At 47.5% G+C, this 143,066-nt stretch overlaps 6 protein-coding genes across 12 annotated transcripts in view; 3 read left to right on the plus strand and 3 right to left on the minus strand.

The window, feature by feature from the left end:
• Positions 1-428: 428 nt before the first annotated feature.
• LOC144169947 (tubulin gamma-1 chain-like) lies at positions 429-16,305 on the minus strand. Its single transcript, XM_077699403.1, has 11 exons — positions 16,129-16,305; positions 15,832-15,882; positions 15,701-15,762; positions 15,457-15,624; positions 13,641-13,789; positions 11,755-11,968; positions 8,393-8,542; positions 6,260-6,412; positions 4,992-5,153; positions 3,630-3,821; positions 429-2,281 (listed from the first exon to the last, which is right to left on the minus strand). The coding sequence occupies exons 1-11, from the start codon at positions 16,175-16,177 to the stop codon at positions 2,261-2,263; spliced, it is 1,371 nt and encodes a 456-aa protein (XP_077555529.1). The 5' UTR covers positions 16,178-16,305; the 3' UTR covers positions 429-2,260.
• A 178-nt stretch (positions 16,306-16,483) lies between these two features.
• LOC144169948 (synaptic vesicle membrane protein VAT-1 homolog) lies at positions 16,484-32,845 on the plus strand. 2 transcript variants are annotated; one of them, XM_077699404.1, is made up of 7 exons: positions 16,484-16,561; positions 20,883-21,161; positions 24,407-24,617; positions 26,459-26,629; positions 27,006-27,095; positions 29,205-29,449; positions 31,492-32,843. In XM_077699404.1, the coding sequence occupies exons 2-7, from the start codon at positions 20,898-20,900 to the stop codon at positions 31,567-31,569; spliced, it is 1,059 nt and encodes a 352-aa protein (XP_077555530.1). In that variant the 5' UTR covers positions 16,484-16,561; positions 20,883-20,897; the 3' UTR covers positions 31,570-32,843. The 2 variants fall into 2 exon arrangements, with proteins under 2 accessions (XP_077555530.1, XP_077555531.1); XM_077699405.1 differs by lacking the exon at positions 16,484-16,561 and adding an exon at positions 18,350-18,932 and having other exon boundaries at positions 31,492-32,845.
• Positions 32,846-32,925: 80 nt separating this feature from the next.
• Positions 32,926-69,716, minus strand: LOC144169946 (formimidoyltransferase-cyclodeaminase-like). 5 transcript variants are annotated; one of them, XM_077699402.1, is made up of 14 exons: positions 69,467-69,716; positions 67,486-67,590; positions 64,290-64,473; positions 53,312-53,440; positions 53,120-53,208; positions 51,792-51,971; positions 51,012-51,131; positions 50,219-50,368; positions 47,735-47,923; positions 46,095-46,256; positions 45,638-45,681; positions 45,281-45,407; positions 44,234-44,329; positions 32,926-33,356 (listed from the first exon to the last, which is right to left on the minus strand). In XM_077699402.1, exons 3-14 carry the CDS (start codon positions 64,303-64,305, stop codon positions 33,312-33,314), a joined length of 1,347 nt encoding a protein of 448 aa, XP_077555528.1. In that variant the 5' UTR covers positions 64,306-64,473; positions 67,486-67,590; positions 69,467-69,716; the 3' UTR covers positions 32,926-33,311. The 5 variants fall into 5 exon arrangements, with proteins under 5 accessions (XP_077555528.1, XP_077555524.1, XP_077555527.1 ...); XM_077699398.1 differs by lacking the exon at positions 67,486-67,590; XM_077699401.1 differs by lacking the exons at positions 46,095-46,256; positions 67,486-67,590.
• Positions 69,717-83,217: 13,501 nt separating this feature from the next.
• Positions 83,218-122,242, plus strand: LOC144169949 (ras-related protein Rac1-like). Its single transcript, XM_077699406.1, has 6 exons — positions 83,218-83,820; positions 109,801-109,979; positions 110,224-110,338; positions 111,319-111,436; positions 115,367-115,503; positions 121,963-122,242. The coding sequence occupies exons 2-6, from the start codon at positions 109,861-109,863 to the stop codon at positions 122,038-122,040; spliced, it is 567 nt and encodes a 188-aa protein (XP_077555532.1). The 5' UTR covers positions 83,218-83,820; positions 109,801-109,860; the 3' UTR covers positions 122,041-122,242.
• A 14,008-nt stretch (positions 122,243-136,250) lies between these two features.
• Rpp25 (ribonuclease P protein subunit Rpp25) lies at positions 136,251-139,916 on the plus strand. The gene is made up of 6 exons (XM_077699411.1): positions 136,251-136,444; positions 136,610-136,755; positions 136,826-136,918; positions 137,057-137,091; positions 137,240-137,356; positions 139,746-139,916. Coding segments are annotated over exons 1-6 (516 nt in total). The 5' UTR covers positions 136,251-136,443; the 3' UTR covers positions 139,870-139,916.
• Positions 139,917-140,278: 362 nt separating this feature from the next.
• Positions 140,279-143,066, minus strand: part of Mob4 (MOB kinase activator 4) — a 12,240-nt gene continuing 9,452 nt past the window's right edge. For both annotated transcript variants that reach the window (XM_077699409.1, XM_077699410.1), the window contains exon 7: positions 140,279-143,066. This exon is cut by the window's right edge and continues 495 nt beyond it. The gene's annotated coding sequence lies outside the window, so the exon portion shown is untranslated.

Here is a 143,066-nt window from a genome sequence, read left to right on the forward strand (position 1 = left end):
AGCAGGTTTGACTGTCGATGGCGATGACGTCGTGGCGGCCGTTAATGTCAAGGGTGACAGTCTTGGGTTGCCGCAAGGAATGTGCATAAACTTGCTCGTGCTCCCTTCCTCCTGGGATCCGCTGTCAGGGTGGGGAGAAGCTAGGTCGACCGCCACCTGTGCCGTTTCTCGAGCCTTGCACCATTAGTGCAAGCTGCGGCAATTTTTTTCCTTCACAGCGCTACAGAAAGTCGTTTGCAGACTTCAAGGCTGGTGTGCTGCACTTGACATAAGTGAATGCTTGCGATCACAAAGTCTAAGATTGCATCTGTCATGTGCAGTCGAGTGCACCAGAAAGTTGCATGTGCGGAAAGCTCACAGGGCGATGTAACAGATCTCACAAATTTACGCCAACAATCTGCCCACCATACGTGAAATTGCTACGAGTACAATTAATAACGCGGTCTTTATTTGTAACATGCTCAGTATATATTCTGCTTTTAAGCCAAGAGTCGTACGTCTCATTTGAACAAGCCACAGCTGGTCATTGTATAGTCTAAAGTTCACAATATTAAAACAACAAACACACCGTCCATCCTCGACAAAAACCAGAAACTGGCTGCCAACATTTTTTCACACATTGGATTTGACATTGGCTTCTTGTGTACATATTGACAAAAACTGTCAAAAAATTGCCAGACCTGTAGGGCATGTGCTTTCGAAACTATGTCACCTATGCTCGAGAATAACTGTAATCATACCAGCCACAACAGGCATTCTCTTGTCAGTGCTTAGGTGTTTTGTTTTACCTAAATGCCTTTGTTTATAAACAGTGTCGCACATTGTGAGAATTTTTGACATACAAGTTTGGCTTGAATGCAAGTTTGAATTACCAAGTATACAGAAATAATCACAGCATGTCCAACAGTTTGTCAAATGCAGGCTCCACTGCACAAATAAATGTGTCAGTCAAATCTGTTCGTGGACAGGTGCTTCGAAAGCCATTCCACCTCCAGTGCCATGATCACCCCATTTTTGTTACAATAGCAAAAATGCATTCTGGAGACAAAATACAGACACAATTTCTGTCGCGAGCCCTTGTGCATGGACTCTTTTTGTTGTTATTTTTTATTTTTTGCAGTTTCAAGCCGGTTGCTTCATTTTTGAAAATATTTAGACAGATTTGATCATGTGACCACGCAAAGGAACGTTAATAAGTGCCGGCACTTTACCTCCTGCTCAAATGCCTCTAAAGAACACACTTTACAAGGCAGGATGTGCTTGCAACAAACACAAAACGAGAACAGAACAACATTTTAAATTAAGGAGCAAGTGTCCACACGAAAATAATAAGTGTGCCCTAAATTTTGTCCTTTGTTGAAGCAAGCTGGAATGAGTCACACATGGAACTTAGTTACACTAACAACTGACACACTTAAATGGCATAAGATGCTGGCGGCTAGTTTGCTGAGAATATAACATGGTGCACCGCTAAATTCTTAAATGCACTATATAGATTGGAACACAAAATAACAAGCTGGCCTGAACTAATCTGGAAGACTTGATTAAAACATGTACTTAAAAACTATGACTGTAATAAAATGCAACCCTTTAGGGAAGGACCTAGGGAAAAGCATATTGCAGCTATGATTAAAAAAAAAGTCACATGAAATTTTTTGACTACTTGCAATGTTTCACAATTAACACCTAAAAAATGTCCGGCGTTCTAAACTGCTAAACAGCAAGGATACCACTCTACATACCTCAAAAATATTTGTGCATTTAATACTACAAGCTAACTTACAGGGTAGCGAATCTCTTTATTCAGGCACAGAACAACAAAGAAATTACCAAGAATGTTTTGAACTCGTACACGAGCTTAGCACAAGTCTTACAGCATCAACGTCTTTTGAAACCACTTGCGATACCAATAACTTAGCCAGCACAATGAGTTGAAATCAAAAGCTGGTGAAAACACTCAATGCAAACAACCCACACACGCGTCACAATGCCCGTTTGAGACACATCACTCATCCGCATGCTGCTCGCAAGTTGAGATTTTTCTGTCACTCTGGTTTAAGAAGACATTTCAGAAATGCATATTACTGCATGCATTCATGCTTTATGTGCATGCCAAAAAATGTCTCAACCAGGATTTGAGCAGTCCATATCTATCTACAACACCAACAAAATGGCAGCACATGGTTTTACACACAAAATAAAGTTGCGTCCACACATTGCCGGCAAGCACACTGCTTCCCAACAGGTCTTCAGAGCCGCTTCATTTTGCCGCTGTGCTTGCCTGCCAAGAAAGAAGAGTTAGAGATTGATTTAGTACTTGAACCGTCCCCATTAATCTCCCCATTATTTTCCAGCATAAGTTTCTTTATACGTTCAAGTGTGAATAATCTCCAACCTAATAGTTTCCGACAGGTTATGCATGAGGAAGTCTCTGTGGCATTCCCATTTCATCCCCCCCTATTATTTACTTTAAAGCTACGCTGCTGCTCACAACAACCGTTACCAACACATCAAAAACTTAAAGCTCGTGTGTGTCACATGCAGCAATGTTGCCCCGAGTGGACTCTATAAGGGTGAAAAAATACTGGTCACTCTGTTTGGCATAAAAATGTGGTTGATCCTTCTTTCATAGGAATCGGTAAAACACGAAAGTGAAATGTGCCTTAACAGGAGCATTTGAATGTTTAATGTGCATCGATTTGAACTTGCACATCGCTATTCATATTTCGACGGTATGGCACCCTTAGTTGTATTAACATTAGACACTGGAGAACATGCGCCGGAGTATTGTGTAAATCCAATTGAAACCCCGGGCGCTCGCAAAGCGTGCGAACGAAACCAAGCGGGTTGTCAGCGAATTGTTTTGTGAAGTCACAGTACGCTGCAGCAAAAGGAGCATGATTTGCGGGTAAGCAGCAGTCTTGTGGGCATGCTTGGCGAGCGACGCCCTGCTGGCGGGTCGCTTAGGCAAAGGTGCGACCACAATGGTCCTGCTCCGTGGCATGTACACCAGACGTTTGCGTTGCAACGAGCTCAGCTTGTAGAATGCCGCCGCCGCGTTCCACAAGCTGAGCAGCGTTCCACATAGGCAGCGAACGGGAAAACACAGCAGCTTCCGCTGCTGCACGCTGCCCTATCGCGGCGCCAACTATCGGCGCTCATTAGCGTCATGACGCACTACTTCGCTTCGCCTCTCCTAGACGGCAGCACCATCTGAATGGACAGGTTATAGGGAAGGACATAAGGCGCGTTCGTACACCTACCCGGGCGTGACTTCATGGCTCAGTCAGTAGAGCGTTTCATACCTCCCGTTGAGGCCAGAGTGATTGTGGGCTCGAAACCTAGCGCCGCCACGTCAATGGAACTTTTTCTGGTGATATCCTTTCTGTGACGGATATGACATCAGTGAGGTTTGTGTACCCTGGCATAAAACACTTTCGTGTTAAAATATGACATGGAACCCATATGAAACGCAACCCAAGATAGTGATGGAAAAATAAATATAATGATTGTCAACTGATCTGCAACACTTCTGCAGCCCTACTGCCTACTTCGATCGCAAATCTTGTTCCCACACACAGCCTTCCCCACATAAGACTTCTCCCCCCCCCCGTTCATCACCGTCGTACCTGGCGTGTCCCCCAGGAGAGGTAGTCCGCCTTGGTAGCGGCGAGGTATTCGTCCACCAGGCTCTGGATGACGTCGCGCGAGCCGTCCAGTTCTTCCAAGCTGTCCCGGAACATGGGCTCCTTGCGGAACTGCTCCAGGAAGGCCTCCCGCTTCCGCAGCTTGTCAAACTGCTGCAGTGTGCGCTGGAACAGCTGCACCCACCGCAGGGGAAAGGGAAGGTGAGTAGAGAACGCCTGTTATTCCCACCCGGCTACCCGGGCAGTAGAAAAAGTGGCACAGCATCTTATTGTGTTTTACTCATCAGAAATTGCTACCTATACTTGTCATAGACGAGTCATTTCGTATAACTGAGTTTAAACACTGATGTGAACGTGTGCTTCAGTGGAAGAGGGTATGGCAAGAAGATAAGAAATTGACACCCCTTTTTTGACCAGAGATCACACGCGCACGCCACCAGCTTACGATTGGGCTGTGACCTACTGGGAACTGAAGAGGCCATCGATACTTTGAAAATGTCAAGCGCGCAACGCTCCATTACACCGTCGTGCAACATCAGTGCAAAGCTTTTATGTGCATGCTCCAGATGCTAGCCTTCAAAGTGTTAATTAATTTTACTCCTGGCACAAGGTGAAGTTCACCATTATAATATCGTGTGCAGCATTACAAGCCGCCAATGCTCAGGGGTGCCTTTCCATGCTATCACCAGTAACAACAGGACTGCCAGGCCCAGAGTGGGTGCCCTTGGTTGGTGAAATCTTCAAGAAAGGAAAAACAGACATTGCAATGGTGAGATAAACCACATAAGAAAAACATTTTTTTCTATGTGATTTACTGTGGGTGGAATCAAAACTTGGAATTCAGGGGGTCAAAGCAATTGAGAGAAAAAGGAGCTTTTCTGATGTGGTAGAATATCGTAAGACCCACACCTGAAAAGCATTTCACCTACGTGCCAGTTGGCAATGAAGCTTGTTAGTCCCTAGTGGCGGTAGCCTTTTCAACAAGTGCACTCAAATTCGGCCCATTCACAAAAATGGCCAGGTGCACACAAATGCTGTGGATCAGGAGTGGAGAGACATGCGAGAGGGGAGGTGCCGTACTACAGGCACAGGTAGGGCGAAAAAGGTGAATGGGGCCTCTTCATCCACAACCTTGACCGCCAAATCCACAAACTGGCAACAGTAGCAACAAAACAGCAAGTGATTTGGGCTTAATGGGCAGAATGTCATGGATGGCATTGAAGCGGTGGCCCAACGCTTAGGCACTTCAAATCACATCTCCACACCCGCTGATCAAAAGCTTGCGCTTGCAATAACAAATGCCCTCCCTAAGCACTGGTGCAGATTCAACACAACAGAACCCACCGAGGTGATGCCTGTGTGGTTGGCCAGCATGAGGCCGCTGACCCGGTGCTGCGTCTGGACGTAGGGGGACTTGCGTGACAGGGCCACCTGGATGCTGGCGGGGCCCCAGGGAATAAACTGCACCAGCTTGCGCTCACGAATCCGCTGCAGGCTCTTGTGCACCTGTGTAGGGCAGCGAGAGCACCAGCCCCCTCAGCCAGTGTCTCACAAGTTGCGCAACACAACACATGCCAACTTCACGCCTGCAGTAAATGTGGCCACACTGAATCATTGTCAGGAAGAAGAGCATTGTTGGCTGAAGCTGCAATAGGATACAACTGGTACGACAATGGCAGTTTCACTTGCGCAGCAATTACGTGGCAAAACCTTGAGCTGCTTCGACTTCCACATTTAAAATTAACCACATGCAGAAATGAGACTGCACCATTTTAGATTTGTTTTTATGCTAGAAGTATTAAATGGGTAGCTAGCTGTCCGCGAACTCTCGTCTGTCTTCACATCCTCCTTCTCTAGCCACGACACTTGTTCATGCAATCACGCCCCTCATGTTTGGTACAGATCTGGAAAACAAAAAGCAGGAGCATGGCGTACTTACTACGCCATCCCCTCACATTTAAAAGAGAGCATGCAAAACTGGTCTTCACTCATGCCACTTCTAGCATTGCCTAGATGAAGTGCTAGCTGAAGTCCTTTGCATTGCCTAGCTGAAATGAATGTGCATTATGGATGTGCATTAGTACCTACCACTGCACCGAGTATACAGTGCTCAGGTACATTAAACAAATATGTGTAACATTTTAATTGGGTAAATGTATATGTAATATGTGTGTACATCCGAGTGTACATATGATTGGTTATGTGCATTTTTATTTTCATTCAGATGCATACACCTGTACATTATTCTTTTCCGTATGCTCTTTTCATCCAATAGTTCAACCATTTGTATTCATTTTCCTGCTGTTCTTTTCGCTGCTAAAAAAAACGGGGCAGAAACCCTGTCAAGCTGCTTCTTAGCAGCTTTTTGTTTCTACCCTTATTATTTCAACTTTGCACAAGATTACAATTCTGAGTAAATGAACTTTGAACTTTGAAGAAGCACATTTTCTTCTCTGTCTCCTGTAGCCCTCAGCAAAATCTATCAGTGAGATACCACCATATTCCACCATTCAACACATTGTAGTGCTCTCATATGCATAAAGGGTGCTCTTGCTCACACTCAGTTCAAAAGGAAGGCAGTAAGTGCAGTGTCAACAGGGGACAATGCTTGCCTGAGTTGGGTCCACCTCTCCCTGGATAATGTTGAGGATGCTGATGTAGCAGTGGCTGGCAGAGCGGTCGTGTGCGATGGACACCATCATGTTCTTGGGCTGCAGCAGGCGCCTCATGACGTCCAACACTGTCGTCTTCCGCACACTGGGGGCCTGCAGTCAAGCGGCAGCCTCTCAGTCGGCAACTAGGTCAGGGGACGTACTCAACAATGCACTCTTGGCAGAAGTCGATGCCTTGATGTGAAAAACACCTCCAACGTCTGACCAGAAAGAGTTGTCAGGGAGGTAACCTGCCTGCACATTTCGATTGATTGATTGATTGTGGGGTTTAACGTGCAGACGCAACGCAGGCGATGAGGCGCGCCGTAGTGGAGGGCTCCGGATTAATTTTGACCACCTGGGGATCTTTATCGTGCGCCGAAATCTCGTACACACGGGCGTTTTTGCTTTTCGCCTCCATCAGAAAAGCACCCGCCGCGGCCGGGAATCGAACCCGCGACCTCGTGCTCAGCATGCTTGCCTGCACATTTCGTTCCAGCCGGGGTTTCTTGGATATCGTGAGGAAGCATGCTGTTCTGATATATAACACACCATGAAGCCCAGAGAATGAAAAAAGGTTTGTTTGCCTGGCTCTGTGCCTGTTTCGAGTGCTTACTCAATGGGTATCTAACACATTAAAAAGGTATGTGCAGCCCCCAGCAGGCCTGTCTAGAGCAGCTGATTCTGCTTCAGCTGGCCACGTTTGGGAGTTGCTGACGGCTCAATTGGCCAGCTTGGACCACACAGTAATGCGGTATTTGTACCTAAATTACCTCGTGCCAAGACAGTAGTAGGCTAGGGGTGGAAAAAGCTACGCTATGCACAAGCCTCACAGGGACTGCACGAAGTGTTTTGGCAGCCTTGAGGCACCAGCAAAGCCAGTGCAAAGGAGGGTAGCGGACGCAATGAAAAGTTGGCTTTGACACTGTTAGTGCAGCAGGTGTAAAAGAAATGGCCTTATCCTCACCCTTATTTTTCACCTGTGGTCGCAAGCTTAGTATAAAGAGCCATTGCTCCCCCTCTGCCAGCTCATGCCAACAGTTAAAGGAGCGACTACCCAGGAGAGGCACCAAAGGGCACTAAGAACTTCCTTATTGCAAGAACACTGCAAATTGATCGGATCAGTACAACCAAGCTTTGTTGCACTCGTGGGTGTCTCAGGACGACAAATACTCGTCTGGTTGGGCACAAAGCTTGTGTTTTTATAACTTTTCCAGTGTTGAACACGCACAAATGTGCATGCTGCATAACACTGTTGGCCCAAAAGCTGAGTTCACCTACACGACGCTTTGACATGTTTTTATCATAGAGAAGAAAAAAGGACCTGTTCAAATAAAACAAAATATGCAAAAGGAAGTAGCAGCGAAAAACTGTAATAAAAAATGGGCAGTGAACTATTGGTTTTATGCAAGTATCCAAAACTTGGGTTGAATGCTCACGAGCACTTACCTAGAGAATTAAGGGCATTAATTACTCCGCATCAATGAAATCCTGCTCCCTTTTCTGTTCAAGTACAGATACCTTTCCTACAATATAGGAACACTTCCTGGTGCAAAAATTTGGCACCTGCTCGAGCATCGTCTATGTGTCACGGCTTGCAGATCCAAGTTTATACAGTTACCACAGGGACATAGCATGAAAGCTCCGCAAGAGATTCCACACGTATTGCAAGCGAGCCGCTCAGGGGAGCAGACCTACAGTGTACTAAAAGAGAGAGGAGTGTCGTTCGGGGCCGATTAGGGGGGTCCCTTTTGCAATGAAAATTTCTGCTGAGGAACTCTTGTTGTAAGCAGCGCTCCTGGCGGTCGCTGCTTACCAGTTGGTTATAGAAACATTGTTTGTTAAATTCATCCTTATCCATCACCCTAAGTAGTCTTCTCTCTTTATTTCATGATATAAATTTTTATAAAACCCGTCCAATAACTGTTTAGTTTGATATGAAAACTTATAGGTGGCACTGGCTGCAACAGGAGTTCTCTGGGGAACAACCTGCGCTCCACACAATTTTTTCATCGCAAAAGGGATCCTCGCTCTCTGTTGGTTTTTCCCCCACCCAACACACCTTAACTTCTAGTACACTGTAGTAGAGCTTGCCTCGTGGTCCGTTGTCAGCGGCGTGTAGCCCGTCATCAGGAAGTGCAGCCTCGGGGTCGGGATCAGAGGTGCCACCAGCCCAATCAGGTTGTTGTTCATGTAGCTGGGGTAGCGTAGCGTGGCTGTGCTGGCAGACATGATGGTCGAAACCTGCTCACCGGAGGGGGGGTGGGGCACAGAGAAGAGAACACGGCAGTTGCAAAGTAGGGGCAGCATAAACAGGCACCTGCTTACACCCAAAGTATTCCAATAATTCACCCTGAGGCACTAAAAAAAAAAAAATCTATTACCTTATGAAGGACCAAGTAGGCTCCTTGTCACAATGACTTATCAAATTGTGAAAGCTATCACCTAGCCAGCAAATCAAATCACTCCAACAAATTAAAGAGCCACCCTGAATCAAATACCTACAGCAATTTGGTTCACCATTTCAACATGCGGCTGCTGCTCCAAATGTACTACATTACCTACAGCAGCCAAAACGGCTACTCCGACTTGGCATCCACAACTCGGCCAAGGAGTTAATGGAGGCGCCTCTGTCTAGCCAACGATTAAGGTTAGGAGCATCCAAAGTGGGGAGGTTCATCCTCTCGCGCCTGGTGCTGTCGGCCCCACTCAGCCACCCACCTCTCCTTACTGGAAATGTACCCTACTCCATTGACAACACTTAATTGTGTCCATCTTACCACGCAATGTGCACCCTGTGCATCACGAGGATCGCAGAGAAGCCCAAGCCCGGACAATATTTAGGTTGTACGGAGATGCACCATCTACCGCCTACACAGACGCAGCCTGTTACCCCGGAAGGGCAGCCATGGCAGCCACCGTCGTTTTAAATAAGCAGCACAGGTGCAGCATCTCAATCCCTGGACACAGCCCTCTCCAAGCCGAGGAAGCGGCGATAGCACTTGCGCTTAGCCAAAGCGATGCCAAAGTTATAATCTCAGAGTCACAGCAGTCGATTGCACGTCACAACACTTTGACTAATCAATCAGAGACCACCAAGGAGACCAGTCAGGATTGTATGGACACCAGCTCACAGCAGCATCCCTCGCAATGAGATTGCCAACCTTGTGGCTCGAGATTTGACCCACCGAGCAGCCGAGCCCGAGCGCATGCAACCTCTTGTCACCTACAAGGAAATTACGCAGCACTATAGGCTATCCCGTAAAACCTACTCTTCACCCCACAAATTGCTACCGAGGGATCAGGAAAGATTATTGCGTGCTTTGCAGGTCAGCACCTTCCCACGTCGCACCAGACTTCACCTCTTTGACCGGACACACTTTTCTCCACTTTGCCACTTCTGTGGAGAGCCTGGGACTCTCTGACACATAGTGGGTGGCTGCGACAAGTCCACCCTAGACCCCCCTAACATCCACCTTTCCACGGAGCTTTGGGAGAGAGCCTTGGCCAGCTCCGGCCTCGAAGATCAGCTGCGCCTGATCGAAAGGGCTGTCGACGTGGCCCGAGCTTAACTCTTTCGGGACCGCTCCATAGGCCATCGATCCCATATGATCGATGGTTTCGCGAGCCTGCAGAATACAAATTTTCGCTCGATGGAACACCTAGCGACATCTAGGAGATAGTTTGAAAACTGGAGTTTTCTCTTTTGTGAAGTTTCTTTTTTTATCACCAGGCGGCAACGTATCAGATATTTTCTTCTGACGGGCAGTGGTTTCAAATGTAAACAAACATGGCGTCATACTTGCGCCAGCGCGATAAGAAATCCGCCTCGTCTCGTCTCGCATATGTTCGCCTTCTACTGTGGATTTTAACGATGAGAGAGGCAGTGAAGAGTCAGAATGCGGCTGTAGAGATCGATTTTCAGCTCGAGTGAGGATTCGGGTGTTGATCAGCCTGGAACATCAAATCGCGTTCAAAGGTGGGTGTAGGTTTCGGTTTCAATTGGCTCTGGAGTAAATATGTGCACTCGAAATATGTTCTGGCTGGTTTATATTTGTTCGCTAGGGTGTTAACTACCTATGGTGGTGATCTCCTGCCACCAGTGCAGAAACGGATGAAGTTTTCGCCGAGACGAGAGCCCGGCGTGTACCTGGCCAACCACGTAGCCATGGCCTTAGTGCCAAAGAGATCACACACAAAACAAAAAACCAGTTACACCTAGCCACATCAAACTTTTGCAATGAAGAAACAAAGCATTGTGTTAGATTTTGTATATACTGAAATAATTTTATTATTTTTTAATATTTTTATATTTACGCTTTTTTCAATCTTTTTCTGTAGTTTTTTTACGAAGTTCTTACTTTCAGATTTTTTCATGGTTCTATCGTCAGTGTTGAAGTAAAACTTGGTATTGTATGTCAAAGAACATATACTAATTAGCTGCATTTTGGTATATGCTAAGGCAGGATGGTGCCTTTGCTTTATGTAATAAAAAATTTGTGTGTACCACGACCTTCCTTTTTCATCACTTTTTCCGGCGGTCCCGAAAGAGTTAAGGCATCCTGGAATGAGGATGCCTCTTTGAAGCAATTTCCTTGGTTTAATTAAAGTTTATTCTCTCTCTCCCCTGCCTGCTGCTGAGCCGTTTTTTGCCTTTTTTTCCAGGCTACACAATTGACCGATTGATTGTAGGGTTTAACGCGCTGACGCAACGCAGGTGATGAGGTGTGCCGTAGTGGAGGGCTCTCTGGATTAATTTTGACCACCTGGGGATCTTTAACTTGTGGCGAAATCTCGTACACACGGGTGCTTTTGCTTGTCGCCTTTACCAGAAAAGCGGCCGCAGCAGTCGGGAATTGAACTCGCGTCCTGTGATCAGCAGCACAATGCCTTAGCCACTGAGTCACTGCGGCGGGTTGCGACACACTTGTACACAAGCACAAAACGGAGCCGTGTCATAACAGCCAGGTAAAAGTAACCTTAATTTATGTTTGCATCCCTTTTACAGATATGCTTACACATTATAAGCAACCTGCTTCCCACTGTGAAGTTTACAATTACAATATGCAACACAAAACTGCCAACAACATAGCTTGTCTCGGTCATGCAAGTAATGGCTAAAGAATATTCTCAGCAATGAAGCTGGACTAGCTAAAATTGAGGCAGACTGCATTAAGGCTCCCACAGCCCTGTATTCCCTGTAATATTTCTCTTCCGTTAGCCAGACTATGGTCAAAGTGGGCAAAAACTGGTGCCTAAAATTTAGCTGTCCTGGTCTGGGTGGCTCCAACTGCTTAACAAATAAAGCTGTTAAGCACACTCGCTTTCACACTATATTAGCAGAATACTCAAACATCACCGCTGAAACTTCATATCTTTGAGAACAGAGGGCACAGCACAAACATCTCAACAATGCGGAGAGATCGCGCGCACTTAACACCTGCAGTGCCACTCACCAGCGAGTTGATGTGAGCAAAAGAAGGATTCTCAATGTGCAGGCGGTCAACGGCGATCTGGTTGAGAGCTGCATTGTCTAGCACCACAACCGAGTCTGCATTCTGGGTGAGCCTATTCAGGGTGAGGAGCGAGTTGTACGGCTGAACCACCACATCACTCATCTCATCCTGGTTTGGAAACACAGAGTAGGTCTGGATCAGTTTTTTGGGAAACCTGCAACGAAAAAAGAGATGGGGTCCCGTTAGATTACACCTCACACAGGTTCCTGCGGCACCGACACAGCCGATAGAAGGGTACGGAATGTTGCCACAGGGCACCTGAAGGACACAGAGCAAACTGTAAATTTATGTGCCATTATCGGAGATTGGAAAAAGGAATGCAGCCCATGGAAGAGGAGGATTATGCTTGGTTGCTGTGTAATCGGCGGCCTAGCCCTTTTTTCCCTTGTAAATACTACGAATACATCTTTCTACCGAGTCCTTGACTTGTTACAATATTGTGGCTGGGGCAAGTCTTAAAGCCACAAAGACTATAACAACTGTACAATGTAAATAGCAAGTTTTTGGCTTGTCATTATTGTAGACAGAAACATTGCAATAACTCCTTATCATGTTTCAACTCTCCCCTTGGTTTCAATTTCTGCCGACCGAGAGCCCAGAAAAACATCAAAGCTGGCAGCTCCTGATGCCAGAAGACTGTGAGCCTACTATTCTGCAATGGCTCTGTCACTTTTACAGCGCAGCTGTTGGTGGCTAGGGTGGCAGCGATGTAGACAAGAATCGCAACCGAGCTTAGTGCCAACTTGTGGTGCTCATTCAAATCGCCATGATCAAAAAACTGTGCACCACACTTTCAGCATATGGAAAAACTCATAAAAAATAATAAAAAACGTCCTAGGGCCTTCATATTTTGATGCAAGACACTTATATTGCTCCCGAGAAAAAGGCCTTCCCAGCAATGCATTTGTGCTTACAGGTGAAGCCGACTTTAACGGGATCAGTGTAAGTTAGGACTTTGAAAGATGGCTTTTCCACATTGAGTGTTTGACAGTGAAACATGGCCATCTACGGAGGGAATGTAATTACAGAAAGTGGCTCTGACTCTCATGGCGTGGAAAGTATCCCAAAACAAATTATATGACAACTAGCCCCGCTGAGTTTCATTTCCTTTCACTTACTGTTGCAATTAGTTCATAGTGAAGGTGTAAACATTACAAAATTAGTCTGCTTTCAATACACGGTCATCTACAGAGAGAATATGATCACAGAAAATGGCTGTAACTGCTGTTTTACCAGAACTATCCAGAAACAAGCTGCATGACAATTAGCCACTAATAAGACTAACATTATGCACCACAGCTTCGCTGGTCATCCTTCTTCACAGAGTGGAAGGGCACTGCTTTTTTCTACACCCGGTTTCCTTCTCACAATAGGAATAAAATAAATCAGCAATATTTAAACATATTCCAAGCCAAATTACTGAATTCTAATATGCCTATAATGGAGCGTATTTACACGCGTCCCGAGCGCTACCATAACAATGGCCTCAACAAATGACCCTTCAGCCATTCATCGGTGCCTGCTTCATCCTAGGCCAGAAGAAATGTTTATGCCGTAGACTCCACCGAGCCTTTGTGCACGAGCTTTGCTTAACAGGTCTTGAATAAAAATGCATTTCATAATCAAATGTTTACCACGCATTATTGGCAAATGCGCCACCACATGCTCGTAATTTATATATGCCTCACACTGCACCACAATGAAGTTATTTGGACTTGAGTTTCTTTGCTCCTAAACACATGTCGAGCTCACAGCATGCTTTTAAATGTGCACGGCCTGCTTGAAGTGAAAATAGGAAGAACAAAAATATGGGAATGGTTGGGCACCTGTCGTTGAGGTGCTCCAAAATGTACGAGCCCATTCCAGAACCAGTGCCGCCTGCAATAGAGTGGCACAAGACGAAGCCCTCGAGGGAGTCGCTGCCGTCGGCCTCTCGGTCAATGATGTCAAAGACGTCTTCATGTAGCCGTTCACCCTTGAATTCAGGGGAATTGCAGACACATCAGCCACTGCTTTGGACACACTCTTCAACACCCTTCCTCAAAAATCAAGTGTTCTCTACCAGTTCAGTTCAACCCTCAAGTGTTGAACTCTCTGCCTGCACCTCGGGCTTCATACAAACATGCTGCTGCCAAAAAGGGAATGCGAAGTGCAGTAAAAATTTCAATCTGTAATTGTTGCCATAATGCGAACCATTTCTTTGTATACAAAGGAGCCCAATCTCCATAATTTCACCCTTACAGTCACATGTGGCTTAATCACTTCAGAAGGAAAATTTCAAAATGCTGCTCACCCGCTGTTCAAAACCTCCCACAACAGACAACTTCAGTGGTAATAAGCAAAATGAATAAATAAAGCAATACTTCACATTTAAAACCTAAAAACAATCACAATCAATTCGAATGTGGCAAGAAAGCAGGTGCATGAATTAGACCTTCAGAACTCATTCAGCTCATTCCCCCCCTATGTAATGTTTGCTTGGGTCCTTAGGGTACCTAAATAAATAAAATTAAAAAATAAATATAGTTGCAGTCACTGACCAAGTCAGATGCACAATCTTGAGGTTTCGGATTCCGCACAGGATCCTTGTTCACAACGTGCCCCGATACATTAACAGTACATCAGCTCATTGCGAACAAGGATCCTGTATGAAACCCGAAACCTCGAAAGTGTGCACAACTTGATCAGTGACTGCAACTTTGTTATAAACTCACAACCTAACTAGACAGACTTCCGTAGAATCTTGGATTATGAATTTGTCCTCGCAAAACATTTTCACTACGGTCCTTTTTCTTTCATTTTGTGCGTTATACAGAAAGAACACATAACACACATGTAAACTCCTCTTTTATACATCTTGTTTTTTTGGCCAAAAGCTTCAGCGAGGTGCCAGGTTTATAACAGTCTCAAGGCTTCTCTAATATAATGGAGTGAAAATGTGTCCCCAAGAAAAAAAGTTTGGCTCATGACTACGATACTCCCGAATGCGAAATTTGTGTGCAGGGCAAACTGCAGCCTTCTGGGTGATGGGGCATACCTGCTGCATCTCACTAAGTGATCGCCACATTTTTGAACGCACGAAGGCAAGTGATATACTCTGGCATTGTCTCGTAGCGTGTCGCTATGGGGGACCATGTCTCGTGCTTTTCGCCATACTTTCATCCTCCAATTTCCTGCTTGTTCTACCTTCAGTGACCTCTTCATTCTCTCAGTTATCTCGCAGCGTGTCGCCGCCCTATAGAATGTCTCGCGCCGTCTTAACATATCGCCCTCCCCCTCAGACTTTCCCCATACGTTTCACCATCAAATAACACCAACAGACAATTATGTAGGCTGTGTGAGAAGACAGGAACAGCCATGTGGTAAAAATCTTCGAGTGAGCTTTCATACAAGTCTGAATGCACAGTTCTGTATGAAAAACCATTGGAAGTCCAGTTGGACCAGCCCAGAATCCCATTGGTCCATTTGCAACAAACGGGCTTCCAACTGGTCCAATGTTGTTTTGGACTGGTCCAACTGGACCTCCAATGGTTTTTCAGCGAACTATTCTCCTATTCAGGCTTGTAGTACCGCAGGCATGGTGTGAAAACCATTTTTTCCACCTAACATTTGCATCAATGCACTTCACAAAACTTCACGCACCTGGGAGTAGCCAACGGCCCAGTTGTTGCCGGCTCCGCCTCCAGACTGTGATAGATAGATGTTCTCCTGGTTGTATAACTTTGCGTACGGCGAGTTCATGATCGTGTTTATAACTCTAGGCTCCAGATCCAGTAGTACGGCTCGGGGGATGTAATGCTGATCGTCAGCCTGCCAAGAAAAGAAAAGAAGAAACGTTTCAGTTCACGGTTGCGCCGGTACAAGCGAAGTACTGAAAGGTGCAGACCTGGTAGAAGAAGACGTCTTTGCGATCTATGCCTTCGGAAGCGAAACTCTCCAGCACTCCCTCTAAATGGGGGGAACAAACATAATTACAGAGATGCCGCGCAGTAACAGAATTAGAACCGTTATACGTACCCGGACTGATGCCATGTTCGGCACACAGTTTCTTCCAAAACTCGAAACCAACTGTAATCAAAACAAAACAAAACAAAACGTGGCATCTTTCTTGTAAAACAGGGAGTCAAAAACGCGACTAGACAACGGTACTAATTTTGCAACGAAGCGAAGTAAGCAAACTGCGAGCAACTGTACGCAAACAAATAACGCTACTTCCGAGAACCGTTCGGAGCAGACGCTGTTCCCGCCAGAAGCTGCCGTCAACGGGCGCAGCGTGTGAAGCAAGGCAAGTATTTGCAAACATGGTCCACTTACTCTGATTGCCGCATTGGCCGAGTTGGAGCATTATCATTTCCCGCGGCATTTTCGTTTTCTCAACGGAAAGCCGGGCGGCAGTAACGTCTTAAAAATACCTGACACTGCGCTAGAGCACTGTACACTGTACGACCGCACCACAGAACAGGGAGAACATCCACAGCTGTGGATGGCTGTGGAACGTTCTTCATCTACAGCCGTAGACATTATGGATACACCAATCGTGCTATATTCTTGTGGCAATAAAAATTTAGTGCTGGTGCTTTGAGTATTAAGTGTAATTTAATTTTAATATATTTAACAATTTTAAAGGTCTTGGAGTTCACCGCCGTGTGTGCAGACAACTTGTGAGAATCCATATCCAGTACGTCGGCCGGTCGACTTCAATCTACTTTCTACTTTCCTCCTCCAATCATTCGCGAGATACCGAGAGGTAGGTACGGATTTGTTTAATTTGCATTTCATATGTTTGTTCCTAGCAGCCTCGCGCGCAAATTTTGCATTTTCATGCCACCTGTTTGCTGCGTGCGCTGCTTTGTTTGTTGCGTTTGTTGGTTGCGCACTTCCCGGTCCGTAATATGAACAAATATTTTGTTTTGTTTATGCAGCTCTTCCCCTGAGCTCCCTTGGCGTTCCCACAACTTCGATACACGTGCTAACAGCAGGGGCTGACCGACCAAAAGATATCGCTATTCTCACTTTTTTAGTAAAATTAGGTGGCCGTAAACTGTAAAGGGAAGCCGCGGCTGCAGCAAGGACAAGGGGTTGCGAGTCACGACGTACGCACACTACTAAAAAAAAACAAAAATATCCCGTCCCAGAGAAACAGATAGCCGGCGAAGCCGTGAGGTGCCGAGCAGTGCTAAAGCAAATGAATTTTTATTTTTCTCCTGCAACAAAAGCAGGTACAAAACACTCGTGGTTACGCTTTTCCACGTTCACATACTCGGTCCGTCTGTTACATTCCAGGACGACATCTCTCCTTGCTATTAACAAAGCAGACAAAGCAGATACAAAATGGGTCAAGAACTAACACGGCATGCACTTCTTGGTACATAAATTGTGCACCGAGAGGACAGCCTGTGTCCTGGGAGGGGGGGAGGGGGGACTGCTCCCCCACCCCAGGCACCAGCTCCCTTTACACAAGACGTTTCATTTACTGGGGGTCTTCCTTGCTTCATACGCAACTACAAAACATTCAAATGCAAAAACAAATACAAAAGAAACCGAGCATTAGTTTGTTGACTGTACCACATACACTTATTTGGCCCACCTTCCCATTTGGGGCCACAAAACTTATTGAATACTCAGAACATGACCTCTGTTTACAGAATGCAATTGGAACTACCTTTGGCAGTAGCAACACAATCACGCGGTTTACATCCGCACCACATGGCTTACACCTGTAAAAACGCAAGTACGCGGCTTACATATGCGGGCCCGCTCACTTTGTAGTAGAGTGAGGCGCCAAGTGCATAGGTGCGGGAGGAAAGTCTCCCCGCCCGAGGCGCTTGCGCCTTTAAAAGCCTTCCCTTATGTTCCCATAAACTTGACCCTTACGTTATTGGAGTGCAACTCAAGTGCACTCACTTTTATGAGCCTCCCGTTATATTCCCACGAAATGTAGCCCATGTAATGGAGTGCGGCTCAGGCACACCCGTTTTTATAAGCCTCCCTTTATGTTCCCGTAAAGCGTAATCCATGTATTGGAGTGCAACTCGGGTGCACTCGCCCGTTTTGAACCTCAATGAAAGGACAAGACCATTTTCTCAAGAATTCTTCTTCCCCTAAGAAGAAGAGCTCTGCTTCCAGGTTTTCGGTTAGTTTTGTGTGCATGTGGATCAGTAAATTCCACTGGTTACGTCGGGGGCGCAATTGCTTGACAGTGATATGCCTGTTTATCCACAGCACATACAAACCAATCGTTATGATAAGCACTGCTAGAGGGTTTCTTGGGCACCGTCTGCCCTCCAGGAAGTCCCGAATGCGGAGTTGTCTATATGCCCTGCTCACTATGAACCAAAATGTTTTGGCCACTGTGCATTGGATCATTGCGTGTTCATTTGTCTCCCTCTTATTACAGTGCACACACTTGTCTGTTGTTGCTGTACCCCATCTCCTTAAGACAGTTTTCGTCTGCAAGACTGACCACCCATACTTCCATGTTACGTCCTGGGCTTCACCCGGTACATTTGCATTCATCAGTGTGCGCCAGGGAAAGTCCTTTTGTTTCTCATCTAGGTTTTCAGGGCTCGTCTCATCTAGTTTCTGAGCCAGTTCTATGTTCCTCATATCTTCTGTTTCCCTTTGTGAATTATGTGTAGTTAGTTTCCTATATGCCGCTATTACTTTGGTGTAAAAGGGGGGTGGCTGAGTTGCCTTGGGCCCATCCGGAGTGTGCTGGAGAAATAACCTAGCTTGCGCTCCCAAGAAATATACACTGAGCTGCCTTGCTGCAGATCAAGGACCCTAAGAACACTTTTCGAAGCATAGGTCACGGCATAATTGGTTACGGAGGGGATGTTCCACCCCCCGAATTGTCTGGGCAGGCCCAGTTTCCCGGTTTTGACCAGGGCTGTTTTATCCGACCAGAACAGGCACAATACTTCAGATGTAATTTTAACCGCTATGTATCGAGGAAGGGCAGCTGTCCCTGCTATGTACCATACTTTCCCTGCAAAAACGTTTAGTGCCACATACCTTCTAACCGCGTATGGAAAGTCGTAAGCTAAGGCTTCGTTTACATCCTCCCTGAGTTGTTTAAGTGCTTGGTGCCATGTCTTAAGTAATACCCCGCTTGACATGTAAGTAACTCCAAGGATTTCTACATGTGTGACAACTGGGATGCCATATATGTGTTGTTTTTCTAATGGACTTAGGCTTAGGGCTTTACTTTTTGTGCAATTTAGTCTTGCACCAGCTAACTCAGAATACTCCTCAAAGCAATTAAGTGCATGCACTAAACTATCTTCATCCCTTAGATACAAAGTAACATCATCAGCATACGCTGTTACTTTAACTGTCTGGCTCCCTGGAAGCTGTAAGCCTAGGATATGCGAGTTGTTTTCGACATTTTTTAAGAACGGTTCTATTGCTAAAACGAAAAGTAATGGGGAAAGTGGGCACCCTTGTCGGACACCTCTTGTTACGCTCAGACTAGTTGCTACCTGTTTGTTTACTACTAGGTCACTCTGCATGTTTTCATAAAGGATTACTGCTTCGTCGTCGGCCGGTAGAGCACGTATGTATTCAATGACTGGCTGTGCACGTGTTCATGGCCTTGGATCTGTCGTGATTCAGGTGCTCAGGTGGTTTCTCTCCTGGCAGGCCAATGGGGGTCTCCCTATTTGGCCTTGAACGGTTTAGTCGCCTTTGCTAGCTTCGGTCTTCCTGACTAATAAAAGCTTTAACTAAATAAATGCCCTGTGGAAAAATGGCGCAAAAAAAAAAAAAAAAAAACTCCTGTTTTCTTTTCTTGCTCCCCGGGGACACGTGAGTGATTGTGGCACGTTTGTTCTCTTTTTGGCGTTTTTTCTATCTTGCTTCCAGGCTCCAGTCGTTGGCTTCGTCACCTTCACTCTGTTCGCTTCAACCTACTTTCTGCTTCCACCTTTTTGCGCACGGATGCCGCGAATCAATCCAACCAATGAGAGACTAACAGCTTCACTGTGAAATTCTGGTTTGCTGCGGATTGTATGCACTAAAGCATGTGAGATGTCGAACCTCTGGAAAGAGCAATTATTGACCACAGGTCTTAGATGCTGTGTTATCACTACTCTTACCATTCTTGGTGCAACACTGCTACTTCTCTGCAGTGCACTTCGCTGAAATAATCAGTGAATCCATAAATGGATATCATTTTTGGTCGTAACAACACCATTTCCGATTATGACGTGGCGTCTGTTTGCGTAAGTTCTATTCAACTAAAGAGATTTAAATGAGAGAAGACTTGTAAATGCTGCGAATCACCTCTAATTACAACCACATGCAGCTTTGTTGACTTTGCAGTGACGTCAACGGTTTAAAGTATGTCTAGAATTTTTATAAAAATCTGTATAAAAAAAAATATGGTGTCTACAAGGAAAACACTGCAACCAACGCTTTAGCTAAGGCAGTATTTGAACTGTGTTCAGTGACAGTCACAAACCGATAACGAAGCGAGGCAGGCACACCACATTGAGTTCATCTTCAAACGAATCAAGTCTTTTGTGAAACCATCAAGATGAACCTCGGGAGCACTGCTGTAACTGCCTGTTAATAGCGTATCTTGCCTGCACAGTTTTCAGTTTTCACATATAGGCATTTTTCGAACAGGCATTTTTTATCACATTTGGTGAGGCGATTCCTAACAACCGTCATTGGCATCTCATCTTTGGCGCTAGCTAAATTACCGATTTTTTTTTTTGTGTGTGTGTGGGGCTGCATGGCAGTAATCACAGTTTAAGTCTCGGAGCTATAAACCTTTTTTGTTGAGTTAGGGGAGCTGTAGAGTGGGGAGGGAAAAGGGGCTGTGTTGGCCTGTTCCTGCATGTGCTTGTTACTGTTACTGTGCATATTTGTAGGATCTGAATGTTCGTCAAACTTTCTGCTGGCCTCCTGACCATGTTTGTTGTTACCTAATGCACCACATTAAGGTACCACATAAAGATACCTGACATTGCTGAAGGTAGTTTAAGCCAGCGCAGTGGTGCTTATTTTTAAAGTATTTGCTAACATTCCACCGTCATACATCACTTATATTCACATTGATGCAGGGTGATACAGCAAACATGGGAGACTCCAGCAAGCTGTCCGAGATTGTGCTGACTGGATTTGGGGGCTACGACAAGCTGGCAGTGCGAGAGGTGAACGCGCCCAGCAGTGTGTGCGAGGACGAGGTGCTGGTGCGTGTGAGGGCGTGCGGCGCCAACTTCTCCGACATCTATGTGCGCCAGGGAATCTACGTGCATAACCGCAAGCGGCCACCCTTCATCATGGGCCTCGAGGCGGCGGGTGACGTCGTCCGGGTCGGCACTGGTGTCACGCGCTTCAAGGTGATGTCCATGTGGATGTCATACTGGAGGCTTTGGATGTGTTTTTTTAAAGGGGCCATAGACACGAGATACAACTGTGTGCAAATTGAAAGAACTAGCCTTTCATTTTCATTTTCAGCTTCATTTTAGTCACGACAGATGTTTTTTGATTGAAAAAACGCAAGAAAAGATTTCACACCATAGGGACATAATATGTGCAGGAGTGATACACGTTCTGGGCTGGAACTAAAGGCATTTTTAGCAGCTGTTAGCTGTGCGTTAGCATTCAAGCGATACGATCAAACAGAACTGGAGGGCCCTCTACAATCTCCCAGTCATGTATTTTGTCAATGGTTTAGCCCCGCGGCGGCCATTCGCACAACCAAGGTTCTGTGATGTCGTAGAAAAATACCCGGAAAGTGGCTGGGGTGTCGCCAACATTGAATATGTTTTCTTTGATATCTCGATTATTTCTTTGAAGTCTGAAAAAATTAGTATTGCAGCTATCAGGACGAAACAGCCCTCTTAATAATCTGAACTTTTATTGTGCCTTCATGGCCCCTTTAACCCTTTGAGGGTCAAATGTTTTCGCCAAATGCGACCCCCCATGGTCGATTTATTTTTATTGATGATTTAAATTCTTTGCACGAATCTATTTCGAGGAAAAAATTGTCATAATTTTTTAGGGTGACCATAAAGTGACAAAAAATCGTTTGTGTTGTTACATACACGTGGTTTATTCACGAGTAACACAAGAAAAATTTCTGAAAAAAAAAAACCTTATACGACTTTTAAAGAATCATCAGTTTTGCAGGCACAAGAAGTGGGAAGCGCCCGGAGGACTACACCGAAACTAGCCTCTGGGCACCTGAGCGTGGCCGGATGCGCAAGCGATAGCCGGTGCACCGCTGTAGTAAAGCATAAGAAACAGAACAAAAGAAGAACCATCAGTCCAAGAAAATAATTTCACGTATTTCTGCAGTGGGGCAGCACATGCCAAGCGAGAGATACAAGCGTTGATGTACGTGTACATCATCGGCCATTTTCGAGGTGCTGGCACGTCATTGACCCTGAAAGGGTTAAAGGCCAACTGCGCTCAACATTTCAACCTCTTGAAAACATTATTTCCATATAGTCTGCCTAAAGAGACTGCAAAATACAAAATATGACAGCTGGAATACGTGTATCCGCACTTCGAAAGACCATCAAAAGTCGGAGGTTTTGAAAGTGAAACTGAGGAGAGTGCAGCCATTACGGCCAGGCTTAAGTGACGTTCTAGCCAGCCGGGGCAAACCTGCGTGCAATGCTTCGCCCTTGCTGCAGTCTCAGGAGAAGCGCGTCCAGCGGAACCCGACCGGTTCTCCTGTAGGAAGAAGTGCAGAACTGGCCACTGTGTCACTGCTGCTTCATGGATGTTTGCGCGATACGCCGGAAGGTGCAGCGTTGCCTGCGACGGAGCTATTTTAAACATTTCTAACTGATTGACAACGCATTTCACGGGGCTACCAGTCATGTGCCAATTGGTTTGGTAGTACGTACTGTACGTTCAAAGTAAATTTGGCTAAGGTGAAATTTGAGTGCAGTTGGTCTTTAAGAATGTGACTGACATTACAATTTTTCACTACAGAAAACAGTGTCTGAGCGTTAAGTTGTACAATCTCTTGTGCCTGCTTTAATTTGAACCTGCCACTTTTTTTTTTTTTTTTTCAGCTTCTTTACTCGTAAAATGGCTATGTCGTGCTGTGTTCTGATTTTAGTGACTGCAAAGCTCTTCTTGCACATGTGCTAAGTTTTTTTCTGAAGCATTCTTCAGCATAATGCATTTGGCATCAACAATATTATTCACGCCACTCAAGAAGATCCGAACCACTTCCATTGGTAGACCTTACAACGAAATATCTGTGTCTTTTGGAATGGAGTATGCTTTGCTTTTGTTCTGGTATTCTTAATGTGCAAGCACCCTCCGAAATCTGTCCATGCATCAGTACAAACAATGCAATAAACGCAGCCCATGATATAAGGCCCTTTCTTTTTTGTTTTCTTTGGCTAGACTCGACAAAAACACGTACCTAGGTATGTTCAGAATTCCAACATGGGCACGTATGTGTCTCAATTGCAACATGCCTCATATGCAACGGCAAGAATGGCAAGAAAAAGCAATGTGGTGCAATTATTATGCTGTCATTAAAACAACTAAAATAGAACCAAAGAAATGACATGCGAAATGTCAATGGTTTTATAAGGGAGTTTGCGTATCGGTGAAACGTGTACGCGACAGACAGCAGACGAAATGTTAACTTCAAGCTGAGCAAAAGGAGCTGCATCAAAACTGCAATTAATTTTCAAAAGTAAAGTGTAAACAGTATGCTCCCTTTAAAAAATGCAGCAGCGCAAGTCTCAGCGTTTCTCACAAAAAACTCACCGTATTTTTTCACAAAGCTAGCACAAAAATTCAGTAATCCAGATGCATGGTGCCATTTGTAACTTTAGTGATACTGAGATAAAACTGCTTCCCGTATCATTATCTTAAGCCAGCTGTTTACCTCCTTCCACCCAATAACTGGAAGGCGACGTGTGGTACGCAGGATGTGCTCTCATTAGCCTTGTCAGTGCCTGTAGGTCTTCTAATCTTGAAGGACGGTTAATTATATAAATGCTGGCTTACTCTAGTTTTGCTTAAATGTAATATCATGATTTGATGAAGTTACAGATGGCAAAATACACAAATGTTCTGGTTTTGTGTGGGAAAACAACCAAATCGGAGATAGTGTACTTCCCCACAACTGATTCCGTTTAAAATGTGCAGAACCGTAAGCCAGGTGAATATGTGTCGTGGGTATGGCACTCGGCAATGCAGCGAGTAGACGTTTAAGCCCGTATTGACATCATAAAGGCTTTTAGTAATGGCGGAAGAAACTGCCCCACAATGGCCGATGTGTACAGCACCCCTGGTTACATTTAACAACGGGAATGCTCAATGGGTCGCTAGAGGCGGGCGATCCGGGGCCGAGTTTGTGCACATTTATTGAATTGCCCTCTGCATTTTCTATTGGTCTGACCATCCTGAGCACTGTTTTGATTCGAAATAATACTGTTCTCTTCGAGGATTTTTTTTTTTTTAATATTATTATTACGGGGCAAGTGTGTGTTGCCTATAGCTTGTCATTTTTCAAGGGCTCAAAAGCTGCATGTTTATGACGTGAGAAAAGCGGCTTCAAGACTTGCTAGTTGGGAGCTGCAGAGCAGTTGATATGTGCATGTCGCAGCCAGGGGACCGCGTGATGTGCTGGTCATTCTCGTATGGCCTGTGGACGAGCCTGGCCGTGGTGCCTGAGAATCGGTGCTTCAGCATCCCACGAGGCATGAGCTACAGCGAGGCGGCCGCCTTTCCGGTCAACTACGCCACTGCCTACCTGGCCATCTGTGACTTCGGGGGCCTTCGGCAGGGACACAAGGTTCTCATCCAGGCATCCGCAGGTTCGTATTGGGGAGGACCGCGGAATCATGACAGGCAGTCGGCAAATGTTGGCACGCGTGTTTGTGCATGGAGCAAGCACTGCTGGCTAAACAAAACTGCACAGTTTGCTCACATGCACTTTTGCGGCTGTGAAGCTGCTCAAATCTCGAGACAAACATAGTGGCCGTAATGGGGTGGCCACGATTCCCAAACCAGGAAACTCCTCAACTGGTGTGGTGTGTGCAGAGGAAATGGACAGGGGTAAAAGTTTGGATTAAATTATGTACCTTACATTCCAAGTATCAGTGCATAATTCAATAACATCATTAGACGCAAAAACAACCTAATGACTTAGCTGCGTAGTCATACTGAATATATGCAATCGAAATTCAGTAATTTAACAGTGCTGTATAACACCAATAAAGCTCTGAATAGTATCTTCTCGGAAAGAAGAGTTTATAGCACAATAAGTTTGCAAAATTTTATGTGTAGCTTGAAGTTTCAAATTCTTGAACCTGCAAAGGGAGACATACGCGAGGCCCAAACCAACCTGACGTCTTGTCATCGTAAGCAACTCTAAAGGAATTCGATCGCGTGACAAGTGTCAACTTTGCAATTGGGTATAGAGCTTGTGTCCATCCCTCACAAAATTTGAACGTTGGTTAATTGTATATTACATTCCTTGTGTACCATACCAACACTGGATGTGCCCTAAATGTGACCATGTGGACTTAATGTAGTAAGAATGTAATGCCAGCTATCGTGCTTACCCAATCATTTTATAGCCAGTTATGCTTTTTCAGCATCAATAAACAAGCTATGGTGCCTTTGTAAAGAACAGAAATCATGAGGGAACCACCGTTATTATTTTGAACAGGTACAAAAATGTATTTCAGATATTTTCGCTTAACAACACCTCGTGCGCTAGCGAGTGGTGCATGCTACATGCCGCTTCTTCTTAAATGTCAAACACTATGGAACTCAAGAGGTTGCAGTCGATGTCAGTGAAGTGCAATGCCCCAATGGTAGCATTTTGACCTCTGGGATGTGGTGTGGACCCTGGTCACCTGCCCTTAGTTTCGTAACTTTGTACTATCGTGAACAATCATCAATTGTAGGGTTTAACGCGGCGACGCTACACAGGCGACAAGGCGTGCCGTAGTGGAGGGTTCCGGGTTCATTTTGACCACCTGGGGATCTTTAACGTGCGCCAAAATCTCGAATACACGGGTGTTTTTACCTTTTGCCTCCATAAGAAAAGCGGCCGCAGCGACCGGGAATCGAACCTGCGTCCTTGGGCTCAGCAGCACAACCACTATCGTAAACAAAGGAATGGATTGCAGCAATGCGGCACTTCAACGAAATTCTGGTTGACGAAGGTGAAATTATGCACCTGTCTGAAATTCGCTATTGCAAATGCGATGATCCCTCTCTGTTTATAGACATGAATGGCGGCATCATTTTACAATCACTTAACCAAAATCTGATCACTTGCGTGAACACATGGCTACATTTCATAACACTGCACAGCCTGTTTTGTGTTTTTACACTACCCTATTTTTTAGCCACTTTCAATGTAAATGAGGATGTACATACTAATTGGTGGGGATGTGCACCTTTTTATAGAACTTTCCTGCGTGACCTTACGGCAATGTAGCGTTTGTTATTATCATTAGTTTAATATTTGATTTTGTTAGCCACTGCATGTGGGTTAATGAGGTTCCGTTGCAGTTTCCTTTTGGCAGTTCTGCACCACACCATTCACGTGGAACCAATTAGAGGGAACTTTTAGTATGCAAACTGTCGATTCGGAGAACTTAGCCATGCAATGTTGAGCAGCCACGCCGGTCTTTCTTCCCAGGTGGTGTGGGCTGGGCTGCCACCCAGTTGTGTCACGTGGTGGAGGACGTCACGGTCTTTGGCACCTCATCAGCGTCCAAGTTTCCCCTCACACAGCAGAATGGCGTCACTCACCCCATCGACTACCACCACGAGGATTTTGTCACCGCTGTCAAGAAGATAGAGCCAAAAGGTCCGTATTCGGGAACTGAACGATATGTGAGTACACCACTTTCACCGTGCTTCTTTACATTGACCAACTGGATGTTTATTCTTTAACAGCAGTTACGACCAATTAGTATATTCCTGTAAAGAGCTTTGGTGAGTAATTTCATTGCTTTTGTTACCATCGAAGCGGTGGTATTTTTTTCTTTTTCTTTTCTTTTTTGTGGGGCATAATTTCATTTGGAGGTGCATGACACCCATGTTGCATCTTTTTGTGTTATGCGCCGCGGCATGTGTTGACACTGTGGGCCTCGTTTGTCGACGTTTGATTGTTCGGGCCTCGTATGTCGCTGTTTAATTGCGATTTTCTTTGGCGAAACGGCCGGACACGATACTCGTTCCAGGTGTGGACATCATCCTGGACTGCCTTTCCGGCGCAGACTTCACCCGCTCCAGGGCTCTTCTCAAGCCAATGGGACGTCTCATCCACATAGGTCAGAGAGTTGTCCGTTATTCCTTTCATGCACGTCCTCCATGGGACTGAACAGTGCCCAACCAGCTTGCCAGTGGGCTCGTTTCTTTTAGCTGTTTTTTTTTAAATGCAAAACGAGTGTACAGCCCTGTCGCATGTACATTATATGGCACGTTACTATCCACCACAGTGGTTCAGGGGCGAAGGCATTGCACCAGGGGTTTATACAGAATTTCAGTTTGGGGGGTGGGGGGGGGGGGCTGTCAAAATTTTCATGGGGGTTGTTGGGGGGGATGTTAGGGGGTGTGTTTAGATCCCTGGGCAGAATGCTCGTGGTTGTGAAACCGTTTTGGGGGGGGGGGGTGTTGAAATCCTCCTGGGAGGAGGGGGGGGGGGGGGGGGCATTGGGGAGGCATGTATAAATTCCTGCGTTGCACTACTGAGCACCAGATTGCGAGTTTGATTTCTGGCAATGGCATTGAGTTTTGTGATAGAGATGAAAATCGAAAAAAATCCATTTTGGTGCACGTAGAGATCTCCAAGCAGTCTCAGATACAATGTACCACTTGCTATAGTGCTCCTTGTAGCCCGCCTATGGTGTCGAAGTAAAGTTGTAATTTGAATACTTGTAAAGCCCAGCTTTCATCGGTATGCCAGTGCAAAGAGTAGGGTGTTTTAGGCTATTGCATCGATGCTTCTTTATGGTGCAAACTCTAGGAATTGATTACTCTAGTTCCATGGTGTGTACCAATGTTCACATGTGTTTACACACGGGCAGATACACCTGTCATTGTATTGTGTTTATATGAATTCCTTAAAAAGAAGAATTAAATGTGAAAGCATTAAATAGCCTATTGAGTGAAATAAGTGGTCTGGGCATTGCCCAGCATCTGTAGCGCTCCTAAATGCCCATTAGATGCGACACATTCCGTAGCATATTCTTCAGAAATAAAACAAGCAAAAAAAGAGTGCTCATTCATTGGCTGCAACTTGTTTCCTAGCTCATAAATAAAACACGAAGAAAAGGAGCGCATGGGAGGCACTCGCAAAATTTTTGAAGTCCAATAATCAGTGCACCGTCACCTAACGAAAGTAATATGTATACAGTTAAACCTGGACGTAATGCACCTCTATGTAATGAATTCCTGCATATACCAAAGTTTTTCAATTCCCCATTGCCAGCCCCATTGAAACCAATGTGTGTGCTACCACTGTGCAAAGAAGGCATGGCTGTGGTTAATCTTGATGTAACGAATTCACTACGCTGCTGAGCCATTGTTTCTTGCACTTTTTCTCTGAAAAGTCAGTTGGAGATACGTACTGATTTAGCGAACGTTGCTCACAGCGCAAACTACCGTGCGTTTCCAGTCTGAGTGTGGGGTCGACTAGGTGCTAGGCCCGCCTGTCGGTGTGTACTCATGTGTCTCCACTGCTTTCTGAGGTGCCGGTACGTCGGTGATGAGTTCTTCTGCCAGAAAACGAAAGGTTTTGTCTTGTCATGACACGCTCGCAATTTCAAGTGCAGTCTCCGCCAACAAGAAAATGAACGTTGTTGTCCGGTACAGTATTTCAGCTAGCGCCCCCTCAAAATGTTTGAGTGCAGCAAAGAGCATCAAGTTCGCGAAAAGGCGCCCTTTCAGCATACGTTTGGTCCTTGAAACTGGATAAGGCACCAAAGAGTGTCAAAAGGCAAAATTGGTACTTCAGTTACGTTTGCAAATACAGAGGCAAGTGACCTTGCTTCTTCGGAGTGCCGTATACTGACTAACTTCATGGGAAGGTAGAAGGTGCAAAGCATGCATTTTTTTACTGTGAAATAAATTCTTAAAGGGAGAGCTCACTATTCATGATGTCTAGCATTTTGATTTAGTTTCTGCTTCATTTACGGGAGCCTTAACTCGAAACCTGGATGTAACGAAAACCTGCATGTAACAAAAAATTGCGAATTTTCATCAACTTCATTACATCCAGGTTTAACTGTATTCTCCATATCAGTATCTGTGCTTAGCAGTGGACGACGTACGTGCCCATACGCACTTTTGTCATGGCGCAACTGTTTGCATGTGTGTGCCAATGTGTACTTTTCTTCAAGCGCCAGTGTCTGCATGCATAAACGGATGGCCCTGTGCAGGCTTGAGCAGCATGGTTGGAGGCCAGCACTTCAGCGCCTGGAAGGCTTTCAAAACCTGGTGGCAGACCAAGCAGGTGAACGTGTACAGCCTGTGCCAAGACAGCCACGCCATTTGCGGCCTCAACCTCGCCATCCTGTCGGAGCAGGAACCACAGCACATGCTCGACGTCATGGGGCAGCTCACTGAGCTCTATGAGCAGGGAAAGCTGAAGCCACACATCGACTCCGAGTGGCCATTCAAAGAGGTATGCTGCTGACCCTTTTTCATTACATACAAGGTATAACAATGGCTACACCAGGCAGACATTTGTGATTGCAGACTTGCAGACATTTGGTGATTGCTTTCATTTATAGCATAAAGGATGACTTTTTTTTATGCACAGTATTGCCTATATTGCTCATGTGGCTAAGAGACGTCATGTGTGTCACTTTTTTCTGTTTTGCATCAAAAGGCCTCAGCTTTGTGAGTGGTGATTGGTAGCTGCAGCTTCCTTCGTAAGCTCGGAATTGCTTGCTACTCAGCACATCAAATCACGCAAACCGTATGTTCGCATCCGCATGCTGTGATTCACTGCCTCTGGCATGCGCACAACACATTATTCCATCGTTTTGCACTGTGCACTTGAGGATCAGCTTGCGTCGTATATACCACTTATGGGCTTACTCTCAGACAAAGAAATCCACCAATAAAGCTTTAATCATTCAACTCTTCTGGAGGACATTAGTGCAGCATTAAGTCTAGTCTACCCCATAAATTTGTCGGAGGGTGTTTCGGAGCCCCTGAATTCTCCTCCAGACAGTATATTGTAAACAACTTGTCTTTTGCAGTAGCTCCGTGGCTAAGGCTTTGTGCTGCTGAGCACAAGGATGCAGGTTTGATCCCAGCGGCAGCAGCAGTTTTCCTAACAGAGGCGAAAAGTGAAAATGCCCATGTGTCAAAATATTGACCGTTTGTTAAAGATCCTTTGGTGGTTTAAATTAGCCTGTAGGCCTCCATTAACACATGTGAAAGCCCAAAAAATTTGGTTTTTTATTGCACAAATACTACTGAACCTGAAGTCTGGAATATTCCGCTGCAATTTTAAAGGTCATGAGATAGAAGGATTAAAGGTCATGAGATAGAAGGAACTGGGAAGACCAAAATCACTCGCGTTTATGTTATCCGGCCTCTACGTTCATAGTACCCTATTTTCTGCTTTCATCATCACCCTGAGCATGCTATGGGAGACCATTCAACTCACTGGTTTCAACAGTCGTATCCAAAAGTTTATAGTAAATGGCATCAAGAGTGCTCTGGACTATAGTCTGGATCTGTAAATCTGCAATGTGCCCACACTATAGGTTGTATTCACTAACAAGGCACACATGCAGGCAACCATGTGAGTGCGCCATCACTGGTTACGTTGCGCTCCGCAAGATGGCGGTACTTGTCCGTGCTAAGCACATGATATGGGTTGGACATTCCAAATTCTAGCCCGCCGAACGCAAAGTAATGCCAAGCGAAAAAATCGACAGCTAAACTTTTCAGGGAATAACATCTATGGTGTGTGCGCACTGGTTTACACAATGCTCAGCAGAATTATAACGATGTGCATATGTACAGACTGCCTTTCAGCTATGCAATTTGGGAATGACTATTTGAAACAGTAATGCTTGTTTGTACAGGTATCCACTCTTATGCATATAGTAGCATCCTTTTATTTCAAATATAGTATAGTCAGAAAATTTCTGTGGTAAATACAAAACGAGCTTTGATGCCACGTTTTCTTCTAATTTGATTTATGCCAAAGGAAAAGGAGTGTGAGAGCATGTTTGTTTTTTTAGCACCGAACTTTCCAAGGCTGTTTGTGAGATTTTTTTTTTGTGTGTGCGTGTGCAAACTTCCTTTTGTCCCTATGCTAGAAAGCAGTGGGACCGAATCCATTGGTCAGTGTAACAGGAAGCTCATCAAATATTGTGTGGGCCATTAGGTTCAAGGAATGGCTAGACATAGCGGCTTTTGCAAAGCCAGGTAATGCCAGTCAATTTGACTTTGATACAGCATATTAAGCCTGCAGCAGGAGTTGGGAAAAGTACCAACTTCAAGCTTAAGACTACTATTCGTCAATTTGGATATTAGGAATTCGAGCTTCTATTTGAATTATTCACTCAGTCATTTTTTACTGAAATTGGAAACTCAGACATAGGCACATCCGTGCTCATGGCCTTATGGTTACTTCGCACAGTGTAATTACCTTTATCCGTTTTTGTAACACCATTTCTTTTTGGTCGCTTCGCTTACCACCAGGTTGTCAAGGCTATGGAACAGATGGTGGAAAGAAGGAATGTGGGCAAGATAATCCTCCTACCTCCCGAACTACCTTAGGAGAGTAATCACGAAATAAAAAAGGAATTGCAGGGACAATCAACAAAGATTCTCTGCCTTCTGCACATTTTTTTTCATTTAAAAGAAGTCATTTTTGATTATGAGTCCAGCAGGAGGCAACAAACAGCTTTCATTGTATATAGTGCAAAAAATAAATGGGGCATTGCATGACAAAAATGTTTGTATCACCATGGTGCATCTTCAGGTTCAATGATCACAGGGTCAGAATCACAAGATCATATCAAACTTGTCTAGTGCACTGTGAACATATTTTGTGTTGTTTTACACAGTACTGTTGCCATGACCTTTATGGGCTTGCATGGGCTTGCTAACATGTTGAAATACATCTGTTCCTCAAAGCGTGTCTCAGAATATTGTTACGAGGCAAGTCAACTCATAGCATTTCTTGTTTTGAAACAATGAGTGAAAGTTTTTCCTCCAACGATAAAGGTATGCTTCATTTTATACAGTTGTCAAGCCTTAGTCTTGTCCATTCACTCTGGTTTCTTGATATGAGTCGCCAGTGGACGAACAACTCGTGATTGGGCTTTTGGACTATTTGGCAAACACTGTAAACGGAATGCGCCACTTTGTGTTTAAAGTGCCCTAGACCTCAGGTGCACTGAACAGCATCATCTTATGGCATGCTGATGAAGGTTTATTTCACACCGAATGATTGGTCATTGCATGAATAGTATCGGGGTGTCTTGCAGCATTCATGATATGCTGTTCGTGAAGCACCATCTTTTACACAGTGCCTTTATCGAAAGCAGCTGTATCATGTAAGTTTTGGCAATACTCAGTATCATTCAACTCCTGTAGTGTGGCTTGTGCCTGTGCTGCATGGCAACTTGCAATTGACAGTTTAAGACTTAAATATGGGCATAGCTCTATGGTTACGGAGGCACGTAACAGATAGTCAGTGCACCACCCAATAGACATTTGTTTCAAAGGCTTTGAGACGCCCTTTGAAATGACTGTGTAGCAGAAGTATTAAACGGACTTTTGTGCGACCGGTGTTTACACGAGGCCGTGACTTTACTTTCATTGTTTAGCAGGAAATTTTGCAAGCAAACAGCAACCTAAATATTGCAAACAACCACATGGTAGTTGACACAGAATGCACCACTGTCGTGCTCTGAATTTGCAACCACCCACGGATGCCATGCAGAAATGTAGAAAGGCTGTTGTTGCCATTTAAGAAATCTCAAGCATTCAACTACCAGTGGGACAAAGTGACAAAATCACAACCCCCCCTCCCTCCCGCAATTTTAAAACCCCTCCTCACTTGCATTTAATTTGTACACTTACAGCTGTTTCTCCAAAAGCATACATATACAAAGAGAAAAAAAAAAGTTCAATATGGCAGTGTTTTAATAAAACTGCATACTTAAGGCCTTGTCTAAATGCCGATTGTTTTTCAAAATAGAGCCACATAGGTTTGACTCAACTCGCTCCTGTCGTAACCTGTAAGTGCTTAGAAGGACTAGTGTGCCTGCTACTGCAGGGCCTATGAAGCAAAGTGAAATGCATAAAAAAAGTAAATGCATCATGTGTAAACATGTATTGTGTACAATATGCTGTATACGTATGTACTGGCTCAAAATTTGTCATTAAACATGCATGCTTGCTTTGCCAAGAATGCGGTGTCGGGAATGGTTTCCATTAAGAAATATGCCTGCAGCTTCCTTTGCTTCCAGATAAGCGCTTCTGTAGGATGTTGAGAACTTCAGCACAACCTTTCACTGCCTTGAGTCATCACAACACTGTTCAATTTCTTTCAGCACCTGCAAAGCAAAAAAAAAAAAACAGAAGACATTTGAGTGTTTTGTTCCTACTAACAAAACAGCTCTGCATGCATGTTGTCATCAGCCCTCAGCTAAGGCATGAAGATGCACCTGGGCTGCTCCAAAAATAGCCCAAATTCAGCTTTGGCGCATAAAACTACAATTTTAATGAGTCTTTCAAACCCGAGTACAATAGTGTTGTTACTGGCTTTCAGCATTCACAAATAGCATGTGCACTGTAAACTAAACAATAGAATTTGCAAAGTACTCGAAATTCCACATATGTTCGTGCACCTGCGGATGTTTTAGATGTCTGTAATTAATCAACTTTCTTGTACTTTATTTCCATTGAAAATGCAGTCCCCACTACCTCAACTGCAGAGCAGCAGAGAGCTTTAGCCAGGGAGCCACAGTGGTGGGGCCTCCAAATAAGTTCACACAGCTAGGTTCTTATCAGTGCTCTCCAGCGTTTCATGTAGTATGTGGGTTTCTTATGTTTAAGTTCATTAGAAAGCTTCACCAGAAATCAAACAAGGGCCCCGTGACATCCTAGTTGCTAAGCCGACACACTGGCAGTGGCGTAGCCAAGGGGGGGGTTTGGGGGGTTCAAACCCCCCCCGAAATTTTCACTGAACCCCACCCCCCTCCTTACTCCGTAGTTTTTAAGGAACCATATTCGGGCCCACAGCACCGCGCATATATGTGCCTTCATTTCACCAAATTGGCAAACTGGGCTCGTGGCAAGGGAAAATTATGAATGACGGCAATATTCTTGCGACTTTCGGGGCCCCCGAAAGAAAAAAAAAAAAGACCGGAAGCAAAGTGCTCCCTTCCGCGGCGCGTTTCACCCCTCTAGCCCGACTAGTCCACTCGGTACAAGCCTTGTTGATCGGCCAACACGGGCCTGGGAAAAATTCCTCGCAAGGTCTCTGCCGGGGTTTACGTGGATGAGTCACCTGAAGGCACGCGGCGTAACCAGGGGTGCTGACCGGGCTTCAGCCCCCACCACCTCCCGAAAATTTTCCGGCCCGCGCCGTGCTGCCTGTTATGCTTAAAGCCCTATAAATACAGGGGCTTTAGTTATGCCTAGTACGTCGCCTGTGAACAAAGGCACACAACCTTCGGACCTGCCACTATTGAAAGCATTCACGACTCAATACCTGTCCTAACCCATTGGTGCTTACACAAACGAAGCGCCCGCGTCAGGATAATTGCGGAGGGGTGCAGCTCCAAAAGCGATGGCGCCTTCGGGTAAGCTCAGCCCACGGGACGCTAAAGGCGTGCGTTGTGTCCCTTTGTGTGAGGCATGTCGCCACACAAAGAATAATTGGCCGGCTGAGTCGTTCTCAGCAGAGGAGTTTGACTCATCACGGTATGGCCGGGGAAGCAAGGAAACTGGAAGCGTAGAAAAAGGAAGACCACCAGCCATTGATGGGTGAAGGCGGGCAAGGGAAAATATCTTTGTGTGTGTAAGCAGAACCACGTGCAAGCGGCGGTGGCAGACAGTCAATACTCCTGCAAGTTAACTGAAGAAAGCGATGGGTCAAGGTATTGGGCGAAATGTGTGCTTTAGCTGGATGCGGAAAAGTATGCCCTTCTTCCGTGCGTCCTCCCTTCCTTCTTTCGTTTTCACGTTTCTGTGGAGCCAGGGAGGGTGTTGACATGGGATAATTCCTTAGTCTCAGCTTGCGCGCACTGCGTGTCCCCTTCTGAAAGAGGTGCTGAGGCACGCTGCGGCTCACCGCCCGAGTTCCCGACTTAATCCTAAACGTGAAGGCACGACGGTCACCAGCCCTGCAGACGGCGGTCACGACAGTAACAAATACCCGATGACCATGTTCAACCTCGGTCACAACTAAAGCCGCTCCATTGAGTCCACGGTCGCTTTTCCCCTGGGCGGCGGCAGCCCAGAGCAGTGTATATTCAGGGGCCGGAGTCACAACGGCGATATGACAGAACGGCGCAAGGACAGCAGCGCCCTGGCTTTACGAAGTGCCAACGCACAACAGAGACCCCAATTGTAAGTCATTTTCTTCCCCTGACCATTGATTTATCCTTGCGTTATCCCTGCAGTCCTTTAAGATTTAAATAATCGCTTCCTAATATTTACACGATGTCACAGTACCTTTATGTCTGCAAGCCAAAAAATTTGTATCTTGTTTTATTTCAAATGCAATATTTGCGTTTGAATTGGTTGTTGAAAGGAGCGCCCGCGATGAAGCGGATAGGTAACTGAACGAGGGAAAACGTAAATTCAACTTGTATCCGCCTGAATATCTATGATGCACAAAGTTGGCGAGGGTTACTCAGGGACAGATTTACGTACATGAAGATTTACCGCTGTCCGTGAAGTACACGAAGAGTTAAAGTACATGAAGAGTTAAAATATATATCTGTTCTCGCTGCAGTTCTAGTAGTTTGCATCATTTACAGGCATGCGATTCCATGTAACGTAGCCGCTGTTGCATGGTGTGCCCGTCATCGCGACTTTTGCATCCACTGCTACACCCAATTTTAAAATCATCATAGCAGTGTGCGCAAGTGAAGGGCATTCGTACTGATGGCGAAGAAACGAACGTGCCTTTCTAGAAGAATTTTGCTTTCCCTCTTTCTGGCCTTTCTTTGAAGTTTTGTGGGCTCAAGAGTATCGTTCTTTCAATGCTCAATCGATTTGGCATGACGGACGGATGTATAGTCATTTAAAAAAAACAGGCTACAGACCACAAGAACACCCGCAAACTTCCGCGCTCCCCACCCCTTCCTCCGCCTTCCCCCACATACGGGTGCGTGCTGATGTGATTCTGCCTGGATTTTGAGCAACATTCAGCATTACTTAAGTAACCAAAATGACCGAGGAATCATCACGGTAAACAGGAATTATCTCCGCAAACTTTGCAATTTTTTGCCAATATATTATGTCGTAGCCTGAAACCATGCTTCAGTTTGAACATCACGGTCGCTGTCAATCAAGCGATCGAGTGCCTAACGCAAATATTACTGTCCGTTTCGGGCTGAAACACGGTAGTCTGTAGCATTTATGTACGCGGGGCCATGCCCTTACGCATGTTTTCTTGGTGCACTGCTGACAACAAAATGCTAACTTGTTTCGAGCATTGACCCACGCCCGAAGGTCATGCTGGCTCTGTACAACTGCCCAATGCTCCGGTTTCTGGTGGACCAAGGAGCTTCCCAACATAGTTTCCATTTCCCGTGTCGCTAACGAAAACTACAAAATTCCTATGCGCCCTATACATTCCCGCCCTTGCTGTTTTTTCGTTAAAACCAATAGTGTGTACTCGGTTGAACAAAGCAGCGCACGCGTCCTCTAAAAAGTATGTTCTTTCATTAATGTTTCAAACCAGAATGGTAGGACCTCATTATAATTCTTTCCTCAGATCTCATGACGAAATTTCACACGCAGCAAGATCTTGCTCAACTTGCGTAGAACATGACCAACCGCAACACTATGTTCAGACAACGCCGTCTTTGCATTAATATTTGTTCTTGCTAAATTTAAAGTTCTATATAGCATTGAATAGTGAAATTTGTAGTGACTTGCTCTACCTTATCCAGGAGTGGTACCTACAACTAAAGGGGATGGCCGCCCCAGAAAAGTTGCTGGATAGCAACCGCCTTCAGGCAGAATATAGGGTATTTATGCACGAAGCATTGAAAACTTGACAGAGAATAATGCAAGCATTTTAAAACACCAAGGGGGAGCTCATAACAGCAGAGTCTACAGTTGGGCTGTACGGAAATGTTAACCAGATTGATGTTGTTACAAAGCACCAGATTCTCATGTCCACCCAGCGTCTCTGGAAGCTACGAAGTGGACTGCGTCACAGAATCAAAACAGAAACGAAAATTTTAACTGACAAGGCTTGACAATACCGATGGCTGAATTATTCCGCTTTGCGTGAGGGCTTAGTCCTACCACGTTCGTGCAATCAGACCAGCGCTACACATAGCGTAAGTGCATAGATTCGATGAGGGCTGCACAAAATGAGCTCCATTGGCCTTACACTGAAAGCTGCGGTACGGGCGTAAAATGCTCATATACAAAAAATTTTCTTCCGCATTTTGGACAACAGCAACTAAAAAAACTCAGTCTTAAGGCCTAGCCGTTTTATTGCGGATGTCGCACTCATCATATCGCACACTTTGGTATAAAGCAAGAAATCACATGAAACTATGGTCATTCAATGCAATATGTCTGCACAAGGTGCCCGTGCATGCAGTATACGTCCCGTATCACTGGCGCAGATTTGCACCACACTGCGGATTTTTTCCCCATTTACAACTTCACCTGGCACTAAAATACGATCATAATCACCACCAACATCTGAGCGAGACCTTACCCACAGCCCATTTGAAGATAGAATACAACCTTGTTAAATTTAAAGAACTAGCCTTTGGTGACTGAGCTCCATTCCAGTCACAAAAGACGTTTTTCAACCGAAGCAAAGCAACACATATAAAAAATTTGCAAATTTCGCGCTGCAGTGACGTAATATCGGCAGCAGTGATGTAGTTTAGGCCAGCACTAAGACGTAGTTATGAGTGTGTTAGCAGCAAGTTAAAATTCAAATGATAGGATCAATTGAACTAGAGGTCCTTCAACATTCGCGAGATCATGTTTTGTGGCGGTGGCTTAGGTCATTGGGCCCCCGCAGGGGGCACCTTGTGTACTCAAGGTGTTTTGGTGAGTAGCGCCACCACGGTCCCGAGCTCCGCAGGGGTGCCTACTGCCGTAGGCACTTGGTGACTTGCAACACCACGGACCCGAGCACATGTGGGTTGGACCCACCCACGCCCCGGCTGTGCGTGGCTGAGCCGTGTCCGGGGAAAAGGGAATCCTGGTGGCTGAGCCAAAGCCGGGGTTGTTTTGGACCTTCATGGCCCCCCGGTAGAGGCAACACACCACTTTGGCCCCTGCTTCTCGCAGACGGTGCCCCCGGTCTGACCCGCCCGGGGGGAACCAGCCAGTCGCCTTTTCCTGCCTCCCTCTCAGCTCTTTCACCTTCCTGTCTTCTTTTCTACCCCTATCCTGTCATCTCTTCTTTTCCTCATTTCCACACATTTCCAGGCGGCGAGGGTTAACCCTGGGTAAGGAATCAACCTTGAGGACTTAAACAGGGTTATAGCAGCTATGTATGGCTAACGCGCATCTAGCGCGTTCCCAGGTTGGGCTCGGTGGTGGGCGGCCAGCATAGCTGCTGAATTGATTTCACTTGTTATGGCAACAAGATTTTCTGCATCCCATGATCGTCCTCCAAAACGGGGACGCAACGAAGCAGTCCAGCAGTTTTTCACTCCTAAAAAGTCAGAAAATTTCCTAAAGTTCCACGTCATGCACTGTGAAAAAGAAGGCTTGTCAATGCGACGTCTGTCACCATTCTTGGTAGCCAAAGTTCTAACGAATGAGCTAGGCGGCGGTTATAAAGTAAGCAGGTTGGGAAGCGGTGACCTTCTCCTAGAAGTACAAGATGCAGCTCAGTGTGCCAAGTTGACGAAAATAACCACTGTTGGCGACAATCCTGTGAGCATCAGTCCCCACCGATCCATGAACACTACCAGAGGTGTTATCTCTGATGAAGACTTTCTGAACTTGTCTGAGCAAGAACTCCTGGAAGGGTTCGAGGGCCAAAATGTTGTGAATGTTCAACGAATCAAAATACGTAGAGATGGGAAGGAAATTTCGACCAAGCATGTAATCCTCACATTCTCGACCAGTGTACTGCCCGAGTCTGTCGAGGCAGGCTACGTTAAAATCCCTGTGCGTCTGTATATTCCAAACCCCCGACGCTGCTATAAATGCCAAAGATTTGGCCATGGTTCACTGAGCTGCCGAGGCAAGGCAGCATGTCCAAAGTGTAGCCTCCCCGACCACTCGTCTGACACCTGTGAAGCTCCACTCCACTGTGTAAACTGCATGGGAGAGCACGCCGCGTACTCGCGCTTGTGCCCGCAATGGAAGAAAGAAAAAGAAATAATTGCTCTGAAGTATAAGGAAAACATTACCTTTAGGGAAGCACGACAGAGACTGTTCCTGACACACACTAGCTTTGCCGATGTAGCGCGACGGGGGGCGGCGCTACACTCGGTTCGAGTTCCCCTTGGAACCCTCCCAGTGAGGCCCCAAGGGACACCCCAAGCCCCCTCAGTGCCGGTGGCTAAGGCCACTGCACATTCCACAAAAGAAGCGTCAAGGGCTGCCCAAGCACCCCTTGATGCCAACGCTAGGCCCCTTGCTGGCACTGCAGTGCCGGTCCCTGCTGAGAGGCAGGCTGCCGCAACCAGCCAGCCTAGCCCTGATGACGAGGCTTCGCAAGAAGCCATGGACACAACGCCAAGCCCTCCGTTGCGTGGTACACCGATAGGGCGCGGCACGTCGCTCGACCGTTCAAAGCAAAAGACACCTAGGGTCACGGCTCCTGGGAAGGTGTCTTGAGCCTGGGAGGGTGACAGCATGGCACTTCCTTAATCCTTGTTCAGCATAAGCTGATGGTAACTGATAATGTAGTTCAATGGAACTGCAGAGGCCTCCTGAAAAACTTGGACGATATCTATGAATTGCTGTCACAACACCAAATAAGTATTATGTGTCTCCAGGAGACACACTTGAGGACGAACCAAACTAACTTCTTAAAGAACTACTCTGTATTTAGGAAAGACAGGGATGGCTGCATGCATCCCTCTGGAGGAGTTGCGATTATTGTGCAAAAATCAGTGGCATGCCAGTTCTTACCGCTGAAGACCAGTTTAGAGGCTGTAGCCATACGAGCCATTATCTTTAATAAACTGGTAACAGTATGCTCACTGTACATACCTCCAGACCACGGGCTCTCCAGTATGGAGTTTGAAACATTAGTTGATCAGCTGCCAGAGCCGTATCTGCTAGTTGGGGATTGTAATGCTCACCACCCACTCTGGGGTTCTGCACGCACGGATGCTAGAGGACGCCTCGTTGAAAAGTTTCTGCTATCATCTGGAGCATGCATACTTAACAAGAAAGACCCAACATATTATAACACAACACATGCCACGTACTCCTGCATAGATCTCGCCATAGCCTCTCCAGTTCTGTTTCCAGCACTCCAGTGGAAGGTCATTAATAACCTGTACGGAAGTGACCACTTTCCAGTGAGCCTCAAGCTTGTAGACAATAAACAAGACAACACTCCATGCCCACAAAAGTTCAAGGAGGAGGCCGCAGACTGGAAAAAATTCAAAGAGCTCTCTGAGTATCACTACACACTTATAGACAACCTTGGTATTGATGAAGCTGCTGAGACTCTGACCACCCATATAATTGAAGCTGCGCTGAAGTCCATCCCCCAGACTTCTTTTAGTAGGGTTGCTAAGCCAAAACCTTGGTGGAATGATGATTGCAGGCAGGCCCGTAAGGAACAGAATAAGGCATGGGGTGTCTTGCGTAGGTGCCCAACGACTGAAAACTTGGTACTTTTCAAGCGGGCAAAGGCTAATGGCAGACGTATTCGGCGTATTGCGAAAAAAGAAAGCTGGAATCGTTTTGTGTCATCAATCACATCATATACTGACACGCGGAAAGTATGGAGGAGAATTAAAGCACTCCGAGGAAGTAACACTCTTACGTACCCTTTGGTCAGCACAAGTGGAGACACTTTACAAGACCAAGCGAATGCCCTAGGCAAGCATTTTGAGTATATATCAAGCTCAGCTCACTATTCAAATAACTTCCTGAGACACAAGAATGCAGAGGAACGGAAGATTGTACGTGAAAAACGGCAGTCTGAGGTAGGGTATAATTGCCCCTTCACTATGCAGGAGCTTAAAGTGGCGCTCACTACTTGTGGTAAATCATCACCAGGTCGAGACCGAATAACATACACCATGATTAAGCACCTGCACGACGACACGCTAGAAGCGCTCCTACTGTTGTTTAACAAGATCTGGCGTGCAGGGCAATTTCCAAAAGTCTGGAAAGAAGCTATTGTGGTGCCGATTCTAAAGGAGGGGAAAGATCCATCACTTGCAACTAGTTTCAGACCGGTCGCTTTAACCAGTTGCTTATGCAAGGTCTTCGAAAAAATGATTAACCGTCGCCTTATCTATTTTCTTGAGTACCATGGTATTATAGACAATCGCCAGGCGGGTTTTCGCTCTGGTAGATCGACAGCAGACCACCTAGTGGCTATTGAATCCTACATCAGGGATGCATTTGTTCATAAGCAGCATTGTTTATCAGTTTTCTTTGACCTCCAGAAAGCTTACGACACAGCCTGGAGTTACGGTATTCTTTGCGATCTGCGCCGCCTTGGAGTTTGTGGAAACATGCTCAACAGTTTGAAAGATTACCTTTCGGAGCGCACCTTTCAGGTTAGGGTTGGAAATGTCCTCTCGAATATGTTCGTCCAAGAAAATGGAGTGCCACAGGGTGGTGTGCTCAGCTGCACCCTTTTTATTGTTAAAATGAATTCCTTGGGAACTGCACTGCCTCGCTCCATATCCTACTCGCTATATGTTGATGATGTGCACATTGCGTTTAAATCATGTAATATGTCCATTTGTGAGAGGCAAATTCAACTAGCTGCAAACAAACTTACAAAATGGGCAGATGAGAATGGCTTCTGTTTTAACCCAGAAAAAAGCATGTGTGTGGTCTTCTCTAGGCAGCGTGGTATCCGCCCAGATCCTGTTATTAAACTCAATGAAACACCCATAGCAGTAAAAAAGGAGCACAAGTTCCTTGGGGTTGTGCTTGATGACAAACTTTCATTCATTGCACACCTCAAACGCCTTAAAGTTAAATGTTTGGATACAGTCAGGATCCTGAAAGTCCTCTCACACCAGTCTTGGGGTACTGACACAAAGTGCCTAATGGCCTTATTCAATAGCCTTGTGAGGTCCCGCATCGACTACGGGCGTCTTGTTTATCAATCTGCCGCGAGAACAGCACTAAAGATGTTAGACCCTGTCTACCATCTTGGCCTTCGTCTGGCTACAGGTGCTTTCCGAACAAGCCCTGTTTTAAGCCTGTATGTGGAAGCCAATCAGTGGTCTCTTGAAACACAGCGGAAGTACACTGGGTTGAATTATGCTCTAAAAGTGACATCCTTGACCGGACACCCGAACAGCACTCTAGGTAACCAGGCAATCAAGCTTTTTGAAAAGCGACCTGCCATGGCTGAGCCATTCCTTCTGTCGGTGAGGGCACTGGCCGCAGGCCTGGGAATATCCTTCACTGACGCTCAGAAAACCAGCTTTGCTGACTTTGTCCCTCCATGGGATCTCTGCCCTATCTCTTGTGATCTCTCTTTTATGAAGATTGACAAAAGAACCGCTCCAAAGGAATTAATTATGCAGCATTTTTTGTTTTTGCAGAACAAGTACAGAGCATCTGAGTTCTACACAGATGCGTCCAAGTCAGCTGGTGCAGTATCATGTGCTGCACATGGTCCCAACTTTTCCACGTCGAAGACTATGCCTGAAGCCACATCTATATTCACTGCTGAAACACGCGGCCTTGTATTGGCTGTAGAATATATTATTGAGAACAATGTCCAAAAGTCAGTGATATTCACTGATTCTCAAAGTGCTGTGCAGGCTTTAGCGTCAGGAAAGTTACAAAAAAATCCAGTTTTTAATCAATTGCTAAAACTACTGTGCTCAGCCCACAAACAAAAACTTGAAATCACTGTCTGTTGGGTCCCAGGTCACTGCGGAATAGCCGGAAATGAGCAAGCAGACAGGAATGCTGTAACTGCAGCTCTTCGGAGTGACCTAGATATTCAAAGCGTCCCGTACGAGGATCTTAAAGCGTACGTACGTAAGAGGCTGCGCGACCAATGGCAGGAAGATTGGAATGGGGAAACAGCAAACAAATTGCACATGGTAAAACCCAAGTTAGGTAGATCGATCTGTGAGAAACGAGACAGGATCACAGAGGTTACTCTCTGTAGACTGCGCATAGGCCATACCCATGCTACACATGCGTACCTATTGAAAGGAACAGAACAGCCACGCTGCTTGAGGTGTGGAGGGTCGCTATCAGTCATTCACGTACTGGTAGAATGCAAACTACTTGAACCGCAAAGAAAGCTTCATTTTCCAGAATTGTACACACGCATGATCCCTCAACACCCATTGCTGTTTTTATCAGACGAGCCACTTTTCTCTACTAACCGTGTTTTTAAGTACCTCTCAGACGTAGATTTTTTAAGGTATGTGTCGTATCACCCATGAGCCGAGCCACCATCGCACGCTAGAACCTGGTAGGGCCACTCATTGCTACCGCAAAGACGGTGGCAAGGGGTGCACGTAGAAAATGCCTGTCATAGTGTCAAATGTTTTTACTTGGCCCTCTACACCAATTCTTGGCCCTCTACACCAACAGAAATCTGAGATACCTTTTATTATATATTCTGTACTTTATATTCTCACTTGAATAATCCTCGCCATAGTCCTGGCGCTCTTTGGCCTTGATGCCCTTGCGCCAAGAAAATCTAACATCATCATCATTAGGTCATTGGGCGCCAATCGTACCAACAGGATCCTGTGACGTCATAGAGAAAATGCCGGAAAGTGGCTGGGGATTCGCCACTGCTCTTAGGTTTTCTTTAATATCTCGACTATCCCTTTGAAGCTTGCGATAAGATTGGTATCATTGCTATCCGGACAATCGAGTCTATTTAATGAACCAACCATGTATTTTGTCTTAGCCTTTAGGTACGCTTACAAACTACCGCGATTTTTGTTCTGTCGGGGGAGGGGGCTTGAGAACAACTTTAACCCCCCCCCGAAAAAAAATCCTGGCTACGCGCCTGCGACACAGTGCATTTTATGCCTTCGCATGAATTGGGGAACTCTGTTTTGCAAGTTTAAAATGACCATACCTCATCTCTGTACATTTCGTCCTGAAGGCTTTGGCAGTTCAGGATGACATTCCGGTAAGCGCCAAATGCACTGGTCTCAAGGCAGCGAGCTCCGACCTAAAATTTTGCATTCGGGCAGCAAATATTATGGCCACATTGAAGGAAAGTGCAAAATGACTAAGTTTACAAAATCATCAAGTACATAATGTTTCTCATAAAACATATGAAGCGAAATTTGTTCCAGTACTGGATTCAAACCTAGGCCATGATGAGAACACTGTATAGCTTTTCTTTGTAGCTGTATGGCTTCATTACAGGTGTATGCCAAATTGTCCTTCGCCCTAGTTTATTCTCTATTGAAACTATTATATTTATAGTCACTAAATTGAATTTCTAAGTTTGCAATTTACATAATTTTAGCTTAAAGGAACCTGCATAGCATGCAAGAAAACAGCACCTAAAAATAGCAAAAGAAACACTACTACATACAAACCTATAGTACCGTTTAACCTGCTAAAATAAAATTAAGAATGGCGGCCTACAGACTTAGCAAGACTACTTTCCAAGTGGGCGATCAACTTAACAAGGCATACATAGTGGTTATACTTTACCCGCTTCAAAGAGCTTCCAAAGGCTGAACCTCATACATGTAGCATGGGAACCATACTTTACCACGGTGAGTGAAGACCTACCCGTCAGATATCACCACATCAACTAGACAACTGGCTTTCCTCGCAGCCAAGTTAGTAATAAGCAGCACATATGTGGATGAAACAACAGTCAGCTCACTTGTTAATAAAGTTCGGATGCACCGCAAGAATTTGAACTCGGCCACTACGCACCACAAAGGGTGCACTTACAATATGTGACCGTTTGAGTGAGCTTGAGTGCAGCATTATACCCTACATGGCACATGAATGTAGATTTCAGCACTTCTAAAGTAACTGAATGAAACATTGCATTTTGACATTTGGTGGTAATGCCTATATCAGTAAAAGTCCCGGGTCTGTCTCCTGTAAAGCTCTCTGTGCTGTTATAAACGCGTGCACTGGGGTGAAGACATCTCACCTGCAAGTCTGCCCTTGCATCGATGCTGGTGGTGGTGGCCAGCTCCCACAGCTTGCTCACAGAGCGTGCCACGCCCAGGTGGACAGCTATTGCTCTCTTCAGGCTTGCCTGCACCGTGGCCTCACGACTGCAACAGCACCATTGTTGCAGAGCTCAGTCCCCATGACATGTGGAGAAACAAGCAGGGCATCCCCAATATATATACACATGCTTTGCACTGAGTTACAATTCTTTAGCTCCATGCCCTGTAGCTGAATTTATTTGTCACATTACTGAAGGCTTCTCATCTAGAATATCTATTAGATTCCCCATTGCACACCTTCCGTGTTATGTCTGAAAAAGACAACTTGTACTTACGCTTCTTCCTCTTCAGGAGTTTTTTCTGGTAACGTGTGGGCAGCCTGCACAATGGGCATGGGAAAAGTTAAGCAGCAAAAAAAAAAGGGGGTCATTTTAAAAAAAGAGTTGTAACCCCACAGAACATGTTTTTAACACTTGATCTTGTTCTGGCATGCTACCCAGCTGATGAAAGTGCTATCACTGGTGCTGTACTCCATTTTAATAACTTTGGACACTGCTGTAGAAGCTGCTATCTCGGCCAACAATGAGTAGAAGAAAATAATCGCAGCGTATGCTTCCTTCTGATGGGAGCAAAAGACAAGGGCACAGATGTTAACAAATGTGGCTGCCCTCAAAGTCTCGACTGTCTGGCAAGCATTCCCTGCTTGCCAGTGCCCGCTTTCTCAAGTGCTCCACAAAGTTTGTGAAATGGGGTGGTGGAGGTACAACAGTCAAAGGTGTCCTGCAGAGTTACCATGTCTTCCTGGAAGGCCCCTGTGTCCGCATCCACCATGGACAACAGCTCATCCATGGCGTGATACATGATAGGAATGAGCTGGCGAAATTTGTCGTCGTAGCGTTCCCACTGCCGCTGTCCGTGCGTCATCTTGCTTACCATGGCACCCAGGGCAGCTCCCTAGGGTGCAACAAAAATTTCGTGGGCAATCAAAATAAGAAAGGTGGGAAATAATTTGATGATGATGATGATGGTTGGTGTTTAATGGCGTAAGGCCAACGAGGGCAAAGAGTGCCAGAGAAGAAGTTATTTAATGGTTGAAGAGAAGTGATTACCACAAAAAGGTAGGTATAAAAACGTGTAAACCAGACATAGTAAAATCAATTAAAGATAATGGTGATGGCTGGTGCATAGGGCCAGATTTGATTATGCATGATAGGAAATTAGGTTTAAAAACTTTACGTCTGACAAATGCTGCAACACGCGTTTCACAGAAACCGTGGCATCGTCATCCAGAAACAACGATGGGTGTAGCGGAATGTGCTGTCTGTAGAGTTCTCTGAAGTGTTTGTGTCGTTTTGTGTCGAGCGCCTTGTGCATTCAATGAGTATGTGAACTACGGATAGGGCCTCTCCGCACCTGCTACACACAGGTCTTGAAGACCCTGTGAGCAGATACGAGTGTGTGACGTGTGTGCCCTATCCGTAGCCTAGCAGGTGCAACTTCTGTGTATCTGCTGCGTGTGTCAATGGTGTACGGTCCCAAGAATGGCTTTGTTACGTGTAACTTGTCTGTATTTTCACTCCAGTGCATTTGCCATGTTTTGCGAAGCTGTTGTCTGATGTGTGGCTTTATGTCAGTGTAGGGTGATGTTGTTATGTCTACAGTATTTAAAAGTGTAGCAGCAGCAGCAGCCATTTGATCTGCGGTTTCATTCCCGGCTATCCCACAGTGGCCAGGAACCCAGCATATTGTTATCTCGAGACTTGAGGTGTATGCCGACATAAGGGCCTTAAGCATAAGATTGAGTACATAATTTTTTGAATGTTTTCTAGACAAAGTGCACGTACAACGCTAAGAAAATCTGTAAACACTATGGACTTTGAAATTTGATGTTGTACGATGTGATGTAAAACAAGTAATATGCCGTGTGCTTCAGCCGTAAAAATGCTGTTGTGGGAGTTCATTCTTGTACAGACATTGAAGTTTGCTCTGTGCACAGCACAAGACACAGCCGTAGCTGTCTTTAATGCAGGGAAATGATTTGCCTTGCTGAAGAGTCTGAACGTTTCACTGACCTTATAAAAAGCAAGGTCGGCATCACAGCACATTTCAAGCCTGCCTAATGTGGTTCGAGCCTGGTGTTTTTTTCTCTTCCCAACTCCAAGAAGAAACAAACAATCGGCTATGGAGTAAATTAAATTAAATTAAATACGACTGAATAGTGCAGCCAGAAATCAAATTTTGAAGAATTTTTATCAATTTCTTTTTAATCACCCCACAAAAATACACCACACACTATCCACCTCAACTTGTATAACTCTAAATCTGAAAGGTTCTGCCATGAGCGCATACTTAAGTTGCATGCGCAGCATGTGATAATTAGATGATGACATACGTCAATACGGCTGAGCTGCTGCAGAGTACGTGGTACGCACCAGAGAAGCCACGGCAGCATCAACAGAACCGCCGCCCGGTGTGGGTGTCCTGGCTCTGACCGGGTGAATAAACTGGGCCAGGGTCCTCTCCGCCTGCGGACCCAGCCGGTCGTCAGGCAACATGTACTCGATGATGCGCTGCGCTGGATCAAAGGGGCTCAGCGAGTTGAGTCCAAGCCGATGGATGGCCTGCATTGGGACACGCACATGTATGAACTGTAGCATCAGTGTACCTAGATGGGTTGTGGGTAGTGCATGTACCATTACTGACAGCAATTTCCCTCACACAGAAGCTCAATGTGCCAACTGTACCCTAGTGAGAAGACGTGAAAATCAACAGATGATGACATTTGCCCTTTCTTCTTACAATATCCATAGTGCTATGGGCTCAACTTTTACTACAAAAAATGTAGGCTATGAGGATCTCACTAGCACATTGTAAATCAGCGCTTGTCCATTGTTATTCCCCCCCCCCCCCCCTTTGTCCCATTATTTGTGGGCTGTGAAGATGATTCTGTACCAACTAGCCCAGTTTTCCACGCTACTTCAGTTAATTGTAAAGAGTGGCGTAAAAAATGGTGATGAACAGTGTTCATAATTGCTACCTTTATTGTTTCTTTCAGAGGAAGACACAGGTTACAAAATAATAAATATCACACGGAATTTCAATATACAAGTGCCATTCTAAACCCATTAGTGTTTCACCTGGAAGACTAAGTGGGGATGTCGGCTACCAACATACCTGTGCCGTTTTAACAGCAGAGCTGTTGTACAAGCCGTAAGTTCGGTGTTGCAGGGAAAAATACCAAGAAAATGCGGAGCACTCATGAGCTTGTGCCGACCGGTGAGTACCGGCTCGCGCAATGGCTTTAACAAAAAAAAAAAGATCTCCAGTGCTGTCGTCAAGCGCTACTGCACATGTAATGCTTGGCATGAGGAACACAACGATGTCGATGCATAAGATGATGACTACTACTAGGGCAGTGCAAAGCACTGACGGAACGTGACTAAACTCTATCAGACTAATACAAATGAGTGGTGATGTGTCCTCCAGTGCAACTGTATAGAGCAATCCTGCAGCTTCGCTATGGTTCAAGCCTTGTGCGACTTAGTGCAAGCTTTGCAAACAGTTTAGCTGGTGGAAGTCTACAATGCTGAGGATGACTTCGCATCCACCACTCTTCGCGAAGACAACAACGACCTCTTTGACACAAATGATGACAATTACTAGCAGCGCAACTATCCAAATAAACAATGATACTGAAACTTAACTTTGGAAATGCTCACCTACAACAGCTTCGCCATTCAAGCCTTGCGCGTCAGTGCGAGCTGCCCTGAATTTTTTTTTTGTCTTACCCTAGTGCTTGTTAATGTGCCATGATTTGGTCAGCTTAGACTTGGGGGAATTTTCCACTCTTACCACATATTCTTCACTTGCAGTGTGCTGAGCACGAGGTCGCGGGTTCGATTCCCGGCCGCGGCGGCCGCTTTTCTGATGGAGGCGAAAAGCAAAAATGCCCGTGTGTACGAGATTTCGGCGCACGATAAAGATCCCCAGGTGGTCAAAATTAATCCGGAGCCCTCCACTACGGCGCGCCTCATCGCCTGCGTTGCGTCGGCGCGTTAAACCCCACAACCAATCAATTCACTTGCAGTGAGGCTTTATAGTAACTCAGAGCACAAGTGCGAGCTCAACCAAAGATTCACTTAGACGTATTTCATCACTGCCCACCGCCTGTGTGACTAATCGTGCTTTTACAGGGATGTTACACAGTGCTTGGAGGTGTTTTGAAAAGTGCAGAGCACTTTAGGGCCGCGCCTTGTCGGCGCAGCTCGCTGTACCCAAGTAAAGCCGGCGTTCTGCCGTAGCCGCTGTCATTGCGGCATAACCCAGAGGCTTTGAAAACGAAGCGGTTGAAACTCGCAAACCGCTGGCGCTTGTCATACATCTCCCCGTTGTTTAGCACAAAGAAAACTGCAGGTAAATTTGAGGCAAAACGTATGTAATTAACCGGCAGCGCGGCATTTATTTAGTTAGGAACGCTCGTTGGGGTGATTCTTATGAAAGTAAGTGAAAAAAAAAAGTGGCAGTGCAACGATGGCACGTGCAGGAGGAAAAGCAATTGCACAAAAAGAACAGAACTCCCGCTGGTGCAATTTTAGGCAGGGGGCGCGCGAGCACTGCGAAGGTGGGAAATTTGAATTCCGTTGGGTGGTAGCAGTGAGCGGATAATGGTGCTACAGCCCATTAAGGGGAATCACTGCTTTGTGCTTCTGACAGCTCTCACATTAAGTGGAACGGCGTTAATTTTTTTCCTCATCTAACTTTGAACAGCTCCCAGCCAACTGGATGAACACGTCACACCGATGGACTGAGACTTTGGTCCTTTGACACTGTAACACAGGTGGCAGCCACATGCACTTTCACGCCTAGAAAATATATGAAGTGCGCACGAGCGTGGGTGCACCCAAAGCAGCTCCTACCAGGCGAACTTTCTGGTCCTCTTCAAGAACAAAAAGGTTGTCTCGTTTCATATAAAATTCCGCAGCTTCCAATATGGCCTTTAGTGGGACGACACCCACAATCTCAGATCCTGTCACTGGTAGCTTCAATGAGTTCGCAATTCTCAAGACCTGGAAAAGAAGTACATCATCACCATTAACAAAGTAAGTTCTTTGCCCCTTAATTTCCTTATTTCATCCCTCCATCAAGTTATTGGCCTTCCTCTTCTTCTAGACTCGTCTCTCGGTATCCACTCTGTTATCCTAGCGATCCACCGATTGTCATTTCTTCTCACTACATGGCCAGCCCAAGTCCATTTCTTTTTCTTTATTTGAACTATGATATAATCGATTCAAGTTTGTTCCCTGATCCAGAAAGCACGTTTCCTGTCCCTAAGTGTTCTCCTATCATCCTTCGTTCCATGACCTAAGTCTGCTTTCCAGTTGCTTGGCAAGGCGCCGGGGTTTTGCTCCATATGTCATCACTGGCAGGATGCATTGACTGCATATAATTTTTTGAGTGATAGAGGTAGCTTACTTTTTATTATTTGGGAGCGCTTGCCGAGTGCACCCCAGCCCATACCTATTTTGCACTGGATTTGTTTCGTGGTTGATGGTAAAATCACGCAAAGCAGTCAATGCAATACTTTGCGGCACTGCAATGCTTGTACTACCGCAGGCAAATGTGTAGGCCATCCCAAACAGAGTCCAGGTACATGTATCCAGCAGAAGCCTTCTTGGCAGCGTGGCAAGGTGCCACCACATCAAATCTTACTTCCTCGAAAACGACATGAATTGGCGTGATATCGTTGTCCACGACGTTCACCGACACTTGTGCAATGTTGCTCTCTTCAAGCCACCAACCCTTGGCCTGGATTTTCTTCAGCAGACCTGGCTGCAATGAAAAAGTGCAGTAAGGAGAGAAAATTTAATGTGAGAAATAATCGTACAAATTGAAATGCAGCCCTCCAGACTATCAACGTGCAATCTACGGATACTTCAATTCAATGTCTGTGGATAAATGGCATTACCCACTGAAAAACTATTTGTGCAGTTTGTCTGCCATTATCCAAAGATGGATGCAAATCTGCTGTGTTGTTCGGGCACAGATGTCATGCTTATTATCTGCAGCAATTAAGTTGATCACAGATTTACCTATTGAAAATGAAGCTAGATCGAGCTAGGCAAACTGGAATGTGCAATTTTCAGTCGCAAGGTGTATTCGTTGATTAAGTGACAATTACAAAGATGCAATTTAGCTCATTGCAGAAGGCAAGAAAAAAATGGCCTCCAACAATCCTCAGCCTAAAACTCAGTACTATGTCCAAAAATTTTTTTTAAAAATCTCCAATCAAAGCTTTATAGCCAGCATGCCAATAGAGCCTTTTCTTCTATCGCTTGGTAATGGCCACCTTGTAACTTCAACCTGAGTTTGCCTTGGAGTTCACTGCAGTGCTTGTGAGCAGAGAGGGTCACGTTACAGAAGTTCCCAAAGACACGAATCCAAGAGAGTCAGTGGCTTTTCTGACTTGAGCACGGGCTGTTTTTTCCTTACCTTGTCTTTGCCCCTGCCTTTCTCTCGTATGTCAAGTGCAATCCGGTGCGCCTGCTCCTTGGTCGACAGTAAGTTGATGTTGTATGCAATCAGGTACACATGGGCCCCCGACATGGTGGCTCCCCATCGAGGCACGAACTCGGCTGGCCCGTAATCCGGCTTCCACTCGGGCTTGAGGATCTGAGAGTGGTTAGAAAAAGCAAGAGCTGCGATTTTCCCTCCCTCGTGTGGAAACACCTTCGGGGAGGATTAATTAAGCGGTGTGTGGCTGTTGGCGTATGACTCGTAGCGATGACCTCGCATACAAGATACCGAGACCATCTTTAGTAACTTGCAACACAGCCTAAAACTATTCGTATCTAGGACTTCACACCAGGCCTGCAAAACAAACTAGCAATCAATGAGGCTTGCAAGAAGTGAGGTGGAGACAGCAGCAATGTAAATAATTGTGTTTGAAACAAGATAGCACTGCAAAGCCAAAACTCTTAATCAAAAGTCGAAGCAAAAAAACTTGCTTATGTAAATACACCTGTTGAGTAAACCAAATATATGCCTATTACTGGTTGTGCAGCTCTGCTCAAGAATTCAGAAAACATTATATTGCCACAAATCATGCATTGGGTATGTTTATGTTTTGTTTTTACCACCCGGCTGCACCGGGTTGTGTTTTCTGTGTCCCAAGGGATGCATTCTTTTTTTTCTTTTGCCGCACAAGTTATCTCATTTGATGGGGAGAATGTTTCGCACTAACGCGTCACTAGCCTAGAATAGTCTTCTTTGATATACAGTGTTCTCGATGTAATTCGACTGTTCGAGAAACCCCCGTGCCGAAAAATTAATACCCGCAGAGCAGACGCCGCGATATAACATTCGCCGACACTCGCCTGCGCACGTCATTCTGTTGACTGCTGCTTCACTGCCTGTGTATTCTTTGAGTTGTTAGAGGAGCACAAGTCTGCTCCAATAAACTTGTTTTTCCTTCAAGACAACTGCGTCGTCTTTGGCTTCGTGACAATATTCTTTTTCAACTGGCCCATTTTAAAATAAATTGCACAGCCAAAATTGAATTATATCACACCTAGCAGATTTTCTGCTAAGTGAGATTATTCAGCGGTCCTCCCTTTGCAATGACATGTTACAAAATAATGGGTACATATATGAGAGCAATTGTAATTTGAATAAGCAACATAATTTTGACCGCCCTTCAATTTTGCTCTATTGATGTTTTACTGTGCTAGATCGATTTGACTCACACAAAAAGTTTTTATCACGTAGCTACTAAGTCATCGTGTGCGAGCCGTATTTGTGTATAGGTGAGCACATATTACCTTTTCGGAAAGGCCCTCGTATTCACCAGAACGAATCTGGGGTGCGATCCGCCTGTAATCATGATGGGCCGCAAAGCCATATAGGTAAACTGGAAAAGAAAAAGACGGTTATTTTCTGGGGGAGCTCATTTTAGGTTCGAGCTTGAAGAGACTGCTTGTAGTGTGTGCCAGAAGAAAAATAATTGGGCTTACCTGGAACGTTCAACTCTTCTGACAGTTTCTCACCAAACTTTCTGGCGCAGCTGACGCAGTCTTCCATGTCAGCGCCTCGCACCGGAGTGAAGGGACACACGTCCAGAGCTCCAAGTCTAGGGTGTTCCCCTGTGTGGACGTGACAAATGCAGTAAAGCTGTGATGCTTGATTTGAGCGCCGAATGCAGTTTTGTTTGACAATGCCGTCGACGTCAGCAGTGAACAGTACGCGTGATAGCTCCCATGACTATTATTCTCGCAAACTGTCTTATGTGTCATATAGCATCTGTGATATGACAGTTAATACTTGAAATATTTGTCTTGTTGAATGTTTGACCAAGCGAACATAGTAAGCCTGAACAGAGTAAAGCAAAACCTGAGCTCCACTATTGGATTTTACAAAACTAATAAATTTTAAATTTATAAATTTAAATAAACCAAATTTGAAAACTAACAAATAAAGAAATAATTGCCTGTAGCTTATAATTAACTTCATGGATCTAATTTTTACCAGAAATGGTGCAAAATAATGCTCACATATGCAGGTCAACAGATTGCACAAGAAAATGATGCAGCTCACTAACACGCAAGACTTGAAAGTAGCGAAGCTGTACGCAACCTTCATGACCATCAAGACGGTTTAAAGGAGTACTGACACGAAATTTTTATGTTACGTTTTTTTCGCTGCTATGCGTGCCTACCAGCCCACTAATCATAAAATGACAGATTAGACGGTCGAGCGCAGCGTAAACATTCGTTTACGGCGTCGTTTATTCGTGCCAGTTTCGGTTTCGACAAAAAAACGCCGAGCGGCCGCCATGACAGCATGTATCACATGGCGTCACCATTCTTGCCGTATCGCTGCCTCTCTGGAAGCGCGCGCGAGCGAGCGCACGCGCGCGCCCAGACCGGCCGAGGTCTTCGCCGTCCCCACAGACCCGGGCAGCATGACGTCAGTCCCAGAACCATGACGTGTACACACGCCCGAGCAGCGCGCGCCAACCACAGCCAGCGCGTCGGCTTCGTCACGGGAGCCCCGACGTCGGCAGTTTGGGGCACGTAGCAGATGATGACACGTCGGCCCGCTCTGGGCTTTCTCGTGCGGGCGAAGATTAAAATGGATTTTAAATATGTTTCGCTGAACGGTTGCTGTTGAAACTTGCTGGGAGATATCTCCTGATAAAAAGGAAGCGTTTTACATAGTTATCTCAGCTTTAAAATTTCGTGTCAGTACTCCTTTAAGTCCACGATTGCAGCCGATTTCTTCTTCGCTGCCGCAACAACCTTTACTCCATCTTTGTTGCCATAAGTGCGAGCTTCTTTCATTTTTTTGGAAGTGATAATCATTGGACATCACCTCGGAAGGGCAAACGCTGCAACGGGTTTTTCTCATTCCGAGCAAGTGTTGCCAAGATTACGGCAAACACTGAATTATTTTTTTTGTTGGTATATCTTGGCCAATCTTCTTAAGTAGGAAAGCTTGGCTTGACAAACAAGCGCCGGGGACGCTGGGCGGTCGCCGAGAGGCACTCACACCCGACCGCTCGACATTTTCTCGGTTTTTTTAACTTCCCGGCGGCCGCCGCAATCACGGTCAATCTCCCAAAGTGCGTATGCTGGGCTTGACAAATGTGCGCTGGGGACGATAATAGGTTACCGCGAGCCACGCACACACGAGCGCTCGGCATTTTGTTGTTTTTTTTAACTGTCGGGTGGTCACCGCAATCTTGGCCAATCTTCCTAAGTGGGAATGCTCAATTGACTTGACAGACGTGTGCCGGATACGCTGGGCGGTCGCCGAGAGGCACTCACACACGACGGCTCGACATTTTCTTGGTTTACCCGCCGCGGTGGCTCAGTCGCTAAGGCGTTGCGCTGCTGAGCACGAGGTCGCGGGTTCGATTCCCGGCCGCGGCGGCCGCTTTTCTGATGGAGGCGAAAAGCAAAAACGCCCGTGTGTACGAGATTTCGGCGCACGATAAAGATCCCCAGGTGGTCAAAATTAATCCGGAGCCCTCCACTACGGCGCGCCTCATCGCCTGCGTTGCGTCGGCGCGTTAAACCCCACAATCAATCAATCAATTTTCTTGGTTTTTTTAAATTCCCGGCGGACGCCGCAGTCATGTTCAATCTCCCAAAGTGGGTATGCTAGGCTTGACAAATGTGCGTTGGGGAGGATAATAGGTTACCGCGAGCCACGCACGCACGAGCGCTCGGCATTTTCTTGTTTTTTTAACTGTCGGGTGGTCGTCGCAATCTTGGCCAATCTTCCTAAGTGGGAATGCTCAGTTGACTTGACAGACGTGCGCCGGAGACGCTGGGCGTTGCTTTACAAGAATTAGTTGCTGGCTAGTTGGTCAATGGTTTTTCAAAAACCAATTCCTGCGTGGCTAATTAGGACGCGAGACAGGGGGTTGCCGAAAACCTGTGCTCAGTTTCATAACTGAATGCTGCGGCCGGTTTACAAGCTGCCACATTCGCTTGAAAAATCATGCACTCCTCCGTCTAGCGACGCTGATGGTTTATAGCTACGCTTTCTCGTGTGGGTTTCCTTGGTTGCCTTCTAGATTTGAACTTTGACTTGCTGAGCATTGAATCTGACCAGCACGCAGTTTGGTCTTTTGATCGCAGGGTCTTTGACTTTGACCATTTCCCATTCGATTTCGCACGAAGAAAGCTTCGCGTTCAACTATCGCAATCATTACACGGAGGGCTGGATAATTTTGCTGTTTAATTTTGAACTTTCATGCACCCCAATACAAACTGCTTCCAGCGTGTCGGAAATGTGTCTGTGCTGGAGGGCTCGGGCTGAGGCAACTAATCGCGCGTTTTTTGTGTCTTCACAAGGCATTACACGAAGCATTAAAAAACACAGGCTGACGTTAACACTGGCACATTTTTTAACTATCGGTGCCAGCTTTTATTCCACGCAAATGGTAAAACGGAAAGGGGAGGAGGAATGGTTTGTAGCTTGGGTGGTTGAATAACTTTGGCTCCTGATAAAATGACCACTACAAACGGGGGAGTACCATTTAGGCTCTCGGGCTCCCATGCTGTCACAGTGTCGTTCACCGAACCCGAAGGCAAGAAGCTCGCGGTTACACAAAGAAAGAAAGTGTAAACTACCGCGACATTTCCACGGTTGTACGGTAATCAATCTCGTACGCAAGTGCATTTTTCTTCAAAGCACACGTATCGAGGTATCCCAGCGTAGGCTGGCGTGGAAACCGCAGTCGTTGAAAACAGTGAAGAAAATTTAAAGTAGTAGAAATGACCACTATTAATAGTTTCGTGCAGAGCCATGCGCAGAGCGCTCCAAAAAGCGCTCATGTCAATGTAGCCCATTTCCAAACTTAGAAGCGTCAAATAAGTTTACGTAGCCGTTAGTGCATTTAAGAAGAAATGAATACTAATAATTGTAGTTTTATTCATACTCAGAATGGGTGGAGCCAAGCGTAGATCGCTGCAAAAAGCACTCATGTCATTGTAGCCGATACCCACTTTAGAAGCGCCCGACAAGTTTACGTAGCTGTTACTGCATCTAAGGACCCAACGCATCCCTCTAGACTTCGTTTCATCGCACATACCCGCTCACAACACCACCAAAACATTCAAAGTACCGAAGCAAAGAGGGGAAAAACAACGGGAGGCTGTGTAGTCCAATGCACCGGCTCATTCCACTAACGAGAGGAGTGCCGAGTTGTGGCGCCACCCGTCCAGCTGCCCGGTCCCTCACGCTACGGTGGCGGGTTACCGGGACCCGACTGCGTAGGCGCGAGCGGGGAGGGCGAGTAGGTTTCCCCTCAGCGGATCGAATGCGTGGTCATGGCGAAGGTCGGCCCGCGGAACTAATCCACCCTACCGCAACGAATGTGCACCTGCCCAGTCGGGCCCCGCTACCTGCCGCCGTAGCGTTAGCGCACGGTACCCGCCATATGCTAAAACTCTCCATTTTCTTGTTTTTTTAACTGCCGCGCGGTCGCCGCAATTTTGGCCAATCTCCCCAAGCGGGTATGCTTGGCTTGACAAACGTGCGCTGGGGACGCTGGCCGGTCGCCGTGAGCCACGCACACACGAGCGCTCGGCATTTTCTTGTTTTTTTTTTAAACTGCCGGGTGACCACCGCAATATTGGCCAATCTCCCTAAGATGCTTGGCTTGACAAACGTGCGCCCGTGACGCTGGGCGGTCGCCGCGAGCCACGCATTTACGTGCGCTCGACATTTCGTTTGTATTCTGGACTCCGGATACGAGTTGCTAAACGGCTTCGATATTTAAAAAATAAATGGTTCCAACCCACGTACGCGGTGGGACTGGACTGGAAATGACTTTATTTCAATAAAACGCTGTGAAGGTGGTTGGAAAGCAAAGCTTTAAACGACACTCACAACAATTCCCCATGCGACGTCACTTGAATTCACACACGTGGCTCTACAAAGAATGAAACCAGACATTCTGCCAGCCGTTACCTGAAATTCGCGGGGGCGGCGTCCCGAACGCACCAGCAGCGTCGGCTACGTATGGCCGGGCTGGAGCGGGAGCGGCGGACGCCACCGTTGTAGCCCGGCCGTGAGTCGGGAGAAAAAACACGGAGAGGAGCGTCTTTCGAAGGGTGAGACAGCCGAACCTAGCCATTCTGATGTGCTAGCTTGGGGCTACACCACCGCGCGACACAATGCGCAGGCACCGTAAAAATTCAGCATGTGAGCATATTAGTGATTCCTATTTATACCGATTTAAACTAGTTAGTTTAGTAAGTTTGAGAACTGCGAGAAAGCTGAGGAAACTCTTATAATCGTTCGGCTGTCGTACCCGCAAATTTTCCCGCCATTTTTCCGCGGGGCTACCATGGTTGCCAGACCAGGACTGCCTCTGTTGATTAGCTCGCACCCAACGTTATAGAACCATCCGTAAAGGCCGCGGATCTGTCAGCCCGCTTTGGTTACAAACCCCAGCGCGCTCGCGCCGTGGGCTCGAGCCCGGGGTTTTTAAAGACGATAGTCTTTTTAAAGACGATAGTCTTTCTTGGGCTACTTAAACCCAGAAATTTTGGTCTGTTTGTCCGTCTGTCTCTCTGTGACTCGATTCAGCCACCCGGCCAAAGCAAAACAATGCCTGCGCAATAGTCTTATATAGTCAGCTAAATCTACCCGTCTATGTCCGGTGTAATGTTCATACTTGTCAACATTGTTGAAGAAGAACAAGACATTACGCAAATATGAGACAACAAATCAATACAGAAGTGATATTTGCAGTTTTCCTTTATAAAAAATCAAACATGCTAGACTTTTGCGAAATTAAATGCTTCATTAACTGCAGAAAAAATAATTCACTCCGCCGTTGCCTGCTGTCGCCCGCGCCACTATAGCTTCTGGCGCCATTTTAAGAAATCAAACTGCAACAGTTACGCAAGGTTCCACGTTCCACGTTCTGCTTGCAACGCACGTGGAGTAGGGAAACGCGGTTCTATAAACGTTGAAGTAGGGCGCCTCGATTAACGAGCGTCTTCGCCGTGCGGCAGCGTTCACATCGAGACACCCGGTTTGGAGCAGTGGAACGCGGGAAATTTAAAATGATTTAAGCAAACCTTTGGAGTCTTTACCTTGGGAGGAGCGCGACGCAAGAGGAACAACATGAGAGGTGAGCGGGAAAGCGAAGGGAGGCATTTACTTCGCAAAAGCCGATAAAGACTATCGTCTTTTGACGGCATTTGCAACGAAAGGAGCAGATACGCGGCCAATTTTTTTTTTTTTTTTCGCTTCGTCCCCACGGGAGGTACACCAACGTATGGGGCCCGTAAAGGCATTGAATTCTTTACGCAAGCACCTTCATAAAATCTTGTAATTGACATTTGTCAAGAAAGTAGGGCGATATGATGGAACCTGTTTATATCTGGGTTCCCTGTTTTAGGAATGAGTATCGTGTGCGCTTCTCGGTAGAGTGTGGCGATGCCTTGAGTTCAAAGGCCTCGTTAAATAGTAGGGTTAAGAGTGGCGATTGATCGTTTTCGAAGGCCTTGTAAAAGTAGTTTGTAGTACCTCCCGTGGGGACGAAGCGAGAAAAAAAAAAAAAACCCGGGCTCGAGCCCGCGGCGCGAGCGCGCAGGGGTTTGTAACCAGAGCGGGCTGACAGATCCGCGGCCTTTACGGATGGTGCGAGCTAATCAACAGAGGGCAGTCCTGGTCTGGCAACCATGGTAGCCCCGCGAAAAAGATGGCGGGAAAATGTGCGGGTACGCCAGCCGAAATGCTACCTTTATCAGAACCAGTTGCTCCTTTCGCCTTTTGTAATACCTATTGAAACACAACCGAACTGGTATTCACCAATTTAGAAAACGGAGTCCCATTCGTGGCAAGTAGTGCGTTTCTCTAGCGTTTCTCCAGCGGCCAGATGTCTCTACGTGATCTCCATGTTTTTATTTTCCCGCCCTGGAAACCAATCCTCAACGTATCTTTGCCGTACGACCATATAATTCCGTCGGGCCCGGGCTGCCGAGGAGGTGCTGCCGAACAAGTTAATCAAGCCGTGCGAAGGAAGTGCGCAATGGACGCGAAGATGCGCCAAAACAGGCCCAAAACAACGGTCGCTAGAGCAGACGACAAAGCCGACAGAATGGTCCCGCCGACGCGACCGCCGAGGTGAGCAGCTCCGGCGCGCGGGGAACGCTGGGTAAATTCGTCGCCCCATCTACAGTGTTCTCCGTGAGGGAAACCCTGCCCGCCATGCCCGCAACTGACGCCACCACATCAAAGCGTCTTTCCATACCGGAAGATAAATATAAGATTCCCGTAATTCATGAGCCTATGCTACATCTGGGCTACGAAGCACGCCGTAGCGGAAGTTTCCCGAACTATTACGACCACCTGGCGATTTTTAACGTGCGCCGAGGTCTCGACACAGGGGCGTTTCAGTTTTCTGCTTTTCTGGCTTTCATCAGGAAGACGGCCGCCGGGGTCGGGAATCGAACCCACTTTCTTGGGCTCAGCAGCGCGACGCCTTACCTATTGGGCCACCCCGGCGTGTTTTCACCGGGACTGATGCCGGCACCATAATTGGGTCCCCTAATTAAAACAGGGGTCAAAGCATTAACGCCAGTCTCTCAGAACTCGCGGAAAGCGTTGATTATGAGTAGAAAGGAACTAAAATATAACCGAAGGGTCTAATCACATGAGTTTTAGAACTACAACATTCGCGTGGTTCTGTCTCCGTTGCAAGCTCCATTTGGCAAACGACGGAGGGCGCTATGCGGCCAAGTTAAAAATCACCCTAAGATAGGTGCGGATGTCCTCCCAGAGAACAGTCACGTAAGGGTACCTCGCCGTGGCTCTAAGTGGCAGCAGAGCCGAACTCACAATCACCAAAAAAGAGAAAATCTGGAACCAACTACTCACATCATAAAGCGCCTAACAAGAGAAGAGCAGGAAAGAAAGAAGAAACGGCAAGGCTCTTTCAGCCACTGATCATGAGCTTACCGTACCGCAAATTTCCCCGCACCAAAGAAAAAAAAAACACCATCATCAAGACAGCATGTAGGGCAGTCGTCAACTTCGCAATCTTGACCGTGAGATGAACTGACAACCGCTGGTTAACCAGGGTAACAGAATGGACAGCCAGAGATATGTCTATAAGAAGGGGACGGCCATTAACTCGCTGGAGGGAAGAAATGGCAACATTCGGAGGCAAAGAATGGACTCGGGCAGCGGTGAGCGGTGACTGTCAATGGGAGAAGCATTCGTCGTGCAGTCAACCTAAACAGGATGTTGATGATGATGGCGATGAATAGGCCTTCAAATTGCGTCTTCATAACGCTCTTGAAGAAAACAGAGAAACCACTCTCTTAGCACCAATTGAGTGGCTGGGAAAACAAAATCGGGACGGGCCATCGTATGGCACACAGGTTACCCCTCTAAAAACAAACGACTACGCGCCATGATTGACAGGCCACTGATTCAGCGTCTCCGCATAAGAAGTCTCCCCTACCAAAAATGCAGATCTAAACCTACACAAGAAAAGGTACATGGCAGGATCAAGTTCATTTGAGGAAAGTTTCTAACTCGTGAGACCACAGCATACACCGACTCCGGCACGTACGAAAATATGAGGCAGCCGTTGTCGTAGCTGACTACTTAGGCAGTCTTTCTGATTGCATGGCCCTTCTACGTCCAGGAACAAAGAAACGGAAGTTGAAGACACCCTCTTGACAATCCGACTAGCGGAAGTATCGAATAGAAGCGTAAACATTATTACAGGTTCTCAAAGGCCATTAGACAATTTTTTGTAGGCAGAATACCTAAACGCTTCTTTAAGATACTACCTTCCAAATTTAACAAAAATTAATAACGTCACCTGGACGCCCAGACACAAGGGTCTGGAAGAGAACGAGGCACCGACCAAGAGGCAAGTAAACTCACATACTATGCTTCTTGCGACTACGACTACCGCGCTCCGCTCCAAGAAAAACGCCAAGAATGTCTCCTCATCCTACGCCTAGGAACATATTTTTTCCCTCGGTACAAAGCGGTCTCAATGCCGCAGAATCGCCAACTCTGTGGCGGATAAACCAACACAAGTATCTACAAATCTATGTGGGCGAAGGCGCTAAAATAAGAGAAACGTACATACTCTTCCACGCAACCTAGCTATGCCCAAGGGTATGCTGAAGGGATAACAACTCAAACATTCCATATTCCACTTCTATCAAGACATGGGAGGCAGCTTTGACCAGAGCTCGAGCTGATGAGAGGGCAAGGGAAGGAGCTGCTGCATTTGGCACCCTAGACTTCAGGTTCCACCCTTGAGCTCGATCCCTACCATCTCTTACTCCGTTTTCCTAAAGCTCAACTATTTCTTCCGTAACAAAGATCTTCATACACACACCCGCTCTCTTTGCAAACAGCAAAAATGTTCAGTCCGGCTTAAGCATCAAAGAATAAACACTTTGAAACACCGACACTGACACCTTTTCGCTCAAACTGACCAACAACCAATCTGCAGCCGCACCCTTTTACGCTTACATCTTAAAAACGCAGAGAGACTTTGTTTCCCCTGGGCCACGGCGATTAAAAACCCTCGCTGTTAGTCTTTCTCTCTTCGCTGACTTTCAGTGCTCATGAGGCATAGGTCGTATATAGAGCCATTGCGTTCGAAAACACTCCCTGGCAGTCGAAGTAACGCGATCGCGTCAACACCCCACGTAGATGTCACCTGCAACTTTTTGTCCCGCACGCCCCGAAAGAACAGTTGGCTGGTAAATAGGGACAATTTTAGTGGCGCGAAGACGGGGCAAACACGAAGCTGGCGACTTCGAACGCACGGTTTTGCTCGGTAACGCGAGCTCGTAACTCTGGATCTTCGGAAACTCGCTGACTAGTCGTCGCATCCGTCTCGAGGAGCGGCGCGGCGGCTTTCGCGCCGCGCTTCCCCTTCTTCGGGAGTGACGCTGGTAACGCTCTTCTGTCGCCCATCTCTCCTCGTCGGAGACCCGGCTGTTCTGTCGCCGCTACGACGGAGTGGAGCAGCTTTTATATCCCCGCGGTTACGGCACGGGAGTTACGGCACTGTCTATATTCCTCAGTGATAAAGAAATCGGTTTCATGAACGGTGATTATGCAAAAGCAGAAAAAGATAAATGAACAATTGGATTTTTAATCGTTTCACGGGTAAGTGTTGGCGCATGCGTTGGCTTGATTGTTCACAGGGTGCATCGGATTCTTCAATGAAATATTCAGTTGCCTGTCCATCGTGTGTGTTGTCTCGTCTCTCCTTTGTGCTTGCGTTTTTGTAGCGAAAGCTACCTCGGGCAGTCTTCGCGGGGTGACCAGATATGCCCTTGAGAGCTAGAGGTCAAAAGACACCCCCTTCCGCCTTCCGCAAGCGCCCGGCACGGAGCAGCGGCCCGATGGCGGGGAGAGATAGGTGAGGAGGGAACGGAGACGTGCGCGGGACCAACACCACCTAGACTTTCGGCGGGACCTGTGTCCCCAGCTGGCGGAGGAAGGCGAGAAGGCCCCGTGCTGCGCAGAGCCGTGTGAGATGGAGGATGACGAACATCCAGCTGTGGTCGCTCGTACAGCGGCGAGGCTTAAAAAACGCCGAGGGCGAAAAAAGATGATGAATAAACAGTGTATTCATTGCCAAAACGTCTGTACATCATTGCGAAACCACACCTATCAACTAGGGTTCACTTTTTTTGTCTCACTTTTTTTTCTCTGGTTTTTCCTTCCGTCAGTACGTCACGGCTCAGCTCCGCATCTGCGCATGCGTGGCCTCCGTGCGGCGCGGCGAGGCAGAGCTGCGGTGGAACGGTGCCAGTGCGCGCAATGACGTCATCACTCGGCGAGTTTTTGTTGTGCACGTTCCCCGTGGTGCACACGAATTCGCCGGCCTAACCACTAACTTAAACAGCATCACTGTTAAAAGCTCAATGTGCTATCTCTTTAGAATATCTACACATATTGTCTAAAAAAAATAGTACACATGCTACAGCAGCGGCTAGGGAATGCAACGCTCGTCTGTGGCGGCCATACTCAAGGTGTTATTTCCCATAATGTCGAGCCGGCGGGTATATGTTACAGATCCATGATATGTTTTCAGATCCGTCACATGTTTGTTCCCGTACCGATTATAAGTTCAAAGTTAAAGTACCCAAATGCAAGACAAATATTCTCCACTTTACTCATTTATCCCCAAAAACAAGCTCCCAATGGAACCGCCTTACCCCCTCCATCGTCCTCATGACCAATCCATCTCATTTAAAGTCTCGAGTGTGCGATTTTGGTTGTAATTTCTGTAATTTTAATAACTGTATGCTGTTACCACCTTTTATTCTTGTCAAAATTCCACTCCTCTTTCGAAGGCCTTGCAGCTCTGAGAGTAAATAAATGAAAATGAAACGAAATATGTTATGCACGGTGGCTGGCTTTGACTGGTTCCTACAGCAAATCTCGCACCACGAGGCTCGAATGAAAGAGCTGCCATACCTTTGTGCTTTGTCATGTCAATGTACTTGTAGGCAACCCTGGCACCATTCAGTGCTCCCAGGACAACAGCTTCGGGTGAACCGACAAAGGTGTACACTGTTCGGTTCGGGGACCAGCCGGGGTCAGCCCCGAGCAACGTCACACCTGGCGTTGACTTTATGGCTTTCGTTATCTTATCGATTACCTGGAAACAAGAGGGGGGAGGGGGGCATGAAAAACTAGATGGGACATCACTGGCATAAGCTGGTGCACAACCTAATGTACATGCGGTCTAGCACGCAGCGGCGCGCCAACTCTTTCGAAGGGGGGGGGGGGGGACAACACTCGTTTTTCTATTTATATGTGTGGGTGTGCAGACCATGTCTTCAATCGCACAATGTGAACCACCATGGATAGGTAAACTGTTTTATTCAAACTTGTCACCTCGCCGGTGATTTTAACGTAGCCAAGTTGTTTTTGTCTTTTAAGGATGAATAGACTGTCCCGAATGGTGCAGCGGTGGCGTAGAGGTAGAGCATCCGCCTCGCGTGCAGAAAGGCCATAGCTCGAATCCCGGTGCCGGACAATTCCCACCGGCCTAAAAAAAAAAAATCCGCGTATTGGTGGAATTGCAGAATGGGGCTTGGGGTGCGGCCTGACCCCGGCGACCATTGCCGGCAACGCACTCCCTCACCAGACCAGGATTGGCCATCCTGGTGTAGTAACGACCACAACCTCCCATGAATACGCCAATTAACCCACGGCTCTCAGTCTCCAGTGGCTGCGAAATTAAACAACTGACCACGGCGGTGGTCAGACCTGTGACGCAGCAGAGGGTGCTAAGAATCCCTGGACCCGGACAGGCCGCCATTGGAATCTGAACCTGGCAACGCTTAACACGAGAAACTCATCTAGCGAAGCGAGTCTAGAGGTGTTGTTTGGGGAATTAATGGGCATTAAATGGGATGTCATAGGGACAACTAAGGCGGTAAGTTAGGCGAATTGGTTACTGACTAAGGAAATCATCATACTAGCGGACACTTAACAGCGAGTGTGTGTTTCGTGTGTTTCTAGCGTGTGTTTCGTCGCCTCTTTTCCTTGTCGCTGTTAAGTGTTCGCTAGTATGATGATTTCCTTATGTCATAGGGCTCAGTGAGGCTAGGAGGACAGGTGTAGCCTTTACGGTGCTGAAAAATGGGCACGTCCTATGTTACCATAGTCTAGTGGAAACGAGAGAGAGAGAGAGAGAGAGAGAGAGAGAGAGAGAGAGAGAGAGAGAGAGAGAGAGAGAGAGAGAGAGATAAACCTTCATGACTGAGAAAAAATAAATTAAAATGGAGTCTTCGGGGTGGCTTCCCTAGTCCAGGACGCCTTGAGCACTGGGAGTGGGATTTCTAGTCAATAAAAGCATAGCTGGTAACATAGAAGAACACTATATATCATTAACGAAAGGGTAGCAGGTCTTGTAATTAGGCTCAATAAGAGGTAGAAACTCAAGGTAGTACAGGGCTACGCGCCCACATCCAGCCACGACGACCAGGTAGTGGAACGCCTCTAGGAAGATGTGGAATCGGCAATGGCTAAAGTAAAAACAGTATACCGTAGTTACGGGAGACTTCAATGCCAAAGTAGGCAAGAATCAGACTGGAGACAAGGCAGTTGGAAACTATGGTCTGGGCTGTAGAAATAGCAGGAGGGACCTGCTAGTCGAGTTCGCAGAAAGGAATAACCTACGCATCAAGAATACCCTCTTCTGCAAACTGGAAGTGGACCTGGAGTAGCCCGAATGGGAAGCATAAAAATGAAATCGACCTTATATTATGCGATAACCCTGGCGTCGTGCAGGGTGTGGAAGTGCTCGGAAGGGTAAGGTGTAGTGACCACCGTATGGTAAGATCTCGAATTAGGCTAGATTTGAGGAGGGACCGTAACAAGATAGTACGAAAGAAGCCAACTAATGAACTAACAGTAAGACGTAAAGTAGAAGAATTCAGGATCACGCTGCAGAACCGATATTCAGCTCTTACCGAGGAAGCAGAGTTTACGACACAGGAAGCCAGCGACAACCTTACACGCGTTATCACGGAGTGTGCAGTAGAAGTCGGGGGCACGATGGCTAGACAGGATACCGGCAAACTTTCCCAGGAGACGAAAGATCTAATCAGGAAACAGCAAACCATGACAATCTCCACTCCAGCTGACAGAAAAGAACTAGCGGAGCTTTTGAAGGTAATCAATACGCATAAGACAGCTGACATACGGAAGGATAATATGGAGAGAATCTAATACGCTGTAAAGAACGGAGGTAGCCTGAAAGCAGTGAAAAGGCGTCTTGGCGTGTGGAAAAATCAGTTGTATGCACATAAAGACAAGCAAGGCAATTTCATCACAAACAGGGATAAAATAGTCACAGTAGCCGAGGAGTTCTATAGGGATCTGTACAGTAGCTGGGACATCCAGGATAATGCCGAACGAGAAGGCAGCTCAGAGGAGATAGAAATCCCACCAGTAACGGAAGAAGAAGTAAGGAAGACTTTGAAAGAAATGAAAGGGGTCAAAGCACCTGGTGAGGATCAGATAACAGCAGACCTCTTGAAGGATGGCGGAGAAATGGTACTTGAAAAACTGGCAAACCTGTATACAATTCCTAATAACCGCAAGAGTACCGGAATCTTGGAAGAACGCGAACATCATCCTAATCCATAAGAAAGGTGACATGAAGGACTTGAAAAATTACAGGCCGATCAGCTTACTGTCAGTCGTCTACAAGGTACTTACCAAGGTAATCGCTAACAGAATTTCTGCAACCTTAGATTTCAGTCAACCTAAACGACAAGCAGTGTTCCGTAAAGGCTATTCAACAATGGACCGTATCCACACGATCAATCAGGTGATAGAGAAGTGTGCTGAGTATACCGAACCCCTATATATAGCCCTCATAGATTATGAGAAAGCATTTGACTCGGTCGAAACCTCGGCAGTCATTCAGGCATTGCGAAACCGGGGTGTAGATGAGCATTATGTAAGAATACTAGAGTATATCTACAATGGGTCCACAGCTACCATCATCCTTCATTAGGAGAGCAGTAAAATAACTATAAGGAAGGGCGTCAGACAAGGAGACACAATCTCTCCAATGTTATTCACAGCATGCTTACAAGAAGTATTCAGAACATTGGATTGGGAACAGGTGGGAGTAAGGGTTAATGGAGAATACCTCAGTAACTTTAGATTTGCTGATGACGTTGCCTTGTTAAGTAACTCGGGGGGCGAATTGCAAAGCGTGCTTTCCGCACTGGACAAACAGAGTGGAACCGTGGGCCTGAAAATTAACATGCAGAAAACCAAAGTAATGATCAATAACCTCGGGACAGCACAGAGGTTTGAGATAGGTGGCGAGGCAGGGGAAGTGGTAAGCGAATATATCTACTTAGGCCAAGTTGTGACCCCGGATCCCAACCATGGGGCAGAGATAATTAGAAGGATAAGAATGGGGTGGGGTGCATACGGCAGGCATTCTCAGATAATGAATGGCAGCCTACGATTGTCCCTGAAGAAGAAAGTTTATGACAGCTGCATATTGCAGGTACTCCCGGCAAGAATTTTGCAACCGAGTTTGGCCGTATAGAGTTCTGTTCTAAAAAATTAATTGTCGAAAATGCACCAACAAAGGACCGGAAGCGGGACCATCGAAATGAATGCACGTAATTGAACTGTGCGTGGATTCAATGTTCCCTCGGCCTGAGTGAGGGCCTAGTGCAAAATGTAACGTTTTAAATAAGAGCAGTTCTCTCATTAAAATGTTTCCTCTCAATATCAACTTTTTCTCTTTTGTACGCCCCCGCCCCCTCCACTGCTGGTGTGTCCCGTTTTCAACGCCCATGAATATGCAGAGAGTTTCATACGATGAAACTATATGGGTTTAGCAGCGCGCTATCTAGATATATTGAAATACAAACAATGGTGTGCGTGGCTTTCATTACATGCTGCGCATCCTGGCGACGGGTTGAAAAAACATTATTCGGCGTGTGAGCATTTTGTCTTCGGCCAATGCCGCATGTGGCGCCCGTTCAGGCTGGCTGCTTTTATCTAATTTTGCCGCCAAGAAGATGACCAAGCAGCGTCAATTGCACAGGTAAACTTGTGAACATTTTGGGAGACGTTTTTTTTTTTATCGGGTTCTCCCATGAAAATGAAAAGTAAAAAAAAAAAATATTCGGATGTGCGCTGTTTTCACTCCACGCAGCGGCGAAGCCAAATATCAGAAGCGCGAACGGGCGCCCAACGCGATGGTTCCACAAATCAAAGTACTGGCACTCCAAACAATGAACTTTTAATACAAAGTTTAGACACAAACTGCGAGGCTCATCGCCAGGATGCACAGCATGTACTGAAAGACACCCGCTGTGTTCTTCGTACTTGAATGTATCTTAACACGTGTACATCTTTATGCATTCGTGGGGAACTTTTGTTGTTTACCCTGCAGTTCTTACTGCTATAAAAATATTATACAACAAAATGTTAAGTGCAAATGGCTCGTTTTGCAAAATTTGAATATCTGTTTATTTGCATTTTATTATGTCGGTCTCACCCAATTCCGCAAGCAGGCCATATTACGTCATAACTTAAATGTGAGAAAGAAGCTGGTGAGTCGTATGCCTATTCTCTGTTTTCACTATTATAAAAGCTTATTTGCGCGAAGTTTGCATTACAATAGTATCGGCGCTGTTCAAACTATAGCAATATTTTGAATAAGCCAGGCTTGTATTTTGTCTTCATGGCCCCGTAACTAAGCAGCATACATGAAAATCATGTGAACAAGAGATTAAAAAAATTGGCAAGAAGTTTGTCTGAAGCACAAGTAACGAAGTGAGCGGATAAAATTTTATAATGTACAAGTCATGCGCAGTAGAAGAATTGTAGGGCAATTGCTTGGTCCACACAGACACACAGAAATGGCCAGCTCACAATCGAATATAATAAACAGTAGGCCACCTGCATTTAAAAAATGCAAACTTGCCTCACTCATTCTTGCTGCACGTACTGCAGTTGTTAACAAAGCAGTAAATTTAAAAGGTGAATTTGCAATGCCAGAAAAGCTGGTATAGCTGCGAGCCATGCTGGCTGCACCTTAATTCTAAGCGTGCAAGAGATAAAATAAAATGAAACATGCCATCCAGCTATGACAAATCACTTACCCCTTGATCCTGCCCCTCGGAGAAGTTGGGCACGCATTCCACGATTTTCGTGTGCATGTTGGAGCTGTGCGCATGTACCATGCACTTGGAGGCACTGCCTGTCTTGACGCGCAAGGAGTCAGCTTGACGTGGGGGCAACCGTGCCACCTGAGCACCGAGGATGCTGGGTTGGGTAAAACCATGCGCGGCCCCCTCCTCTTCTTTTATAGTCGGAGACTCGAGGACCAAACCTGCCGATAGCCACCAGGTGTAGTCGTGCATTGCACTTGGGGCCATTACACTTCGGCAAAGCTTGGCGGGAAAGCCCTTCTCGTCCTTTTTTTCGATGCCCCAGCTGTTTCCTTATCAAATAATCCTTTAACGGCTCGCAATGGGCGGATGCTACACTGGGAAGTAATGGCGAGAACACGGCCGCTGTTAACTCCACTGGCGTGAGTGACCCATGCAAATTGTGAGAGTGTGTGTAGTTGATGGCAACGATTGAAGGTTCCTGCACATACAGCAAAGGTGATCTTTTCTTTGTTTCTATGTTTAATTTTTGTCGCCGAGGCACGAACTATACCCCCCTGTTATGACCGTTTTGTCCGGAACTACTAAGAATTCCATTTGTGCATATACGTGCAGTAGGATAAGGCAAGAAAGGATGTCACATATCCTTCAAAAGAAAGGTAAATACAGTCTAGTCCGCTTATAACGATATCCAAGTGCCAAGAAAATCCCATCGTTATAACCGATAATCGTTATAAGCGGGTCGAGAAAAAAAAAAGCCACAAGAGAGATCAAAACATTTTATTAGAATGCAAGTGAGGTAGTGCAACTGCTCGTTTGCAGAAAAGCCATAGTCAGTCAGCTTTGAGTGCTTCACGCGAAGCTGACACACATCTTTTTCGAGAGCATCTAATTGCTCCAGGCAATTAGATGCTCGCCGCAGCGCCGCAGGCGAATCGGCCATGGCGTCCGAACGTTCAGTCCGACTCCGCAGTGAAACTGGTGAAACGTTGAACGGAGGCAGATGCGGAGAAAAAAAAAGCACTCAGTTCGGCGCGCAGAAAAGGCGAGGGAAACTTCCGAGCTGCGAGCAGTGCGAGCCAAACTGGCCGAACCAGCCGAACGTTGGTTCGGCCGGGCGCGCGGACGAGGCCAAAGCAGAGGCTCCGGGAGGGGAATCGGGAAGAAAAGCTGCTCCTCCTCTCGCTTGGCGCAGTCGACTCGTTTTCTGCGGGGTGGACGGGATGCAAGGCGCGTCGCGTGTTGTCGGCGCCGAGTGCCGGCGCCAGCGCCGGCGGCAGCTCGCATTTTCGGCGCGCGCGGTAAGCGGATTCAATCGCTATATCCGATATCGCGGCTCGGGAGCATCGTAATAAGCGGGTTATTTTACCATAGAAAGCATACAAAATTGGATGGTGCAATCGTTGTCCATCGTTATATCCGATATATTGTTATAAGCGGTATCGTTATAAGTGGATTCGACTGTACTGGCACATTTAGTTCGATCACACAGTGGATAAGTGTACAGAACAGAATGAGTGGGAATTTGTACAAAACGAGTCTGCCACATATCTGCCTTCCCATAATCACGAGGACTTTTTTCAGAGTGGCAGTAGGCATGTACAGCGGCCGTAATAAGTGACTGGAACAATGATTTGTGAATATCGCAAGACATTTCTCTTACTGGCTTTATGACAGCCGCTGCAGGTTTACAGGAAAGGAAGTTTTTTCTATTAGGGAGGACTCTCTTAAACGCACACCAATGCAGCCAGGCAGTTTTTGGAAGAAGAAATTCCTGTAAATTTACGAGACTATGTTCCAATTACTTTTGACGCACCTGTACAATCATGGACAAATGAAACGCTATCACGAAAATATGCCACACACAAATAGCGCGATTTCTTTCCGTGCAAGCCAAATTGACGCATGCCTTAATTACAGTAGCGAAGTTGGCAAATGTGGTGTTCCAAATACAGTCTAGTCCACTTATAACAATATCCAAGTGCCAAGGAAATCCCATCGTTATAACCGATAATTGTTCTAAGAGGGTTGCGAAATAAAGAGACGGAACAGAACTCAAAACATTTTAATCGCATGCCAGCAAGTTGGTACTACTACTAATTTGCGGAAAAGAAGCCACACTCGGTCACCTTTGTTTGCCGAGTGTGAAGCTAGCGCTATGTGCTCTTTCCCAAGAGCACCTAGCTGAGGTAAATGTATTTGGCGGAAACAAAGTCCCTGAGAGACTGTGTCACGCATTGGGCCTTCTACGAAGACACTACCCGAGTAGGCTGCGCAACCGCGTCATTAGAGTCATCACTGTTGCACTTTTGGTGCACAATATAACCTGATTCAATCGTTATATCCAATATCGTGGCACTGGAACATTGTAATAAGCGGTTTAGTTTACCATAGAAAGAATACGAAAGTTGACGGTTCCAAAGCTGTTCATCGTTATATCCGGTATATTGTTATAAACGGTATCGTTAAAAGTGGACTCGACTGTATACCAATAGAGCGCCAATATCACCGAACAGTATTTTTCGATGTTGCGGGTTCTGGTCCATATTTTCGTGTGCGCATTTCATTTGTCCATGACTGCACAAGGATGATGGTGATGCACTGAAGACGGTACAGTAGGCCTTTTTTTTGTATTGCAGTCGTGACGGTGAGACCTATAGCTATGAATGTGCAAAACTTTCAGTGGCCAGTTAACCCACTCCTTTGCCCACTTGTGCGGGACAAAAGCTAGGCTTGGTACTCAACTCAGTCGCAAGATTGAGGGTTGTTAAAGACCACTGCGAATTTGCATATCATAAAACAGCGGGACGTAGCACTCTTGACAGAAGCTATTGCTAGCAGTGCTGTGGAGCTGACCTGTCTTCTCTGATAAAAATTCTCTGTGGGAAAGATAAGTTTGACCATGGCCTAGTCTTGTTAGAGAGGTGGCTGTTAAAAAGAAAACCAGCTTACGCAGTGCCTTTTGCGAAGACGTGGGTTTCCCCGCGAGGCAATGTACCCTCAGAAGAGTTGAAGCTTGAGCCGGTTGGTACGTAACTTTTGGAGTGCAGGGCAGCGCAATGAACGGGACGAAGCGAAGACGAGACAAACACATGCGCTTGTGTTTTTCTCGTCTTCGCTTCGTCCCGTTCATTGCGCTGCCCTCTACTCTCAAAGTATACCCTGCACCAGTGTAAGTTTGTGACACGTCCCGCCTCCTTTGTCACTGGAAACAGCAATTATAGATATTGCTGCCTGAGACAAACTTTTGTGTAGTAAAAATTGGCTTCGTGTAAACTTGCAAGAATCAAGTTGGCTTACAGTATTTTATGCCTCATCAGTAAGAGCGGCGACAAGTGTGTAAGCAAACCGTCTGTGTTACTGTATGAAAATGAAATCATGTATCTTTCGAATGAATAACTGGGCTTACATTCATCGATGAATGTGAACGCTTTTTTTGACAAGAACCTTTGTTCATTTCGTGTTTTTTCGCCTCCTTTCCTTTTCCATTTCCACTGTTTTGTAGATGTGTACTTAAGCCGCCTACAAGCAATACAAGTTTGGTTGTTAGTCAGCGCCGGGTGTGTGTGTTCTAGTCTGCGTCCCGTTTATTCGCGCTGTTTTCCACGTTTTTACATGCACCAACATGCCCACTTGCTTCCCGTTCTAAGATGTATGCCGAAGTTGCTATAAAAGCTAGAGGCTTTTGTGTGGTGCAAGTTTTTGATTGATTGCGACCATCCAAGAGGAACTGGCCTGGAATTTTTTTTGTTTCTGTATTGTATTATTTTAAACAAGCGATGCCGATCAAAAGGGACGGTGCTCTCAGGCTTCAAAAATTGTGCAAAGGTACAAAAAAAAAAAACCATGGACCCCTCCGTACAACGACGACGATGGTTGAACGCGAAGCTTTCTCGTGGGCGATTCCTTGGTTGTCGTCTGAGTTTGATCTTCTACTCGTAGATGGTTTTGACATTTCATTGCAGCTGCTTTGACTTTGACCCTTCGCCATTTGGTTTCGCACGAAGAAAGCTTCGCATTCAACCATCGTCGTCGTTAGGCGGAGGGGTACATGATTTTTCTGTCTAATTTTGCACGTCCATCCACCCCTCTCCCAAATCCAAGCAGCTTCGACCATGGCGGAATGGCGCAATAAAATCGTCGTCGGCTATTCGCCGTGAGGGTCCCAGTTCCTATTCCGACCACGGGAAGCGTTTTTTTTATGAAAGTATTTTATTCCCGGATACACAAATTTTTCGCTGACGTCATATCCGTCACGGAAGCAAGCGCCCTGTAAAGGGTGCACCCCTGCACACAGGGTCTTTTTGCGGGGAAGCAACTTTAGCACTAAAGAGTATATTGTACTTACGGTTGTTCGTTTTCGGTTTTTATATTTGGCTGTGTCTAAAGTGCCGTCTCCGACGGTACTATAAGCACTCCACTAATGCGACGTCCATTGGCATTTCGATGAAAAAATTCCGCGTTTGGCACTACTTCGCCTTCATTAAGGTAACGTAACTTAAGTAACCTAACCAAACGAAGCGACAAAAAATCATTTAAAACACCAAAAACTAATGTGAGCCATAAAAACTACAAACTTAGGAATGTAAAAAAATTAGAGGAAGCCCGAGCCGGGCTCGAACCTCCGACTTCAGTAACAGGAGCCTAAGCCGGAGCCTCTACACCACAACGGCATGTAACCTGTATCAGCCCAGTCTTAAATATTCTAATGTTGCCGGACGGCACTCTAGCCACGCCTGGGGCGCTGAGCTGGAGTGCCATCGGACGGCACTCTAGACACTGCGTTTATATTTTAACACGAAAGTGTTTTATGCCGCGATACTGACGTCATATCCGTCACGAAAATGACGCCAGTACACCTTTGCCGAAGCGACCCGCCAGCAGGACGTCGCTCGCCAAGCACACCCACAAGACAGCCACCGACCCGCAAATCATGCTCAGCTGAAGATATCGCTGCCCATTTCACTTTCGTGTTTTACCGATTCCTATGACAGAGGAATTTTCATTTCCCCTTCACCCACGATAATCGTCACCGTCAGAAAAAGTCGGATTTTCTGCAGTGCGTTTTCGACGCGACATGCGCCATCAGTGAGACTGTGATGTAATACAGGCTCTTCTAACGATCGCCAGCGTTACGGACGGAAGAATAACGAGACAGAGCACCGGAACATGGAGAAGAACCGAAGATGGCACACTTTATGGGGTTGGGTAGTAGCAGAAACGCGCGGAGTAAGAAGCGACGGGAAAAAAAACTAAACAGGGCTGCTAACTAAAAAGAAGCACGAGTCCGTTTGAACGGAAGTCAAGTGGGCCAACTGCAACAGTCTCACGTGTTGGATGAGCTGTTCGGGAGTGTGCAGATTGGCTGGAGCGTCTTCGGCGCGCCGGCGGAACTTCCTCGAACGTGGGCAGGTCGTGGGGCACTGGTCCGTGCTGTCGTTCCCTGGCCGTCGCCTTCCAGGCCGTCGCAGGGGAACCGCGGTCGCGCACCCGGTACTGGAACAGCGACGTCCGGTCCGAAGGCTGTCCTCTCGCTCAAGATCACCGCCGAGCAATCCGGAACACACCGTCCCCTTCGTCGGGATCCTCTCGCACCTCTCCCTCTTCGTGGCACATAGCCCCACCATAGGGATTGGCCATCTTCTCTGATGAAATGGTCTTCAAAGACGCGAAGTTACGGCTACTTCCTCACAGAGACATAGAAAGCTTCCCTTTAAAACAACTCAGAACACCCTAGAACACTCATTCGTGTTTTCACGTCCACCATTGTAACACTGGCATGATTTATTGTTCGACTCTTGGTCTTAAGGCTACAGCCCAATCCGCAGCCCACGCGTTTAGGGCTGCCATCCTGCCATTCCGATTTCACTGCCATCTTGAAAATTTGCTGTCGGCGCAAATATTTGGGCACAACTGAAAGTTCGAAGATATCGAATATCAGATTGATTCCCGAATCAAAAGCCAGGTTTACCAAGTTCTGCAAATTGAAATCTGAAATATTCACATGCACACGCATACGCGTTCGCGCACATACGCACACAAACACGCACAAATTTAGTATGGTCAACTGCACAGCCTTGCATCCATTATGCTGTTATACTTTCGTCCTGGACCAGGACGAATTTTTCTTCAACTGCGAAGTTTCTGAGGAAGCTGTATAGCTTTCCTTTTTAACCCGTACGGCTGCATTGAGGTGGATGTCAAACTTTCCTTCGCGGACCCAGGCGTACCATCGTAGGGCGTCCACCAGAGGCTTCGAAAACGAATCGGCTTAAATACACACAACCGTTCGAAACTCGTGAACCCCTAGCGCTTGTCAAACACATCCCCGTTGTTTAGCGAAAAAAAAACAAAAACTGTAGGTACATTTGAGGCAAAATATACGTAATTAGCCGGCAGCATCCGCGTTCATTTAGTTAGGAACACTCGTTGGGTTGGTTTTTACTATAGTAAGACCGGGTTCAGACAGTTGTCGCAACTGCCGTAATATCTTTAAATAATGACGTCATTGATCGTCTCAGCCAACTGAACTGCGAGAAACGCCGTTTTTTACGTCTATAGCGCACGATATGGCTGTCACGTCGGTAGCCTGGACATAGTCTAAGTGAAAGAAAGTGGCAGTGCAACGCCGGCACGTGCGGGAGGAAAAGCAAGCATAAAAACAACAGAACTCCCACTGGTGCAGCTTCAGGCAGGGGACGCGCGAGCACTGCGAAGGTGGGAAATTTGAATTTCATTGGGTGGTAGCAGTGAGCGGATAGCAGCGCTACAGCGCATTATAGCGAATCACTGCTCTGCACTTCCAACAGCTTTCACGTTGAGTGGAAGGCTTTCATTTTTTTAACACGAAAGTGTTTTATGCCTGGATACACAAAGATTTCACAGACCACCACGGAAATGGCGCCAGTACAACGACGCAAGCGGCCTGTAAAGGGTGCACCCCTGCACACAGGGTCTTCCTGGGGGGAAGCAACCTTTAGTACTAAAGAGTACGTTATACCTATGGTTGTTCGTTTTCGGGTTTTACATTTTAACACGAAAGTGTTTTATGCCGGATACACCAAGATTTCACTGACGTCATATTCGTCACGGAAATGACGGCAGTACACCTTTGCCGAAGCGACCCACCAGCAGGACGTCGCTAGCCAAGCACACCCACAAGACAGCCGCCGACCCACAAATCATGCTCATTTCGGTGCAGATTTCGCGGCACATTTCACTTTCGTGTTTTACCGATTCCTATGACAGAAGAATTAAGCAGTTTTTTTTTTCAACTATACTGTTAGCCGCTCCCTCCCCCCACCAACCCTCCCCCGCCAAGGAAAAACAGTTTCTATTGATTTGAGACCACACAAAAACTGATTGACAAGCTATCAATGCGGAACTGCAGCATTTTATTGACTCTTTTATCTCGGAATTTCGGGAGCGCCCGGTAAATGTAAACTGGTCTTTATTTAGAAATAATGTTCAATGGCAAATTGATGAGTACATACGTACCCTACAGGCCATTATCCTGCCCTAACCCCTACGGTAGTTCGACACTTTATTAAAACGACTGCTCAATAAAAAAAAAAAAAAAATTTTCGGCGCTGTAGGATGTCAAGCTCCGCTGACAGTTGGCCGGCTTATGTGCTATTCTTGCTGAACTCGTGTTATATTTTATGCCATCATGAGAAAAAAGAATAAAAAGAAAAAAGAAAATGTGCTCACCGCATCAGAATGTTCAAAAAACCATTTCGCATGCATCAGGTTTTTTTTTTTTTTTTTTTTTTGAGGGGGGGGGGGGGGGGACGCGTCATCCCGCGTTGAGCTATTCAACACCATTTTCCATAAGCAGCCGGGAAAGGAGGAAAATACTCTCAAACCAGTTCTCTCGGCGGCCGACCAGTGTTGCCTGTGCGTGCTGGGCTGTTAACATCGCTCGGCGCGGTATGCTCCGCTGCGTATACAGGGGGTATTTCGCACCGCGTGCTTTGTTTTTGCGGAACTTTCAACTGTTTTAGCCAATGCTGCGATGCCGTTCAAGGCGCAAACGTCACTTGGCCAGCACTGCGCGGTGGTGGGTTATTGAACAACCAGAGAAAGCGAGAAACAGTCGCTGACAGCACGCATGTGCACGACACTGCCTGGAGAAAATGCAGTGCGGTTGCGGCGTGTTTTTGCTGCATCGCTTCCCAACACACACCGAGTTGAGATATTGGTGGATGCCGCTGATAAATCGCAACGACTTTGTACCAACGACCAACTCCAGGGTTTGTTGGGTGCACTTGGACGGCAAGCAGACGGAGCAAAATCCATTTATCACACGCAAAGCTGCGACAGGGAACGGAACCCCCTGAAATGTTAGAAGCAACTTTATCCTTTACCATACAGCATTGATTGATTGGTTGTGTTTAACGCCCCGACGCTTCTGGGTGATGAGGCGCGCCGTAGTGGAGGGCTCCGGGTTAATTTTGACCACCTGGGGATCTTTCACGAGCGCCGATACAATACAACATTACAATAACTTCTGGTTCCTTGTAGTCAATTTAACCATATATTGTTTGGTCATTACAGCCGATTGGCATTAAACAATACCCTTTTCATCAGATTCATCTAATCTAACCTTTAAAATCACGGCGTTTTGTTTACTTTTTTTTTTAGGCCAACGCATTACACTGCCAAACGATATGAAAGGATAACTTTCTCCATCGCACACTGCTGGTCGATGGCAGGATAAGCAGGCAGCCAAATGTGGAAACGCAGCTGGAGACACGCGTGAACGCTGCATTTAGAAATAGCTCAACCTGTTCACAACGCGGTCAAAGGAAAAGCTTCTAATCCTTTTGCGTTGCCACGGAATCTAAAGTATTACAATTACAAAACAGTTACTGCTGGTCGCGTAAAGCATTCGCGGTGCAAGCAGCGGTTTCACAAAGGTGGGCTCCGAGCGACAGGCCACATGCGCTGCGCAGAGTTAGGTCAATCATGATCACGATCATGATCAACCAATATTAACTCGCCCGAACGTCAACCCTTTTGCTCAACCTTCGAATAGTACTTTGACTGGTTGTGCGGTCGTGTTATTTTTCCGCCCGGGTAATTTCGTTTCGTCAGTAACCGTCATAAGTCTAGTTAAGAAAGATTATATTGCATTGCAATGTCAGCAGCGTAGCAATCGCCTCGTCGAAAGTCCATCGCGAGCACGGATCACCGTGACCCACATATGCTGTGCGCGCTCCGAATTCGACGTCCGCGCTTCCGTAAACATGACTAATCGGTGAACATCATAAGCACGGTGGCATTGAAAACATGTATTTACTTCCCGAAATCGATTTCTATGTCAATCGGTGCCATACCGGTACGTTTGCATCGCGGAACTGCGGAGCACCACCGGCACCACCACCACCACACTGCTACTGCTGCTCGCAACAGCCGGGGTCGGAATTTCCCACTCTGGCAGCAAATTAGGACCTAAAAGCCGTCCGCAGATGATGAAAACAAAACAGAACACACACACACAAGCACCGCAACCGCTAACTTAACGCAAAACCACTACGGTTCACTCGGTAATGCACGGATACCGAGCAGACGCACGCAAAGAACGGCGCACTTAACAGCCCAGCGCGGAGGTTTCGGCGGTCGCTTCATAGACGGCGCTAGCGTCCGGTCAGAAAAAGCAAATGGCGGCGCCCATCTCTAGCAAGGAAAATGGTGTATAAGTTGGTGTGCCAAGCGACAAAGCCTCCGTCTCAGTTATTTGGTTCTAAAAACCAGTTTTCAGTGAAATCAGCTTCAAGCCTTTGCCGTCTCAGTCACCAATGACGCTGTGCACTTCAAGTCCGCAGCCCCTGGTGTCTTTGCTGTCGCCTAGTTTTTATTTTATATGTACTCCCCCGCTTCGTAACGTCTCACAGCCCTGAGTGAATAAATCAATAAAAATGAATGCTCCGGAGTTATTGCTTACCTGGCCACCTGTAGTGATAATGAGCCTCGACGGCGCGATGCCCCCTTCCCTTTGCTATCATGTGTTGCGGTGTCTTGATCCCTCTTCCTTTTCGCTTGAAAGCCTCTATCAGGGATCGTGCCGTGATGACCACGTGCGCTGCGGCGCATTTTAATGGTACCTCAGTTACACTTCTGTCTTCACTGTAAATTCCTGTAAACACTTTTAAATAGAATCTCCCTGCGTCTCGTCATCGGTACTTCACACCTCTTTACGGCAACACCACCCTCCGTCAACGAACTAAACTTTACACTCTCCTGAGCCCTTTTTATATGGTAATGGATGCTAAAGCATTATCGCCAAACCGCTGTTGGGGCGCCGCCGTGGCGCATCTCCGGTAATGCTGCGCAGCGGGGTAAGACAACGGCGTGAGCGCAAAATATAGGCGCGGCGCGTGCTGAAATCAACGTGTCCTCTCGGGATCATTATAATTTCTTTGGGTTTGGGTGTTTTTCTTTTCTTCTAACTATACTTGAAAGCCATGGGCAATCGCCCTTGTTAGGCCTTCATGTACGCTTAATAGCAAGAAACCTCAAATTCATTGTATGTAAAGCTGCGGGTATACCTGTTGACGACGTTATAGGACTCAAAGCATATACCGTTACGCCTAACGTCAGGCCGGCACAAACTCTCGTTTGCATCGCCAAGCAATGAGGATATCTAGCGGAAACATACTTTGCTACTCGCATAATCGTTACTTTTGTGCGAGTCTCTGCCGCACGTTTCCAAGTCGAGGGCTCCAGTGCAACTTAAAAAGGACAACGAAAGTTGTCCCTGCGCCTCATCACCACAACCGGCTGTTCCTCCGCACGGTGCAAAGAGTACACTACTACAAGTAGATTAAACGTGGCCCACTGCAGCGGCAACAAAGGAACTAAGACGATGTCGCACATCGCAAACTCCTTTCAAAACGTGCGCACGCGTTGACGTGCCACGAGTCCATGTCTTCAACGGAATCATACAAACCGCTGTTAGACAAAACCGCAGTTTGATGCGTTACACGACAGACGAAACTGCGGTTACCCCGCTAACCATGGTTAACGCAAACTGAGCTTGGCCTCCTCAGTTTGGTCACGCTAACCGCAGTTGCCGCAGCCGCAGTGTTCAAAATTGCACATGTCAGTTCGGACGCAATTGGCGGCGCATCAGCGTAGGCGCAAAAAAAAAAAAAAAAAATACCCGGCATTCGGAGGAGACGAAGGCCCTCAAATAGCGGGCGCCCCAAAGCTGCCCCCAACAGGCGTTTGCGCTCTTTGCGTCGCTCTGCGACCACCCGTGAGCAGCGGCTCGTTTGCCGATCAACCCGATCAACTACGACAAAAGCCGTGCTAAATTTGTAAATTCCGCGCGTCGTTCGCCAAAAAAAAAAATGGATAAAGCAAGGAATCATGAAGCGTTTTCAGCACTCGGAAACGATCCGCGCGCACGTCGGCAGTGCCTGCAAACACGCCGGCGCGCCTGCCCGCACGGCACTGGAAGAGGCTCGAACCGGGCCCCAGACACCCCACCGAAAACACCCCCCAAAATTTGCAGAGCGCTGCATCTACACCGTTACGATTCAGCGCACCGCTATTCTGTTCGCGCGTACTGCAAACTTCGTGGAGTGCCCTTGTGCTTTGTGGCAGAGCCTACCCTCCTCCTGTGCGCCCGCCGCGCGGTGCCCATTGGCGGTGACTGAAGCCGTTGCAGCTACAAAACATGAAGCCAGGGGATCTTCATGTAGAGATTTGTCCCGGCGACGCAGACGCCGCAGCCAAGACCTCCTTTCCCCCTCTCTCAGACTCAACGAGCGCCGCTTCCGCCGGTTCTGTGTTGTGTGTGTCTGTACTATTTTCGGGCCGTGTGCACAGAAGTACTGGGACAGCCGCGCAGCCGTTGCGGCTACAGTGTATAAAACCCGCCATCTCGGCGGATTGCTCAGTTCGTTTTGCAGCAGCAAATCCATGCTGGCGCCCTGTCGAGTCCCGCTCTAACCTTGCCCGGAAGGGTATTGATCCTGTATTGCTTTGGCTCATCTCTCGCCATACAGTAAGCCAGTTAAGCTTGCCTTCGGCTTCTTGTCTTCACCACCAAGACAGCACATTTTGCTGGCCGCTCTTCACCACGGTACCACACGCATGACGGAGGTGACGGAGCCCGGTTCGGGGTCGCCTTCCCGAACGTAACACCACCTCCAGTCTTTCGGCTTTTTTTGTACATGCTATTTACACACCACATCGAATACCAAAATATAAAAACGAAGGTATGAATGACTATAATAAAAACAAGATGAGTAAGTTATTGTACGAACGCGGCCTTTATTCCCTTTCCTGTTTTTACCGGCAGTATAAAACAGCCCCCGAAAAATATGCCTGGCTACGCCACTGCTGCCCCATACCCTGGCACCCTATACGTTGTATTCACTGGCGAGGCACGCATGCAGGCAATCATGTGTGCGCCGTCACTGGTTACGTCGGGCTCCGCGAGATGGCGGTACTTCTCCGTGCTAAGTAGAGTTCCTGTATATGCTCCCTACGGTAGGGAGCATATACAGGAACTCTAGTGCTAAGTGCATGATGTGTGTTGGACGTTCCAAACTCTACCCCACCGAGCAAAGTAAGTCCGCGACTCCAATGTGAGTTGGCTTATTAACCTCTCTGCTGACACCACCGTTGAGAATCGGGTTTAAACAAAGCAGACGACACACGCCGGGGTTTTTTTTTTTTTTCGGCCTGCGGGGCAGTGGCACAGGCCGCGCCCGTTGTTTGTTGCACTTCGGCCATGTCCGTGGCCGTTTCCAGAGTTGCCAAGCGAAGAAATTTACGGCTAAACTTTTCAGGGAATACTATCTATATACCACCTGGTATGGAAGTGCCACTAACCCGTCTTGGCCACACATCCCCAACCCACCTACGAGCAGTGGGTCGACCGGCTGTCCACCTCTGACCTTGCGGCTCAACAAGAATTCGTTGCTAGAGCCAGGGCGGCCAGCCAGGGCCAGGGAATTCCGGACTAAGAACGCCCCCTGTAGGGCCAGTTCCCTACAGTCTTGCACCAATTTCCCGTTTTGGAAACTGTTCACTTCATAGAGTCTCTCACTCTCACTATAGTTTACTCCACCCACGCACTACTACGAAGGTGGCAAATGATGTTACGAGTCTCTGCAGTCCACTGGAGGGTAGGTTCTTCGTGAGGCTCCTCTCGGCTTGACCATACACAAAGTCTACGATCTTGGCAAATGGAAGGAATACCAGGAGGCCTGCTACCATGTGGCGCGTGCATAAAGGGTTTGCGATGTGCTGTCGGGCCTTGTCGACTTATTGGACTCAGTCTCGGGTTAGAACAATTGGGTTTGCCATCAGGCAGCCTGCGCACTCGAACATTCACACCTAGATCTACTCGCTTTCATTGGTTCACACTAGTTCGGCACTTCGAATAATCCTGTCCAGATCACATGTATTGCTAACGCGTTAGATTTAAAATAAAGCTTTAATACGAAAAAAGGCGCTATTCTAGCCACTGTACTATAACTACGAATTACTGTACTGTGCTGCTGTTGTAGCTCAATCCAAACGGCGTGAAAACATCGGGTGCGAGTGAAGAAAACTCATCACCAATCGCGTTACTCCCAGCCCATCGGTCATTTCGGGCGCGTATTTTGTTATTCCGCGCACGCATCTCTTGAGCTGCGCGAGATCCCAGACAGAGGGCAGGAGGCGCGCACGCAAGAATAACGACCATAAAGGACGGCGAATGGTGACCGAAGGCGCTCTCTCAGCGGGCGACTCGCCCACGTAACTCCGCGCGCGCGCGCCAGAAACGAAACTCTTGCTCGGCCGCCGCCCATGAGAACTCGCTCGAGCGGCGCCGCACGCAACCGCAGACACTCGCCAGCAGCATCTCGCCACTTTTCGCCGCCACTTTTGAGCCGCGCCCCCCACGCAACGCTCGCTCGACTGCTGCTGCTGCTCGCGGAACCAGTGTCAATTAATTTCTCGCCCTTCGCTGTTTGCTTGTCGCGCAGCAGCAGCGTGTCACTTCTTCGCTTGTGTTCGGTCCCCCTCTATCTGCGCGCACCCCTCCCCCTCCATTCGTCTCTCGCCTGACTTCCTGCGAGGCAGCTCTGTCGTTCTCTCTGCGGTCTCCCTCGCAGCAACCGTCACTGAGCGCCCGTCAGATATCCGGGAAATTACGAGATCCGACGCGCTCGGCGTCGCTTGTGCTGCTCCGCTCCGTCAGCGAGTGAACGACATCGCCGCCCGTGCCTGCCCACACGAGCGAAGACCGCAGTGCCTCTGAGAAAGTTAGCCGGTGCTCCACAGACGCTGTTGACAGGCCAGTTGCGGGTCGGCGTCGAGTGACGGAATGCTGCTTTGAACAGGTGAGTGTGCGAAATGCACCCGCAGTTTCGTTTTGCGGCGCTACCGCTTTCTAAAGTTAGTTCCGCTTTTGCCGCGGCCAATCTGGCGTGAGAGAGATGATGCCTGCACGTACGGCAACGCATTCCCATGCGTCAAATGAGCTCGTAGTCGCTCCGGCAGACGTTCTCCATTTGCGGGAGCGCGTTGGCCAGCCATTTCAAGGATATGTTTCTCAAGAGCCGCACTTCAGCAGCATTTGTAAGGTTGTCACCTGGTTGCTTTTCGACCGGCGAGCCCTGTTTTCGCGCAAGATCGACCCCGATACTATCGGGTGTTTTCCGGCTTGACCGACTGAACACTTGTCACAACTGTGCGCCGGTACTGTACTCCACCGTACCCCACACCACACCAATTTAACGGTTTTCGTCCTCCTTCTCTTGCATCTTCATCTGCCACTTGTTTGTGTACGTTGTTTCTCTTTTGTGGTCTTATCATCCACTGCTATGCCGCGCTGGGTTGCTGTTGTGCAACTTCCCCACCCTACTCTAGGGACCAAGGAAGAGGTTGCCGGGACGTGAGTTCGGTCGGTTTTGTGTCTGAATTACCCCTTTTTGCACGGCAATCTCCCTCCAAAATTAATATAATATTTTAACCCTTCCCCTGCCGCTTCTATGTAGGGCGAAAGGTTGCAACCCCAAGTGCAAGCGATTCCGGTGAAAGCCTCTCGAACCGCACTCCTTGTTCCAAGAGTGACACAACGCGCGCCCTTCAATCGTTCAGTTCCGCGTTCATTAGCGACTTGCCCCCTGGCCGCATTTCAGAAAATCGGCGCCGTAGTCTGACAGAAAATGAACATCGGCAGTATGCGGACGTCAGGGTGGTGGTGGGGAGGCGTTACGCCCACACACTGCACATTTCCAACATACCTGGACGCGCTACTGTCCCCAGGGCTCTTTGTTACACAAACGTACTTGTATGTTAATCCACATTTCTCAACATGCAACAACATATTGGAACGCTTGGTATGTGCATGGTTGCTTCTGGATGTAGGCATATAGGCCTTATCGCTATAGTGAGCGGAAGGGTGTTTTTTTTTTTTTTTTTAATCCAAGAACTGTTAGTGCTCCTGTTGTTACATGTTCTCCATGCTCAAGGTGCTGCTTTCGATAGCCAAGGCGCACACACTACGCGTGCTAACTAGCAGTTGTTCCCAGTGAATGCGCACCGTGGTCGGGACAAGTGCTTATCATATCTTGTTCCGGAACGGTCCAATTCCAAGTTCAAGCAGCCCAGTTCGTTCGCGTGCGAGGCGCGTCGCAAGACACGGAACAGGAAGGGGGCGGGATGGTGGAGGCCGCTGTTCTTCCTGCACGTTACGTCGACTTTGGTCTCGTTCCTTAATAGGGCGCCTGACGCCAATGTTTCCTGCACGTCTGCGTTCGTTGCAGCTGAGCTAATACAGGAACAACCAAGACATCTTGTTGTCCATCACGCCGTTATTCGGAGCCGCCTGATGGAGGACTCATTCTGAGAACCGGAGCCGCCGACACCCGAATTGACTCAGGGTCAACAAAAAGTTACTTCGGTGCACCTACACTACTCTATTTTACGTATTCGACCCGTGAACTTCGCTATGGTACAGCAAGCGAACAGAAACCCGGCAACGCAAAATAAACAATACACTGTTCAAGTTGAAGCAGAGAAACAAAAACTTGTCTTTAACTCAGAGTGGACACTTGGGGTGTCGTTCATAACGGTCGTGACCCGCAAATCCCTATATCATCGCTTAGCGCAAGTGGGACACGGAAACTGCCTTAAGCTTATTGTTTACGCAGGGTTAGTAATATTCGGAAAAAGTTCATAAGGAGCGATTATATATTTGTCGCCAGCGAAGGGGCCCTTACAGAGTGAACGGGGACGAAATGGGCTGGTTTTGTTTATTGTGACACTTGAAATCAGCAATAGAAAGTTAATGAGTGAGCCTTCGTGAATTCGCTAACCAGCAAAGACCACGAATGTTCTCACCGACGCCGCTGATGCTGGGCTCCAGAAGTGATCGAGCACAACCTCTGAAACCCGATTCGGAATATTAATAAGAGTATCTTATGAAGCGTCATGTACGTCCGTTAGTTTTAATTTTATACCCCTTTAAGCGGCCACCGTATAGCTGGGGGTGATGTCATGGTGATGTGTGTGTTGCGTTCACCTAGCTGCACGCATTTCTTATTAGAGGTTGCATTATAGCGACACAAACCACTGCTTGAGCGCCGCTCACCTTTACGGAGCCACGCCGTGGTAACTTAATTATAGCTCACTCACTCGCTCTCATGCACTCCTTCGTTCCCACTTAAAATTAAAAAAAAAAACAGGCACTTTTTTTCACAACGTTCATGGAAGACGACAATACGTCATGGTTCATTCGGAAGGTTTCCGCATAACCATCAGTTATGCCTATTTTATCGCAACTTCAAGCAATTATCGGCTGCTGCCATAGCGTAGAGGTTCCGTTTAAGGCTACCAATTAAGCAATTATACCAGATTGTAATGAAATCAAATCAGAGTGTGGCTATACTCACCAGTCGCTTTTGTCGCACTTCTTTTGTGACGTCACAGGTACCATAGCTGTGTGATTGGCCGCCAACAAAAGGGAGTGTCAATAAACATAATTGTATAGTTGTGTGCCTCCGATTTTGTTTGACACGTCGTCAATGACGTCACTGGTAAAGTTGCGTAGCGGGAAATTTGAGTTTGGTGATTTGAGCGTGTGTGTGTGTGTGTGTGTGTGTGTGTGTGTGTGTGTGTGTGTGTGTGTGTGTGCGTGCGCGTGTGTGTGTAAGTGCGTCTGTCTGTCTCCCTGTCTGTCTGTCTGTCTTCGGAGTCGGAATGGAATTCAGCAAGCTATCGAAAGCTGGCTTGTTTCTCGAGATAGGGGATGTACGTACATCTCTATCTTTTGTTTGACCCTTCTCAGGCTGCTGTTAAGGCTTAAAATCCTTGGCAAGACACTTGAACGGCATACAAGCACAGTAAGCAATGCCACAGTACAAAATTTGTAAGTTGAAGTCGCGACCTTCTCCAACAAAACCTCCGTTTCTCTTCCATTGCGAAAATGAAACAAACAAACAAAAAAGACAGACCGGGCTCGCCGAAGCGTTGTGGTTGCTGAGACCGCATGATCACGAGTTCGAATGCTTGTAGCGATAGTAGTAAACCCGCCGGAGTTTTTCGCTTCGGTGGGAAAGCTCGGTGCTTCACCGGAAAACGTCCACCAGGGGTGGCCGGCCCTCGATCTTGGGTTAGTGTAGCGTCACTAAATAAAGGCTTATTTAGTGACGCTAGGTTAGTGTACCTCTCTCTCTCTCTCTCTCTCTCTCTCTCTCTCTCTCTATATATATATATATATATATATATATATATATATATATATATATATATATATATATATATATATATATATATATATATATATATATATATATATATATATATATATATATATCCGCTTCCTCTCCATCGTGCATCGTTTCACGCAAAACATTATGCCAGTCATAGAGCACTTCAGGGTCCGTGGCGTGCTCTCCTCCTAAATGGAGGGAAAGTATGGGCAGTGAAATTTCAGCACACATTCTATTCCAAAGCAAAACAGGCAGAGGAAAAACGAGAAATGGAGAAGTTAGCAGCCACTCCATGGAGGGCGGTGCACGTCGACAGAGTTCCTTCCGTTGCCTCCGTTATTTGTCTTTCCTTGGTATATCTCAGCGATATAGTAAGAAACGGGTCTGCTGTATTTTTTTTTTTTTTTTTTGTGGTGCGGGCAGGGGCACCTTGTTTTCCTTTCTTCTTTCGCACCCCTGCGGGAAGGCCGCGCTCTCCGAACTCGCGGGTCGATGTCTCGGACGACGCGCCCATGCGTGTGTGTGAGTGCTCAAGTCTCGCGATAAGGTACTCCAGATAACTGGAAAGAGATGCGAGGAAGGGGAGTGGCCGGCCGAGAACTGTCCTGCACGATCGGAAGGGCGGGGACGAGGCCTGCATGCCGCTGCAAACGGCTGTTTGGCCGCGCTCTCGTTTCCGATTTGTTTGTTTTGAATGAGTGCGTTCGTATTTGGGCGCCTCGAAGTGCCCAAGTGCAACACGTAGCCCCAAAACAGCTCCGAGCTGTTCGGGGGGCTGTCCAGAACTGCTCTCGCAGTAGATAGGCGGAAAAAGAAATGCGAAGCTGCTCTGGGATGGTTTTGAGCTGCAGTCCTAAATGACAAATGGAAGAGAATATGATTCCCGGCTGCGTATTTCCAAACGCTTCGCTGCACAGATCACCCGCGTGACATATCTGTTCGCGCGATGCAGAACGGTAATTAAATGCCGTCATTTACTGCGCCGCAAACATAAAGCGGCCTAACACATACCAAATAACTATTATTAACAAAAACAACACGTATATTTGTGTTTAGAAAAAAAAATTTGAAAAAAAAGGTAAGTAATGAAAAAAAATTCAAGGGATAAATTTGCTTGGGCTCGAACCCGAGCCGTCAGCGCCAGTACTCAGTACTTTACATCGAGGCCACAGAGCCCGAAAGGTAGGCTTCTTTCAGAAGGTGCTCAAAAGAATAGCGCGCGCAGTGACATCACACATGTCACTTGGGGGCACTGTGCAGTGAAGCGTTTGGAAACACGCTTCCGGGGGGAAGGCTCCAATAAGGAGCACGACGACGACAGTGGTGGTGATTATTACGATGCTTATGATAATTGGCTGATCCGCAGTATACCCGGGGGCGGTGGCATGTTTTGCTTTGTCGGGGGATCTTATGTCATTGTCAACATCTTAGCGTTATCAGAAGATATTTGCCGATATCTGGTAGAAGTGTCCAGCTGTTCACTCGTGCGTGTCGATGGTATTCGCGTCTGCTTGCACGTCAACACTTTTTAGGTGCCTTCTTACGAACGCGCGTACATCTATGTTCGACCCTTCTTTACTGTGCGATTTTTCAAACGACTCCCAGCAGATATTCCACTGCACTATATAGCTGTGTGACGATCCAAACAAACGACGAGTGTAAGTGAATATGACTATTTGGGAGCCTGTATAAATGAAGGAAGGTGTTGTTTAAAGCACCAATATGTGCACGTTAAAATCAGAGGAGAACTAAACGTGGATGTGAAACAAGGGGGGAGAAAAAATACGAATGGTGGTGCAGAAATGCGTCCTAGCACCGGCACCTGATCTGCTTTTCAGGTTTAGGAGGGAACCAATGAACGCTAAGCCAGGTGGCATTATACTGCTTTAAAGGTCTATAAGTGAATCAAAGAACGATAAGTCCATCATGGGCATTATGCCGCTCGTGGCAAAGCCACGAACAAAGTAGTGCAGCGATAATAATAATAATAATAGAATTCTCCTCAGTTGTTTGTGCTGATATTTAAAAAAAATGTCCGTGGCATCTTGGCCACAAATATTTGCGGACATCTGCGCGTGGTCTGCGTGCAATAATACCACTGTCTCGCCGCTGTGTAAATCCGGAATGCTCCACAGAGGAATGAAAGCTTCGATGCAACGCAAAGCGGAACGACGCTTTATCAAGCGTCCCATCCTTGGCGGAACTGCGCACATATCACATTCCGTTTATCCGCTTAGGAAAAACGGCATGTGATATGTGCGCAGTTCCGCCGCATTTCGAATAAAGAAATTCGGGTTGCACTGCCAAATGCAACACTGTTTAAAGGACTGGCCCACCTCTCTCTCTCTCTCTCTCTCTCTCTCTCTCTCTCTCTCTCTCTCTCTCTCTCTCTCTCTCTCTCTCTCTCTCTCTCTCTCTCTCTCTCTCTCTCTCTCTCTCTCTCTCTCTCTCTCTCTCTCTCTCTCTCTCTCTCCTGCCTCTACAGATCGCGATGCTGGACGGGATATATGCATACGGACGCCAAAACAACAGCGGTGGCGGCAAAACTGCACGCAATTTAGCGCTCGCTCGGGTACTTATAAAATTATTTCATAATGCTGCGCAATGCATAATTTATGCCCATGTGACTGTGACGTTATATATATTGACCAATCACCGTTTCCAGCCCAGACTACGGCTAAACGCTTGTGTCTGTATACCTGCTGCTGTACGAACAGCCGTGGACCAATGCTTACAGTTTCCACCACGTTTTTTGTACAAACGTGAACATGATAAACAAAAACGCCCGTGTGTGGAGATTTCGGCGCATGTTAAAGCTTCTGAGGTCGCCCGTCTTCCCTCCACGTGCGGGTAACATCGCCGTGTAAAACCTCGGTTTGAGGGCAAGTATTAAAATTCGATTAAGTACGTTTGCATTAAAAGAGACAGCGTTTCATTTCAATTTAATTTAATAGCTTTTAATTATATCGTTAAAATATCTAGTATATGAGTGGACGTAGGGTCTATAGTCGCTAACAAATGAGCATGTTAGCAGGGCTTGATTGATAAGTCCTTTTATTTTGGAAAAAGGGGGACTGGAGGTCGCCGGTGAGAAACAAGGGGAATAGGGAAGGAGGTGGACATCCACTGACTAGCGCGCGCCATGCCGCTAGCAGCGCCGGTGATGAGCTATGAGGTTGTCCGAGTGTGGCCTTATGTGCTTCAGTATCAGGGTTATGAATGAGGAGTACTATAATCGTGTCGGTGAGGACTTAAATCGGGACAGCGCAGAATGAGATGTTGCAAGTTGGCTTCAGACACGGAGCGACACAAGGTGCACATTCGGTGGTACAAGTATCAATTCCCTCACTCCGGTCAGCGAAGGTCTGCCATTTGTGGATTCTGTCAGAGGTAGCGGCCGTGTTGGCCAGTGCGTTGCTGATAAATATTTCTTGAAATCGGCCGAAGGGTAAGTCGTTAAGGAGGAGGAAAAAAAAAAGGGGCCCATCTCCCCGCGAGGGGGACTCGAGTAAATGCGTCGCATAGGGAGTGGGTGTATTGCGTTAACGTTTAGTATTTGGGGAGTTGGTGGTAGCGAATGCGTTGTATCAGCAGCTTCTTGACGTAGTTTGAATGAGTCAAGGATATAAGGCGCGTTCGTAGCCTTAGATTCTGTGTCCGCTTTGTGGCGCAGTGGGAAGAGCACCATGTACCTTGCGTTCCGCCCGCAGGGTCGTGGGATCGAAACCAGGCGCCGGTAAGTATTATTTTTTTATATAGTGTAGGGGGAGGGGTGCGGACCTGTTGTTGAGAGCGAGGAGGGTAGCGTGATGCGGGAGAGGAGGAGTGGGGGAGAGGGCGCACCTGCGCGCTGAGCTGTTGCGGACGCACGGCGGACGCTACATGTCAGTTAAAGAAATGCTCTGCATTTAAAAGAACTGAAAGGCCGACAGGGCAACCAGGTGTAGAACCCGGTTTGCCGCTCTGCACTGGGTGAGTGGGGTTCAGGAATTAAACAGAAAACAGACGAAGAGCAAGAGATAGAAGGGGGAAGGGGCGCACTCTAGTATCGTTTTAGGCACAGCAATCGTTCGTGTAAGTTCGTATCGCTCAGGGAACGTAGAAGGGCTTTTGTCGCCTTCTGCGAAGTCGATGGTAGGGGCTGATGACCTAAGATAGTCTCTACTGTAAATGGTCGATTGTCAATCGGCTCAGCGCGGTGGAAAGCACGCTTCTCTCCGGTGAGTGTTTGTTAAAGATGCCTGGAGGGATGGTGCGTTGCAGCCTCTCACGTTAAAGTAACTGTGACGCCGCATTCCCTCCATTCGAAGTGGCAGCCCCACGGCAAGTCCGCGGAGGAGTGTCCGCGTAGGGGAGGCTAGAGGTGAGCCCCGGCGTCCAGGCGACCGTAGCATCAACCTCGTTCTTCTGTTTGTGCTGGAGAGTATGACGGATGCGATGAGCCGTGACGTAATGCTGTATTGGGGTCCCCCCCCCCCCCCCCCCTTTTTTTTTCAGAACTTCAAATAAGTCAGTGTATATGATGAAAGGTCCGGTTTGATTTTGTAGAACCATACAGATGGCCAAAAGTTCTGCTTGTGTATATATGGTTGCGTGGTTTGAATTACAGCTTCTTTGGTCGAAGGTTTGTATCAGGCGCGAGCCAGGCGAAAGCCAGCGAGAGAGGTGTGAGCAAATACTGCGTTGGCGTTGGGCTTTCGCCGATGAGAGGCGCTGCATGCCGCGTCTCTTTCACGTATGAGACCAGACATGTCTGGTGTTAGTGACCTCAGTTGCCAGAGGTGCGGAATTGTCTTCGTGTGGTACATGGGAAAGGCGAGGGGGATTGTTTCGCGTGCAGTGACACGGGCTTCTATGCAGACGCGTCGGGTGTCCCAGAGCAAGATATCTTGACGCTGTCTTGTGAGGTGCAGTAAAGCGTCGAATGATGACTGGGCATATTTGAGGATGCCTTTGATTTGCGTGTTACGTCCGATGTTGGTGTGAATCGGTGAACTTGGGAAGGCCTGTGATAATCGGAAGAATGGATCGGTGGAGAACTTGCAGTTTTTCTTCAGCTGTTCTTATAAGGTTATGAGTGCACCCGCAGGTGATTTTGCCAACAGCGATAGGTTCAACGCGATAGCCCCCATCGAAGAGTAGGGGCTTCATATTGGGGCCGGAGGGACCCCGGATTGAAGTACTAGGGTCATCGTCGGGCTTTTAATAACCTGCCAGTCTAGGCGGTAGTTCGTTGGCTGGAATGAATCCCCACCAGATTGGCGAGATGTGTTCCTGTTTGACACATCGGTATCAGATGTGACATATAAATTGTTGGCTCAGTCACGCTATTTGTCTGGTGTGGTCGTTTGTTTGGCTTGTTTTAACAAAGAAGACCTGTGCATGTTAAATAAAACCTGCTATTGTGTATAGTAAGATTCGGTACACGCTGACACATAGTCGCCTCTGCAAGCTCCCCTCACTTCGATAACCGCTGTTGTCACCTAGTTACATCACCAATCTGTTTGATAGCACCTATGCTTGAGGGAAACTTGGCTCTTATAATATAACGGTACACCGCTAATACCGGGCTGCCCAACACCAGCGTTTATTGCAGCAAGGCCTGCAACCTGTTGTCGCAAAGCTTGTCATGCGTTTATTGGCTCCACGTTTTTTTTTCTGTCCAGGGAATTGGAGGGGGGGTATTTTTAATTCGACTCTTTCTTTCTTTCTTTCTTTCTTTCTTTCTTTCTTTCTTTCTTTCTTTCTTTCTTTCTTTCTTTCTTTCTTCCATTTCAGCATAAATGGAGGGTGCCGAGGAAAAAAGCTGCAATTAATGGGATGTCTTGTGCCTTTAAATATATTGTTAAGTTGTTAGTGCTTTGACGCTCCTTTATCGAATGCTCGACAATATTTGCATAGACAGGGGCCTTATGCGATACTTACTGCGAGCTTGCGCTGACAGTGCTGCCTGAGCGGGGAGTTCAAACGTCAAACCGCCTAGCGTGCCAACGCACGCTAGCTGCCCTCACGGAATGATGTAGAGAATAACCTGATTCAACTGGGAACTACGTCGTAGCCACGAAGCTCCGAGCACCTCGTTAACTAAACGCGCAAGTGACTGCATGATTCCACCCTATTATTAATAATATGCCAGCTATGTTTTCGCTGTATATTGCGTCATGCCTTATATCCGACTGCTCGCAGTTCTTTTCTACAGCCGTCGCATTGAGAATGCATCCCAAATTGAGTTCTGTGGCCCAAGGGAGTCGCGCATCCGCGTTGCGTGTGCATTGGAGGGAAACTCGACTATGCAGCCGCGTCCACTGCGGGTCTCCAATATCCCTGCGAAGGTCTGGCCAAGTCCCAAGGCCACCACGTGGGCATTAGAGCTGGGCGGTAATTGCACCTCGCGTTGTTTGCCTCAAACGAAGCGTGGAGAAAAAGATGTGCGGGCCACAGCTCCTAGCCAATGATGCCCCACGCAAAGGAATGTACGGGGCGTTGTTCTTTCGCCCCGTTCTTCCAGACGCGCGATTGGATGAAAAGGGCACGCTTAGCGTTGATGTCGTTCGATCTCGCGTAGTCGGACGCGGACACTCCTGAACCACCCCATTTTCTGGGCCTTGTCACAGCGGTAGTGACGGCTGTCCTCGCGCGATTCTTCGCTATGAATGGAGTCGGACGTGAGGCTGGGTAGTGGAGGGGGAGAGTCCCGTTATGGCCGCTTCCTTCTCTGAGGCACAGCGGGCGGCCGGAAGCGGTACTACATCTGATACGTCGCCCCCTACTGCATGCCTTGTGCGCCATGGGCGCTTGTCGCCCCAGGGTCGGAAACTACTGCAGCGGCGGCAGCCGCGAGGGAATCTTGCGCCCGAACGGCCTGGGTTGTGTGAGCGGCGCGTTGCAATGTTTGCGCCGTCGTCGACGGCGGCTGCCTCGGCGACCCCCCGTTAACGACGAGGCATGCGCGCAGCAAGGCTGCAGCGGAGCCGCGTTTAGCACGTGACTGCCCCAGATAACGGCGTGTTCCTTGGGGCTTGCGGAGGGCCGCTCTCCTTCGTTCAATAGCGGCGCCTTGACAAAGGAGCCGTGGCAATCTTGAAAAGCGCGCCTCATCATGGTCGCGGCGGGCGTCAGGGCGCACGATTGTTGGAGTGATGTAACGCGCGCCTACAGTCACTGTAACGAGCTTGTATGCATCCGTTGGCCAAGAACTGTGCGCGGGAGACAAGGCCACGACTTCATGATCACCGTCGATGCGAAGGGACGAACGCGACGGGGCTACGCCGCGTTTAAGCGGCTGAGATAAAAGAATGTGGTGCACGGAGGGTAGACGGAGAAACGGATGATGAGTGAGCTCCATGGCTCGTTTAACGAAGTTGGAGTGGCGCAGCTGTAGTGGTGCAGCTCTCCACTGTAGTGTGAAGAGAGGGGTGGGGGAGGGGGGGAGGTAAACGAATGTTCAGATAATATTCAGTGAAAGTTCTTGAATGCATAGCTTGCTATTTTAGTCAAATGTTCGCAGCCAGAGGGGCTTTTTATTGTTCATGTCACAGTTAACTAAAGATGCTCAGCGCTGAAATAAAAGATCACAGTTTAATTGAAGGCGAAAAAACAGCTGGGTACATTTTTCGTTGACTGGTCGTACGTTTTGTGACAGATGTAATGAAGTAAAATGAATATTGGCGTGTTGGGAATTTCTGGCTACAAACTGACCGTACATTTTTCGTTGACTGGTCGTACGTTTTGTGACAGATGTAATGAAGTAACATGAATATAGGCGTGTTGGGAATTTCTGGCTACAAACTTTGGCAAACAAACTTTGGCTGACCGTTCATTCGAAACCGCGAACTGAACTTTTCTATCCTTCCTTGCCTTCATCAGATAACCTTCAGTACGAGGTGGAGCTAAGTGGACAAGTATATTCGCTGGCATAAGTGTAGCGCGACAGACAGGACACCAGGAAAGAAAGCGCAAAGAAACAGTGATTAGTCAACTTTTTTTTTAAAGGTGAGACCGGTAACAAAATTGATCACATTGAAGGATGAAATCACCAGGTATGGTCTAAACACCTGTGCGCTTCGTTGAGCAAAAACGGAACACAGTCAGCCTGCAGAGGTGCTGGCATTAGTCTTTCGAGGTTTACAAGAGGACGGGTGCATGCACGGGAGAACGAACTCTATGGAAGGCCCAGGTGAATGGACGGCGACGCAAGGCGAACACATGACAGCCATGCCTAAGCGTTCGCGTGGGCACGGCTGAATATATAGCCACCTAAATATAGCCACGGATAGCGGTTGCAGACGACTCGCGAGTGAAGTCCACGAGCACCATACGGCTCGGAACGGCTATCCAATATATATAGAGCATCTGGCTTGCAAATTTCCTAGGTCAGGAGCGCCGTGTTAAGGTGGTACCTGAACGAACAGGTGGTGCAGCCATTCTCGAATCTCACACACGCTCTCGATCAGCGCCAGCCTGTGCGTACAGATATCTACGTCTGCACGCGGCGGATGCTAAAGGGTCGGGGTCAAGCCTTCAACGACGGCTGCGCGGAGAAACAATGGACGCTCGGATATCTCATCTGAAGCTGCACGAGTGCGAGTTATAAGTCTTGGCTTATTATAGAAACGACCCTTGCCATTGCCGACTGAGTGGCTCTAATTCTACGCACCTTATTGAGGGCGGTCTGGCAAAACATGGTGGTGCTGGTGGTGGAAAGCGTTTGTTTGATCCTAAATAAAAGAAAATTGGGTGGCGTGCCTTCTCATTGCAAACGGCCGCAGGGTAGTAGCACTAAAAGTAAGGGAACGCAGAGAGTGTTTGTGGGGCGTTGACGTACGAATGAGACGCGGGTCCTCGCAAAACAATTCGCGTGCGTGCATGTGTGCGTATATGTATACGCCTTAGGTTAGACTCAAATTTCACGTTTTGGAGAGCCAGAGAATAAGATATTGTTGGAGAGCCGCCTTCATTTTTAAGCGGATTTTCTTTTTGGCAGATATACGCACAATACATATGATCACCCGCTGGCTTATATCAACAGATGTCCTCCGCACGTTCAATCAACGGTATGCACTGTGTTACGGATCTTGTTATTGGCGCGTATTTGGAAGGAGGGTTGAGGCCCTGGATTGGGTTTAGGGGAAAGGGAGATGAAAATACACATTTTAAAAATGAGGGTCACACGACGTGGTAGTAGTCGTTCAGAATTTCCGTTCCTGTTGGTTGCAGGCACGGTTCGACTGTTCACACAGGTACTGGTCGGAGCACTGTCAGGAAAGTTCACACGGGTAAAAAGTCGCATGCCCGAACACTAAAAAGCGGAGTCGCTCAGATGTAGCCACTATAAAACCCTGTACAGACCATTTTGGAAAGCGAAGTTGGTGACCCTTTCAAGGGTGCGTGGATCGCCTCTAATAAGCTATAAGTTCGCTGTTAGTTTATGCAGGGCTGCCGAAACTCTAGGAGTTGGTCTCTGCCAGTTGAGAATGCTGAGCAAGATCAAATTAGGTCAAATTTGAGACCAGGGGTAGTCTGTAGTGAACGGAAGGTACATTTAGACGCCGAAGCGTGATTTCTCGTTGAAATTATGTCTGGGGTGTGAGCCACATCCGCACACATCCTGTTGGCGGAGACTTCCTCTCGTCTCGATAAAGTCCTTACGGGGATACATTGGCGCAGCTTGTAATAGTGGTGCAAGGCTGGAGAAACGGCAGAGCTGGCGGCCCCTCTCCCTTCGTCGGATACCCGGCTGTTGCACCTCACATGGATTTCCGAACTTGCTGCTAAAGTTCTCCATGACTGGCCGGCCAGGATCGAAATTTGTCGAAGTGGACCGCGTTAGCACGCGCTAGAACCCGCCGCAACCGGCGTCGCGAACTGGGCTTCTGTAGCGCTAACTCGGCGTCTGTGCTCCCAACTTCAGGCGCGAACGCTCGTGAAGACCATGCCAGAGATCACCCCATGAACGCTGGGCAGAGTGTTCTCGAAGGTCGAACTGGCTGAGATCCTCACGTGGCGCAAGCCTAGTCGACGCCGGGTGCTCCTCGCGAAGCCCACGCTCACGTGCGCTCGGTCCTTTTTCTTGGTATTCCTTTCTGGTAACGCTGTACTGCGGAACTACAGCTCTGGTGTTCAAAGATGTTCCGTTTAGTTAGGTGAGCATTTCGAACTTCGCCCTTTACACCTCGTCAACCCGGCCGCTCAAAAGCTAAACCCCAGGCCAAGCTTTTGCGTTCTCAAATTTCTAAGAAGTGGCAGTCGGACTTTGTACTGCCTCTTTATCCTTGAAAGATTGCCTCGTGGTTTTAATCCACTCCATTCCTGCCCAAGAAAGGAATACATTTGCGCTTCATATTCTAGGTACATGATGTGTCTGGATGCGCATTTGTTGTGGTCAGCTGACGTAATATCGTCACTCTCGTCCTACGTCAACTAGCCTTCGCTCTCTTGCGTCCGAAGCAGAAAGGCGTATCAATATTGAGCACAATAGCTTTATAAGGCGCGTAATTCGAAACATTTATAACGAACGCTGCTGCTTCGCGTACGATGAAATAGTAGCTGTTGTGATATGAGTATGGCCTGAAAACCGTTGAGGCAGCCCAGGCGGCCGTTTTTCTGATGAAGACGACAAAAAAAGAAAGAAGCCCGTGCGTTAAGATTTCGGCGCACGTTAAGATCCCACGTGACGTATGGTAGTCCGCATCCCTTTACTACCGCATACCTCGTAGCCCTTGTGCAGCCCTCAGCACGTATGAAACCGTAGGTGCAGTTACAGTCCTTGCCAAAATTTTCTAGGCCGCGCCAACTTCCGGGCCACAAAGAATTCAAGTGTGACCGAACTGTTTTATGAAGAAGGAAAAGTACTTTCGCCAAGCACATTTCAATCTCGCTCGAGAGACGAGCTTGAATTTTGAATTCCATGTAATTTATTAACCTTTGTTATGTTCTAGAAGCTTTTGACAAACACTGTACGGGGATGCGTAGTACTCAGCGATTTGGACAGTCTAAAGTTGTTTACTAAGATTATATTCGACACTCCACCGAAAATGCAATGCCGCACAGAACGCCCCCGTCCCTAGCATATTTCGTGCCACTGTTCTAACAAGCTGCATTTCACCTGAGCCCAGATAAATTTATTTACGCGAATGGAGATAAACGACCTTCGTGGCACAAAGCCACGTCAAAAGCTGCAGTCCGGAGTTGCACGCTCGTTGCAGGCCATGGAAGCGTCAGTTAACGGCAACAGTCAACAGTCACGTTCTGAAAACGCAACCATATATACCACACGGTGCCGATTCCTGACACAGCGATCAGTTCCGTCGCATGCCACAAGCCTTGCATCTCCCTTCCGCTGCAAGGGGAGCAAGTTGTCGATCTAAATGAACGGCCTCGCGGAATTTGTCGGCCGGCTCACGTCTACCCATTGTCGTACAATGTGATGAAAATGATATCGGTCGCGGTGTACAGAGGGAGCCAACATGCGCGTTGAGTCACACAGCTGCTGGGGTACTGGCTGGAGTAAGCGCGATTGTGCGCGGTTAGCGGGGGTTCACTGGCCGGCCGGGTTCTGACTGTTGCCGCAACTGTTGCAATAACTTTAAAAAATGACGTCATTTCACGTCTCATTCAACCTAACTGCGTGACGCGCCGTTTTTTTACATCCATGGATCACAATATGGCTTTTGCGTCGGTAGTCTGAGCATAGCCTTAGTCGCACTGGTCAGCGCCCAAATTTCCAGTCGTAATCTAATTGCGCATGGGGGTAGCGCTGCAATGCGTTTCAACAGAGCCGTGAACGCACTTCCAGTCAAAGTGGCTTACGTTTCACTATCGACGCACCATTTTATCGACAGATCAGGCGCTTGAGTCACGCACTTGATCGACAAATCCTTTCTACCCAAGGCGATTGCAAGCAACAGTCGGACAAGCGCGGCGGACTGGGGGCGGTATAACCGTTGCGGTGGCTTTTGCCTGACGTATAAAAGGAAGCGTCTCTGTATACGCGCGGATTTCGCGTGCACCGTGCAACTTGATGACGCCTTGCTGTACTTTTCAACGGTGCGTGCGCTGACGAACCCCAGGCTCCACCACTGCGGCCCGCGCATACGCCACAAGGGTCCGCGCAGCATTGCGAGCGGCGGGTGAAAGCAGCGCTTCGGGTTATGAAAGACGTTGGCAAGCGATCCGCATCCAGTCCCCGCACTCGTTGTCGATCACTCGGGCAAAACAAAGACGCGCGCCGGCTGACACGGCCAGCGCCTTTTTCAAACCTCGGATGCCTGCCCCGTCCCGTTCGACAGGCCGCTTGGAACCGTGCCGCTTGGCAGACCCCCGCGAGTAACAGGAAGCGATCGCCGTGTGACGTATATACACATTGAAATAAGATGTGACAGCCAGACTTCAAGAATAACGCACGACCTCCTGAGCGTGGCATGCTTTATTTATTACTGCTGACACGAGCTGCCTCGGTCTCCTTGCGTTTTGCTCCCCGCCTTTTCAGATCCTTGTCAAAAATTTAGTCGGTCAATCGTTATGAGCTTGCGCACAATTGTCCGTGCTCTATACACACGTCTTTACAGGCATGAGCCCCAGCCCTCCCTTGGCGTCTGTCATAGTGTACTTTCCTGCAGGAACCTGCCATCACATTGCACGTCGATTCCTTCAAAACGGGAACTAGCCCGCCCTTTCCCTGAAATTCTCCCCAACAGTGGATCACGTGTCGGTTTTTTATCGGGGTAGATTGAAGCAAAATTGTCGCTGCACTTAATAAACGAGTTGCCGAGCTCGTAATAATTCTCTCTGGTCTACAACAAAAGCGCAACAAAGCTTTGTGTATTTTAAAGTCGAATTGATAAACATGGAGTAAGAATTCTTACGATGAGCTGTTCATACAGCTCGGTTGGTGCAGAGGTTCTGCGGAACTTCATACAGAAATCTGAAATAGCTACAGAATATTAAAAGTGATTTCACTAAGGTGAATGCGATGGTATACTCTTTAGCGAGGGAAGCGTCGCTTGGTTGTTCCTGGTTATCTTGTTTTTGTTTTAATTTATTAACATCAGTTTAGCTGCCGTATCTGGGTCAACGGACGCGCGTTTAGCTTGGCGTCGTTTGCGATCTTGAAAAGGTCGACGCGCGCCGTCGGGAATCGATATCGGTCGAGGCACTCAGCCGTCCATTCTCTGGAACTGTTATGCCAGACGATAGAGGCGATGAAGGGGTAAGACCACGCACACTATAAAAAAAATTCCCTCGCACTTCCCCGAGGGGGAGAGTGTGTAAGTGCGAATGCACGGTTGTTGATTGCGCGATTACGGTGGATATCGTGATCTTGGAGTGGAGAGGAGGCGCCCAACACCCGCAGTCACTGAGCGGAGAGAGGAGGAGGAGAGTAGCGCCCGCCGTTACGGCGAGGGCTACACGAGCGCCCTCACGCGTCGGAATGCGGAGCGCCCGCTACGCGAGCGAGAGCTCTCCCGCCCGAAGTGGAGAGGAGGCGCCCAACACCCGCAGTCACTGAGCGGAGAGAGGAGGAGGAGAGTAGCGCGCGCCCATCTCCCCCCGTTGCTAGGGAAGACGAGGAGCGCGCGCACCCGCAGCTGTTGCTATGCGGACGACGGCGGCGGACGATTCAGGCTCGCTTAAGAAGTGCATTCGCACTTAAAAGTCACCGCAGCTTTTTTTCACCATAGCGCTTTTGCCTGACTGCTGCTTTTTGTTCGGCATGGTCCCAGCGAGCACTCAACCGAGATAAATAGGAGATAAAAAAAAAGGCGGGCGGGGGGGCGAAAACGGTGCTTACGCTAGCTTACAAGTTGATCTAGAAACTTTAAACCACGTAGAAAGGTTTCGTATCTCAACAGAATTGCTAGGGGAAGCTCTGGTTTTTATTATTATTATATTTTTTCACTTTTACCTTGGTTGGAAAAAAATGGCTCGGCTTGCACTCGTCGTGCAAGGCTGGGGGAACAGCGAAGCTTAGGGGCGACGTAGGGTCGATGGTTTAGCTAAGTTTTGGTAGGTTTCGCGATGTTCTTGCTATGCTAGGCTAAGTGTTGAGGGGTGAAGCTGTCTAGCCGGATTTTACAACGCCTTTCCGGTCGGTCCCCCACGCTGACAGAAGATCCCAGGTGGGGATGAAGCTAGGTCGACCCCCAGCTCCGCTGTTTCTCCAGCCTTGCACCACGAGTGCAAGTTGCGCCAATTTTTTTCTTTTTGCCTTTTAGTAGCCCAAGAAAGACTATAACCTATAAAATGGCGTAGTAAGGGCGGTGCGCATACGCACCCCTTACTCACACTCGAGCAAGCGCGAAAGCCGGCTTCACTGTTACAATACCGCATCTGCGGTGGTGCATACTTTACATTCGGCAGCGTCTTCTTCTTGTTTTCTTTTTTTATGTTAACGCTACCAGAACAAGCCCAAGCTTAAAACCTGCTCCGCTTTAAACAACACAAAAGAAACAGTTTCTGTTATTTTAAAAAAATTAGCGTTTTTTTGCTTTTCGACCGCTCACATCTCTAAAAGCAGCCCGCACGCTGGCGTGCCTGACACCCCTGGGCGCTGCCTAGCGACGCGTTTGATCGTGCGGCACTCCTTGCCTCTGTGACCTTGATTGGCTGGTTCGAAACAAAGACCGTATCATGTATGTATATGCATATCTATGTAACTAAAGGTTGTGTTTGGGGGGAAAACGATCTTATCTATTAACGTCCTTCCTTGATCGCGCGACGTCCTTTCGTTCTGTTATCTTGATTGACAGGCTTCACACGCGACAGGCGTGATTCAGTTAAATGGTTTACCTAGCGCTCTCGCACTTAAACAATTCTGGTGAGAAATGTGACGCCCAAAACAACATCCTATGTGCCGTGCACATTATGTTGATTTTGTCGGGACAGCGCGCTGTTTTCGCGTGTAAAGTTTATTTTCCAGGTACGCTGTGAACCCTTCACTCAATTTAAAAAAAAAAAGCAGATAAAACGAAGTAATCATTGCAGCAGAGAAGCAAAAGGCATAAAGGTGATTCGCACTGCGTTATAAATAATTTTAGAGAGGAGTGGTTACGTGCAAGTGCTTTGGGCTTCAAGAAAAACGTGCTAGCTTTGTTATACTATATGCACCTTCGGGGTTTGTTGCATATTCTCCGTGGATCGGTATTGCATCCTGTTAGGGCTTACATTTTATTGCTGGAGACTCTTGACGCGTCCACGTCATGCCGACGACGTTGCACAGTTCTAGTGTATTCTGCGAAAGTCTGTCTAGTCGAAGGGGTTAATGCGATTAAGTTAGTAGCGTCTGCTTGCTTGGCCAGGAAGTCAGTCAGTCAGTGAAAACTTTATTACATATTTCTGCGGTGAAAATACATTTACTGGCAGGCGTTCATTTTCTATCAAAGTAACGGGCAGTGGTAAATCACTTGGTCATAGAAAGGATATGAGCGCTGCTCGTAGAAAAAATAAAAATTGGTTTAATACACCGGAAAAACATCTCGTGCCGGATTATGTAAAACGACGGCCGTCATTTCGAAATGGCCCCGTGTAGGCGTGAGAAACGCGTGATTTTCTTGCTTCGGGAGTACTGTGAGCACGCGACAGCAGTCAAAAAACAAAAAAAAGAAGGAACGAAAAAGAAGGAAAACGGGGAGTTTCGGCACGAAACGGCGGCTGGAACCGACGCACGCTCCCGAAGCAAGAAAATCAGACATTTCTCACGCCGACACCAAGTCATTTCGAAATGACGGCCGTCGTTTTACTGACCTCAGCCCGTGATAAGGACGGGAACACCTGGAATGATCTCTTCGCGTGTCAATCACTTAATACTCTGTCGTGTGAATTAAAGAAGTTTTTTCACACGAGTCAGAACTTCGTGCGCAGTCATCCTCATGCATGTGACCGGGGCACATTGTTACGACAGGATTCACGTGAGAATGGAGGTCTGTAGGAGTCTCCTTCGTCCTGCAGCAGAGATAAACGGACTAATGAAGGTGGCAAATGATATTACATATGGAGAGTCAGTCTATTTTACTTGCGTCTGCATACGTATACGTCTCCACCATCGCTCTCATGTCATGGATTGTGAAGTACACCGAGCAAAATTTCTGCCCTCATTCGCACAGCATCGTTGCCCTGCTTCTCACATCGTTAGCTTTCTTTGGCTATAGAGTAACCCAGCAATATCTGTCTGTAACGCGAAAAAGCGAGACGCCTTGCATCTCAATATAAATGCATAATTGGTCAAGTTGACACATTTAGCCGGAATAATAGTGCAAATGTAGATTATCGGTACATCCGCACCGGCACGGTACGGTGTAGGATCATGAAAAAAGCAAAAAAAAAAAAAGCGCGTGCTACAATGCACTAGCATTGCATTTATGTGTGGTAGTGAAGCTGACCTTAAGGAAAATCGGTTTCTAGCGCTGTGTGGGGATTCGTGGGGCCATCATATTTTCATGTAAGTCTGCTTTGATTTCGTTGCCCCCTGTAAAATATCACGCGTTTGTGTAGTAGTGATGCCGACCTTAAGGGAGTTATGTGTATTATCCACAGTAAACCTTTTTCGAAATTTCAGTACCGTTATTTTTCTCTCTGCGGCTGAATGCTGAGTAAGACAATGATGTTGAGACTACCGACGCAAAAGCCATATCGTCATCTACTGAAGTAAGAAAACCGCATGTCACCAGGTTCGGTGGGCTCATACGTGAAATGACGTCATTCTTTAAAGTTATTACGACCGTTGCGGCAACAGTCTGCACCCGGCCTTGTATATATTTGTATAAAGTTATCATGCCTTGTAAAAAATTATCATGCGCTTAGTCAGCGTCCCGATCGCATCACAAGCACGGTTAGAATTCCAAGCCTAGTTTAAACAAGTTTGGTTTGCCAAGTTCGGAAGAGATTTCATTTTGGGGGCGCTTTTGCTGGCCGATCGAGTCGCCGTCCTCTCTGGCAGGCACTGCTAACGGCTGGTTGGGTTGTAACCCCTGCTCATTTATTTTTAATTGACTGCAAACCTACCGTAGCGTTGCTGGAGCGGGTGTTGTTCCCCTGCCCTGGTTCGTCCTTTTTTTTTTTTTTTTTCTGGGAGGGGGGCGGTGATATGGAAAAATAATTGGAAGAATTGGGTTGTGTTACACTTCCTTCCATTGCCTGGCGGCTTGGAAGTGCAGCCGACTCTCGATAATTCGAAGTCGCTTAATTGAAATTTTGGGGTAATTAGATGCGACGTGCTGGTGCCGGCAATTTTACCTGCAATCTAATGGAAGAGTATGCTCGATAATTCGAAGATAAAACCCGTTATATCGGTTAATTGGAAGTTATTTCGAATAAGAGGCATCGATGTGACCGTCCTTTGTCGATAAAATCGAAAGTTTTCCAGCGAAAAAACGGGGCCGTGTTGTGTACTGGTGTCGGAGCCCTCGCAACTTAGACAGCGTGCACCACTCGCGCCGGTGTACGCATCCCCCTCTTTTCAGGTCCTAACCCTTTGTTGCGCACAGCCCGTGCGAGTAGGTTGCGCGGTGGACGATTCCGGCTTCGATTTTAGCCAGAAGTCGCAACTGTCATGGTCAGCGCCTGTCCTTTTCGCTTTTCTCGTCCTGTCCCTTGCGCTGTTTTAATCCTGGATCCTTACCGGCTCGCCCAGCTTCGCACTCTTATCAGGGCAAGCCGTGTCGTACGCTCGACGTGGCGACGAAAGTCGAGATTCTGAGCGGAATCAGGAAGGGAGGCCTGTTGCGGAGTAATAATAATGTTGTTCTCGTGCTCTTATCTTAATCTGAAGTTCGGTTAATTCGAAGTGTTTTGCGGTCCCCGTGGACTTGTATACTAACGGAAGTCGACTGTACGTGGTTTCGAGCTGTGTGGGGCTGGCTGTGAGCCAACTCACCGCATAGTCACACGGCAAGTATCGCAACGGGAGGAAAGAATAAGCGAGAAAACGTAAGCTGCCCGAGATAGCCAAACACTCGTGAGCAGAACGTCATGTTCCTTTTTTAGCACGCACTCATGTATGCAGACCGCCACTTGAGACTGCGAGGGAACGCCGTGACCTCACGCCAGCGCTACGGTGATGCACGCCCGTGTATTTATTTATTAATATTTCTATTTAGACAATACTTGAACCTAGAATTAGTTCCAAGTATGAGTGGGGAAAATGTCTACACTGCATGTCAGCCAGACGCAACTAACAATATTTAGTCTTCAAAACAAACAAAAAAGAACAAGGAAGACAGATATGATTGATTTTAGGGTTTAACGCGCCGACGCAACGCAGGAGATGAGGCCCGCCGTAGTGGAGGGCTCCGGATTAATTTCGACCACCTGGGGATGTTTAATTTGCGCCGAAATCCCGTACACACGGGCGTTTTTGCTTTTCGCCTCCATCAGAAAAGCGGCCGCCGCGGCCGGGAATAGCAGCGTCCCTTTAAAAGGACTCTGCAACACTTTAGATAAACGCTTTCACTCTTTCCTTCGCGTCTGGAAGCACTGCGAAAGCTATAGTTATCACCAGCACGGAGCGGCACTGCGTGATTTGCTCGTCGCACCAGATACGTCTTCCGTTTCTGCTTTGTTTTTGCGGCTTTTTTTAAAGTTGCTATCGAAAAGCGTTCATTGCTGCAACTAAAGAAAAACCGGCCAACAGCGGCTACGTGGCCTCAGTGACGTAATTCGAGCGGTCGAAGCACGTCAAGACCAGGAAAGAGAAAAATCTTCTGAGCGACTTTCCAAGTTATTTGATGAGCATAGAGCAGTAATTTTTGGGTGAGGTGCTTTGCGACCCCATAATTTAAGTACTGGGTGTGTTGGGTGACTACGTTCTGCAAGCATTTAAGATTTCAAAAAAAGTTGAAAAAATTGTTGCACGGTCCCTTTAACACACACACTCCTGGCAGCTCGTGACTACTCGTCGGTACCGTGGGATATATCCGTTGTGTCCCGTGCCTCCCTCGCAGCTACAGGCGTCGACATTCACGCTGTTCCTTTTTGTGAACTTGGCATCTGCTGTGTGAACTTCACCTAATCAGCACTATACAATGGCACGGTGTCCCCGATAAACATCTGATAAGCCCCTCCGTCGAGTTTCGACTTGTGACGTCATAAATATCTCCAAACGCATTGGCCACTCAGTGTTTAGCATTCCACCTATCCTCGGACTCTCTCCCTCTCCTTACCAGCCAATCAATCAGCGGCGATGGTTGAAGCTTCTTGGTATTTACTGGCTTCACAGTATGCAAAGCAATTTCGTGCCTGCAACTGGATCGCTTACATTAATCGATGGTCCTGGTTCAATTCCCTTTAGGTCGTCTTCTTTTTTCTTCATTTAATATGGAATTCGTGTGTTTTTTTAATTTTTTTCCTGGCAGCGGTTGTTTTAAATCGTGGATCCAAAAGAAGCGCACAGTGGAGTAAAACATGATTGCGGAGCTATGCACGGCATTATACTGTGTTACCAGTGCTTTTGCCGCGAGAGTGCGGTTTCTTTTATTCATTTACTACACAATTTGCGCTGGGCATTATGGAGGATAACCGCTGGCCGGCATTCAAATTGGTTACAAAGCGGCGGCGGCCATCTCCGCTGCTCCTGTGGCACCTTCGTATACGAACATCACGCGCGATGCTCCGCGAAATCCTCGCGGCATAAGCAGGCGTCGGCGGAGATGAATTGCTCGCACGCGTAACCATGCACTACCGTCGGCACATGCGTGGTGTTTTTTTCTCTTCACACCTTCGTTGTCCCACATCTCGCGAAATCGTGCGAGCGGCTTCCACGGAGGCCAAGACCTGCGTGACGCCTACAACGGTAGGAACGCAGCACGTCGTGCGGCCGTGCGGCGTGCAGAACGCTCGAGCGGGACGTTTCGGAGAGGCGCCGTGTGCTTGCGGCCGGCAGGTGCTGGAATCGTGTGCAGCGCGACCCGAAACGTCTGCGCGCCACACGCGTACGAAGGAGTCCTTGGCGTTCCCTGCGGCGTACCTCGTTTCTTCCTGCTCCTTCTTACGCCCATTCTTTTGAATATTTCTTCGCGGTTTTTTTTCTTTGCCTCTCGTGTGAGCGCATGCAGTGCATCGTAGGAGAGAGTTTGTAGTTTTCGTTGCTCTTTTTTTTTAAGTCGGCGAAAGTTTATTGGCTTTTGTATGTTTCCCTAATGTTCTCCGCTGAATTGTTTCCCGTTATAAGCGATGAAACTGATTATTGATTGCCGATTTGCCACCTGATAGGTTACTGCGCAGAACATTGAATTCAGAACATTGGATTGGATTGGGAACAGGCGGGAGTAAGGGTTAATAGAGAATACCCCAGTAACCTCAGATTTGCTGATGACGTTGCCTTGCTAAGCAACTCGGGGGACGAATTGCAAAGCATGCTTACCGCTGTGGACAAACAGGGTACAACCGTGGGCCTGAAAATTAATATGCAGAAAACTAAAGTAATGATCGATAACCTCGGGAGAGCACAGCGGTTTCAGATAGCTGGTGAGGCAGTGGAAGTGGTAAGCGAATATATCTACTTAAGCCAAGTTGTGACCACGGATCCCAACCATGAGGCAGAAATAATTAGAGGGGTAAGAATGGGGTGGAGTGCATACGGCAGACATTCTCAGATAATGAATAGCAGCCTACCATTGTCCCTGCATCTTACCGGTATTCACCTACGGGGCAGAAACTTGGAGGCTTAAATTGAGGACGACTCAGCGAGCAATGGAACGGAAGATGATAGGTGTAACACTAAGGGACAAGAAGAGAGCGGAGTGGGTCGGGGAACAACGCGTGTTAAGGACATATTAGTAGAAATTAAGAAGAAATGGTCGTGGGCAGGGCATGTAATGCGAAGGCAAGATAACCGTTGGTCATTAAGGGTAACAGAGTGGATCCCTAGAGAAGGCAAGCGTGGCAGAGAGCGGCAGAAAGCTAGATGGGCAGATAAGATCAAGAAGTTTCCGGGGATGCATTGGTCGCAGTTAGCACAGGACGTGGATAATTGGAGATTAATGGGAGAGGCATTTGCCCTGCAGTAGGCGTAGACAGGTTGACGATGATGACGATGAGGAGGAGGAGGAGGTTACTGCGCAAGTATTGTTTGGCGTAATTTTCTCAATCTGCCATAGAGCACATCATCATGTCGGCGAAATTGGTGGCGGCTACTGAAACGAGCATTGTCACTGACATAGTATAGCGAAGTAGTTTAGTTGATTAGGTATACCAGCGGACATGGGTGTACATGTGCTATGATTACGCGCGATGCCATGCAGTCTTTTCGAAATAAGTTTTATTGTACATACCAATTGTTTGTACCAACCCTCCCTCTCCAGTAGCCTCCATTTGTTCTCTCTACCAAGCAAATATTTTTGATGAATTGACTAGGAAAAATGCCACAAATCACGTGCGCGTGCAGGAACACTGCCATCTTCTTACAAGCAGCGGCGATTTAGCTTAAAGGGGCCATGCAGGCAAAACACAAGTTTGGTTCATTCGAAAGATTGCCTCGTTAGATCGTACTGGCACCACTTTTAACACACACTTCGCTCAAATATATAATTAGGAAAAAAGGGAATGGCCATGCGACCCACTAGCTCATTTCCCGCAACAGAACCTATGATGTCATATGCGCAGCTGTGCGATTGGCTGAGGCCGACAAAAGCAAATGCTATTAGGCAGGGCTTATGAGCTTGCCGAATGGGCTATTTGCGCTCAAATTCAATGCACATACACTTTACAGGAGTAAGAAGTATGGGGTAAACAATGAAAGTTACGAAAATACATGCACATATTGAAGTGCCGAGGCGCAATGCTGTTGGTACTGGTAATACTGGGCGCACTGTGCTTGTTTTAGCTGCACAGCAGCTAGGCCGCCGCTCTGGAGTTGTTTTACGCGACACTGACCGATTGGCGTAAGCGATGTTGTTTTTGTCGTAACCCTGTTTGTCGAGCACACCCCATGATTCACGGCGCGATGACTTTATACCGTAACAAAAACAAGCCAGGTGCAAATACGGTCAAAAACAAAGCAACGGCGGACAATGGTCCGCGGCTCCGTATGGTTGTGCCGTCTGGGAGGACTGACGGTAAGCAAGGCTGCAGAGCCTAATGACGCATTGAAAGTTCGTTTGAATACTCGCCCTTGTAACTTTATGACAGACGCCACAAAAACACACGATTTGGCGGGAGAATCAAAATTTTAATCTAGATCGATTAATTTCTCAGTGAATAAAGCACAGTTTGCTGTCGGACAAACGCTGGGGGCACTGTAAAATGCGAAATCTTTCGAATAAAACAAGCTCGTATTTTGTCTGCATAGCCCCTTTAAATTATTCACAGTAAAACCACAGCGATGTCCAGCACCATTCATGTCTTTGATGTGTTCTTAAATATGATGGCATTTTAAAGCACAGTTAATATACCAAAGTGCGTGTCGACGGGAGCGCTTGTACCGCAAACTCATATGTTCGTGAAAAGGGACATCCCCTTTTCTGAACGCAACGTCCTGTAACTCGGGCGGGATTCTGAATGCGGCTGCAGATAGCACAGCGGATACAGGATCAGATTGCACATTTAGTTCCGAACACAAGTGCTGCATAGCGCCTCTGTACCCAAGTCCGTGTGTATTTCTATGGCGCCCTGCAGAGGCGGCGGCAGCAGCAGAAGCAGCAGCCCCCTTGAGCCGTTGAGGCCGCGGGCTGTATAATGGCCCAGAGTCGGCCCATCAAGATGGTGGTCGTGGGCGACGGCATGGTGGGCAAGACCTGCCTGCTGGTTGCCTTCACCACGGGAGCCTTCCCCGGCAACGACTACGAGCCCACCGTGTAAGTTGCCGTGCTGCAGGGTGAGATGCGGCGCCATGGCCTCGACATAAGCAATGGCTATTTATATCGGAACGTTTTTCGCTTCAGCACGCATGCATCTCTGGCTCGAATGGTTGTACACATTTCGAATCCGTACATTCTACTGCACTTTGCTCGGTCTGACTAAACTGTCGCTTTTGAGACCACGACGTATTTCCTGTTCACGTCGAGCGATTCGTCTATGTGCGTGGCTGTCCGGTTGCAGTTTCGACAACTACGCGGGCAGCTTGCTGGTGGACGGTGTCACGGCAAACCTGACGCTGTGGGACACGGCTGGCCAGGAGGACTACGAGAAGCTCCGGCCGCTCTCCTACCCCGGGGTCAGTATGCACGCCCGATGCCGTAGCTTGGTCATAAGCCGTTCTTTTGCTTTTCCATCCAACGGCCTTGTCTGTTTGTTACCTTCTCTTTCCGTGCTGGCAAAAATCTGCCGCCCTCGGACGGGGTTCCGTTCTACCAAAAAACTGTGGTTGATTCCTCTGTCATAGGAATCGGTAAAACACGAAAGTGAAATGTGCAGCGAAATCTGCAGCTGAGCATGGTTTGCGGCTCGGTGGCTGTCTTGTGGGTGTGCTTGGCGAGCGACGTCCTGCTGGCGGGTCGCTTCGGCAAAGGTGTACTGGCGTCATTTCCGTGACCGACATGACGTCAGTGAAATCTTGATGTATCGCAGCATAAAACACTTTCGTGTTAAAATATAAAACCCGGAAACGAACAACCCTAAGTATAACGTACTCTTTAGTACTAAAGTTGCTTCCCCGCAAGAAGTCCCTGTGTGCAGGGGTGCACCCTTTACAGGCCGCTTACTTCGTTGTACTGCGTCACTTCCGTGACGAATATGACGTCAGCGAAATCTTCGTGTTGCCGCAAATAAAACACTTTCGTGTTACAACCGGTTATACGGTGGGGAGGCCGGATTCGGTCGAGGAGTGACTTGCCGAACCCCTTCCGTCGGGGCCTGTTTGTGCAGCATTGTTTGTGTTTGATTGATTGATTGATTGATTGATTGATTGTAAACTGAGGACTGGAGGTTGTTGGTGAGGGAAGAGGGAAGCGAAAAAAAAAAGGGGGGGGAGTACACCCTATAAATCACGCGCGCCAGATGGCAAGTAACGCCGAAGTAGGCTAATTTGACGAGATGATGAGGTTGTCTTAGTATAGCCTTATGCACAGCTTTAATATCGGCGCGTTGGAAATTACTACAACGGACATGACAGCGCACTGTGCGATGCGGAAGGGTGTTACGAACTTTTCTCCATTTCTCGCTTTTTTTTTTCTTCTCTTTGCCCTACCCGTACAGACGGACGTGTTCTTGCTCTGCTTCAGCATCAGCAGCGAGGCATCGTACAACAACATCTTGACGAAGTGGCAGCCCGAGCTCAAGCACCACTGTCCTTCGGCGCCCTACATCCTAGTGGGTAGGAACGACCACTCATCGTTGTGCCACTAGCTGCGCTGCCGCATGTCGCATACGCCGGGCCCGGCTTGCGGCATCGCTGATGGCATGCACGGCTGCCTCTGCACGTCACCGAAATATTTTTTCGCGGTCTCCGTTTATGCCGCAAGGGTGACGACAGCGTACGTGTAGTCGGCTGCATTAGCGGTTCGGTTACGAAAGAAAGGCGCCCCTTTCACGAGCACCGCGCATAGATTAGCGCTCCAGTTTCGGGAAGGACTGGAACCTGGCTTCGTCGCGCTTAGTGCGAAAAAAGAAGTCAAATAGCGTTTGTGTTCTTTTTTAAATGCAGAGCATTTTAGTAACTCACGATGTCACCCGCGTTGGCGTCCGTAGTCCGCGTCCGCATCGCTCCCCCTACACTATATAAATACTTGCCGGCGCCAGGTTTCGATCCTACGACTCTGCGGGCGGAACGCAAGGTGCACGGTACTCTACCAACTGAGCCACAAAGCCGACACAGAACGGAAGGTTACGAACGTGCCTTATATCCTTGACTCATTCAACCGTCGGCCAGAGGTGCGCCCTCTCCCCCGCGTCCTCCTCGCCTTCTCTCCGTTCGCAACGCCCTCTCTCGCCGCGTTCGGTTCGGGCGCACAACAGGTGGGGACGTGCGCAACACCCTCTCTCGCCGCGTTAGGTTCGCGCGCAAGAACAGGTGGGGCGCTCGCATCGCGCTCTCTCGCCGCGGTCGGTTCGCGCTTAAACCACATATGTCGTTCGCGCGCGCTGCGGTCGCTAGTATCTGTGGCGTGATCGTGACGTCAGCATCACGCGTTCGCGTGGTGGCGATTTCGGCGCTATAACACTCTCTCGCGAGGGGCATTGGATTGGATTCGATTGGCTTGGATTGGCTTGGATTTGGATTGGATTGGATTAAAGTGGATTGTGTTGGATTGTGTTGCGTCATAGCCTCTCCACGTTGCGTCATAGCCGCGGCAGGGGGTTCAGGGCACGTTTCACCATCGACTTCATCGACAATGTCTACGCTGGAAGACAACAATTACAACAACAACAACCAATACGTAATCCATACGACTTGCAGGCGCCCCCCCCCCGCAGAAATGCTCTGCATTTGATCGTGCCCCTCGCGAGGGGGATGTTTTTTCTTTCTCCTTTGTTTGTTAGTTCTGTGTAAATGAGCCTATGCTGTTCTGATCAAAATTCTTCTCACTCTGGTCAGGCATAGCTTTGAGTGCTTCACCGCTAATCCTGAGCTTGCACCGTTACACTGTTTCCAAGGGTACCACTTCTAAAGCGCAAGCTTTCTTAATGGGCCCGATGGCGTTCTGTCAAAAAACCCATGCATTTCCCCGTAGACCGGTTGGTCGACCGAAAAGCTCTGATGAGGTCTATGGACAGTGCACGGCGCGTGCGTGAAACCGGGCTTCCATTTTGTCAAAATGGTTACTTGAAAATCGCGAGAAAGTAACGGTTCTAAATGAGATACCAGAAGGAGTGCAACAGTATACCTTTACCTCATAGGCCACGTACATCAGTATACATTTAGATGGTTTGTAGACGGGTTTGCTTAATGGACGAAAATTCGTCGCGTGGGTTTGTTCTTCGTTTTCGATTTGGAACTTTGAAGGTTTGAAGACCGATCGGATTCACAAAGTTTAACGTACTTTTAGCGAAGGTGTTGGCGCACTTTTGACTCAGTGTTGATGTGAGAAAGCTTTCGCGCTTCTCTCAACCTTCCTTAGGAAGGGATATGGTAGAGTTTTTATTCGCCCTCATACTTCTGTTTACTGTGCATACATAATTGTTAAAAATGTCCTCGCGCTAAGTAATGGCCAGGGCAATATAGTAGCGTTGGGCCAGGGCTAAGTAACACGCTTTTTTCGCAAACGCGTGGTGCGTATGCGCGTGGCCAGCACGTCAACAATGAACTTTCGAATACGATGTAGAACGACGGACGCTGGGTGGAAAATATAATTTGTAGCGTGAGCTACACTGGCCGAGGTTGAGCAGTTTCGCGCGGCTCCTGGAGAGCCGTGCTCCGCATGCGCGAGGAGCAGTGACATTACCCGGCGCACAGAACGTTGCTCGCTGCCCGGCGTCTCTCACACACCCCACGCGCCCAGCGTCTTCGCCGACCTCCATTCCGCACGTGCGGGCCGGTCCACTTGATGATCATGCGAGGGGTGGCCGGGTGTGGAACCGATGGCTCGTGCGTCGCAGCCACACCGGCGTGCGCCTGTGGAACCAACTTAGCTCTGGAGCGATTGGTGACGCTGCGCCGTAGCCGCCTGATAAATAAATATACATGTGTCACGTAATGCGTATACCGTGAGTGTGTCATCGAAGCAGCAGTAAGCATGATAATCAAGCTAATCCTAGACAACCAGGAAAGCTAAGAATAACCAGACGAACCTTAGCTCACGCTACGTATATCCTGGCATAGCCGAGCTATAGGCCACTGCTAATTTTTTCATCCGTTGGTCGTGTGTGTTATGGTCTGTTATGTTATGTTACGTTGTGTTATGTTCTTATGCAACGGATGGCGTTCAACCGACTAAAAAGCAGTTATACGGAAGACAGGCAGAATTCGTTCCAGTGCGACTTTTCGCGGAGCCCCTTTTGTTATGGCGCGTTTTTCGAGCACGGAGGCTTTATTCGTAGCGAAAAAGGCGGACGAGGCTGCCGATTACTCGGAGGCCGCCTGTTTCTCAAATTTCAGGACGCTGTTATTATGGAGCGGAAAGGGCAACTGCTATACCCACTTAAGTTATGTTGACCATCCAACGTATTGCTTTTGCGCGCTGCTAGAAAATACATGCCCGCAATAAAACCCGGCCCTTGCGCTTTGCTAGCATATATCACGCCTGAGTCCTGCATGCATTGATACGTACGCAGGCCGGGAGTGGCCGATTTCACTTGTTTTTCTCGCACCCTAGTGCGTCTGCCTCATTCGCTGTACGTTGGCGTTAACGATAAGCGGAGATAAGCGCGGCAAGCGTAGATAGAACTATATCGAGCGAGGTGAAGGCAAACCCGACAAAGTGGCGCGGGGAGCGGTAAATCAAGTGAGCCGGTTACGGAACATGTACGCACCGCGTATTAGGACCAGCTGACCGCGTACCGGGCTGTACCGACACCGGTATATCCGCCCACAGTTACACGCCTACAGCCAGGCAACGTTATTAAGTGCATTACTTTGTACGTGATTGCCATCTTGGCATACATACATTTGATAGATCTTTATCATATGAACGACAACAAAGAAGTTGCATACATCTGTTTTACGCCTGTCTTGATACTGGTATAGTCAAATGAGAATGCGTGCGTGCGTGCGCGCGCGCGAAAGCTACGTAGCTCTTGTGTTCTTACCATGGAAGCTTAGTAATGTGCCGAAGCGATTACTGAATTAACAATAAAATCCCGCCACCATACGGCGATATGCCTATACTGGTTTAAAGAGGCCTTAATGGAAACCTTAAGTCGAGCTGATAAACAATAAGAAACAATCGGGGGGGGGGGGGGGGGGGGGCAAAGATAGCGTAGCGCCTCTGGGCTGCACAGTACGTCTAAAAAGCGCGTGAAAGAATGTTTCAATATTTTAAGGCATATTTTCGGCGAAATAGTCGCCAAAGTCAACAAAGAAAAGCCAGCCAAAAAGGCACGGAGGGAGGGAACCTGCTCCACCCACTCTGATCTATACGGTCATTTTATTTGCCCACTTAGTGTGTGCTTCGTGCTTCTGAGGGGTAACGGAGCCATGTTACTATTCGGAGACGTGTTACCACATTGTGTCATACCATTTCCTTTACCATGCACGATAGTGGGAGAGGGGCACGCTTTCTTTATCCTTGTACACGTCAACCACCATGCGTAACCGTTGGCTACCGCAGCCGGCGCTACAAGGCACAACGTCCTCTCCCTGTTGCAGCGACCAAGGCGGACTTGCGCCAGGAGGAGTCCTCGGACGCCCTGGTGACCCGTGCGGCGGGCAAGAAACTCTGCTCCAAAATCAAGGCCTACAGCTACGTCGAGTGCTCGGCCAAGACCGGCGCCTGCGTCAAAGAGGTCCTGGCCACACCCCTCTTTCGTCATTTCGTGAGGTCCGCGAGGACCCGCAGATGTGTATGTGTCTGGTCACGGCCGTGTAAGGGCGGAAGAGCGCCTCCGCTCTAGCCCGGCCGTGGTCTGGTAAAAACGGCGATGTTTCAAGATAAGAAAGGCGTGACATGGGGAAGAGTTCGATTGATTTAACGCGCCGACGCTTCGCAGGCTATGAGGCGCGCCATAGTGGAGGGCTCCGGATTAATTTTGACCACCTGGGGATCTTTGACGTGCGCTGAAACCTCGGACACACGGACGTTTTCGCTTTCGTCGCCTCCTTCACAAAATAGGGAAGAGATAACACCGAGAGGTCGGATATAGGCGAAGGAGGCAGGAAGGGCAAAGGATGGAACACGGATCTGTGCCAAAACTTACAAAATGTCATGCTGGGGCAGTCGCCGCTATTCAGCCCGGCAACGCCTATTTCGACGGACCTGTGTAAACTAATAATAATAATAATAATAATAATAATAATAATAATAATAATAATAATAATAATAATAATAATAATAATAATAATAAGCGCTGAAGAAATGCCGCTGATGAGAACGCCTGTGGCAGGTGCACAGCGCCAAAGGGGAAATCCTTCTGTCGCTATTTCTAAGGGGTCATTCGCGCATGTCGCAGGCTTGTACGCTGTACCCGAGCCTGGCCGCTAAGGGTCAAAAATTATGTGAACCTCTTTTGTTTTGATTTTCCTTAGGTGGGTGTGACGAGCTAGGGCAGTTGTATTGCATCAGATACCGCAAACGCGTGGCCCCATATTGGGTAATGAATCAATGCGGTAGGGAAAGAGCAGTTCCATTTTCTCCCCTCATCGGCAATGTTGTCCTTCGTCGGCGTTTGTGCTTCGTCTTCCGGCTTTGTATGTGTCCCGAGTTAAATTTGGGTTGACCAGAATTTAAGTCAAAATGTCTCCGGTCGCGACCTGGCACTGAGAAGAAAGCCAGCTCGGAGTCCGAACGGACCCGCCGCAGTGGCTCAGTGGCTAAGGCGTTGCATGCGCTACTGAGAACGAGGCCGCGGGTTCGATTCCCGGCCGCGGCGGCCGCTTTTCCGATGGAGGCGAAAAGCGAGAACGCCTCTGTGTTCGAGATTTCGGCGCACGTTAAAGATCTCCAGGTGGTCGAAATTAATCCGGAGCCCTCCACTCATCACCTGTGAAGCGTTGGCGCGTTAAATCCCACAATCAATCAATCAATCAATCAATCAATCAATCAATCAATCAATCAATCAATCAATCAATCAATCAATCAATCAAGCCGGAACGGCGCCTTTTCGCGCTTGCATATTTCCCTCCGCCTATTCATGACCGTGCCTTTCGTATACATTCCGCTGCGTACTGCGTTTACACACTCCCGGAAACACACATTTATTCTGCGACGTCAGCCAACGTCCGGTTCTGATAGCGTCGCCATTATTTTTTTATCTCGTGAAACGTAGGTTGGCTTAGGTGTGCACTTCATCGTTACACGGACTTCCTCGTTGTCGGTCGATCGTCAACCAAAGGACAAATATAGAACGCGTGAGGTGGTTTCATTTCCGCTGCCCCGTCTGCGAACAACAATGTTTTTGCGTCAAACTGCACAGATAACTCCCTGTGTAGTCGGATTTCACTGTACGTAAGCTTCTTCATTTTGTATTCGTAACGTCCGCTTTACCGATCAGTATCAATACCGCTTTTTTTTCCTTTGTCAAAATGTCTGGACTCTGTAACTGGGGCCCTATTCTCGACTGCATTAATTCACGGTGAATTCGCCATGTTTTTTGCGTGAGCAAAACGGAAGCAATCACTGACGTATTGCACGTATAGCTATGACGAAATGCAGTGTAATTTGACGCTTAGCTCATAAGAATATTCACAACCAAGCTATCAAATATTGCGTATTAAAGATATAAAAACACTTTGCATGTATTACAAAAATTAGGACGGCAGCTGAGGCTGGCAAGGGAAACACATTTCTTCGTGTTAAAAGTGGCGTCAACACCACAAGGTGATCAAGCAACGTTGATCCAAAAGCGAGTGATTGGAGGGTGTTAACACAGTGAACTAGAATATTCTAGTTCACTGTAGTGTTAAGCTCAAGAACATCACACAATCTTTTCTGTCGTATCTATTTATTTCGTTCGATCGCTTTTAGTAACATGGTTGAGCTGTCTGCTTCAATGCGAGCTCTGTTGCGTTATCACATTCCCGACCGTCACAGCCGCCACGCTATCGTCTGCTGGTATGTTACAAGTTTATGGCGTTATCACGGAAAAAGACGGCCGTTACCATGACGCGGTAAGAACAGCAAAACGGTACGCCTGATAGCGGCAGGGCGTACTGATGCCGCCGATTCGCTCAATCGTCAAGCTCGAACTCAATCAGCGCGGAGTAATGAATAAAAGTCAGTTTTCTTTGTTATTTTTCTCTCTAGTTCGATCATGTGACCAACCAGCTTACTAGGAGTAGTGTAGAGAAATGTCATGCGTTGGGTTCCCATTGTCAAGGAGAGGCTTGCACTGCCCTCTTATGTTGCTCTTACGCCAAACAAATAATTTTTATTTTATTGTCAAACATAACAACGAAATGCAACACGTTATTTGTATGCTCTGTGATCACTGACTTGTAAACAGTCAGAACTATTATTTCTTTCGGTAGAAAACAGCTTTAAACCGCGCGTCATGCTAAACTGCGCATGCTGCAAATCCATGGGGATTTCACGGAGCCGAAGGTCGGTGAAACTATTTAACGGCGACGGAAATCGCCATTTGCAAGCTGTTACGTAACATCACGTCACTTTTGCGCAGGCTGAAGTTTCCAATGCGCGACGTAAGCGTTTGGGCCAACTATTTAATTCCGTCACGTCTTCTCAGCCAATCACAGAAAGGGCGTGCGCCATACAAGCCGTATTGTTGTTGAATAGCAAAATCAGGCCTACGTTATCATGCCCGCTGCATTTCGTCGAGTTTTTCATTTACCGCCAAGAATTACGCGCCTCCAGTAGAGAGAAATAAGGCAAACTTTAAAACTGGGGTCAGTAAACGCCACGAAACGTCAAAATGACGAAAGCACACACAACCGCTTTGTCAACCGGAAGCACGTGACTGAAATTGAAAGCTAATCAGAAAAGACTTCCGGCAGATTCGCAGTTCACGGTGAATTTAATGCGTCGAGACTCGAGAATATGGCCCCTGGGCTAAAAAGGGCATTGAAAGGGAGGGCCCCGAATTAATTTTGACCACCTGGAGAACCTTAACGTGCGCCGGAATCTCGACGCACGGGTGTCCTCGTTTTTAAAGCGGAGCTGTAGTCATTGGATTTAGTATCCACACTGATGCCGTTGTATACGCCCATACGCCCCGCATGAAAGCCAACTTTTTCTGACCATGATGATGAATGATCCTGGGTGAAGTGACAGACAAAAACGCTCCCCGTGGCAGGAATCGAGTCTGGGTCCCACGCGTTATGGAGCGGGCGTCTATTCGATTGCTCCATTTCGACTCGGTCGAAGCGAACCCCAAGCAGCAGGTATCGATTCGCGCCGTACACCCCAAACCCGAACGTTAGGCCTACGGTGTGCACACCCGAGAGTTGCTGTGGGTATTCCAGAAAAGTGGTGCGTACCTTCAGAGTAGCTCATACTCGCACTGTGGGATTGGCCAGCTAAAAAATCCAGCAAAAGAAAGCTTCGCGTGCAAGCATCGTCGTCGCTAGACGGATGCGTGCATGATTTTTGCCTACATCTGAAAAAGAGCCACTGCGGCCGGCAATTGAACCCGCGTCCCATGGTTTCAGCAGTAGATAGCCACTGAGCCATCGCGGCGGGTGATGGCGCGTCTCCGGAAAATGTCAGTTCGCCTTTCGCTTAATATCGTCGAGTGTAGAAGATGTAGTATCTGTTTTGTATGTCGTGAGGGTGACGAGGAATAATAGAAAACGGGGCTGTCTCATGGACGGCGTTATTGCCACTAGTCTCACCAAAGGCGTCGTAGAACTGAGGTGAATAATTGGAATGCAAGGCATTTTTTTTCAAGCTCTTCTTCCCTCCGGAAGACCGCGCGTACTCGCCCACGGCCACACGATCCCCCCCAAGGGGTGAGATCGAGTGGCCGTGGCGAGTGGCTGTGACTCGCCTGGTCCAGGAAACAATGCGACTCCTCCAACTCGCTTCCCCCACTACGCCCTGTGACGTTTGTCCTTGGTTCTGTACCCGTGACAGCGTTTTGTCTCCGATAGCATCTGCAGTATTTGGGGCCGAGGACGCCGCATTGTTCGCACATTGTTCGCATCGCTGATGATTCATGTGCGTGGATTTTCGAGTACCGTCGCTCGGTTGTCAGTTTACTCTTAGTATGGAACAAGCAGAAACGATGGTGGCGCAGCAGAAAAAGGGAGGGAGTGTTGCATTGCCCACTGTGCCACGCCATGGCCACGCCAGACGTGTCACGTGGTGCGCATAACTGCGTTCGCTTCCCCTGTCAGCTGCTGTGCACAGTACCCGCGGTACAATTCCTGATTTTTTGATTGATTGTGGGGTTTAACGCGCCGACGCAACGAAGGCGATGAGGCGCGCCGTAGTGGAGGGCTCCGGATTAATTTTGACCACCTGGGGATCTTTATCGTGCGCCGAACTCTCGTACACACGGGCGTTTTTGCTTTTCGCCTCCATCAGAAAAGCGGCCGCCGCGGCCGGGAATCGAACCCGCGACCTCGTGCTCGCGGTACACTTCCTGTTCTACAGCCAGTGCGACGTGAGTTCGAGTACCAGCGCTTAAATGTGCACGCGTGCGCTTACAGAATTTTCAAATTTATCCACATTTCTTATGGGGGCGTTTTCTGGCTATTTGCGCACTTCATGGTTTTAGGTTCCATCAAAACAGAGGTGCATGACGTGCACGCGTTTGTAGGCAACTATAGAGGTTTTGCAGCGGAGCACAAGGACGCCGGTGCAATCTCGGCCGCGGAGGTCGCCTTTTGTGATGGAGGCGCAAAACGAGAACGGCCGTGCCTCGAGATTTTGGCGCCACGGTGCGCCTCAATTCTTAGGTGTAGCTTTTGCCCAGAACTATGAGTAACGAACTGGGGCTGCGCAAATCACCGCCGTGGGGCCCCGTTCAGTCACGAGGCGAAAAGATCACAAGGGGGCGCGGAGGTCTTGTTGTCGCAGCGGAAATCGCTCTTGTTCGGGCCCATCACATGGGTTCGATCCGGTGTCCCCATCTTGTACGCGATGCGGAAGGTGATCTTACTGCCCTTGCCGCCACTGTATCGGAGTTACACGGTGCCTCTGCGACGCAGTCGTGTAGGTCGCGTGCATTGATCTTTGGCCCAGAGTGCGACATCCAGGCGTCGCGGCTCGCTTTGATGTTCGGAAACCGAGCGCTGGTGCGTAGATGCATGTCGGATTACCTTGCTTTCCGAAAAAAGCCGCAACAACATATATACGCGCGTCGGATCGCACCTGCGAAACGGAGCTGTGCCGCATATGTGTAACCACCTTCGGGACAGAGGGGAAACCGTATACAACCCCAAAGATCACGTACTTGGGCTGTACGCTTGAACCACGCCATATTTCCTTGTGCCACCAAATGTACTATCGTGATACACCGAAATACGAACAACGGAGCGCGTGGTTTTCAGTACACGCCGCGCATCCTGGCGACGGGCCGCGCATGCGCAGTGCGAACAAATTACGAGAGTTCGTGACCAATTTTGATGTGGAAAGACCATCGTATTTCCGTCGTCCGTTGGGCGCTCAGTACGAAATAAAAAAATAAAGGAACGTAGCTGTGTGCGCCGTTTTCACTCATCGCAGCAACAAAGTTAGATAACGTTTGCGTGAGCGGGCGCCGAACGCGGTGGGAAGACAAACCAAAGCGCTCACACGCCTGACGACGGTGTTTTCATATCAACGTTGGACACAAACCTTCGTCACTTGTTCGCACTGGGCATACGCGGCCCGTCAACCAGGATGCGCGGCATGTGCTGCGCGCTCCGTTGTTCGTATTTCAATTTATCACGATAGTACTTGTGCCGATATATGAATACTGTCGAGTAGCGGTGTCGATGTGCCGGGACAACTCTGCTGCACACCAAATCCTACGAGGTGTTGGAAAACTTCCGGCAGGTTGATTTCTCACTCGGTCTCACGCGATTGGCTCGGCGCGCATAAACGTCACGGATAACTGCTGACGTGAGACTACATGAATCACGTAAGACGCAGTGTCGGAAAATTTCAGGTGGGGCTGTTTTTTCACTTCTCGCGTGATTGGCTCTGCACGCAACTATCCGTGACGTTTTTGCGCGCTGAGCCAATCCCGTGAGACCGCGTGAGAAATCAACTCGGCGGAGATTTTCCCGCGCCCCGTAGGCTTTGGCCCCAGGTGTACGATAGCCGGGCGGTACCTGAATTTATCCCCGTTTTCGATCTTTTTCAGGTTTTCGAGGAGGCAGCGCGAGCGGTGCTTCAGCCCAAATCTTCGAAAAAGATGAAGCCGACCTGCAGGTTCTTATAAGTGCCGCGCGGAGCCTGACCAGCGAAGCGTTCTGGAAGAGTTTATTTTTGTAGCATGCTGTGCACCGGGAATCCGCTGCACCGTTTGTAAATAGACTACACATATCAGCATCAGCGTCCAGCCGTCAATGATGTATGCACGATTCAATCGCACTGTCACGCGCGAGAACCAATAAATGCAAAGCGCGTGAAGTTTTGTCAAATGTGCGATTTTCTCAGTTTCCCCACTTAACTTGAGTGCAATCAGCTCTGTGGTGCAGTGAGCTGGGAAACTTAGCTGCAAAAGAAATGACGCGAAGTATCGCCGCGAATAAAAATGAGCACTAGCTCTATTTACAACCTCAAAACTGAGATTTAAAAATTGCGCAGTGTGGTTGACTCGCCAACTCAGTGACGAATATTGTTGGTCGACTACTAGTGACGCATGCCATTTCTGTGACGTTCCCGCACAACTCTGACTCGGATAAAAAAAAAACAATGTAACTGTAAACAATCTGCGTAGCGCTGCATGCGGACCTGATATTATTTTTCATCTGTGCACTCGTTTCGAGTTTTCTTTCGTTCTTGCTGTTGTCGCAGTAAAGCTTGTTTGGAAACTGGGGCTCATAGTTCAGGAAGTTATTTCCTGCGTCAGCTTTTTCTCTTTTCCCTTTTTTTTTTCTCGCCAAACTGGAGACGTTTCTCGTCCGGTTCAGTCTGTTTTCTTCTCTTTCCTCGCTGCAAAAACGGACCCCATCGGAAGGGGTTCCAGGAAAAATTGCTCCGGCCTCTCTTCCGTATAACCAGTAGTTAGGAGAACGGAACCCCTTCCGTTGAGGTCCGGTTTTGGAGGACAGAGAAAAAAAAAGCAAACACCTCCACTAACGTAAAACCTGGGGAGGGGGAAAGCATGCAGTGTATTTTTGGCGCCATAGCGGTTTGGCCAACGGAGATGAAACCGTTGGGGGGTAGAGGTATACAGCGTTGCTGTAAAAGTCCCTTGTCTTTGAAGCACGAAGCTCTCTAGCGCGGGGCGTAAACGAGTGCACCGGTGTTTTTTTAGTACGCGTTACGAAGCGCTCCAGCGCGAGGCGTAAACGAGTGTCCCTGTGTTTTTTTTTTTTTTTTAGTACGCGTTACGTTCTAGCGCGACGCGTAAACTAGTTTCCCGGTGTTTTAGTACCGTGACTATATGAGACGACGATTACGACGACGACGACCGGAGACGCCAACAGCCCCAGCCCCTTAAGGGGCTCCCAAGCCTGTTTTCTAGTACCTACATAACCTACAAACTTGATCACGTTTTTTTTTCTTTACGAGGATTACGAGCTGGGGGTGCTTGCTTGAGGCTCCATTGCGCTAATGGCAGGGTGGTGTTGACAGAGAGAGAGAGAAAAAAAAAAAACTTTATTCGAAAGCCTGGTAAGTGTGTTGGGTGACCGACAGTCGCAGCCTGCCGGTGACCATGGCAGCTCTTTCCGCGAGACTCTTCTTGGTCTATAGGTCCGAGCTGCCAGCGCTTTCTCCCAGAGCTCGACTGAGGGGATCAAGGGAAAGGGGTCTTCAGAGCATGCCCATATGAGATGGGCGACTGTGTCCTTCGCATCACTTCCTGGGCTGGGTGGTGTCGAGACAGCGCATAGAGCTTAAAGTCCCTTTCAGCTCGGTCACTCGCTGATCACAAAGCCTCCATCCATTTACATCTGCCTGCACCGTGGAAAGAGCGATTGTTGCCCACGAGCCCACGCTCAAAAACACGGGCATGGCACATCAGGCACGCAGCCGACGAGCAGCTACGACATGTTTCGAAGGGTTCGTGCGTACCGATGACGGCGCACAAGTGCGCAGTTTCTACTCTGATGAAGGCGTTCAGAATAACCAGGTCGGCATTGCCTCGTACTGAAGCCAGAGCGAAATTAAAGGAGCTTAGGTAGTCGGTGGCAATCAATAAGCCGAGCTCGGAGCCACACTACTATATGGCCAGAAGAAGCCCTCAAAATAGCTGTCACAAACTCTAGCCTGAGGAACGAACAAACAAGGAAACCGATAATGTAGCTTGCGCAACTGTAAGAACTCATCGGCAGATCGGCTGCCCAGTAATCGTATATTGGGTTCCTGGCTGTAACGAGATGCCCCACCACGATGGAGACGCGCCGGTGTAATTCTCTTCAGCCTCAACATGCAGCGACGGCGACAAGCGACGCGAAAAACGTGAAATAATGGGTACAGCAAACAGTGGACGACTGTGACAAGCGAAAAAATAAAATAATACACTGTCGACTATGCCCTCCGTCGCTGTCGCTCGCTTGTGGGCTGCTTCTGGCCGGACAAAAGCGAGTGACGGCGTCGGCCCGTCGCCGACGCCACGCACGGCGGCGTGTGTAAAAAAAAAAAAAAAATTACTGGTCGCTTTCGCCCACACTACCTGTTTGCTGTACCCATTGAGGTACGTTTTTCGCGTCGCTCGTCGCTGCATGTGCTTACCTCTTAATGCATCCTTCGCTACCAATGAATGCATCCACACCTTTTTATCTTCGGAGCTTCTGGCTGATAATTTGTAAAACTGCGAGAAAGCCATTGTCAAGGCACGTGTTTAGTTTCAGCTTCAACTACCCGGAGAGGAGGACTATATCTAAGAAACCAGGCTACAAGACCACACTTCTAACCACGTCTAACACACGTTGACGGGAAGGCCGCTGACGAAAAAGAAAATACAAACACTAAAAAACAGCGCAGGGACGAGGACGGAAGAAGTGACAAACTAGAGCGCTGACGAACAACTGAAGTACGATTTATTACACGACATTAAACACACGGAAAACCAGTGGCTGCAAGCATGCGCCCGTTCAAGGATAATGTATCACTCCAAGTATGCAATGGAAGCTTACATCAAGGATAAAACAATCAGACTTGAAGTGTCAAGCTTGCTATCTGGTAAAAGAGAGGTTCAACTGGCTAGATACGCTTTCCAAAAGGGCAATTGATGGTGTGCTCACACATTGTTCCCCCAGAATGCCAATCAGTGAGGGCTCCAATATTTCCCGGGAGCGAGCGTCTCGATAGCGTTTCAAACCGAGCGTTTCTTTCAACTTTGGGTGGCAATTACTAATAAATCGTACTTCAGTTGTCCGTCAGCGCTCTAGTTTGTCACTTCTTCCGTCCTCGTCCCTGCGCTGTTTTTAGTGTGAATAATGTGTACCCAACTAGCGCAACGTCAAGCCTTAGAAAACACAAACGTTTGCAGACTGTGCAGACGCCAAATATAGTCGGCAATAAGTGAATAAATATAGACAGCTTCGCAAGAGGTTAGCTTACGAATAAATTAGTTAAGCGATAACACGCACGATGCAAGCTTGATGAGTCTGATTATCGGAACGATCAAGCAACGGTGCCAAGTTATTTTCAAGAATTTGAAAGCCATAATTAGTGCAAATATATGCCAGACTTTACCCGTCGCGGTGGCTCAGTGGTTAAGGCGTTGCGCTGCTGAGCACGAGGTCGCGGGTTTGATTCCCGGCCGCGGTGGCCGCTTTTCTGATGGAGGCGAAAAGCAAAAACGCCCGTGTGTACGAGATTTCGGCGCACGTTAAAGATCCCCAGGTGGTCAAAATTAATCCGGAGGCCTCCACTTCGGCGGGCCTCATCGCCTGCGTTGCGTCGGCGCGTTAAACCTTACAATCAATCAATCAATCAATCAATATATTCCAGACTTTACATTTTTTCTGTCAAAACCCCATGCCAAAAACCCGTCACTGCGATTTCGGTTGATAAAAGGTGACTTTTCCTTCCAATACTAGTGCGTTACTCTCTGAATAGCCTGTATTTGTAAACGCAATTTACCCTCACAATTTTACACCTTCTAAGTGGATGGGCGATAGACCCAATTGCGTATGGCTTGTTTGCAATTCACTGACGACAATTTGATAGTTCTATGAGATTTGTTTCAGTATCGGTACCCGTAACTAGATGACAGTATTATAAGTAGATGACAGTATTATAAGTAAACAGGACATTGTGAAGCAAAGGTTTACCTGCCTCTGAAAGAAGGTATCTCTTTTGATATAAAATTATTTTTCTAATACTCCACGTGGCCATCCAATTGTGATGTTGCTAAGAAGTAAACACCCTGAGGTATTTTAACAGAATTTTGACTTCAGACAGCAAAAGCAATTCGTTTCCGGAGTTCCATAGCGGAGTACAGTGTGACCGTTGCTATTTATTCCCTATAATAATAATGATATTGCCCGCATTCGAACCGAAAAGAGATTTAGTATCCGATACTAAATCTCTTTTCGGTTCGAAACAAATGTGGTGGTGTCCTCAGAATAGTATTCTGAGGACACCACCACATTTGTTTCAGTGCTCACTACTCATGAAGTGCGCGAAACTAATAAAATTTTATCAAAACTAAGGAACCGGACAGCCCTAAATCTATGAAAAATAAATTGTGCGAAAAAGGTGCAAAAGTTAACTTTCGAAAGGAAAATCACTGTTTCTGCATCATATAATGTAGGAACAAATAGGCCTTTATCGGTAGAGTGCCGTAAATGCAAATATACCGCTCGCGGCAACAGCAGAATAGAGCAGAAAATTCCGAATGCGTGCGAACTAATATCGCCGTTCCATATGCTTTCCGTGACTACAAAATTGTGAATGCCGAAACGGGTCTGGTGGAGCTTCTTCAGTTTCCAGGCACGAACGCAGGTATATATACACGTGTAAATTTAAAATAAATGTGTGCGGGCCCTCCTGCTGAACATACGTGTTTCAAATGGACAGGAACTTCTGTTGGACCGCCTGAACCAGTTCGCAGCAGTGCAGTGCCAGTTCCGCCATGATCAGCGGAACCGGACCTGCACTTTTTAGCGGCCAAGCACCCTAGGCATGGGCGTCGGCAGGGGGGTGCGAAGGGGGCACTTGCCGCCACCCCTTCCCCAAGACAACCAAGCACAATTGCCCCGCCCCTCACCCTCTCCCTCTTTCCCCTCAATACAACGGGTTCACCCTTCTCAAGACAAAATCCTGCCGACGCCCTTGACCCTATGGGCTCGGAATGTCGTCGTCGTCTCATGTCGTCACGGTAAATGAAGTCAAACGACGGTCAAAAAACTAGTGTATAATGAATAAAACTAATTAAAAATAAACTATGATGATTTCAACTAATTTAAAATGCAGTAATAATCAGTATTTAATTTCATTAATTACAAATTAAGTTCTGTCTCGAAATCAGTTCGCCAGTTTTTTTCCCTGTAAAGCATACTTCTTAGCACGCTGCGGCGTGTGACACGAAGACATCTTATGGCTAGTCTGTCTCTCATTTAATTGCTTAAATCCGGTTCAACGCAAGAGAGGGCGCCACAGCCTCAGCAAGCGCGCGATTGCTCCTCACACCGGCGCTTCTCCGGCGCCTAATCAGCGCGCGCCGTGTGGCAAGAGAGAGAGACTTACAATCTTCGAATACACTACTGCGTGCTTCACTCCTATAGGTTTTACGTTAGTAGAGATGACCAGGTTTTTTTTCGTTTGCTGCTGCACCTCGGCAGGGAGTGCAGGCAAAGTCATGTACTCGTCCTGCACCGGTCGGCACCACCGGAGAATCGAACGGCGCAATTCAGGCGCCGCAAGCTGCACCACTGAAATGAGTAGCGACGTGCTGCACCGCCTGAAATGGTTCACGTATGCAGGTGAATCGAATGGACCCATTATTGAGCAAGGGCGGCATTCCGAGGATACGCGTTCGCAGGGTCCCGCATGAGAGGGGCCGATTCCCATCAGAGCGCACCCCGTCGCCCCCCTCCCCCCCATCCGGCCCCTTAGAAAATTACCTTTGCATTACGCAAAGCCAGCCACGCAATGATAATGATTTATAGCTGTGCGGCTGCGTTTTCTTCTAAAACTGGGGCGTATGAAAGGTGTTCAATAATTTACACAAACAGGCGGGAGAAATTGCGAAACATGTGTACTGAGAGGAGAGATCTTGAAGGCGGTGGAAATAACCCGTTGTTTAGAGAGCGGGATTATGAGACAGGCAGGTTGAGATCGGGTTGAATCTTCCCCCACCCCGGGGGCTGTAAGTGACATAACTAAAGTTATTTTTGTATTTTTTAAATGTCATCGGAAATTTTGCGCCATTTCATAGTAATCATGGGGGGCCATGCCTCCTTCTCAACACCCCCCCGTGTACACGCCTATGATCGTGAGTGATGTCAATTTCGCGTCAGTTTCAATCGAGACGTAGATTCACTTGCGAGGCCTCTAACCAATGGATGGTCGGCGTTATATTGGGTCGTATGCTTTCAGCCAATCATGGCTCGCAAGAAATTTTGTTACGGACATGAAATGAGCAAAACAATTTCGCCAAAGGTTCGTTACACCACAACTTCTGGTAAGATTGGTTTTGGTTTCAATTTAAGTTCAATGTTCTTAATAGTTGCATGTAAAGTGAAAAGGCTCATGTGAGTGAGCGCGAGAGCTATTAACCCTTTTCACTGTCCGTGTTTCTTTATGTACGGCAACTAGGGGAAAAATCACGAGATCACCGGAGCAACTAGCTAAACAGCGTTAGTTTGAGAATGCTGTAACGACGTGTCCTGCCATCAGTTGCAAAGATGGGAAACCGCGCGACCACTGTTTTATAGTTACTACGGTTACCGTTACTACGCTTTCTCCTCGGCAGCAGCCCCTCGCTCGATCAAAACGCATCGAATGACTTCGTATACGCGGTCCTTTCTCTCGATCTGTGACGTGTTCTTTTGCGTCGTGTTAGAATGAAAGGGAAACAAGAGATAGAATTGACAGCTCCAATTGTTTATTAATTAAGAAGCGAAATATTGTTTGCTGTCGAGGAAAAGCCGCAACAGCCTTGAATAGTATTACTCTTTCAGTCAGAACAAAACATGTCATTCAGCCTTTTGTCCTTTCAATGATAATATTGTTACGAGAGGAAGATGATCGAAGTGAGAAGTTGTACGTGACCCTGTGGTTCAAGCCCCGACGACGGAGAAGATGTGTGTGGTGTTGCGACCGAGAGGGCGCACCCGAGCCGAGCTCCGTCTCCTCCGACATACGTGTGGTAGCGTGGTTAAGCGAGCGGCCAGCCGCTGTTGCATCCGTGAATAAGTCCAGAAGCCGTAGGCTAACGTAACTGTTTACTTCATAGCGAGAGGTGAGCCGAATCCAAAGAACAAAGCCCCGACGGGCAAGGTAACAGTACAGGACTCGAGCAGAGTGACAGAATGGATTCACTGCTCAAACAGAAATGGGTTATAGCGCTTGCGAGGGTGGTATTTATACCCAAAAGCGTTAACGGCCGAAACAGCGTTCCCTCTAGATTTGTGCAGACGCTACGAACGTCACAGACACACACAACGCTCTTTCCAGAGTTCGTGAGCAGTCGGTAGCATCGGCGCACGTTGAGTCTGAGAGAGGGGAGAGAGGAGGACTCCGCTGCGATCGCGGGACCTCTGTGTCCTTGAAGCGCGTCTCGACGTGTCAGTATGAGTCACCGACACGGTGGGGCCTATCTGAAAGGCGCACGTAGTGGCTTCGCCGCACAGCCGAGGAGTGATGAGACGAAGCCCGTCGGCGGGCCCATACGTAACAGTGGGCGCACTTCGCGCGCGGGCTCTGTCATGGACATTTCGTAAATAATGTAAATAGATCGCTCATCACCTTCAACCATGGTTCGCGTCATTTGTCTTACCATCACGTAACAATCATATTTACAATTTTTGAAATACCATTTTCCTTTCGCAGAAATTTAGGTCGGTGTTACGAGTCCATCGATACGGGCCCTTAGCCTTTCCAGCAGACCCCATCCTTCCTGGGTTGAAATCATGGGTTGAAATGTTGAAATAGAGTACGGTTATTGGTCAATTGACTACTATGTTGACGATTACGTACGGTAAGAAAAAAATGCTAACGCGGCAGATTTTATGTGCTGAAGCTCACTAACAATGTCTTAAAGCCAAGGTAAATTTACATGCAGCAATATGAAGATTATTATAGATATGTTACTTTGCCACCGATGTTGCCCGTGCCTTGTACACTGCCTGTGACATCCTTCCAGCCAGTAGCCCGTGCCCATTTCCTCTGTCACACCAGGTTGGTTCACCGCCCTATGACGACGCGGCTCATGTAATTCAATCTGCTTTTACCATGGCTGAGTTCCTAGCTGCGATTGACCACGCAAAACTTCGGACGACCCCGGGACCGGATGGCATTACTTATGAGGTGTACAAGAAGCCCGATGAACGAGCGCTTAGCCATCTCCTCGACTACATCAACGAGGTTTGGCTCTCTGCCAAAATACCAGAGTCGTGGCTTCACGACGATATTGTGCCTATTGGCGGTGAACGCGACCACGGCGGCGCTGCGAAGCGCACCTCCGTGACGTCGGCTTTCGTGCATTTGTCGTCTGCTTCACTCGGACTCGCTCTCCCTGCTGTTTCATTGCGTTCTGTTGGCGTCTGATGATTTTCCGCACCAGTTTTGCGTGTGCGTAACTTTTTATCATAATAATAGACTTAAAATCGCATGCGCTAGCTCAAGGTGTGAGTTAAGTATAATTTTGGATACCGCAGCGGAAGAAACATTGTCGGCGTCGCCCTATTCCTTGCGAAGCCGTTCCTGTGCGCTAGGCGTCAGCTTCTGTATTCAACAATCTTTAGAACAAAGGGAACAGCCAGCTACTAGTAATCTACAACAGCGAAAATACAAGACCAAAACAAATTCCAGGCCATCGGGGCTGTCGGCTTTGGCAGAAGGCATTGCGATTCCCGCTAATCATATGTAACGTAAAACGGTTTCTGCAACCTTGCCGAACGCTCGAAAGTATTGCATCACACGACTTTACGTTGTCATGGTGTATAGGCGCATGCTGGTTTGATACCAGGCTTCAAACCAGTATGGAGGTTTATTAGCAAAACAAGTCACGTCTACGGTAAAGATATAGTGACACTGTGTTTGTTCAGATCTGGAGGGATAGTTCGGTACATTTCCCACAGCCATATCTTACTAATATTAGGCATGCGTTATAGGAAAACCACTCCAGAGGAGGCGGAGGAGTGGTGGTGGTGGTAAAAACATTTATTTCAGCTTGAGGTGAAAGGGAAGGGGAAGTGAGGAGGAGAAAAAGAAAACTTTATTTAACAGTAAAATCGAGCTGATTAGTGGGCTGGGTCCAGGACAAGAGAGTAAGAGTAATTTTTTTCAATTCACAGAACGCCATCCCGAATAGACCAGGATTTGTTCTTTACGCCTGGAAGGGTTGGAAAACAATAACGAGCTGCTTGGTAATATTAATCGGTTTAGATTCTTGTAATATATGCGCGTATACTATTTAGTACGTTCGTTAGCTAGTATACCAAGTCTTCAACACCGTAATCATATCATACTTGTTCGGGTTGAGGGTCAGTTCGTTATGGTAACGATGGTTACGATAGAAATTCGGAGCACAAAAGCCGCTTACGAGTATTCTGGACTACGTGGTCTGGAGCGCGATCGCGGTGGCTTAGCACAAACATTCTCATTGTACTTGCATGTGAATAAACAACGCACGTTGCGGATATGCACCTTGTAGCACACAGCCATAATGAAAGCAAATTTGTGAATAAGGGAATGTATGCCATACAGCCAGCCGAAAATATCCAGACGATCTTTGTGAGCCTCCCAAACATCCCCAAACCTATTAATAAGACGTTCGTGACAGTGCAGAAAAATTAATGCGTTGGGCAAGAAAAAAAAAACATTCATCTGATACAAGTCCGCAACAACGAAAGAAATAGAAGAAAGCCGTTTTATTTCCTGTTGTGCGATGCGCGCATAGGGGCCTGCTGCTTGGTATACGTAGCATTAAACTGCTGAGTCTTCGTAAGAACATCTCAAAAATACTGTTGGGAAGCCTACGCATTTTGAATACTTATCGAAGAGCCCTGAGCGCTGAACCTCGCCAATAACCTAGAAAGAACGAGTTACACACGATCCTCCGACCGATGCTCTGAAGAAAGTTGCTCTCCCTCTCCTCGTGAGTTGCAAACTTGTGAAGGACGCAGCTTGAAATTATTCGGTTATGTCAGAAGCTGGCAAAAATAACTGAATTACTAAAAATACGCTTTTTAATGCACTAAAGCATCAAAGCGGATGATTTCTAGCACAGGCCCTGCTGCCCCTCACAAGCGGAGTGTAGCAGACGACAGCGGCGCGAGTCCCTAAGCCGACGTCAGAGGGGCGCCACTCAAACATCTCACCGCCAATACCAAAGCCAGGAAGCCATCCGACCATCTTCCCAATTTGCGCCCAATCGCCTTGACATCCACGATTTGCAAGCTTTTTGAGCGCATGCTGGCGGCTCGCCTTTTATGGTGGTTGGACACCTTCCAATGGTACCACCCAGCCCAGACCGGGTTTAGACCTCGTCTGGGTACAGAGGATGGGCTAGGCCATTTGTCGTCAATGATGCTACTACGAGGTCGTTCACACAAAGTGCGGACAGTCCTTGCCATGGACATCCACAAGGCCTACGATAACGTCAGCCACGGGGAAATCCTGGAAACTTTCCGAAGCCTTTGTCTACCAGACAGGGTGTGCGCTTTCATCGAGACCTTTCTTACTGAAAGATCTTTTTCTATACGAATCGGCGGGGCAAGCTATAGCCACTTCACACCAGTTCGTGGAGTATCTCAGGGGTCGGTTATTTCGCCCCTCCTTTTTAATATTATGATGTTGCCGCTTGCCTGGCATCTGGGCTCCATACCGGACCTGCATTTCCTCGTCGACGCGGACGACATAACGGTATGAACCATCCACCCACACCTGCATCGCCAAAGCGTATGCCTTCAACAAGCCCTGACAAACACGCAGACATGGTGCCAATACGCTGGACTGGCACTTTCAGCGGAATAAACAGCCGTTATGCCTGTGGCCAATGCTTGGGGCCGTCGCAAACTGGCGATTTCTCCCCTCACACTCCAAATTTTAAGCCAACCCGTCCCGTACACACTGCCACATCTCTTCGCGTGCTAGGGTTGGAAATTTCTGCGTCTGGGTCGGCTGCCATGTGGCTTCGATCTGCCCGACAAAAGTAGGCCAGATGCTTCACCTGATTCGACGCATCTCGCAGAAGTCTGGTGGCTCCTGCTCCAAGATGGCTCGGCTCCTGGTGAGGTCAGTATTCCAGACCTAATAGACTAATACAGACTGATAGGTCTATTAGTGGCAATAAGCATATACGCCTGTTAGAATCTGTATCAGAATTTTTGCTAGGGTCGTCTCCTGGTGAGGTCAGTACTGCAGCCTTGACTGGTTTATCAGGCCCAATTCCAGTACATGACTCAGACGGAGTGGGCCCGACTTGAGGCTATTAACAGAGCCGCAATGCGCACCATCACCTGCCTCTCTAGAATGACCCCGATACCATCGCTCCGAGCTGAGGCTCAGCTGAACACGCTTGACGAACTGGTCGAACAACGTTGGACAGCCCGTATGCAGAAACGTCCTTTTGTTGCGGAAGCAGCGGCCTTAGCTAATTATACGGGCTGTTCCCTACCTGCTTCACCAGATCGCGCTGAAACCAGGCCGCCATGGCTGTATCACCAGGCTACCGACAATCGACCACTGACTCGACTTCACACTCGATCTACCGGAAACGCATGTGCGAGAGGATCACTACTGACGGCGGAGTCCCAGCACGAGGCGGTAGAGGCCTTCGTGGACGCTGGGGCCCAGGATGGCGTTTTATCCACTGGGATGCAGTGTCCCGTCGACCCTGACGCCTCTCAAACTTGCTTCTACCAAACCATCCGCACCCTGCCATCTCTACTGGCAGAGCTCACAGCCATCCGGGGTGGCCTCCAGGCACTAACGCCGGCCTTACAGCGCTCCCCAGTGGGTTCCATCCTGCATCTTTATACGGACTCTACGGCGGCGATACGGCATTTACGCCGAGTATTGAACAATTGTACATTTTAAGGGGTACCCCCACATTACTAGACACGTATTCCTGCCCTCTCCGGCTGTTGTGGGTTCGGCGGAATACGCTCCCCGCTCACATTGCAGCGGATAGGGCTTGTCACCCTACGTCTATTCCTCGGCCGCTGCCAATGTTAACGACCGGTCCAATACGAAACTTTCTCCAACGAAAGGACGATCTGCGTCGCGCCACACGTGCCCTCATCCCACCGTGTGGAACGGACTTCCCCAGTAGACTTGCTCGCTGGGGAGAGGTTTTGCTGCGCAGGCTTCGCGTTGGAGTGGCGCTTTCACCTGCTGTGACCCGGGCGTGGCCACCACGCTACCATGCCAAGTTTGATGACACCTGCCCCTTCTGCACAGCTCCTGCCGCACAAGTTGATGCGGACCACCTAATATGGGCGTGTACTGCACTAAACTCAGCCAGAAAGCGACACGTGAGAGGCACACACAGGCCTCCATCCTGGAAGACCCCCGACCATCAGCGGTGGCTCTGGGGACCCCACCACTGAGCTCCCTTCTTGCCTTCCTCCATGGAGGAAAAAAAAGCTTAGGAGAGGCCCCCAGCTATCCCCGCGCATTGGCAAAAGTGTGGAGGAAGTCACGTGTTTTCGGCGGCCATTGTAAGTCGCTTAGCAACGGCGTCCTAGCAACAGCCCGCCCGCCGTTCGCCAGTCATGGAGGAAAGGCAGCGCCTGCCTTGTCGTCCGATTGCGAAGATTGCTGCTTCGCTTTGCTGCGCTGTGGTCTTGCGGAACTCGAAAAGGATGCTGCGAGTTGCGACAGCTGCGCCGATGTGAATATGTCATTTAATTTCTACTTGCAAGTGCACCTTGTACCGCGTCAAGCTTTTGCTCCGGTCGCGATCACGACGCGCCTATTGAAGTGCAGATATCGTGAACGCGCCGTCCCGTCGTACGCGCGGACACCCGTCAGGTAGATTTTCGGGAAGTGATACACGGTGTGCAGTACGTAGGCGACTTGCAACCGAACGATTCGCAACTCAATTTTTTGGTTATCGCCGCTGCAATATATAGTTTGCTAGGCCGGCAATGCGCGGCAGCGCCTTTGCAACTGTTACAAGGTAGATTCCCAGTTGATATAATTCCATCGTCCTATTACCTTAGTAGGTGTCCGTCTGTTGACTGGAAGAGTGCTGGATCTGGAATCTGGATCTTTTTGTGGTCTCGCTCTGGATTTCGCTTTTCAACGCTTCATACTGCGAGGTTAGGGTATGAACGTTTTCAACCGATATCACCTTGAATTTATTGACACTGAGACAAGTTGAAACTTGGCGAAAAAAAGTTTATTGACGCCACCCACCCTCTCATTTTTTTACTCAATAAAACGTTTTGCCTCCTCCTCCTCCTCCTCCTTCGCAAAAAATTCTATCGAAGGCACGCGAACAACGGTAAAAACATTCCACAATTTTTTAGCGTGAAATCTGCATGCAGTACTGCTTACCTATATATATAGAACGGCCGTTTAATTGACTAGTCGTCTCTGGGATTGCCAGTGAAACTGCAACGCAAACTTGGGCACTTTCCAGTCCGGTAGCCGCACGGCGTTCGCCCACTGTTTGCGGCGTTCTCCATCGCTTGGGAACCTATAAACGGCGGCGATTGCAAACAAAGGATGAATGCACACCAATGTACAGCAATACTTCGGAATGATGCACTAACCGGTGGAAAGTGACGCCCAATTCCTTGGGTACCGATCGCGACTTGCAGCCTGGCACCGAGCATTGCGGCATTGTTAGAGCGAGCCGCTTCGCAAACCTGCTGCGGCCACACTGAAGACGTGTAACAGTGTAACCGCGCGTTTAGGTTCACGGTCACGCGCTGCAAAACGGCCTTCTACCTGCCTATCAGCTGATTTCCGCCGGCTCGGCGCTGGCAGATGCAGACGACAAGAGAGGCGATACAGGACGGAGGAGGCGGAGAAGGTGCACCGAGAGAGAAGGCAAAAAGAGTCCGCCAATGGCATGGAGGGCCAATGGTCCGCCATTCGACTTACAGAAATGGCGTTTCCGGCTGCGCTGGCTGTGACGTCAGGGCCTCTCCTAAGCTTTTCTTTCCTCCATGCCTTCCTCCTAGAGACGGGTGCCCATCTATACCTCGGATGCAGGTTTTTATGCCAACGGGCATTCTATCGCAAATAATAATAATAATAAAAAATCCGATGATAAGCCGCGCCGTAGTCCGCAGACTTCCGCACACTGCGACGGCCGCCAGGGCAATGTGACACCGATCTCAAGCCTGCAGCCAATCCAAGTCACTAAAATGGCGGCTGCTTCACAGTGAGAATACTGTAGCGCCACATTGACGAATTTTTATTCCATTGATTTAGTGTTACAGTGCGAAATCCAGCGTTGTCAGTGCTTAGTGCTAATTTACCGTGGTACCAGTACTTAATAGCTGTTACTTTCCTCCAAGGCAAGTCACGTCAGAGTGCCAGAAGTAAGTCGCTTGTGATTTACCTGCGATATGCCGCCTGTCATTTGCTGCAATTTGCCTGGTAGCCCGCGCTAGCACATCGCATCATAATAGCCTAAACCTTCACCTATGCATGTTCTTCAGTGATCAGTTGGTGACTCACAGCTAATGCGTTTTCGTTCGTTTCAGTGGAAAACTATACAAAAGGGGAATCGATCGAGGAAACCATGGGTCCTCTACCTTTTACGGACCTTCGAGATGATTTTGTCCACATGAAGGTTCAGCCGAACAGCAAGCTTAGGAACTTACTGGAGTATGCCAACAAGGCGTTTCAGGCAAGTTCCGCGAGTCATAGACATGCGAACCTTGCGTTTGCTGTTCATCTAAAGCCTTTACACTTTACAGAACGACTCCAAAAGGCAGATGGTGTTTACTGGTTCGGGCCACGCTCTAGCGAAAACAATCACCTGCGTTGAAATACTGAAACGAAAGCATAGGGTAAGCTAGAGCTGCTCACCATTATCGAGATGTGTTAGGTGGCGTTGTACGAACCGTTTCCGCGTACTACTGGGGTGTTCAAGCCCCTTGAAGGCTGAATTCTTATGGCTCATATTGCTATCCTGTATATGAACGCAGGATGTCCACCAGGTTAACAAGATCCTTTACAAAAAGTAAGTGTAAGCTGTCGCAGCATTTGGTTGTTCAGATTCTTGCACGAGCGTGATATGCATACTTTTAAAAGTAAGTGTAAGCTGTTGCAGCATTTGGTTGTTCAGATTCTTGCACGAGCGTGATATGCATACCATTCTTTCCCACTAGAGTTGAAGACTGCTGGGAGCCCAAGTCGCCGGAATTGGACAGGCTCAAAATTGTTCGAGAAATACCCACCATTCACATCCTCCTCAGCAGGGATCCGGTGGACACAACACAGCTCGGGTCAGTTGCGCCGCTGTTTAGCTAAGGGTGGCAGTGTGTTAATGAACTAAATGCATATGCACTGGCACAATCATCCTGCATGATTTTGAAATATTCGGAGTTGCTGATCTTGTAAAGGAACTTGCAAGAATCCAAGGTGTGGTGGATGTTTTCATACTCTCTCTCTCTCACTCTTCAATCAACTTTAAAGGAGCCATGAAGACAAATTACAAGTTTGTTTTATTCGAAAGATTTGGTGTTTTATATTGCCCCTAGCGCTAGTCCGGCAGCAGTCGATAGTTTATTCACTAAGGAATTAATCAATTTATGCTAAAATTTTGATTCTCCCGCCAAATCCTGCGATGACCAGGTGAAATTAAATAATGCCTTCAATGAAATAACTCAATGGTGCGCAGATTGGCAAATGACAATCAACATAGACAAAACCGTATTCATGTCCGTTACAAATAAAGCGTCTAAGCTAGATTTTCCATACCATTATAACAATGTGCCGCTTCGAAGTGTCAACCAATATAAATACTTAGGCCTTATAATATCTTCTGACCTCAGCTGGACAGAGCACGTGCGTAAAGTGTCAAATAAAGCAATGAGCAAACTATTCTCCATTAAACGGGCCTTCTCCTATTCTACACATGAAACGAAGCTTCTCGCATACGTCACTTTTGTCCGCCCAGTTTTAGAATACGCGAATATTGTGTGGTTCCCGCACACTGCGAACAATATCGCAATATTGGAAAGGGTACAGCGCAAAGCCGTCCGCTTTATCTTCAATAGATACGGACGCACTGACTCCCCTACCGCTCTGCTACAGAGTGCTGGTCTAGCTACCCTCGAAAGTCGCGCAAAGCTTTTTCCGCTCAAATTTTTATGCCAACTATTGCACAGATCGTTGCGCATAAACCCTGACCATTACTTGACATTTCGTTATGCCAGACCGACTAAAAGAAGGCATGCTTGGGAGCTTGTTGAATATGCATTTATTAATAATACTTTTCGCTATTCTTTCTTCCTGCGTGCAATTCGTGAATGGAATGCACTGGACGCAGTCGTAACACAGCAGCCAACACTAGTAAAATTTATGGAACTAATTGAACATGGTGTATTAGCCTAGAATGAGATATCATTATAAGTAATTAAACTCTTTTCGCCATGCAATCCATCCGGTTCCGTTTGTCCCTGGAAAGCATTTCCCTGCACTTTTTTCTGTGTGTTTTGAGTCCTACTTGATGCTATGTACACCGCGTGTTTTTCTTATCTTGAGATCTTCTGATGGTTGACGTAAATTGGCGTTCTTGTATGTATTATGTAAGAATATACTAATGGTATGCTTGTATTGTTTACATTAAGTGCTCTTTTTTTTTTTTTTTTTTCTTATATCGGACGTTGATGAGCGGTGACATGTTGCCCACCCCTGTAATACTCCCCTTGGGGGAGTGACAGTATTCTTTAAATAAACAAATAAAAATCCTGGGTTTCGAGAGGTCGTCTGCGATGACGTCAGAAAAGCAGGCCTTGAAGCGAACGCGGCACTAGGCATCCTGCAAACTACAAAGCCTTGTTTACCATCAGTCCTTCCAGATGGTGCTACCATACCATGGCTGACATTTGCCCGCCTTTGCTTTGTTTTTGACCGTATTTGTGCCTGGCTTGTTTTTAATACGGCAGAAAGTACTCGTGTTGTGAAACATGGGGTATATTCGACTAACAGGGTCACGCAAGACAATGTTGCTTGCGCTAATTGGCCTGTGTCGTGTCAGACAACCCGAAAGCGCCATACTGCTGTGCAGCTATGACAGGCCAAGTGTGCGCAGTACCAACAGCAGCACGCTCTGGTACTTCAATGTTTATGTGTACTTTCGTAGCTTCCATGCTTACCCCACCATTCTTACTTCTATAAAATGAATATATGCATTACATTTAAGTAATAATATCTCATGAAGGAAGATTATAAGCCTTGCATAGTTTGCATTTGCTTTTGCAGGCCTCAGCCAGAGCTGTCCGGTATGACATCATAGGTTCTGTTGTGGGAAATGAGCTAGTGAGTCGCATGGCCATTGCTGTTTTTCCCGATTATGAAGCTTATTTGAGCGAAGTTTATGTTAAAAGTGGTGTCAGTATGATTCTGATGAGGTAATCTTTCGAATGAACCAAACTCGTGTTTTGTCTTCATAGCACTTAAGCAAGGAGCGTTTGGTTTTTACGCAATGTGGTGTGCCGCTGTACAATGCTAACGTGTCATGGCTTATCACCATATCACCAAGAAGTTGTGATCCCACTCCAAATGCGTAAAGCAGGTACAAATTTTGTCATGCTAAAAAAAAAAAAATGCTGGTATTGCCGTGGGACTCCACGAAGGGGGTCTCATTCCAGCACGTTTTGTTTTTACCAGGTATCAGGCACCTGGCTGCAGTGATGGCAGCTGGTCCGCAGACAAGCCATCCAGGCCTAAAAAGAAGCAGTTTGCCAAGAGGGCACCCAGGAGACAGAAGCAAGTGCAGGCTGCTGCAACGTAGCTTAAACTCTCAAGGCTGTGTAAATAAAACGAAATTGCCACACACAATTGGAGGAAACGTCATTTTATTACATCCAATGTTTTCAATGTTCAGCAGTTTACTAAACCCGCACTGAACAGGTCTCCTCAGCAGGGTCACTGCTTAAAGCAACGTAACCGCCTTGTCATCTCCGCAAGAAAAACTGAGAGAAGGGAGCCTAGTTGTGCATTCACGGGCATGTTCAAGGCTTCTTCTATAAATTTGTAGTAGTGGAAAATTATGCCGTCATTTTTTTTTTCGCTATGGGAGGATCCTTGGGCTGCTTGCAGACTTGCAAAAAAAAGGAAGCCCAGTGCTGCACAAGGGAAACAACCGACACAGCTGCAAATACCAAACCTATTCTAAAGTGATTTCCTTGCATTGCCTGTAGCAACATTGCATGGGCAAACTAGTGTTACCCTTCTACATTTGCATGGGACAAGTTGGGTGTATTGCTTTAGTGTAGTACAAGTTCACTGCAGCACACAAGGCCTGCACACACGCCAAATAAAACTACTGGGCATTATTGTCACAGCTAAGGTCGAAATAGGTTGGAAAAAAACTGAGCAAACCAAAACTGAGCTTCACTTGTGAGGTGCACAACTTTACACGAGATGAACCAACACTTTATTTCCATGCATGACTGGAAAGTTAACAGTAAACTCCAAATGCTAAAAAGAAAATGTTAGACCAACTGTTTTTTTTTTACTCCCTGCAGTGAAAGCTCCAATGAAGCAATCTAATGTGCTAAAGCAGGTAACATTTTGGCTAGACCATGCAATGCCTACACGGAGCATTTTAGAGTTTGATTCCTCAATAAGTATTACATGCAATGTCTACACCAAAAAATATTGCCGTGGAAACTAAAACCTGCAACCTCGAGCTTTGCAACAAAACGTCCTCGTAAAATTTCACTGCAGTACTCCAGTGACACAACGTGTAGTTAATGAAATCGATTGTAGGGTTTTAACGCGCCGACACAACGCAGGCAATGAGGCGCACCGTAGTGGAGGGCTCCCGATTTTGACAACCTGGGGATCTTTAACGTGCGCCGAAATCTCGTACACACAGGCATTTTTGTTTTTCACTTCCATCAGAAAAGCAGCCACCGCGACCAGGAATTGAACCCGCGTCCTCGTGCTAAGCAGCGCAACGCCTTAGCCACTGAGCCACCGCAGTAGGTTAGTTAATGAAATCATTAGCCCGAGTCAAATCCAACGAGTTCACCACTAGAAGCCCAATCTTTCTGTAATAACCACACTGCTATGAGGTGGAATGCAGAACGATGCAAATAGAGTTTGAAAAACCTAACTGCAGATCCATGACCTTGCACTGCAGAATCATACAGCAGCACCCCACCCCATCTGTAGTTTTTCAAATTATTCAGAAAAAAAAAAAGGTAAAGAGGGGGTGGGGATGTTCACTCAAATACCCGCCATATAATGTACCATATTTATTGGCTACCTAAACTGGCCCTACACAAATCAATGCTTTCACAGTCTAACATACAAGACAAACTTAGGTAGAAACACTCCAGAAACCTAATTTCACATAAAGATATGTACAACAAACTAAATGTTATGACAAGCATTACAGACCTTGGAAGACAGAGCACCAAGGAACTGATGTCCCAGTGCACAGTTAATAACGGAGACATGGCCTTGTTACTACTTGGTATAAGCTGTACCTATCAACTCTCGAAGGCACAAGGACCTGAAAGCTTCAAGAATTCACACGCAATGCTGCAACTGCTAGCATTTTCGGCACGGTGCCTATATGTCTCTCTTTGAAGGTATGCGAGTACAATGATCTAACATGCCACTAGAACAAAAATAAGAAAACTTTGCAAGAGTAGCACTTTTGAAATAAACGCAAATGTAGGACTCCTTGCATGCACTGCATTTAAGATGCAGGCCACAGCAGATTTTTCGACAACTCTTAAAACAAACAAAAGATGTGGCAATGACCATTTGCACCAGTTGTATGTTTTATTCCGGTCATAGTTTCAAGGTGATGGTGAGACCGCATGCCTAAAGCTGCCTTTGGCAGGTAATGTCAGAGAACAGAAAAAACTGCCAGTAGTATGTACACATGCACTGCAACTAAAAAAAAAAAAAAAAAGAGCTTGGGCTAAAAAAAATCAATTGAATTCAGGCTGACACAGCAAAATATCACTGCTACTGCAAGTAACACAACACACGAGTTACAAGTACAACCCAAACAAAAACTGGGATGTCAGAAAATTTTAAAGAAAAAGGTGCAATGAACCCACAGTAAAACCACTGGTTGTTTTTCAAAAAGGAAGAGCAAGCTTTGGCGACACCGCAGCCATTTTAATACAAATCGCCCAACGAAGTATCTGGGGATCGGTGCATCGTAAGTATTAAGGACAACGGATGGCTGCTTGGGTGGAGGGTGCAAAAGAAAGGTAATCGATAGAACTTTATAAAATTGTGCCAACAATGTGTAAGGGATAGGGTGTCATCCAAAAGGGAATTTCACAGTGGGGCATGCTAAACGTTTGCTGTCTGCAAATGAGGGTTTCAGAGAGCTTTGAATTGAGTAAAAGTTAGTTTATATACAGTCTCAATTACAGTGTGCACTAAGAAATCCAAGAATGAAGCATGAGAAAGCAAGCCCAACACTCCTACCTCCCGTCATAAAATGTCTTGCCAGAGAACTAGCACGGGTAAACCAGAGGACGTAGCTAAAGCGATAAGAATACTAAGAAAATGACACTTGCAACACAAGCTATATACTTGCACAGTGAACCTACACGGAGTGTCTCATCTATGCCGCTATAAGCATCTTAGATCACTGTACATGCTGCACCCAGCATTTGCACAATTTGCAATCTCTTGCAAACGTAAGGGGGGAAATAAATAACATAACTACAACTTTTACATACCAAGACGAAAAGCAAAATTGCTTTGCTGAACAGTTCTGCCATACAAAGTGCTACTCTAAAAAAGCAGGAACGAAGAGAAAGATAGCACTGCACATTCAGCGCACCGCGCCAGCGCAACTGCTTCAGCACCGACACTGCAATGACATCGCTACACCCATTGCTAACAGTGGGTGAATTTTCCGGGTCCAGGCTATATACCTCAAATGTCTGTAACACCAGCGAAGGGGTTGGCTCGAATTTCTGCGAGTGTGCTGGCTGAAGCAACGCCACT

This window comes from Haemaphysalis longicornis, unplaced genomic scaffold, assembly GCF_048455015.1.
Source record: "Haemaphysalis longicornis isolate Haplotype H1 unplaced genomic scaffold, Haemaphysalis longicornis Haplotype H1 scaffold_2, whole genome shotgun sequence".
Taxonomy (NCBI): Eukaryota; Metazoa; Arthropoda; class Arachnida; order Ixodida; family Ixodidae; genus Haemaphysalis; species Haemaphysalis longicornis.

Bases quoted from the DNA above. Each gene is read 5' to 3' on its own strand.
- Rpp25 (XM_077699411.1), top strand. The intron at 136,919-137,056 runs GTAAGCTAGAGC...ATATGAACGCAG, and splicing joins TACTGAAACGAAAGCATAGG to GATGTCCACCAGGTTAACAA. The intron at 137,092-137,239 runs GTAAGTGTAAGC...CTTTCCCACTAG, and splicing joins AACAAGATCCTTTACAAAAA to AGTTGAAGACTGCTGGGAGC.
- LOC144169947 (XM_077699403.1), bottom strand. From the start codon at position 16,177: ATGCCGCGGGAAATGATAATGCTCCAACTCGGCCAATGCGGCAATCAG. The intron at 15,883-16,128 runs GTAAGTGGACCA...TTTTGATTACAG, and splicing joins CGGCCAATGCGGCAATCAGA to TTGGTTTCGAGTTTTGGAAG. The intron at 13,790-15,456 runs GTGCGTGAAGTT...CCTGAATTCAAG, and splicing joins GGGCCGTTGGCTACTCCCAG to GGTGAACGGCTACATGAAGA.
- LOC144169946 (XM_077699398.1), bottom strand. From the start codon at position 69,547: ATGGTACATGCGCACAGCTCCAACATGCACACGAAAATCGTGGAATGC. The intron at 51,972-53,119 runs GTAATATGTGCT...AACCACTCTCAG, and splicing joins ACGAGGGCCTTTCCGAAAAG to ATCCTCAAGCCCGAGTGGAA. The intron at 47,924-50,218 runs GTAGGAGCTGCT...GTCCCAATGCAG, and splicing joins AGGACCAGAAAGTTCGCCTG to GCCATCCATCGGCTTGGACT.
- LOC144169948 (XM_077699404.1), top strand. From the start codon at position 20,898: ATGGGAGACTCCAGCAAGCTGTCCGAGATTGTGCTGACTGGATTTGGG. The intron at 27,096-29,204 runs GTCAGAGAGTTG...GGCCCTGTGCAG, and splicing joins GGGACGTCTCATCCACATAG to GCTTGAGCAGCATGGTTGGA. The intron at 29,450-31,491 runs GTATGCTGCTGA...GCTTACCACCAG, and splicing joins CCGAGTGGCCATTCAAAGAG to GTTGTCAAGGCTATGGAACA.
- LOC144169949 (XM_077699406.1), top strand. From the start codon at position 109,861: ATGGCCCAGAGTCGGCCCATCAAGATGGTGGTCGTGGGCGACGGCATG. The intron at 111,437-115,366 runs GTAGGAACGACC...TCCCTGTTGCAG, and splicing joins GGCGCCCTACATCCTAGTGG to CGACCAAGGCGGACTTGCGC. The intron at 115,504-121,962 runs GTCCTGGCCACA...GATCTTTTTCAG, and splicing joins CCGGCGCCTGCGTCAAAGAG to GTTTTCGAGGAGGCAGCGCG.